At 36.0% G+C, this 144,179-nt stretch overlaps 4 protein-coding genes across 5 annotated transcripts in view; 1 reads left to right on the top strand and 3 right to left on the bottom strand.

Moving 5' to 3' along the window:
• LOC145992174 (uncharacterized) overlaps positions 1-9,109 on the top strand; it is a 53,774-nt gene extending 44,665 nt beyond the window's left edge. For both annotated transcript variants that reach the window (XM_083128472.1, XM_083128471.1), the window contains 2 exons: positions 4,694-4,808; positions 7,279-9,109. In XM_083128472.1, the coding sequence (XP_082984598.1) occupies positions 4,694-4,808; positions 7,279-8,543 (1,380 nt within the window). In that variant the 3' untranslated portion in view covers positions 8,544-9,109. The remainder of the gene's footprint in view (positions 1-4,693; positions 4,809-7,278) is intronic.
• A 43,207-nt stretch (positions 9,110-52,316) lies between these two features.
• Positions 52,317-76,238, bottom strand: LOC145992173 (rhomboid-related protein 2-like). The gene is made up of 9 exons (XM_083128470.1): positions 76,198-76,238; positions 72,372-72,452; positions 70,709-70,735; positions 68,200-68,361; positions 63,908-64,087; positions 60,767-60,903; positions 59,460-59,673; positions 58,214-58,327; positions 52,317-54,895 (listed from the first exon to the last, which is right to left on the bottom strand). The coding sequence occupies exons 2-9, from the start codon at positions 72,444-72,446 to the stop codon at positions 54,692-54,694; spliced, it is 1,113 nt and encodes a 370-aa protein (XP_082984596.1). The 5' UTR covers positions 72,447-72,452; positions 76,198-76,238; the 3' UTR covers positions 52,317-54,691.
• A 4,721-nt stretch (positions 76,239-80,959) lies between these two features.
• On the bottom strand, positions 80,960-133,590 carry LOC145992754 (immunomodulatory peroxidase-like). Its single transcript, XM_083129141.1, has 14 exons — positions 133,488-133,590; positions 122,802-122,916; positions 121,046-121,173; positions 118,420-118,664; positions 115,587-115,760; positions 99,992-100,135; positions 98,196-98,297; positions 97,576-97,707; positions 96,979-97,066; positions 95,874-96,044; positions 92,393-92,645; positions 88,353-88,486; positions 86,296-86,568; positions 80,960-81,087 (listed from the first exon to the last, which is right to left on the bottom strand). Exons 1-14 carry the CDS (start codon positions 133,514-133,516, stop codon positions 81,027-81,029), a joined length of 2,049 nt encoding a protein of 682 aa, XP_082985267.1. The 5' UTR covers positions 133,517-133,590; the 3' UTR covers positions 80,960-81,026.
• A 723-nt stretch (positions 133,591-134,313) lies between these two features.
• LOC145992488 (glutamate receptor 2-like) lies at positions 134,314-135,783 on the bottom strand. The gene has a single exon (XM_083128869.1). The coding sequence runs from the start codon at positions 135,781-135,783 to the stop codon at positions 134,314-134,316; it is 1,470 nt and encodes a 489-aa protein (XP_082984995.1).
• Positions 135,784-144,179: the final 8,396 nt, after the last annotated feature.

Raw genomic sequence — 144,179 nt, 5'->3', positions numbered from 1 at the left:
AGGAGCAAAGGCAACGGAGGTGGCTCGAAACGTTTGTGCCATGTGGGGACAATGCCAACGGGGAAAGCGAGGCAAGAAAATGACTTTTGTCATTTTAAAGAGGGCAATTTTGACTTCAGTGATTCTCCGCGTTCAGGAAGACCATCGGGCTTTAATGGTTTAAACGCTTTAATCCACGATGATCAACGTCAGTCGACCCGAGATGTGACCATTCAACCATCGTACGACATTTGCATGCGTAAGGTTCAGGATACCGCACACGCTTTAAGTGAAAACACCACAAATCGGCGAGTACGACAGGAAGTTCTGCTGCAACACGATAATGCACGGCCACATTCCACTAGCTGTTATACAGGATCTTGGTTGGGAGGTTATTCCACACCCTCCTTACTTCCCATGTCTTGCGGCCTCCACCTTTTCAGCTCTCAATCTACCAATCTTCAAGGAAACTCCTTTCGTAACGAAATTGCTCTTCAAACTTGGCTTGGCGACGTCTTTAACTGCAAGTCAGTTGATTTCTTCAGGCGTGGAATCGAAAAAATGCCTCAGCGTTGGTAGACAGCAATGGACAATGAAGGATATTACTGATTAACTTCTGTCTTTTGCATAAACCCAATACATTACCCGTGGTCACTTCGGGACTCCTCGATGGAGTAGTGGTAACGTCGTTGTCTTGTAATTAAGGGGTCCCGGGTTCGATACCCGGTGGAGGCACATAGTGGTTCGGATCCCACTTTAAACTGTAGGTCCAGTCTAAATTAGCCTTACTGTGCATAAAGTGGACTTAAAACACCAAATCAATCAGTCGAAGTAAGGGAGGAGAAGGGCCTCTTATGGCCAGTGTTATGTAGGATACTGCCTAAATTCATACAACAAATCTCCAATAGTTAGCGCCACTAGAACTAGTTCTGATGCAACAATGCAAAGATTTAATGGAACTTCCAGACGGAAGCGACACGTGGCACTTGATAGCGAATCTTCAGAAGTTCACTTTATGCACAGATAGGCCAATCGGGACAGGACCTATAGTTTAATGTGGTATCGGAACCATTATGTGCCTCCACTGGGTACGTATTGCATCCCTCGATTCACTTGTTGCTTGTGTCTCGCTCGGACTGTAACGTGTCGCCTCGGTCTGTTTGTCGCGCATGCGTGGCAAATACTTTCTTACAGTGTCATATGTCACTTCGGTCTGAAGGCTCCCTTGTAATTATTTTGCCAGTTTCGTTGATTTCTCGTATATACTGTAGATTTCAGATTTTCAATAATAAATTTGCCCATTTCATCATGTTCTAAATAATGAAATGGCATTTCTAAACGCCCCCAATAATATATCACTGACTCAGAACAAAATAAATCTTAAGTAATGAAACAGGAGAATTTCGTGTATAGAAAAGTGTATGTTCGCGTTTTTAGTCCACTTTCTGATCAGATATGCCAATCGAGACTGTATGACATAATCGAAACATTTTAAAGTGGGGTGCGAATCACTGTCTAATGTCCCGACACCTTGATCACAAAACAACAGCATTAACCAGACACGGTCTTAGGAAGAAGCAACTCCCGCGCCAGATAAGAATAATTGATTTTGTACGGTTTATTACTAGTTTGTGGGAGGCTGGTGTTTCCATTCAACTAGTCCTATTTTTCCTGACTTTCGGATGATTTTGACATTCATCCAAACTACTGAACTCGTTATTCTAAAAGGTACTACCTACAGAAAATCGTGTTCAAATACTTCAATCAAAAATAGTTAATTTGCACTGGTCGTTTAATTATAGAATGAAATCGTGATGTGAAAATATTATTTGACACGAGACAATGTAAATTCACTACGCATCAAAATTCAATGGAAAGTAAAGATTAAAAATTGTCACTTTAACACACCCAGTCCTGTAATTAATATAATGAACATCGCACCAATGGCAAATGGGAAATGGTTGGTTGGTTGATTGATTTGGTGTTTTAAGTCCACTTTATGCATAGTAAGGCTAAAAGGGACTGGACATACAGTTTAAAGTGAGATCCGAACCACTATGTGCCTCCACCGGGTCTCGATTACAAGGCAATGACGCTACCACTGCGCCAGGAAATCGAAAATGAAAAGGAACGCTAATTTAGAAAATTTTATATAATATAATAATAATCCTATAATTCTCAGTTTTAGTCTTCAACATGTTAGATAATAATACGAAATGTAAAAATTAAATGTAATAATCTTTATATTATGATTACATAGGAATTCATGTGTTTCGGAATAAAGAACAAAAACATGATTTCTTCGGACTTCTGAAAAATTTTGTTTAAAGGCCCAGCGAAAATTGTATGCCCCATGTCCCGCACCAACCCTGGCATTCATTAACACTATGACATCGAAAAGCCCATTTTTGGAATGTTACATGGGAAAGTTTGCATGTGCCAAGGGTACTTTTGCATGTGCATGCCTTACAAGAAGTGCAAGGGGGAAACGGTTATCAAACAAGTCCTGCCGATTGCAACGCACGGATTGCTCTTTTATCTATTATTATGAAGTCAATGGGTTTTTACCTAGGGTTACCAGACGTCCGGTTTTTCCCGGACATGTCCTACATTTTAGCCTTATGCCCGGCGTCCGGGAGGAATTTGAAAAATATCATAAATGTCCTACATTTTGAGCGTCACATAATACTAATTATGAAAATACGTGTTTCAGTTGAACAAAGAGAAGTTATGCAAGTTACAAGTCTATGGGCTGCGCTCCCAAACTCAATAGTGGCATTTATTTTGGTTCAGCCATTGCCCAAAAAGAACATAAAAGTTTCTGGTAGAACAAAAACGGAAGCAATTAATGAACAAAGTTTTGGAGCCACATTCTGATGATGTCACTGCTCAGTGTCTAAGTGGAATTTCTTGCCTTGGGGTTTAAACTGATGGAACAAGATGTTTCCTATTCTTAAAGCAAGGGGTGTAGAGAACAAAGCTATTGAATTAAAACTACCCTAGATGCAACTTCTGGAACCATTTCAAGTTATGGTAATTGCTGAATATTTGTTTACCATTCCAGGTCATAATGAGAGAGTACTTTTATTACCAGCAACATAACGAAGTCAAGGGAATTTCTTTTTTTCCAAAAAGTCTGTAGAAAATTTGTACTGGGGTTCAGCATAATTTCACAGAGTTTCACTGTTCAGTGTTAAATCTGAAACTTTAACAAAAATTGGCTTCTCTGAGAAGTATCAGTTAAAACAAGTACTAAGAAGTGTATTGTGTACAATTAAATACAATTTTGGAAATTTTACATTTAAGGATTCATTTTTTTTCAAATTTGAAAATTGTAATTTTTAAATTACTTTCTAACATGTTCTGGAAATGTGTGTTATATATTGTGAAAGTTTTGTGTCCTACATTTTGACTTAAAGTCCTACATTTTGGGACATTATGTCCTACACTTCCCTTACATCGATCTGGAAACCCTATTTTTACCACAAGGATTCCAGCTTCGTGAAGTCAAGGGGTGGAAAGGGGGCGGTTCTTATATTCGCACAGAATGGTCTAATTCTAAAGTTCAAATCAGCATTGAGGAGGGTCGCATAACTGTTTTTTTCATGACATGCCCTTTGATCTTCTGAGCTAACCTGTTGGTTATAGCTTTTGCCTTTGATGCGAGCGATCCGGTTTCGATTCCTGGTGGGAATCTCCAACAAGTCAGTGTTTACCCAGTTTCCTGAGGACAATTGGGTAGCTTCATGGTATCAATAGTAGCGGACCCCGGTCTAGAAAGCCAGAAAAAACAGCGACGATGGGACTTGAGGCGCTGACAACGCGTCACCTGACGAAAAGCCGATTGGCAAGTTGGTTCTTAACGTATGTATGCTCCACAGGGTTTGTTTGGGAGAGAGGGATACACCACCACGTTTATGGCTAATACAATGGTAACTTAGGGTGTGTTTACTGTATATAGAGAAATAGTAAGAGGAGTTCAACTTTCAGTAGCCCGGGGATAGTAACATTTTAATAGATACAATAACAATAATAACAATTAATTTCTGTTATTTGATGCTGTTACTAATAATAATTATTATTATTAACATTACATACTTTACAATTAATCAATAAAATATTTCCCCTTACACGATCTCAATACATAATGTGCATTAAGTGTATTAGCAATAAGATTATTATTTTTCATTATCTATTATTTTTCATTATCTTGTGTTAGATTTCTATTTTCACATTTCGATAATTATCCATCAAAATATGTTTGAATTTCATTTTTTCAAGCTACTTGGGTTAATTATTTTCAATTATATTTTATTTTTCACGTAAACTCTGAAACATGTTAATCCGCATTTGATCTAAGCTATTGCTCTTCCCGCGCTTGCCGAACGTTGACCTTTCTAGCTAGTGGCGTGCCCAAGGGGGGTTAGTGAGGGTCATAACTCTCCTCTTTGGTTCAGTATTCCTTAAAAAAAAAAAGGAACGTCCAAGGCAGGAAAAAATGGCAAAATGAGGACTGACTACCAAAAAAGTATGCGTACCACGCGACGTTGTAGCTGTCAACGCTTCGTTATGGAAAGGCAACAGGTTGGACCAAACGCGATTATAATCGGAATAACTTAACATGGACCATGTGATTGCGTACGTAGCATCAGTGATAAAATACATCTTTTAATGTTTTGAAAAAGTCAATGGATTCTTGTCCTTGTCTTTTCAGTTTGTGTACGAGTCAGAGAGGGCCAATCTTCATAGCAAGTTGCTGACCGAAATCCAAACGGGTGTGAGCCTGAAGAGGGTGAAATGTAACGACAGAAGTAAACCACTTTTAGAAGGTAAAGAAAGCCACGGCAATTACTTTTTTCTGCTAGAATGTCTGTATTCGTATTGACCAATGTGGGAATTAAACGTTTTGCTTTGGGTGGCCTGAGTGGCGGATGGTCAATGGAAATAAGAACAGCTCTGTTTCCTTCCATCCATACATGTAATATGTGTTGTGTCTTAGCTATAATGGAGTAACTCCTGAAAGTAATTTAGAGTTACTTTCTAGTAAGGTAAGTATAACCAGTCGTCGCCTTGTAATGAAAGAAAAGGGTTCCGGGTTTGATACCCGGTGGAGGCATACACTGTGTAAGTGGTTCGTATCCCACTTTAAACTGTAGGTCCAGTACCGATTAGCTTATCTGTGCATAACAGTGGACTTAAAATGAACATGATTGGTCAGTTTGCTCAAGAAGCCATGAAATAGCAGTTTGTCAGATTCAGATAAGTACCTGTTAAATGTCCAGGAACCCATGAATTCTAATGGGTTCTATTGGGTTCCACAACAGGAACGGAACCTTTCTTCTCGCACAATTTAAATTCGGTCCAAGTTGTGTCTTGTTTCATTTTAATACGGAACTTGAACCCTATTTAAATTGATCTGGAAAAAATGTGCCTGGACCGTATTTAAATTCATCCGGGAAAAGGTCCCTGGACCGTATTTAAAATGATCCGGGGGAAAAGTTCCTGGACCTCATTTAAATTGATACGGAAAAAAGGTGCCTGGACCGTATTTAAATTCATCCGGAAAAAATGTGCCTGGACCGTATTTAAATTCATCCGGAAAAAATGTGCCTGGACCGTATTTAAATTCATCCGGGAAAAATGTGCCTGGACCGTATTTAAATTGATCCGGGGGAAAAGTTCCTGGACCTCATTTAAATTGATACGGAAAAAAGGTCCCTGGACCGTATTTAAATTGATCTGGAAAAAGGTTCCTGGACCGAATTGAAATACTTTACAGATAAAAATGTTCTTTACGGTCCAGAACCCATTTACGCTTGCTGATTTTCTCTCCTGGACCGGAATTGAATTTATTTACAAATCCTGGACTTTTAACAACCCTGCCTATGAGTCATATTGTGGTTGCGCAGTAAACACAGCTCCAACTTGTTAATTATTCGCATTAGACATGAATGATAATACGTAAGGCAAACATTTTTTCATGTAGGCAAAAAAAATCGCTTCATAAAAAATCAACGACATTTCTGATGGGAGGAAATGAGTGATTACCTGCCTGGATAATGCTTGTAATTTTCGTAACTGTCCAACTCCGTGTACCCTGCTGGAGTCACCATCTACATGAAGCCTCTGCGTCATCAAACAAAATAGAGAACACTTCACCACACACCTGAGTTTGTCCTTGCACAATTCGCCAGGAGCATCCAAGCAGCCACGATTTCCTACAATACTCGTAATGGATCCGTTCAGAGCTGTAAGCAGAAAATTACTTTACTTTTCAATAACGGAAACATTGAGTATCAGATTGTTGAGTGGCAAACATATCTATAGAAATAATCATTAAAAGTAATAAAAACTGTTCTAAACTAATTGAAAAGTGGAAAATAAAGTTGTAAGAGCAAAATGTGCACTATAATATAAAGTTGTGCACTTAGAAAGTCAAATACAGAAATAGTCGTTTGGATTGTTACTAAGACGTGGGTACATACGCTTAAAAGTGCACATATATATGTCTAAGAAATGTTTTACACATTTAGAAAAGTACTGAAAAATTAGCGAAAAGAGGGAAGTAGGCACGTAAAAGAGAGTAAGCGCGAACAAGTATTTGTGTAGAAAGACACTAAAAGAAATTAACACCAAACTTAATTTTTTGAGGAAAATGTCTATTCATTTTTGTAGTATTCCCAGAAAATGTTTTAGTTATTATATTTACTATTTGATATTGATAATTACAATTGAATCAAACATGTTTGATTACCAACAAGATAGTTTGTGATTGCAGTCAAGTTTCGTCAATTTTATACACATTCCATTCATATCCAAGACCTAACAACAATTAATAAAATTGTCTAGCATTGCGTGACATGCACTTTGTTAACTTTACCATTTGATTTGATTTGGTTTATTTTACTTCACTTGTATTACGCTTTTTGGCTAGCCGAGAATATGAGGATGATTGACGATATGATAAAATTGATGAAGGTACACGCACAAAGAACACCCATTCTCAGGCCGGGATTTGACCCCCGGGGCCCCTGGCGTCATAGCGCGCTGTGATACCATAAATCCACTTACCCCTCTTCTCTATGCCACTTCTGTAGGTACCATTTTATACAAAATATTCCAATTCCTTTCAAAGATTTATGTATTCCAACCAGCGCTTGTTATGTGGGGGAGGGGTGTTCCTATGGCTTAACATGGTGACAATGAGACAGCTCAGGGTGTAAATTTTCCTAGCTAGGGTAAAATCTAGCAACCCCTTCCACATCGAGCACTGATTCCAACATATTCGTTTCGTTCCAGGTCTGAAGAAGTTCAGAAGACAGCTGACGATTGAAGAGCAAATACAGAAAGCTGAGGAAGAAGAAGTAGTGGAGCCCGACGAATTGGATGACATTGATAAAGTGCGTGACGACCTCCAATCCACGAAGCAGATGCTGGCTTTGGAACTTAAGAATAAAGAGAACGTGGAGAAGGAAAACAGGAACCTCCAAATCAAAATCCTAACTATGGAAGAAGAACTGGAAAAACTGAAGAAGAATCAGAAGAACATAGAAAAGGTCCAGATGGAACTTGCGAACCGTGGACTGTCGAAGTCTTCTAGCAGATTGGCTCAGCAAGACGGGAAACTCGAGAAACAACGAAGTAAGGCGAACATGAAAGAGAAGGATCTTGTCGAGGAGGAAATCAACTCGCTCAGGGGCCAAGCAGAACTTGCCAGAAAGACTGCAGACGAGTATGAGAACAAGTACAAGAACGCCAGCCAGGAACTTGTCAAGACCAGAGCCACCTTGGAAGACACGATTCACAAGAACATGGTTCTGGAGAAGAGGATCAAGCATTTGCAGGAGAAGAAAGGAGCGCCGGCAATGGAAACGGTGAACACTCAGACAGACGGTGGGGTCATCGTGAAGCAGCCATCGAGGAAGCAAATCAACAAGAAGCAGGAAAGCATATCTCAGGATGAAGAAGAGGAGGAAGAAACCGAGGAGGAAACAGAATCAGAGAGTGACGAAGAAGTAGATGCCGAGGCAGTGAAGGCGAAGAGGATGGAAAGGGAGCTCAAAATGTTGCTGTCCAAAATGAAGACACTCGATGATAAGGAAATGGCGGCAAGGAACGAGAGGAAGGCTCTGAAGGAGCAGATGAACAAGTTGCAGAAAACGCTCAAGGACGAGAGGAAGAAGCAAAAGGAGCTGCAGAAGGAGGTTGACAAGATGGCGAACCTGCTTAAGGACATAGACGAGGAGGAGGAGGAAGAAGAGAAAGATGATGACGAAGAGGAGGACGACGAAGAAGAAGAAGAGAGTGAAGAAAGTGAGGAAGAGGAAAGTGAAGAATCGGAGACTGAAAGTGAGGAGGACAATGCAAACGAGCCGCACGAGAAGAGAATTCGGAAACTACAGGATCGTGTGAAGAGCCATGAAAACACATTCAACGCGCTCAAGAAGGGAAATTATTTGCTGAAAGCAAACATAGATCGCCTGAAAGACGACCTTGAAAAGCAAAAGGAGAGCTATGTTGCTCTGCAGGAAGATCTTAATTCAGTGTTGGCAGAACTTGGTTGATTGAATTACCTTGCATGTCTTGTCATCGGTATAACATCAGAAACAAGGCCATGTATTGTAAGCACTGCCTTAAATATGCTGAAGAAATACATAAATATATTATATTCTGTATTGTCGGCAACATATAGCTTATCTTGTTCAGCAAGGTTGGAAGTTTTGTCCAATTTTCACGAAATATGTTGTGCTGTTATGTAATTTGAAACCAGCTTTGTCAAATATTTCTCAATTTGAATACTTGTTTGGTCCTATTTACTTGAAAAATATTACGTAACATTAACAATGCTCAAAATCACTTGTGAGGACCACTTTGCAATATTACTTGCTTTGTAAATTAATCTGTACATAAGCTATACAAGCTACTAATTGCTTTGTGTGGTATGTGTATGTGATACATGTGTGAGTATGTGTGTTTGTGTGCAAGTGAAAATAATCAAAGCATTTCTTTTTATTTATTTCTGTATGTGTGTGTGTGTGTGTGTAAGTGGTGGCTGTTCATTATATTTTTCAATGAAACCCATGTTTATTATAGTGAGTATATTTTGAAATACAATAAATGATAAAAAAATTCCTGCTATTTTTTCAGTTTATTTTAAAAAGGTAGTGATTGCTGCTACAACTGTTTTAAGCATTCCCATTGGCTGGTAGCTTTTTGGGGTAGTAAATAATCTGTGGTGGTTATGTTAGGCTTCTTGGGTTTGGTTCTCTTAGAAGAAGACAACGACGAAAATGGTTGTAGCAGCAATACCGACCTTTAAAAAAACTGTAACATATTTATCTGTTCGTAGTAGGATTACATTTGATGATATTATGAATAATTCATTAAATCATTAGGACCAATGGACATTTCCACTACTTTTTTAAATATCATTTTTAAAATCTACACCATCGACAAATAACCCCTGCAATTTTCCACGTTCATGTGCGTTCGTTTTTAGGTTAAAAAAATCGAGTTTCTAATTTTCGAGCCGAGCGTTGCGCGCAAAACACCTACGCCATGTTGTGACGTCGTTGTTCGGCTCGTTCTGTCATCTGCACTTCGCGTTGGCTGCATTTGGTGTTAGGACGTGTCTGTGTTTGCTATGAGATTATGGATTGGAAAAGACTAGGACAGGAAATGGTCGTTACCACTAACCAAGCAGTGCTTTAATACAGTTTTCTCTGCTGAGTTAACATTACAAATAAGATTTTTTGTTGCCTTGTGCCGAAACAAGTTTCCATCTTGTGAGTTACAAGAGCAGAGCAGCCCGAATTTTATAGCTGGTCAGTGTTGTGGATATCACAGTGTAAAATAGATTTCACCATTATGCACAAATACGAGTACCAGATGGTCCAATATGATATTTCTCAATGTACCCACGAATGAAAAAAAAACAGACTTGTTTGTGTGCAATTTACATGGCGAGGCCACATGAATGATAAGCTACAAGAACAATGAAATTGGTCTGTGAAAGCTATGTAAAAGTGCAAGTTACTAAGAATACTGTTCTATTTGATTACATTGAAGTGCCTTACGATGGGCGTAGCCAGAAATTTTTGTACGGAGGAGGGCGTTCAGGCTCTGATAAAAGTTAAAACATTAAAAATTATAATAATGGTTATGATTGTTATTGCATAACAATAACTATTATAAACTAATAAAATAAAAGTTTTATTTCTATAATAATTTTATTACATCCTTTCTTGGGCAGGCTGTTCTATTCGGTCCACCAGATGAGCGAATATGCAGCGCAACTATTTATTTATTTACATTTCAAATACAGTTAGTGTACTAAAATGCAAAGGACTATATTTTGTTACTTACATACACACGCCTTGTTCAAGAAAAAAATAAGTTAGGAGTAAATTTTGGTCATATAGTGCGACCTCTCACATAAGAAATTTAATTTTTGGAATTTTGAAAACGTGAACCATCTATTCCTTGGATTAAATAATAAAAATATGGATCCTGCATTTTACACTCAACTTTTCGATCTCGCGCATTTTTTTAATTCATGGGCGTCAAAGGGAGGGGAGTCAGACCCCCCCCCCCTTTTGGAAATTGTCATGGTTCATTTCAAGTAGAAAAAAAAGAAAGCTTGTTATTTTTATTGTTAATAGGAGAAATAAAGATCATTTATTTAGTATTTGAACAGAATATAGCGACAGTAGAAAGTGTGTTAGATCAAAAAAAGTAAAGGAAAATATAAGAACCAAGTTGTATCTCCATGTTCTACCATTTAATCCAAGAAATAAGTAGTTCCACAGTTTTCAATATTCCAAAAAATATAGTTTTATGGGAGAGGTCACAACATAAACCTTATGAGTAAAATTTACAGCCTTTTCGCGAATGATGTATGCAAAAGTTAATAACAAATACAATAACTGTGAATTTTAGTACACTGAGTGAAATGTGAACAAAAAATGTATGAAATAACTTTGTACTAGATATTCACTTATCTGTTTATTTTTATTAGTATATTTATCACTGTAAAATAACAATTTTATTACTATCAATTTTTATTATTGTTATTATTTCTACTATTCACGTTTTATCATTTCCCGAGCTCCAGCAAAAATATCTGGCAACGCCCATGGTTGGAATAATATCTAACTGAAATTTATTTATGTTATTATTATTTACACTAAAAATAATATACTTTCTGTTTTTTGTAACTTGAAATGAACGATGCAAACTTCTAGGAGCTGGTCAACGGACCAGTTCGAACCCCCGCCCTTCCCGACGCTCATTTGCATTACATACATTTATTTTCGGCTACTCAAGAAAAAAGAAACGCTGGTTTATACCGTCATGCAAAAAGACACTGATATTTTTCTCCAGGTAAACTTATTGCACTGCAGTAATACCAGCACTACTAATAATAACTGAAAATTAGGAATGATTGCTACTGAGAAAAATCTTTCAGCAGAATAATATTAAATGATCTTGAAAAAGCTGTCGATGAAAGTAAACATCACGTCAAGTTTCCTTTGCAAAACTTAACTCGCTGCTTTCGCTCCTCTTATCTCTGGTCCATCCAATATCAGTGGTGCAAAATACGGAACTACAGTGAATGCATCTGCACATGTTAGATTGCCGGAATTTGCTTTCGTACATCTCTCGCATGTCCTAATCGAAACGTTAATTTTGAAAATCACAGAGAATCCTCTTCCATATTCAGCGTTACAGACACGAGGAGCAACGAACGCCTTCGTGCATGGATTTCTAGAGCGCTAAGCAGACGACCGAGTTCACTGCCGAACGAGAACGTCATAACTGGAATATCCAATCAGAGACCGTTCGGTTTTCGTGACCTACAGCATCGATTTGGCACAACTTGTAAGGCCAATTTCTCGCAAACTACTTCGAATTAACACAAACTATTTTGCACAACGTTAATATAAAATGAATGACATGCAGTGATACAGTTAAAATCATATTTTAGGTTAGAGTGGAAATGTCCATTGTCTCGAAACACCTTAACGTTTGTAATAAATCAAATAAATATTAGGACGAACTAAAAAAATTGATATAAGATTTGCAGTGTAAGACTAGATCATATTTACTGAGGCATACAAGAATCTGCCCTGCATCGTTTAGCATGCTTTCATTAATTACTAACTCCAAATTTGGAGTATTTGAATTTTGTCCCTCTACTAAATTGTGCTATGTAGGACGTAAAGAACAGTTTATTACGCTACTATAAAATCTCTTGTGATTGAAGTAGAATAATATTGATGTTAGGAAAATTCTGGCAGCAAAATTTTATATGTGGCTTTTTATTGCATTGCGTGAATTTTCTATGCAATTATTCCCTATCACATCTAGTTGATACACAATCACAGGCGTGAAAAACGCCCACCCAATGTTTCAGAAAATGTATATATTATGAATATAATAATCGTTTATTTTTTAAGTGTTGAGCATAGTATGAAACCTTATACAGCACTAAGTCAAATACAAATACAAAAGCACAAAGTTACACGAATAAAATATATAAGCTGCAGAATAACATAACATAACAAGTTAGCATATCCACACCTCAAGTTACAGTTTTCAATGAGATCCATTATATCTCTGATACTAATAATTGTTTATTGTTATATAATATTGTGCAATTAACTGTGTATTGTTCTAATAATAATAATGATCATATTTATTGAAGTGATGATAACGATTAACCAACCACTATGTTATACAAAATTAAAAAATTGAATACATAATTATAAAATAAAACAGTGGATCCTACAATTTTATACATCAACATAAATTCAAATTGTAGGTTTCAACAAGATCACCTACTAAACCTCTTGCCTTGTTTAGGCATGTGAGAATTGAGATATACCTATGGGAATATCTGGGAATTTTATAAGCTATATTATTCAAAAAGTATTCACTGTCAACTTGGAAATTTAATATCTTCTCTACAAAATTTAACCTTTTCATTTTTCTTCTTTCTTCTAAGGAAAACAAATTCAACTGTGATAACCATTCAGAGTAATGTTGGTCATAGTAATTTTTTTTAAACTTTGTGCATAATAACCTGATAAAAGGTTTTTGAACTGATTCAACTTTTTGAAGGTGACTGGTTGCAGTCAAAAACCATAATTCATTTGCATATTCAAGAATAGGACGAACTATCGTTTTATACAGGAATATTAAGGTATCTTCCTTTTTAAAAACTTTCCATGAGAAAAATATATAACCAAGCATTCTCTTTGCTCTTTTGCAAATTTCTGAAATGTGCTCATCAAATATGAGAGAGGAGTCTATTACTATTCCTAAGTCTTTATGACTGTCGCACACTTGGATTTTATTTTCATAAATAAAATAGTTGGAGACTATATAATGAACTTTCTTAGTACATCTTAAAACTTTACACTTTCTCAAGTTAATTTCCATTTCATTAATCTTGCACCAATATGTCATTCTATCGAGATCAGCCTGAAGTTGAGCGACATCATTATTTGTTAAAATACTCTTAAAAATTTTTTATATCATCTGCATATAGTAAACATGTGCTAGATTTAAAACATAATGTAACATCATTGATAAAAACAGCGAACAGAATTGGGCCAAGTGGCGACCCTTGAGGTACTCCACAAAGTATTTCTTTTTTAGAAGAAGTTGTTTCACCAATCTTAACAGAGAAACTTCTATTTACTAAAAAGTTGGAAAACCATTTCAGAAATCGTGGTGATAATCCCATTTGGTCGAGTTTGTAAATTAATAGCTGATGGCTGACACTGGCAAAGGCTTTAGCCAAGTCAATAAATAAAATATCGGTCTGGGATTGCTTCCTAATGTTAGATTTAAGAGAGTCTATTAAAACCAATAAATTTGTGATAGTAGAGCTTTTTCTAAAAAAATCCATGCTGATTTCCATCAATATATTGTTTAAAAGAAAAAGACAAATAGTCAGCAATTATGTGTTCAAACACCTTTGCCATGGAATTTAATATAGTAATTGGTCTATAATTATTAAGATCATTGGCTTTTCCATCTTTGTTTTTAGTTACAGGTACAATAAACACATTTTTCCAGATATCTGGAAATATTCCAGAAGTAAGTGACATGTTGTAAATATTAGTTAACAATGGTATAAAAACATCTTTGTTTGCTTTCAAAATAAAATTAGGTATGCCATCAGGACCTATAGAAGACCTGCCTTTTAGTTTGTTAATTGTATCACTTACATCCTTTTCCAAGATAACAGGTACATCAATTAGGTTGGTGTATGAATGAAGATTAATATTTTTAAAATTTACATGACTTCTTTTTGAGAAAGATTTGTGAAAAAGCTCACTAAAAGCATTAGCAATATCATATTCATTGAACAGTACATCATTATCATAAATAATTTCAGTGATAGTATTTTCTCTCTTCTTTCTATTAAAGTGAAACCAAAAAGCATTCTTGTCACCATTAACATTGTTTTCTAAGGAGGGGTAGTAATGCTCCTTTACATTAGAATATTCCTTTTTAACATCTTTCCTTAATTGGGAATAAGTACTGTAATATACACACTTATTTGTAAGTTTAAATTTATCATGATACCTTCTCTTTTTTTTGATCATTCTCTTTAGTTTCCTTGTCATCCAAGGCAGTTGATTGTTTGTTCTTTTAACTTTTGAAGGAATATTGTTTTTTAATATTGCATACACATTTCTAGTCAGTTCCATAACAGATTGTTGTACATCATTAGATATTTCAACCATATATGGTAAATGCAACAATTCATTATAAACATTCACATAATCACCTCTGGCGAAATTAAGACATCTATAAATATTATTTTCCCTTGTATCTATATTGTCTTTTTTAGACCTATCCAATTCAAAATAAAATGAAAACGGTGGATGAAACTTATCAATTTTAGATAAAGGATGTTCATTAAAACTAATGTTACAAGTGGAAATGTTAGTAAGTAGAAGATCTAAAACATTAAAAGGCAGTGAAGGGTCATACGATACATTGTGCTGAATTAGATTTGAAAGTGTTGCGATTTCAACAATTTTTTCAGCCTTTCTTTTAACATAATAATTAGAACAATACAAATTTCCAGTAGCCCAGTCAATTCCACCAGCATTAAAATCTCCAACTAGAATTATTTTATTGTGTTTCATTAACATTTCTTGAACTACCCAATCAAAGTAGTTTGCAAACAAGTCACAGTTTAAATCAGGTGGCAAGTAATGCAATCCTATTATGGTTGGATCAGAATTATTTGACATTAATTTTACCCAAATTACATCCAATTCCGTAAAAGGTGATTCCAAGATCATAAACTGAACCTTGTTTTTAATAAATAAAAGACAACCACCACCACCAGATTTCTGTTTGTTTAAATCCAGATTTCTATCTTTTCTTATCACCCTGTGCATTGGATCTAATATACACATTATATTAGTATATTAAATGCTGTGGTCGCCTCTATGCTCCACGTTAGAGCCAAGTTTAATAGTTTTTAATTCTATGACACTATGCTGGGTTTCAGTGTAGGAACCGAGCACTTCGATGTTAGGGTTGGGTGTTGCAGTTGCGCCCAAACAATGTTTCCAGCTCGAGTAGTTTGTGACCAGATTGAAGAATGACCGCTTGTGCGGCGGTAAACCGCATATATGCAAACAGTTAATGTGGTCTCGAATCACACCGCAAGACACGCATAATTAAGTATAGTAATGGCGGGATGCCTATGTAGATTATCATATCTCAGGGCAAGTAGTATTATTCGCAGCAAATAACTATTCTACTATTGAGACAGCCTAAAACACGCAACGTGTTAATAGTAATTATCTTCACAAACTGTACGATTTCTTCAGTCGCACATTATTTTTCTCGATTTCGTGAAGACCGATTTTGAGAATCCTCCTTAGCAAGCGGTGCCTCCGCGATGGCGAAGGGGTGTCGACCTCCGTGGCGAAGTGGTTAGCAAAGCGCGCTACAACGCCAGGGGTTCTGGCTTCGAGTCCCGGGTAAGGCATGGGTATTTGTGTTCGTCCAGTTGATAAGAAACAAAGAAAATGTAAGAATTGAAAAGTGTAAAAGTGAGAAAAAGAGTGAATGGTGGGTGATACCTCCGTGTAGGTGGTATTTCCTTTATTAAAAAAAAAAAGTGGTAGCGTCGTTGCCTTGTAATCAAGGAGTCCCGGGTTCGATCCCCGGTGAAGGCACATAGTGGTTGGGATCCCATCCAATTTGCCTTACTGTGCATAAAGTGGTCTTAAATCCTGTCTCAACTCCTTAATAAATCTTTAGAATAATCAAAAAATTAAGCAAGTAAATTAATTTTTGTCATTTTGAGGTAAATTATCATTTTGGGCTCTTTTTGGTTCATATGAATCTGCCTCACCCTCCTCCGTGGCCTTGCGGTCTGGGGCGCTGTGCTTTGGGCTCCGACTGCCGGACGGCATGGGTTCGAGTCCGCCTGGGATCAGTCTCTGGGTTCTCGGTCTGTGTATAGGACCGGTGGCAACCCACCATCATGAGAAAATTGAGGAGCTACGATTGAGTAGCGTAACCCGGTCATAAAACTCTCGTATAACGGTGGGGGGTTTGACGTGCTGACCCCCCGCAACCCCATTACCGGTTGATTATATTTCAACACCTCTAGGTAGGATTGTGGGAGGGAGACTGGCAGTCGGGAGATAGGTCAGGGCCCTTCAAGGGCTGTCGAGTCACGGGTTATTATTATTATTATTTATTATGAATATGCCTCGCTCAGTAAGTTCATTTTATTGAGTCAAGCACAATAACCAACTCTTTCAATGAGTCACTGGAAAGACATACATGTGTGGTCGCATATATATTTAAGCATGTAAAGAATAATTATATTCTTGTGGTAAGGAGTCGTTGTCACTTAACAAACTATATTGATTTATTCTATCAGCATTATTGAAAATATTGTGCCATGCTGAACTTAACAACTTAACAAAGGCACATTGATTGCTTAATGAGGAATTTTTCTTGTGTTGTGGAACAAGTTCAGTTTTTGGAGTATTACAATGATTTACACAGTCCGTTCGAAGAATTTTGAGAATAATGATGTTTTATCAGAGGGACTAATGACGCTGACAAAGTTTCGATTCATAGGTGGCAACACTTACAGGCAGGAACGACCTTGGCAGGAAGGAACTTTGATTGGCACATGTTGTGTTTACAACTGACTCAAGAAGCCCCGCGACCGACAGAACTCGAAGTGCTCGGATCCTTCGTTGACATAAACTTTACGTAAGTAAAGGCGGAATCACACGGAACTGAATATCCAGTTAGTTGGCGCTGAACTGACTACCTGACCAGAAGTGATGTCTGACTGGCTGGCTGCTTGACTGGTTTTGAGGAATAGGTCATGTTCTAATTGCTAATGGCCAGGGGCGCCGACTTGTCAAAATTATTGGGGGGACTCTGATCACTGAAACAAATTAATGAGTGACTCACTCCCTCCCTTTCTTTAAGTTTTGGCCTAAGTGTTCGGAATCTCGTAAAAGCCCATGAATTCCTCAAAAATATTAAATTAAAATTTTCATTTACAGTTCGAATGCAAAATGTCAATTGTTCACGGATGGATATGTCACAAGTTTCGTCAACCATAATAGCAAAATATTCCCGACTTTTAATATCTGCTACCACGGAGCGCAAAACAGATCTCCCTAATATATCAATGATCTCGTTCTGAATGTCATGTGAGAGCCATTTGTAGCCCGAACGTCCCATCTGCTCTTCTAGTTCATGCGCATCTTCTTTTGAAACTCTTTTTAGTAAAAATGTTAACAATACTCATAATTATATACTTAGTATATAGTAATAAGTAGGGAGACAAATTTATGGTAAATAAAAACTGAGGAGAGCGGTAAATAAAATGTTAGATAAGCGGTATATACCAGCGGTGGAAAAAAAATGGCAGAGCTATAAATTGATAAACTACTTCATTTTTATATACTGTACACATACGCAAGTACTTAGCTGTCCAACCAAAAAGAAAACATCAACACAAAATCACTTCATTTCTAAATTGCATATCTCAAGTGATTTATTCATTGTATGTATTTAAAGGATATCCTTGCTGTCCAACAAATAAAATAATCACTACAGCACATACACAAACAGATGTTGAAAATTACATGATGATAAACAAAATTCATTCATGACTGAACACAAATGACACCATTGTTTCCCTTGATGTGCGGGAACAGACTAATCTTATCTCTGCTACAGCTAGCAAGTTGAGTAGACATTCGGGGGAAGAAAGGAATGCAGCTTGACAGGGAGCGAAGTTTTCGAACTGAGATTATGTGCACGGGAAATCCCAATTTGCAGCGTCTTCCTGATGTGATCGAAGATAAAACGTTCTTCAGCTGCAAGTGGTAAAAAACTTTAGGCAAACGTTTCGTTACAAATCGACAGTTTGCGCGCACAACATCGATTGCCGGTTTTTGCGTGTTTTCTACTTAATTTGATGATATTTCACGGTTATTTCGCGAAAAAGTGTTCATTTCGTGGAAAAGCACACATTTCGCATTACTTCGCGAATAAAACTCATGAATATTTCATCATTGGGGGTGTAGTTACGTGCAGAATGTTCAAAATTGCATTTTTTTTTCACATTTCGCGATTTCGCGCATCGCTAAAATTCAATGTCGCTGGTAATAAGTCATGTGTTTTGCTGTCTCTGGTCATAGCCCCCCAAACTTGATGGTTTAGTGGTCTCAGCCCCCAAAGTTGATGGTCTAGAACATTTCAAATGTGTATTTAAAGTTAAGTTCATGTGGCACAATTCAGAGCAAACTTTACAAGAGAAGCAAAATAATACATTAGAATCTCTTAAGCAAAATTATTTTGGGGGCTCTGCCCCCACATCGATAACATTGGGGGGCTCGAGCTCCCCCCCCCCCAAAGCCCCATGGAGTCGGCGCCTATGCTACTGGCTTTCCTGGACTGGATTCTATGGAACAGCCAATCAGAGCAAAGTTTGGTTATGTGAAGATAACCTGTGAGTTTGCAAAGGAGAGTTTTTTTGTCTGTGGTTTCCGAGTGTTGGCTGTTTTTGTTGAAGGTCTTTTCTGCTCTTACGGCGGGCGGTTTATATGCTGGCAAAGGAAGTGGGGAGCGGGAAAGCGACCAATCCAGCGCGATAAGAAGCACAGCAGCCTGTAGAACGAGGTGCGCGCGGAACCTTCCCTCCTCGACCTTGTAACTCTCAACGCCACCGCTGTTGTCTGGTTGGTCTGCGACGTATTCCCCGCTCCCCACTTCCCTTGCCAGCATATAGGGCGCCCGCCGTAAGAATAGAAAAGACCTATAATTTCTCGATAAAAAATAAAAAGTAAAGAGATGACGTGCAGTTCATTCGTGTTCAGTTCATTAATATTTATGTATTTATGCAAAACAATGAGATGTGTTCCTAACAAATGTGATGAGCCGAAAATGAAAATCCTTATTATTACAAGTGTATTAAATGTTTGATTTTTTGTTGTTGTTGTTTTGTGAATGAATCCTGCGAATCTCATGTGTGAATATGCATATCAGAGTTCATTAAAAAGCTTGTTCGGTACGCATTGATAACCATATTTTTCTCGAGCCAATTTCTAGCCCATACTTTTCTTTTTCAATTTTTAATAAAAGCACAAAGCCGTAATTCTCCTACAACATTCCTCAAAATTACTCGTCCATCTCTACAGATTGTCTGCTCTGCGGAAACAAAAGTCTATCGACAAGTACGATAACAAATATCGTGTGAGGCGAAAACTAGCAAATGTGTAGCCAGTCCAGCGACAACTAGTGAATTCCTACTGGAAATCCAGTTCCGTGTGATTCGGGCTTAAAATGTAAAATAATAGCAATAAAAGCCTACATAAATATTTTACACATCTTCACGGACACTTCTGGGTTGTAACAATTCCGTTGAAAGTTAATGGCATTGCTACAATCCAGAAATGTCCGTGACTGTACATTGAAAACTTCTTAGGACTTATCGTCGTCTGTATGTTCTTAGGAATATGTCAGTCAATATATTGGAGATACGTGGCTCCATTTTACTGCTAAGGATTAGAAGTGGAGAGACGTCGATCTGACTCCAAATATAGGTCAGAAATTGTAAATAAAATTATTCATATCAGTGAAATGATGATGGCGATTCTGGAGTTGGCAACCTAAATTCTTGTGAGTTGGTAACCTGATTTCCTATGAGTTGGTAACCTGATTTCCTATGAGTTGGCAACCTGATTTCCTATGAGTTGGTAATCTGATTTCATATGAGTTGGCAACCTGATTTCTTATGAGTTATCAACCTGATTTCTTAGGAGTTGGTAAACTTATTTCTATTCATAGCCTAGAACCACGTGACAGTGAGATAACGCAGATCTTGGACTCAGTATACGTCACTGATATAAATATAAATGCCCTATGTAGTGCTGCCTCCTAGAGGAAGAAGAAGCAAGCTACTGTTGCTAGACAAGAGTCTGTGCAAACAAGAACCTGGAATGGAGAACGTAGTTTCGTTATAATGTAAAGTGTTACGTTGTTTTGTGAGTTCCTTAATAAATTCAGTTAATCTTGTTACTATATGTTTTTTCCATCGCACAACATTATGGCGCAGTCGGTATAAAAGAACTTTTCTCTTCATGGATTGCAGGATTTGCAAGAACCTTACATTTCCGTAAGTTTATTCATCTCGGACTGACTGTCCTCATTCGTACAACAAGATGTTGTAGCAATCATAAACGTGTTGCTTTGACGCAATTTGACATAACACGGTAAGGATTAACCGTCTACATTGTTTAAGTCTTATAAAAATAATGTGATGTAAATATATATATATCAAAATTCTTTCTAACGTGGAAACAAGTTATAATCATGAAACGTACAGGGGCTTTGTCACGTTTAGATACAGTGTGATCCGATGCAGATCAAGTATAATTATATGAAAACTCACATTCCATTGTTATTAGGTCCCACGTTTTGGATTTACAGTCATAAATATGTACACAAACATGACATTTACCGCTTTCGACGAAGATTTAGAGGACATTGAAGATTATTTCTTACGCTTCGAACAGCTGTGTATTATTCAAAAGTTCAGCTATGATCAGAGTGTAACTATAGTCATCGCCTTTATAGGTGCAAGGGTATTTAAAGTCTTGAAGAATGTAGTCGCACCAGACCTTGTACAGAATCTGTCGTATTCTCGTCTAAAGGATAGTCTTTTGTCTTTTGAAGTTACGTGACAAGTGCTTCGGTGATTGAACCCCTACGGTTTCGGTAGATGAAAATGTTCTATATGGTTTGCTGTGGTTGCTCCTAGGCTTCAAGAAAGGAGGAACTTCTGTCCTCTCGGCATCATCACGTAGTACTTGCAGTGACCTTAAAATTTGCAATTTTATCATTTTAATAAGGAAAATGTGGAGGATTTATTATTGAGCAATTAAATATACAGGTGGGTTGCACTACCGATTGCCCCTCTTCTTATTAGCCGTATAGTCTTGAGAGATATCCGCGGTAGTCTAGTCAGTAGGGCGTCTGACCGCCATGCAGGAGGCCCGGGTTCGATTTCCAGGGTGGGAGATCTGAGGTCGGAATTTTTCCTGCCTTGTCCCCGCATAAAGCGGCTCTGGGACTCACTCGGCCTCAAATCAATGGTTACCTGGGGGCAGCCCTGGGGAAGGGGTAAATGCGGCCGGCGCGTGGTGCTGATCACATCACCTCCAAAATGGCCAAGATCGTAAATGTGTGGTGCCCTTCCCCTAAATGTGCCTCTATGGCAAGGTACTATATGCACGGGGAACTTTACCTTTTTCTTCTTCTTCTTCTTGAGAGTCAAATACAGAGCATTCCCTGACATTCGCTACGAGACTCGGGGGCAAGCGGCCCGGAATCAGCGCTTGTCTTTCCCGGTGAACGGGTCCGCGACAGTTGCTCGCTAGTCTTTTTTTTTTTTCGCTCTGCCTGCCTTTGCTCTCTTTATCCTTCTGTTGACGTTGCAGACTGAAGACAGTATAATCCTCCCTCGTAAGTTGTGTTGTGTCGTGTCCGTGTGTTGAAGATTGTGGCTTAATATGGCACCACAAAAGTTTACATTACAACAAAGGATTTATCTTGTCGAGTGTTACTTCGGAAAGAGGAATTGTGGAGAAGTGCGACGACGTATTGCAACGAAATTTCCTGGTGTTCCCGTTCCACATAGGACCACTATATTAAACTTCGTAAAAAAAGTTGAGAGTAACAGGGTCAGTTCTGAATAAAAGTGGAAAGAAAAATGGGGAAATAAAGTATAGCTAAGTAGAAGTTGAATTAGATAGTGGCTGTTTGTGCCCTCGGGCGTTTATTATTCGCAATTTTTTCGCATGTACTTATAACTAATTTGCACGGGTGTTAATTAATTTGCATGTACTTAGAATTTATTTGCACGTACCTATAGTACTTTACATTTATGTATTTGCATGTTTATAACTTTTTATGAATATATAATTATTTATTTTATGAAAAATATGTATATAGAAGGTAATTAGAGGTACTAAACGCTATGCATATGGTTTTATATCCATTACTGCAAAGTATGTAATGTATAAATCGATAATATTAATGTTTATAATATTGAAAATAAGAGTTTATGGTTTATGAACCGCTATGAAAGGTGGTAATGGGTGTAGGTACAGGTCCAATTACGATTGGGGACGGTCCCGGTATTTGAACCCGCGATATGCAATATTATTAATTAGTACTATGTAATAATTTCATTATGTTATGAAACACTGTGGTGCAACACGCTAGACAGGAGACGGTGAACTCCGCGCTGAGGGTAGACAGAGAGAAAGAATTAATATTCCGCGCAGGTAGACGAGAAAGGAATTTGGGGAGTGTGCGTTCAAGGTCAAATGACGTCAGAACGCCAGGACAAAGAAGGAACCCGATTGACCAATCAGAGAACGCGTCGGTAGATTTTCAGAACCGGTTTTTTCAAGGTCAACTATAACGCAAGAGCAGGAGAAAGGTATGCAACGCTGTAGGGCATGGGAAGGGTTTGATCCAGACAACAAAGGATGTCTGGAAATGGAATGCGCAGCAATGGTCAAATTTCTGAAGCTATGCGTCGCTTGTAGAACCGGTTTCCGCCGCCAATTAATATTCCGCTCAGGGTTGCCCTAAGGCACAGGACGCTTTAGCGAGGTTTTTGGATACCCAATTAGATTGGAGCGAGAACTTTACTCTGAACAAGGAGAACGAAGCGTAAGGGTTTATTATATGTACTAGGAAGAAGGGAGACCTATCAGGGACGGGGCCTACAGTTTTCACTATTTGCTTTTATCACGGGGTAACGAACCTAGGACCCTTTGATTATTGATTTAGGTAGTAAATTTATGTTACTGTGTGCTATTTAATATATTATCGAGTTTATTTTTTACCAAACTTTGACTTTATGTCAAATTTTTTACAAGTTTTTATGTATTTTTATTCAAATAACACAATTTCATCTATTCAGGCAACATTTTTTATTATATTTTCAACACACAAACTGCATTCTTCAATTTTTAACTAATTATTTTACAATTTTATGTTAATTTTTAACAAAATAACACTATTTATACTATTCAGGCAACAGTTTTTCATTAAATTTTGGACTCGCAAAGACATTTTTTCAACTTTTAATTTATTATTTTACAATTTTATGTTAATTTTTTACCAAAATAACACTATTTATACTATTAAGGCAACATTTTTTATTAAATTTTGGACTCACAAAGATATTTTTTCAACTTTTCACTAATTATTTTACAACTTTATGTTAATTTTTACCAAAATAACACTATTTATACTATTCAGGCAACATTTTTTCATTAAATTTTGGATTCACAAAGACATTTTTTCAACTTTTAACTTATTATTTTACAACTTTATGTTAATTTTTACCAAAATAACACTATTTATACTATTCAGGCAACATTTTTTCATTAAATTTTGGATTCACAAAGTGTGTTTTTTCAACTTCTATCTGTTTATTTCACAAGTTTAGGCTTATTTTTACCAAAATAACACTATTTATACTATTCAGGAAAGACTTTTAGTTATATTTTCGACACACAAAGTGTGTTTTTTCAACTTCTATCTGTTTATTTCACAAGTTTAGGCTTATTATTACCAAAATAATACAATTCAATCTGTTCAGGAAAGACTTTTAGTTCTCAACTGCTATCTGTTTATTTCACAAGTCTAGGCTTATTATTACCAAAATAACACAATTCAATCTGTTCAGGAAAGACTTGTAGTTACATTTTCGACACACTAAGTGTGTGTTCTCAACTTATATTTGTTTATTTCACAAGTTTAGCCTAATATTACTCAAATAACACAATTTAATCCAGTCAGGAAGGATTTGTTATTATATTTTGGATGCACAAAGAGATGTTTTCAACTTTTTTACTGATTTTTTGCAGGATATGTATTAATTTTTATTTATTTTGTTTTGTATTATATATACATTTACAAATTTTTAACTTAGAGTTTAGTATTTATTTAAATTTTTTCGAAAACACTAAAGAAAAAGTACTTTTAGCTAAAATGTAAGCCACAGAATATATATTATTATTATTATTATTATTATTATTATTATTATTAGGGTTTACTGATTTTTACTATGCTATTTTTGGTTCTGTACTTCTATATGTATTTATTTAGGTCAGGTTACGCCTGCTACGTAGGAAAGTTTGTTTATTTTAGAGTTTGCTGAGTATTTTGTTACTCTTATACTAAGTTTTCTAAATATATCAGGTAGAGCTCCATCCATATACTTTTGTTTTTGCTGTTTGGAGATGATGCGATCAGCATCACTCTCCATCTGCTTTTTATTTTATGTACCCAATATTATTTTGAGGCTTAGTGAATTCTAGAGCCTATTTATGCAGGAGAGAGGGCTTGAAAATTTTGATCTCAGATAACCCACAACTATTTGTCAGAGTATTTTAAAGGATATTTTATATTTATTATGTGCCACTAGAATATCAAAGCTTGCTTAATTTTTATGTCTGTAACGCTGTTATTGTATTTCTAGCTAAGGTTTACTGGATAAAGTACACGAAATGTTTAACATTTCGACTATTTGCCTTTATACGAGGCCAAATTTTTAGTGTAACGAAAATTATTGTGTGTCTATAAAGACTGAAATCCCTTTACCGATGGGTCCATAACTGGACGCTTACCAACATTGTTCCTTTTTTTAAAAAATATAACCATTTATCAATATATTGACAATTCACAGGACAAGACGAAGTTCACAGACGACTGACTACATATATGAACCATAGGTCCACTTGCTAAACTTTTTTTCTATGCTAGAAGAATAATTTAGCCTTATAGCCTTTTTCAAGGTATTTTTGAAGTATTGCTGGTTTTTGGGTGCATCAACACTTGGGTTATTTCCATTTGGTTTATTATACGAGGCTACAATCACTATCTGAACACTGAAATTCTCTGATTGAAACTAAACTTAAAGCTTAGGCTGTAACTAGGGACTTAGTATGTATATCGACAATTTATAGAACAACACGAATTTTACAAAGGATTGTAGGTGATGTAGGACCAGACGCCAGAGCTTTGTTAACCTGCAAGAAGCACTTACAGCTAATATTACGAGGAAATGAGGTTGATTTTTACTGTTTCACAAGAATGCTATCTTTTATACACCCAATATTTGCTTTTTCAAGTAACTACTTGTACCAGAAGTACTTACAGACCAACTCTAACTAGACTTCGATTTATTCTATATCAGGTGCTAAATTTATAAAGAACTATGATTGTGTATATTTCTGAGGAAGTACGTAAAAGCAGATTACCCGATTAAAGTATCTGAAAAACAGATTTTTCTATGCAAGTATATTTTTATTGACTGGATTATTTAACAGATCAAACAGGAAGACTGCAAAATTCATTAAATGTAGTTCTATAGTATAGGTGGTTTCAGAGATATAAAAAGAACAAATATAAGATTTCGCTTTTTTTTTGCTTCTGAGGCTAATCGCGACGCTAAGGGTAAATGGCGAGGAAATATAACGGAGGAGAAACATTCCCAAAAGTTATGGGCTGCATGTAAGTTAATACCACAGAGATATTACAGTAGCTGTAGGTTCTACCACCAGAACTTTTCTATCATAATTATACTGGTTATGCTGTACTGTTAGCCAAAGATGCTGATATTTGAGAAACTTAAAAGCTTATTTGCAAAATTTTAGATAAATAATAATCTGTTAGACTGTAAACATATTTTATATTTAGGCTGCAAAAGATCCGATGTCAAAATTTAAAAATTGTTATCGCCCAGACAGGGACTCGAACCCTGGACAGATAGGTTAAAAGCCTAACGCTATACCAACTAAGCTATCTGGGCACAAGGTATTCTTTCTTGAAAAGTTAGTTATGTTAAGAAATATATTGAAACATTTGAGAACACTCTTGGTCTGGTTCGACAGAGAAGGAGACAACATTTCCAAATTTTTACAGACTGGGTGTATTTTTCCACTATAGAGGCCTTCACTATATGTAATTCGAAACGCTAAAGTTCAGCTAGCTTCCAAAATTGAGGTAAAGATTGTGTTGATTGTGTTTGGCGAGATTAACAAGTTACAATTATATCCAGTTACGGACAAATAAAGCTAAAACTCTCAGATTTACTGTACTAGCCAAGTTTTAGTAACATTTTCTTCACTTTAGTACAAATACCAAAGAAATAGGTACATTTTATTTATAATTTGACAAAATGTATTAGTATTTAATTCACAAAGTTAGGTAAAAAAAACAGTATTTTTAAAAAATATTGTTACTGCCTTCAAATTTTATGTTATTTAGCCACTAACAACTGGTTTACACTGTTTGGCATCCTTTAAATAGGAAAAGAAGGAATTATTTGTTTAGTATTTTTATATTTATTTAAGAAAACAATCCTACAGTTTAACTTAATTTTAACAAATTGTTACTAATTTATATATCAAAGTTATGTTATTTAGAGTGTATGAAGGCGTATAAAGTTAATATTTGTATTTATCAGTGCAACTAACAATTATATTTTACACACAAAAGATAATGTTTACAGTTAAATTACTTGAATCAGAGAATAATATTTTACAGTAATTGAGTCATTCAGCACTAGTCAGTACTTTTATGCATCAGAAAGTTTTCTTAATTTTCTATTACGCATGCTATTTTGGCCTATTCTTAAAATGTATTTCTAGGGCAAACTGGTTTAATTTTCTGCTTATAATGCAAAGTTGACAGTTTTCGCACAATGCATTGTACATTTGTTATATTCTCTATTTACAATCCAAATATTATGCTTATTTAATGTATAACTAACTAACTCTCTAGCCTTCTTAAACCCGAATGTTCATGGCTGCAGCAACACATGCCTTTCATCTGTCCCTGTCCTGAGCAAGATCTATATACTCCTTTCCTTCCCTACCAATTTCCTTTAGGTCCATCTCTACATTATCCCTCCATCTTTGTTTTGGTCTTCCTATTGATCTTTTACCATCAGGTTTCCCAACAAGAATCCTGTATACTCTTCTTTCCTCTCCCATTCGTACCATATGATCTACACACCTAAGTCTTCTTGATTTAATCATTCTAATAATATCTGGACATGAATACAAATTATGTACTTCTAAATTACGTAACCTTCTCCACTCATCTGTCTCCTCATCTGTTTTAGGCCCAAATATTTTCCTAAGGATTTTATTTTCAAATACTTTCAATTTATGTTTCTCTTTCAATGTAAGGGATCAAGTTTATTTACTGTATTTAACTTTTATTTTTTGTAATTAACAAAAATTAAAAGCTTATACTGTAGTTATTAGATCTTTTTCTATCAGCTTATTTTGAAATTAATATTATTAGGTATAGTCTTTGATTTATAACTATATTGCTTTTTTATCAATTTATCTAAGAGTACACGCAGACAAACACATGTGTACACACTTTTCTGTAAATAGATATGCCTTTTTTTCAATATTTTAGTATGAAGATTGCACTTTAGCTATTTAAGCAAGGGTAGGAAAGGTAGGATTTCTGAGAATTTGTTGTAGGATTTTGTTGTCCAAGTATAGATGAGAACTGAGATGGGAGACTGTTTAGAACCTTTTCATGATAGTTTGCATGTGAACTGTATGCAAATTGAGCACTATTGACTGTGCATGCTTCTAAGTTTTGCTGTTATTTTACATGAACTCTGTGAGACTGTAGTCAGTTTTCCCTTTTCAAGTAGTTTTTATTGATTGTATTTGTATATGTTTTGGGGACTTAGCAGTTTTATGTTATGAGGCAGTTTGTTGTAGAATATTTTTACATGATTGTTTTGAGATATTGAGTGTCTGCTGTTTTACTTGTAATTATTTTCCTTCTTGTGTTGTGTATTTGACTATATTTTGTCCAAGTTCGTAGTATTTAGAATAAGTGTTGTTAACTTGTAGATGTAGGGAGTAATAATCCTTTGCAAGATGCCCTATACTTTAGTCTGAACATTATTTTTAGTGTTCACTTTTGAAGCCTTAGTATTCTGGTAGTATTATTAATGTAGCGGTAAATTAGGCTGAAATGTAGGCATTTTTCTGATAAATTATACTCACTTAGTTGTTTCAGCAGGTAGAAGTTGCATGATGGTTTACTGCTGATGATGTTAATTTGCTCTCCTTATGTACTACGTATGATGTAGCTTACTTGAGTAATTGGAATTTTCTACTGAAAAAAGGATTGCTTGTCTATTTTATTCCTATGTTGTTGAGTTTGTCCATAAGCAAGCCATGTTTTTACTCTATCCTATGCCTTGGAAGAATCTAGATATATATTGTGTTTGCAGTTTTATGTTTCCCTAAGGTTTCAGCTATGTAGTTTTTTAAACTGTGCTATGGGTGTGACTACTGATTTCTTTTTCTGGATGCCATGTTGGTTTCTGTGTATTCCTTTTGCTGCTTGAATTTGACTTAGGTTGTTTGCTTTTTTTCTTAGATCTTTATTTGTTTATTTGTTAAGTATTTTTTTATTTTTTAATATTATTTTACATATAAAAATTCAAAGTACATTGTTAAAGTCAAAGTGTGTTAAAATTCAATTTTTAGTTAATGTAAAATTAAAGTAATTAAAATCAATTTTTCAAAGTTAAAGTTTTAAAAAAAACTTTTAACAATTTGAAAATTGATTTTAATTATTACATTTTACATTAAGTAAAATTGAATTTTAACACACTTTGACTTTAACAATGTACTTTGAATTTTTATATGTAAAATAATATTAAAAAATAAAAAAATACTTAACAAATAAACAAATAAAGATCTAAGAAAAAAAGCAAACAACCTAAGTCAAATTCAAGCAGCAAAAGGAATACACAGAAACCAACATGGCATCCAGAAAAAGAAATCAGTAGTCACACCCATAGCACAGTTTAAAAAACTACATAGCTGAAACCTTAGGGAAACATAAAACTGCAAACACAATATATATCTAGATTCTTCCAAGGCATAGGATAGAGTAAAAACATGGCTTGCTTATGGACAAACTCAACAACATAGGAATAAAATAGACAAGCAATCCTTTTTTCAGTAGAAAATTCCAATTACTCAAGTAAGCTACATCATACGTAGTACATAAGGAGAGCAAATTAACATCATCAGCAGTAAACCATCATGCAACTTCTACCTGCTGAAACAACTAAGTGAGTATAATTTATCAGAAAAATGCCTACATTTCAGCCTAATTTACCGCTACATTAATAATACTACCAGAATACTAAGGCTTCAAAAGTGAACACTAAAAATAATGTTCAGACTAAAGTATAGGGCATCTTGCAAAGGATTATTACTCCCTACATCTACAAGTTAACAACACTTATTCTAAATACTACGAACTTGGACAAAATATAGTCAAATACACAACACAAGAAGGAAAATAATTACAAGTAAAACAGCAGACACTCAATATCTCAAAACAATCATGTAAAAATATTCTACAACAAACTGCCTCATAACATAAAACTGCTAAGTCCCCAAAACATATACAAATACAATCAATAAAAACTACTTGAAAAGGGAAAACTGACTACAGTCTCACAGAGTTCATGTAAAATAACAGCAAAACTTAGAAGCATGCACAGTCAATAGTGCTCAATTTGCATACAGTTCACATGCAAACTATCATGAAAAGGTTCTAAACAGTCTCCCATCTCAGTTCTCATCTATACTTGGACAACAAAATCCTACAACAAATTCTCAGAAATCCTACCTTTCCTACCCTTGCTTAAATAGCTAAAGTGCAATCTTCATACTAAAATATTGAAAAAAAGGCATATCTATTTACAGAAAAGTGTGTACACATGTGTTTGTCTGCGTGTACTCTTAGATAAATTGATAAAAAAGCAATATAGTTATAAATCAAAGACTATACCTAATAATATTAATTTCAAAATAAGCTGATAGAAAAAGATCTAATAACTACAGTATAAGCTTTTAATTTTTGTTAATTACAAAAAATAAAAGTTAAATACAGTAAATAAACTTGATCCCTTACATTGAAAGAGAAACATAAATTGAAAGTATTTGAAAATAAAATCCTTAGGAAAATATTTGGGCCTAAAACAGATGAGGAGACAGATGAGTGGAGAAGGTTACGTAATTTAGAAGTACATAATTTGTATTCATGTCCAGATATTATTAGAATGATTAAATCAAGAAGACTTAGGTGTGTAGATCATATGGTACGAATGGGAGAGGAAAGAAGAGTATACAGGATTCTTGTTGGGAAACCTGATGGTAAAAGATCAATAGGAAGACCAAAACAAAGATGGAGGGATAATGTAGAGATGGACCTAAAGGAAATTGGTAGGGAAGGAAAGGAGTATATAGATCTTGCTCAGGACAGGGACAGATGAAAGGCATGTGTTGCTGCAGCCATGAACATTCGGGTTTAAGAAGGCTAGAGAGTTAGTTAGTTATACATTAAATAAGCATAATATTTGGATTGTAAATAGAGAATATAACAAATGTACAATGCATTGTGCGAAAACTGTCAACTTTGCATTATAAGCAGAAAATTAAACCAGTTTGCCCTAGAAATACATTTTAAGAATAGGCCAAAATAGCATGCGTAATAGAAAATTAAGAAAACTTTCTGATGCATAAAAGTACTGACTAGTGCTGAATGACTCAATTACTGTAAAATATTATTCTCTGATTCAAGTAATTTAACTGTAAACATTATCTTTTGTGTGTAAAATATAATTGTTAGTTGCACTGATAAATACAAATATTAACTTTATACGCCTTCATACACTCTAAATAACATAACTTTGATATATAAATTAGTAACAATTTGTTAAAATTAAGTTAAACTGTAGGATTGTTTTCTTAAATAAATATAAAAATACTAAACAAATAATTCCTTCTTTTCCTATTTAAAGGATGCCAAACAGTGTAAACCAGTTGTTAGTGGCTAAATAACATAAAATTTGAAGGCAGTAACAATATTTTTTAAAAATACTGTTTTTTTTACCTAACTTTGTGAATTAAATACTAATACATTTTGTCAAATTATAAATAAAATGTACCTATTTCTTTGGTATTTGTACTAAAGTGAAGAAAATGTTACTAAAACTTGGCTAGTACAGTAAATCTGAGAGTTTTAGCTTTATTTGTCCGTAACTGGATATAATTGTAACTTGTTAATCTCGCCAAACACAATCTTTACCTCAATTTTGGAAGCTAGCTGAACTTTAGCGTTTCGAATTACATATAGTGAAGGCCTCTATAGTGGAAAAATACACCCAGTCTGTAAAAATTTGGAAATGTTGTCTCCTTCTCTGTCGAACCAGACCAAGAGTGTTCTCAAATGTTTCAATATATTTCTTAACATAACTAACTTTTCAAGAAAGAATACCTTGTGCCCAGATAGCTTAGTTGGTATAGCGTTAGGCTTTTAACCTATCTGTCCAGGGTTCGAGTCCCTGTCTGGGCGATAACAATTTTTAAATTTTGACATCGGATCTTTTGCAGCCTAAATATAAAATATGTTTACAGTCTAACAGATTATTATTTATCTAAAATTTTGCAAATAAGCTTTTAAGTTTCTCAAATATCAGCATCTTTGGCTAACAGTACAGCATAACCAGTATAATTATGATAGAAAAGTTCTGGTGGTAGAACCTACAGCTACTGTAATATCTCTGTGGTATTAACTTACATGCAGCCCATAACTTTTGGGAATGTTTCTCCTCCGTTATATTTCCTCGCCATTTACCCTTAGCGTCGCGATTAGCCTCAGAAGCAAAAAAAAAGCGAAATCTTATATTTGTTCTTTTTATATCTCTGAAACCACCTATACTATAGAACTACATTTAATGAATTTTGCAGTCTTCCTGTTTGATCTGTTAAATAATCCAGTCAATAAAAATATACTTGCATAGAAAAATCTGTTTTTCAGATACTTTAATCGGGTAATCTGCTTTTACGTACTTCCTCAGAAATATACACAATCATAGTTCTTTATAAATTTAGCACCTGATATAGAATAAATCGAAGTCTAGTTAGAGTTGGTCTGTAAGTACTTCTGGTACAAGTAGTTACTTGAAAAAGCAAATATTGGGTGTATAAAAGATAGCATTCTTGTGAAACAGTAAAAATCAACCTCATTTCCTCGTAATATTAGCTGTAAGTGCTTCTTGCAGGTTAACAAAGCTCTGGCGTCTGGTCCTACATCACCTACAATCCTTTGTAAAATTCGTGTTGTTCTATAAATTGTCGATATACATACTAAGTCCCTAGTTACAGCCTAAGCTTTAAGTTTAGTTTCAATCAGAGAATTTCAGTGTTCAGATAGTGATTGTAGCCTCGTATAATAAACCAAATGGAAATAACCCAAGTGTTGATGCACCCAAAAACCAGCAATACTTCAAAAATACCTTGAAAAAGGCTATAAGGCTAAATTATTCTTCTAGCATAGAAAAAAAGTTTAGCAAGTGGACCTATGGTTCATATATGTAGTCAGTCGTCTGTGAACTTCGTCTTGTCCTGTGAATTGTCAATATATTGATAAATGGTTATATTTTTTAAAAAAAGGAACAATGTTGGTAAGCGTCCAGTTATGGACCCATCGGTAAAGGGATTTCAGTCTTTATAGACACACAATAATTTTCGTTACACTAAAAATTTGGCCTCGTATAAAGGCAAATAGTCGAAATGTTAAACATTTCGTGTACTTTATCCAGTAAACCTTAGCTAGAAATACAATAACAGCGTTACAGACATAAAAATTAAGCAAGCTTTGATATTCTAGTGGCACATAATAAATATAAAATATCCTTTAAAATACTCTGACAAATAGTTGTGGGTTATCTGAGATCAAAATTTTCAAGCCCTCTCTCCTGCATAAATAGGCTCTAGAATTCACTAAGCCTCAAAATAATATTGGGTACATAAAATAAAAAGCAGATGGAGAGTGATGCTGATCGCATCATCTCCAAACAGCAAAAACAAAAGTATATGGATGGAGCTCTACCTGATATATTTAGAAAACTTAGTATAAGAGTAACAAAATACTCAGCAAACTCTAAAATAAACAAACTTTCCTACGTAGCAGGCGTAACCTGACCTAAATAAATACATATAGAAGTACAGAACCAAAAATAGCATAGTAAAAATCAGTAAACCCTAATAATAATAATAATAATAATAATAATAATAATAATATATATTCTGTGGCTTACATTTTAGCTAAAAGTACTTTTTCTTTAGTGTTTTCGAAAAAATTTAAATAAATACTAAACTCTAAGTTAAAAATTTGTAAATGTATATATAATACAAAACAAAATAAATAAAAATTAATACATATCCTGCAAAAAATCAGTAAAAAAGTTGAAAACATCTCTTTGTGCATCCAAAATATAATAACAAATCCTTCCTGACTGGATTAAATTGTGTTATTTGAGTAATATTAGGCTAAACTTGTGAAATAAACAAATATAAGTTGAGAACACACACTTAGTGTGTCGAAAATGTAACTACAAGTCTTTCCTGAACAGATTGAATTGTGTTATTTTGGTAATAATAAGCCTAGACTTGTGAAATAAACAGATAGCAGTTGAGAACTAAAAGTCTTTCCTGAACAGATTGAATTGTATTATTTTGGTAATAATAAGCCTAAACTTGTGAAATAAACAGATAGAAGTTGAAAAAACACACTTTGTGTGTCGAAAATATAACTAAAAGTCTTTCCTGAATAGTATAAATAGTGTTATTTTGGTAAAAATAAGCCTAAACTTGTGAAATAAACAGATAGAAGTTGAAAAAACACACTTTGTGAATCCAAAATTTAATGAAAAAATGTTGCCTGAATAGTATAAATAGTGTTATTTTGGTAAAAATTAACATAAAGTTGTAAAATAATAAGTTAAAAGTTGAAAAAATGTCTTTGTGAATCCAAAATTTAATGAAAAAATGTTGCCTGAATAGTATAAATAGTGTTATTTTGGTAAAAATTAACATAAAGTTGTAAAATAATTAGTGAAAAGTTGAAAAAATATCTTTGTGAGTCCAAAATTTAATAAAAAATGTTGCCTTAATAGTATAAATAGTGTTATTTTGGTAAAAAATTAACATAAAATTGTAAAATAATAAATTAAAAGTTGAAAAAATGTCTTTGCGAGTCCAAAATTTAATGAAAAACTGTTGCCTGAATAGTATAAATAGTGTTATTTTGTTAAAAATTAACATAAAATTGTAAAATAATTAGTTAAAAATTGAAGAATGCAGTTTGTGTGTTGAAAATATAATAAAAAATGTTGCCTGAATAGATGAAATTGTGTTATTTGAATAAAAATACATAAAAACTTGTAAAAAATTTGACATAAAGTCAAAGTTTGGTAAAAAATAAACTCGATAATATATTAAATAGCACACAGTAACATAAATTTACTACCTAAATCAATAATCAAAGGGTCCTAGGTTCGTTACCCCGTGATAAAAGCAAATAGTGAAAACTGTAGGCCCCGTCCCTGATAGGTCTCCCTTCTTCCTAGTACATATAATAAACCCTTACGCTTCGTTCTCCTTGTTCAGAGTAAAGTTCTCGCTCCAATCTAATTGGGTATCCAAAAACCTCGCTAAAGCGTCCTGTGCCTTAGGGCAACCCTGAGCGGAATATTAATTGGCGGCGGAAACCGGTTCTACAAGCGACGCATAGCTTCAGAAATTTGACCATTGCTGCGCATTCCATTTCCAGACATCCTTTGTTGTCTGGATCAAACCCTTCCCATGCCCTACAGCGTTGCATACCTTTCTCCTGCTCTTGCGTTATAGTTGACCTTGAAAAAACCGGTTCTGAAAATCTACCGACGCGTTCTCTGATTGGTCAATCGGGTTCCTTCTTTGTCCTGGCGTTCTGACGTCATTTGACCTTGAACGCACACTCCCCAAATTCCTTTCTCGTCTACCTGCGCGGAATATTAATTCTTTCTCTCTGTCTACCCTCAGCGCGGAGTTCACCGTCTCCTGTCTAGCGTGTTGCACCACAGTGTTTCATAACATAATGAAATTATTACATAGTACTAATTAATAATATTGCATATCGCGGGTTCAAATACCGGGACCGTCCCCAATCGTAATTGGACCTGTACCTACACCCATTACCACCTTTCATAGCGGTTCATAAACCATAAACTCTTATTTTCAATATTATAAACATTAATATTATCGATTTATACATTACATACTTTGCAGTAATGGATATAAAACCATATGCATAGCGTTTAGTACCTCTAATTACCTTCTATATACATATTTTTCATAAAATAAATAATTATATATTCATAAAAAGTTATAAACATGCAAATACATAAATGTAAAGTACTATAGGTACGTGCAAATAAATTCTAAGTACATGCAAATTAATTAACACCCGTGCAAATTAGTTATAAGTACATGCGAATAAATTGCGAATAATAAACGCCCGAGGGCACAAACAGCCACTATCTAATTCAACTTCTACTTAGCTACAAAGACAATCCGCACACCATCCGAGAGTTAAAAGAGAGTATTGTACAAGAAATCGGGAGAATTACAGTAGACGAACTTGCACGTGTAAATGCCAATTTCCTTCGGAGATGCCAAGAATGTGTTTGCAGCAGAGGGACATCATTTTCAACCTTCTGTAGTCAAGGTTAGTACACAATATGAAAACTGTAATTTTAATAGCCGACTGTCGCGGATCCCGTTCACCGGGAAAGACAAGCGCTGATGCCGGGCCGCTTGCCGCCGAGTCTCTTAGCGAATGTCAGGGAATGCTCTTAGTAGATTGTATCGAAAATGTTCCAAATAAAAGTTGTAGAGCGTAATAAATATTTAAATACGATATTGAAGAAAATGTACCATCTGACACAAGTAAATAATAACCCTGTTTTTTAGTCCGCAACTTCTTTTTAACTTTACAGTCCCCTATGGTGTGTCGTTTGTAATCAATGAGTCCCAGCTGCGATGGTGTGTGGAAGCACATAGTGGTTCGGGTTCCACTTTCCACTGTATGTCCAGTCCCGAACATAAACTGAACTCCATACAAAAATGTTGACAAAACGTTTAGTTCATTTCTCCTCTCCTTTAGTTATAGCGGCTTCGTAAAACATCTAATAACATTTATACACCCCGCTTGAATAATTATACAAGTGGGTTGCACAACCGATTGTCCCTCTTTTTATTAGCCGTAATTTTTCAATGGGATGTTTTCTTTTGGTCAGACTTGTCGGAAAAAAGAGTATAGGTATATAATATTTCTTCAGCATCTAAATATACAAGGTAGCAATATTTTCGCCTTTGTTTGTTATAATTAGCACAGCTCCCTTTCTCTCCGTGTATTTTGTTACAAAACCGAAAGTCTAGTGAACCTGCAACCAACAGGTTCCACTATCCAATTTGTAAGCATGCAGTGAATAGTACCTTTTGGCATTTTCAAGTTAGGCACGAAACATACCCGAGATACGGTACTGCCTGTTCCCTCCAAATAAAGAATGAACCGATTTCTTATCTTATAAACCACAAATATAAAAACACATACTTTGATAACTTCATTGCTAATTATTCAACAAAACACATGTGTATTCAAACAGTTCAATCAATTAACGTACGTGAACGTACGAGGGGGTATCCAAAAGTTTTAATTATCACCATGAAATAAAAAACATAAAATAGTCACTTGCAGTGGTCAAAGTTAGTTCTTCTCCACGTAGTCTCCCTGCAGAGTCACACATTTTTGCAAGCGTTTCTTCACCTGTTTCAAGCCCTCTTTGTAGAAGTCCTAAGATTTGCTCGAAAACCACTGTTCCACTTCGAAAATGACATCCTCTCTGTCGTCAAATCGCCGACCATGAAGTGGTTTCTTCATCTCGGGAAAGAGGAAGAAGTCGCTTATCTCAAGATCAGGCAAATAAGGTGGATGGTGCAAAAGTTCATAGCCTAACTGGTGGGTAGCGACAACGGATGCTTGGGCCGTATAGACGGTGCATTGTCGGCCAGGAGACGGACGCCTTTGCTGATCATGCAACGACGTTTTTATTTCAATGCATCACGCAGTTTCTCCAGAAGGTTGCAGTAGTAATCGCTGTTGAGGGTCTCGCCCTTCGGAAGGTAATTGGTTAAGATTACCCCGCGGCTATCCCAAAAAACGTACAGCATCACCTTCCCGGCAGATTTCTGGACCTTTGCCTTCTTGGGAGGGGGGAGGATGGATGTTTCCACTCCTTGCTCATTTCTTTGGTCTCCGGATCGTAGAGGTATACCCAGCACTCGTCCATAGTGACGAGACGAGCAAAAAAAATCGTCTTCATTCCGCTCCAACAGAGTCAAATTCTGCTGGGAAAAGTCGTGCCGAGTTTGCTTTTGAAAAGGTGTCAACAAGCGAGGTACCCAGCGTGCAGACACCTTATTCATGTGCAGCCTCATGAATAATCCTCCACGCACTTCCGTAATTTAGTCCAGTCTCCGCCATCACTCTTTCCATGGTCGATCTTCTGTCGTCGAGGATAACGGCCTCCACTTTCTTCACCATGGCAAGATCATTGTTGATTGAGTGTCTACCCGCTCGTGGCTCGTCTGTCAGGGACATGTGACCACTTTGAAAGTTCCTCTTCCACCTCACAACCGTGTCATATGATGGGCTTTCATCCCCATACACAGCTTTCATTTCATCGTGGATTTGGTGTGCGTTGTTGCCCTTCAAATGGAGGAACTTTATGACACTTCGGGCTTCAATTTTGTTCATTATGCAGGTTGATGTCTTCTACAGCCTGTGGAAAGAAAACTACGTTCGACAAAGATTTGATATTTGCACAAGTATGCATGGCAATGACACTGATTATGCACAAAAAGTTTCATGTAAATATCTCTATAACTTCTTTATTATAATTAAAACTTTTGGATACCCCCTCGTATGTACGTGGCAACGGCAAATTAAGATATGCAATGACTTCGATCGAAACGAGATAATTTGCATCCCTTACAGTTACCTGTCCCGTCTGTTTCATGTGACGTCAGACGTCAGAATTCGCACCGCCGCCATGTTTGAGGCCGAGTTGTTTGTCGTCTGCAAGGAAATAGCCACCACGTAGGAGAATGGGATCCATTCTCTTTGCACGTAACGTTCGTTATACCTGCGCCAACTGTACATTTGTTGTTAGTACTGTGTAAAATTTCGGAACATTGCATACAATTAATGACAATGTTGTGCCATCTGGAAATGGCGGTAATTTTTCGTGTTCAAGCTCTTTGCGCAGTCGACACAAAAAGATATGGAGAAAAGGCGAAATTTTGCGATGTAGATCCATATGAACGGACGACAACGAAATGAAAAGGGGCCTAAACCATTTCTAATCTGTGGCCTAAACCTTTGGCCAACTCTAGTTCACGTGTGTTTAATGACCTGGAATCAATTCGTTTTTGTATTTATTAGTGGTTCGGATTCTGCTTGAAATATTTACATCCAGTAGAGACTTACTAATATTTTCAAGGCTCTGCCATTGTCGTCTCTGTTTCCCTTTAGGGTTTGTTCAAGTGCTGTAACTTAAAATGTTGAGTTGCTCAAAAACTGTAATTTGACTCCTTGCTTTAACAATTTTGGATATGCTAGCCTCCTTGGCGAAGTGCGTTACGGCCTAGGCATGAGTTTTCTTTGTGAGTTTCCCTTAATCAATTTCATCATATCATCACTCAGCCCTGTCTTCACGATTAGCCCAAACTGGCAGAAAAGCGAAGTAAAATAAACCAAATCAATCAATCAATTTGGGATACTTTGATGTATCATTAATAAGTTTTAATCAAGCAGTGCTTTTTTTCTGACAGTACGCGAAGCCTACTACCGGTACCTTTTCTCATGAATCGGCTAAAAAATAATAATAGTTTGTGTTAAATAACGAAATATAAATAATCAAGTACAAACGTAAAATTATCAAGATGAATTAAACTTTGAAGATTATCATTTTTATCGTCAAATTTATCGGAAGTATCAGCACCTTTCTACCAAACAAAAACAAGAACATACCAGCTTGATCCATTTGTACTAAAAGTTACAGAGAAATGTGATATATGAACTTACCTGAGAGGAAATGTTCACTCCACAGTCTGTAATGTTTGCTTTGTTCATTAATGTTGGCACAATTTATTCTCGCCAATCATCTGATCAACAATTACCGAGTTCCGTGACGTGAAGCGCACCTTCTCTTCTTTCTCAGGAAATTGGAGGATAAACGTAAGTTCCTGTTAAACAGCCGAATACTGCACAATGTACTATCGTAAACAAGGGTCAAATCTCCTGCCCGCCGCTTGAATTTCGTATGCTTACAAGAACCCGCCTCAATCATGGCTGCTCGATCCCACAATGCAACAGTTTGTGACGTAGGTGAAACACACCTATACTTTAAACGAAGCAAAGCATAGACGTTGTGAAAGCCGTAAAAACTTTCGGAATTACAAAAGTCACTTTCCTTCATTTCCATGATTTTTCGTCTCTTGTCAACTTGGATTATTATCGATCGATCTCTTTCTATGGAAGATTTGGCAACGTCAGTTTTAAGACCACAACAAAGTTTATGAGTCAACAAAATTCGTCGCATATTTACACGTATAACTTATTTTTTGAAGCGATACCGCTACCGAATAATGTACTTACATTGTCTCAAACGGGATAAATACAGTTTTCCTCTTCGGTTAAAACTCTAAATACAGTTTTGCGACAAAACTTATAACATTAATATGGAATACATTACAGTCAGGAACATATTTCACCTTGAGATGTTTGAAGCTAACGCCGGTTTTGACTTGTGAGGAGGACACATTATCTTTACTTCTCTGATGCGTATGTCAGTCAGAAACAAAACCTGTAATTAGTAAACAGGAACAGGATTTATGTCTGTGGTGTCAGCAAAAAGAATCATAGAAACTACAAAGCACGTAAAGTATGCACTTGCAACTTGCATCATGGCCTTGTGAAGTTATTATAAATCAGTGTTCCCCTGTGCATAGCACCACGCCATGAAGGCGTATAGGGGGTGTGGGGGTAACGCCCCACACTTTCTTGATCCGGTCGTGAGTGGGGGTGATGTGATCAGCATCACGCCCCTGACCGCCTTTACCCCCCAGGGTTTCCCCCAGGTACCCATGTTATTCGACGCTGGGTAGGCGCCGGGGCCGCTTCCACCGTTAGAAAAGTTCCCGGATTTGAACCGGCCGGGGATCGAACCCGGGACCTTGAGCATGGTAGTCAGACGCGTTACCGACTGAGCCACCGCGGCATTATAAATCAGGGATGAAATATTTACTGAACATTTACATGCTAACATTTCTAGATGATACACAAATTCACTCCAAAATCCGAATGAATGTTATCAGAAGTATAGCTCCAAATACAATTTTAATAAAACGAAAGCTACTAACCTTATCATTGGCATCACTGTTGCCAACACCAAGTAGAAGAAACAATCTAAATCAAACAAGATATAAAACATAAATTTATATTGCCAAATACAACCTAGCATTGATGGGCTACCAAATTGTAACTAACTTGTAGTTAAACTAAGACTTTAAAATCAGTTCATAGTGTTAGTAACTTCTATTCGAAGTTCGATGCTCTCTGGCTCGAATCCTGGATTATCTTTAGCTTATTGTCTGTGTTTTGCTCCCAAGGCAGGGGCGGATGCACAGGGTAGCAACAAAATTTTGTGTTCTATGGCATTAACATTCAACAATTTTATTATTGGAGACTTAAGTGTTTTGTGGATTTGGCTTTTTTATTGTTCTTTTATTTATGCCTACGGACACTAGTGTTTGAAACAGAAAACACACACCAAACAGGATATATCAATGCCTTACCTGGGATAGAAACCCATGTTTCTTGGTTTAATACCATGTCTAGTGGAAAAAAATCATTCAAGTGTAATTCCACGTTTTCTCTAATAACTTTTTGAAACTTCAAGGCTATTAATTGCATAGTTCACAATATCTTGATAAAATTTGTGCAAGAATAACTAGATCATCCAAGCAAATCACGTCACAGTCTTCTTTCATATTCTCTACAGTGGTAAAGTACTGTCTCAAAATATAGATACAGAACGTTTAGTTTTGTTTTGGGCTCACACAATTTCTTTTCAGCTGGCCTTGTAGACAGACTCTATACATATATGATAAAGTGCATTTATGAATGCTTATTCCCATCTGTTTCAAGTGAATGTAAATTTAAGTTAGTTTTTCAATTTTGCGATTACTGCAATTCCCAGTAAATACATCAACTAACCACTAGATCACTGAAGATCTCTACTCATCATATCAGTGCTCAAAATAGAGGTGGGAGAAGGGGAGAATGCAATCCTCCCTTGAGGCATTTTTTCATGACGCATCCCCCAGCAAGGATTTCCACTTTGAGCACTGCATCATATTGCATACATTTGGTACATTATTTCGAAAGGTTAAGTAGAAACTAGTAAAATTGTTTTAAGAAACGGTCACTTACTAGGAAATAAAAAGTGCAGAGAAAAATTCTTACAATCTCAATTCCATGACAACTACAATAAAGGAATTATTGTAATCAATTACTTACAAACAATGGTTTAAGGAGACCAGGCAAACAATATGCAAATTTACTAGCAAATTGAGATATTAGCTGAAAATAAGTCGCACAAATTTTTTATTTAGTTTTGCAATCTGTCTTCTCTGTATTCATTTTATTATGCTGTGTCAGTTATTGGTTGAGTGGCGCATATCATAATCGAAAGGTTCTGGGTTTAAGTCTTAGCCAAGAGTTAGGTATTCACTTGAAACAAAAATCACTTTATGCACATAAAGGCTTGTCGTGACTGGACATACAATTACACCGGGACCTGTTGATTAGAGTGCTAGCCACTACACTTTCAAGACGATTGTGGCCGTCCTTTCCTACAATAGTTACTCAACCTCAGGGTCGCTATTAGGAAATGCAAGGTCCTTATATTTTGAAAAGCGTGCTTTTTCTTCTCATAAAATTCTGTACTAACATACCTAGGTAGTTATTAGCATTATTTATAACATTCAAAAACAGTAGCTAAGTAAAGAACAATTTCTTACTTCTCCATTGAACCACCACAAAGTGAACTATAGCAAATGAGCATTTAGTACAGTTGAAAGGAATTATATATATAATTTTAAAATACAACCATCAAATAATACGCTGTACCACAATTTAGCAGCTTTAAGTGTAATTTCAGTTGAAAGAGAATTTTTTCACATGCGGATATTTACAAATTTGACACTTCAGTATTAATGTGTATTTTGTTGTTGCTGTGTTGCAGTCCCTGTTTGAAAATTGAGTTTCCTCTTTCTGTGGTACTATGCTACTTTCAAATGGAGCTATATCACTAATGTGGATTCCTTTTCTTTCTTCTATTCCAATGTGAATGTGCTTATGTAAGAAATGAATGAATAAACAATTCCATAACATACGTATGTATTTTGGAAGCATGCGTCACACACCTCAAATGGCTGCCCTGTCCATGCTCATTGTGCTAATTAAACTAATGAAGTGAAAAGTGACATTAATTAAAAAAAAGATGTGGCATAAATTAGTGTTTGAAAATTGGATCTGGCATTGCAAAAAGTTAAATTTTTTTGGAAAGAAAAAAGAAATGGACGTATCACTTTTCATGCAACAGGCTTCCCACAAATTTTTGCCAAATTTCTCAAGACTTTTTCAGGTATCATTAAATGAATATCCAGAAGAGTCTGTGCAGTTTTAATATACTTTATATGAAAGCATTCTTTGCAGACATGTTTACCATCAAAATTTTGCTTTTGAACCTTGCGTCCAATAAATAAGCAAAATACTTAGCACCAACCAGCATATATTTCATTCCTCATACCACAGACCAGTTTTTCAAAAGCAAATTTCGTCCTACACACACAAAACACGTGCATATTCAAAGAACAACATTATAGGGTCATAACTGGTACTGCATAAAATCACAAATTAATTATAACTATTATAATGCATCTCTGTGAGCTAAAAACTTCATATGACACAAAATCTTCATAAACCATGTAAAATTTTCCACTTTCTAGCAGATTTTCTATACAAGAAAAAAAAAACATTTGGAACTATTTGGTCATAATGAATTCAAGAACCTAAACCCGAGATTGAATGAATGTAGAACCGAAATTCGAAGGACCCATAATTTTGAACCAGACTGGCAATCTTAAGGATAAGAACAAGTTTCTGAACTTAATCTCCTTGGAGAGTGGAATTACAAGAACTGTGGTTTATTTTGCAACTTACCCTCTTGCGTTTTACAAAATTTTTACGTGCCTAAACGGCCGAACCCAATGATAAACATAGGAAGAAACAGTTGGCAAAAACAATGATAGATGGCAACGGGAGTGGAAAATCAGAAAGTAAAAAAGTACAAAAAAATATCTAACATGGTGCAAAGTCTACTTTACATGATACGGAACAAAAGTAACCACACCAGACAAAATATGACTAATCTATATACAGGGAGGTCACTCTAGGACCATGATAAAATTAAAGTATAATTCCCACTTTTCAATAACTTTCCAAAAATTCAAGGGTACAAGCAAATGTTTCTCCACTTCAAATTTACATATTACCGACCGTCTCTCAACACCCAGATATACCAAGTGTTTTAAAAATTACCGAGGGGTTACAAATATTTATTGCAAGTAAAGTATTGAACTGACATTAATGAAACCAGTCCAGAAAGAACGAGAAACTCAGATTTTTGTAACATCTACAAATGTTCAATGTATGCACCATGAGTGACATGGCATGCATCAACACGATAGTCTACTTCTTGTTGCAACACTCGCATCAACATAGGCCTGTCAGTGTCTATCGATGCAATGATACGCTCCCTTAGGGCTGCGATATCACGTGGCATCGGCGAGCGAATACCTTGTCTTTGATGAAATCCAACAAAAACAAGTCACACAGTGTAAGGTCCCATGATCTTGGGGACCAAAACATTGCACAAAACACTGCGAGTGATGTGGGTGATTTCAGTGTCACCTAGCGGCAAGGATATGAACTCTCAGCTTAACGAAACATGCACGCACAAACTGTTTGCATTCCTATCATGTTGATGCATGCAGTGTCACCAGTGGTGTAAACATTGAACATTTGTAGGTGCAAAAAAAAAAATGAGTTCCTTGTTCATTCTGGACTGGTTTCATTAACAAAAGTTCAATAGTTCACCTGGTATTATCAATATGAAGGGTATGTTTAATTCAAATGTATTCAATAAATTAAATTAAATTTTAAAAAACTGTATATATATTTTAAATATTTAATTTAATATGTGGAGTTTACATTTGCCATTTCACATACTCAGACTCAAAATACATTTACAAACACAAGTCACAAATGTTACGATATAGAACTAATCTACGAAAAATTGTTAATTATATAAAAATTCAAACTCAAATTCAACTAATCAACTTCAAGATTGCTTATCTTACAATAATCTTCAATCTGTCATAGATTGTTGTGCAAAGGACACTAACAAAGTAAACGGATTGAAAGAATTGTGTTTTAATTTCCACACAGATATATTTTCCTTTCTCGATAAAAATAGAAGCTAAATTGTGAACAACTTGCAGCAGGGCATTTATAAAGATGTATAAATTCAATGGGATCTGGATTAATAAAAGTTGCAATTTTTCACGTCTACGGATAAAATTTCATGCAGAATTCCAGGTGAGCAGCCACCTTGTATATATTGCCTAACACGTGAATCATATACCAGATAATCTATTTTCACTTTAATTATGTAGACCTTACCTACACTAAATAAATCCAACCTCAACTCTACTCTAATGCCCGTTTGCACCAACATTGCATAAACTCCCGGGTTTGAAAATCCACGGGTCAGGGTAACACTCGAGTTAGGATCATTTTCCATTGCACCAATCTGAAAGCCATTCCACCCCACGCAAGTCATGAAACACCGGCTTTACTCTAGGATAGGAGCTAGCCTCAAAGCAAGTACCTAAATGTCATACAGATGGAAGCAAGTCATTGGTTACCTGTTTTGACACGTGCTTCAACTCGTAGCACCTCGTGGTGTGGCTGCATGACAGGAAAAAAGAGAGGGGGTGCCGGTAACTGGATTTTTGGTATCTCCATAAACAGTGACTGCCACAAGAAAAATTCAAGCGTATGATAAAGACGGGGGGGGGGGGGAATATTTACGTGAATAAATGTTGATATTTTATTGCAGCTTGCGATCACAGTAAGTAGTTTTACAGTGATGTTTACAGTAGATTTCGATGTATGCATGTACCTTCACGTAGTAGTGGATATATGTTTATGTTTGTATTGCACATTTAAATTTACAAACTCTGTACTGCAGAATGTGCACAGTAAACGTCTGCCAAAATATGCATTTTACATACTCAGTTTGAGTCTATAACTTTCCATTTTACATTTATTTAGTTTTGAAATTCTGAAGTGATACATTACCAGTTGCGGATGGCAGCTTTTACTCCACTTTTACTCGCCGATCTCCGAGGGAAAAGTTGACCCTGCTTTTACTCCCAGCTTGCCCCGCATTTCTGTTGGTGCAACAGATAATTCAGCCAACTCGAGGGTTAACTCTGAGTTTACTCTTACTCGCGAGTAAATCGACATTGGTGTGAACAGGCATAACTAAACCTTAATTTGCATATAGCACAACTGGAAAAAAAAAGTAATCTTACTCCTTATTTATCCTAATTCAACATATTTTTTTTTAAAAAAAAAATAACAAGAAAATGAATACCAACTCCAACTTAATGTAGCCCCCTGAAATTAAAACCAAAACATGCCCTAAACTGAAACAAAGAGACAATCTGAAACAGAAATGGCATTGCCTAAGGAATGGAAAAACCATCTCACTTCCCTATAATTAAATATTTTTCAACTTACGATAGAAATAAAACAGATAATGATCAAAGAATTTTTTATTGACTTCTTGATTTAGTGATAATTTGATTGATTTGTTGATAATTTCTTTTAAAAAATACATCAGCTCAGTATAGACATGAACAAAAACATACAACAAAAAATACTATGTGCTATGAAATACACTGGACTATATATTTGTGCACTGGGTAACAACTTTCCTGAGCTCCACAAAGACACAAAAAAGTACATCTCTCGCACACATACATAATATAAATAAACTACTCATACATAACTAACAGTAAACCTCCATATAAAAAATAGATCACATTTATCATAAAGTCCACCACAGAAAGACTCAAATCATTATTTGTTGAATTAAAAAAAAAACACATTACAATTAAAAGATCTGCGTATCATTCAAACATACACGTATATATTATGAAGTAAGTCTCAAAGCTTTCCTGGCGATGAATGACGATAGAATTCTTTCAGGCTATGTGGAAAAGATATTTTCCACAACTCACCTCGTCAATAGCCTGAGAGAATCTTTTCATCATATATAGTATATTATATTCTTAATTAAATGCTATTATTAATATTAAACAGAGGATTGTCAAACATTATACATTATAATAGTATAGATAGATTAGCAACTCAATTATGCAAAAATACATTTTGATTTGGTAAACAGGTACACTTAATTGCTGCGGTATGTGTATATTGTTTCGGTGCATTCATATTGTGTTCACATCTATTTAATGCCAAAAGAGAAATACTGTATACATTGGCTTACAAAATATGGACTTTTTTCACTTGTCTCATGCATATTGGAAAACGCAAGAAATGTTTACAACAGAAAATCCAACGTGGACTCATGATATCAACATCTTCCATTGGTAAATAGATGTGATCCAATGGTTACAGGTAGATAGGTTTAATATTTAAATACAAATTATGCTGGACATGCTATAAAACTTTGAAGAATTTATCAAATGACCTCACTACTATCTAAGTTCTAGAATAAAATTTCTTGCATTGCACAATAATTTCCACACATATAGAATGAAATATTGAGAATATTAAGGTATACATGGATACAAAGAACTAAATTAAAAACTCGCTGATAAGAACGTACAGGTATGTTCTCCAAATGATGACCCTGGAGGGGTTGAAAGCATGGGATAGGGTCTTTCAATTGCATTGTGCAGTTTTTTTTGTTTTTTTTTTTTTGTTTTTTTTTAACCTTCTGTCTCCAAAATAAGTCAGATTTTAACATGATTGCACCAGCACATGGTACAAAAAGGTCTTCACTGGACCTTAGGCCGGCACGAGGGTAGCTTTATTCTGTTCCTTTCTTTTCGGAAAAAACTGCTATGATATTCAAAAATGAGAAAAATTACATCTGTTTTACAGCAGTGGTTCTCAACCTTTTTCAGTCCGGAACCCACCTTGAAGAATATTGGCACTGGCAGAATTACTTGTAGGGGTGTGCACCCAGTTTATAATCATATTTTTGCAAACACCGATTTACACATACATACATTCTATAAAAGAAAATATGGAATTTAAAAGACTAATTTACTCCCAGCGCAGATGCTGAAATTGAAAACAAAATTTGTTTTTACTCGCCGAACTAATGTTACGGTTGGGGCTGCCTTTTCCACATATGCTGGGGTATGTTGGGTTCAATGGTGTCTAACTCAAGTTGACTTATTTCTGTACTTGCTTTTCACTTGGTGGATTGATTGATCGAGTTCGTGTTTTAGATCCACTTTATGCACAGTATGGTTAATCGGGACTGGACCTACAGTTTAAAATGGGATCCGAACCACCATGTGCCTTCACCCGGTATCGAACCTGGGAACCCTTGATTACAAGGTGACGACGCTACCACTGCACCATCGAGGAGGCAGCTTGAATCTGAGATGAAAATCCCTTTTCACATAAATATGAGGTGCAGAATGGCATGAGAAACTTTAATGCCTCATCTGAAAGTTTAGGATACTCTTAAGAACACATTGCTGCGATCGAAACGATAACAACAGATATCCGATTCCCATGAGTTAAACATCAGAGAGATGCCGGTACAAAGCAATTGTAGAGCGCGAATAACAAAAATTGTAGAGCTTAGACTATTTACAACACAGGTTGAATTTAAATTGTTAAAACAACATATCTTAGTACTTTAAAAGTAATAGGTTCTTAAGACAATAAATAAATTTTCAAGTTCGACTTTGCGACCCACCAAACATGCCCTAAGGACCCAGCAATGGGTCGCTCCTAATAGGTTGAGAAACATGTCCTAAAGCAAACTGCACAAAGGTTGATGCGAACACACTAGGAGGAATTCTAAACATGTAATTTTTCGGATTTTCGAATACCGTAGCGGTTTTTCTCATAGAGAATGGAAATATGGAATATTAAAACTATTAGTGGTAAAGTGGAATTAGACAGGAAATGAAGATAGATGTATGTGAATAGAGTGAACAAAAACAGGATAACAAGGCAAGTGATGGGAATGGGGGTTGAGAGTGATTGAAGTGTGGGAAAATGAAGAGGATTAATCGAAATTGAGAGGAATGGATGATATTAGCAGCTTACGGGGCTAATGAAGAAGAATAATAATTAGATAGTTGTTGATAGAGTTGCTCTTGTTATTCTCATCCAATTAATTTCAAAGCTACAGGTCCATCAAAATTAATCTGACGACAAAAGAGAAATGTGGAAATTACAAAACTTTACTGTGGAATACTGTCACTGTGTTCACCGCACCCATTAAAAGTGGGTTAAGTCTCACAAGACTTAGGTTACGAATGGGATGATAATACTGAGTTATAATCATGTGGTTTTGAAAAACTTTTTACATGGGTACAAACAAGAGAAAAATCTTGAAAAAATCATTGTGAAATGTTACCTTGTCACTAGATAAAAAATCATAAAATAGTCCAATAAAACCAAACAAGCAGCAGCTCTGTTTCTTAGACCTTGTCAAAGCATTTTGAGACAACAGATGGAAATATCCATCAGCAAGGTTGACTCTGGCTTGGGCCTTTCAGTGTGCTTTTGTGCGTCGTATTATCTGGCGACCTGATAATCAAACATAATATTGAAATCTTGACCATATGTGGCACTTAACTATACCATTTTTAATATTTTCCTGTTGCCTCAATCTTTTTCTAGTTGTTACAAATGCTGAGGAAAAAATATAAAGTCTTAAGACTAGGAACAAGATCTGACATGTAGATTTAAAAAATCTGCCACCTTGGATGACTCTGAGGATGATACAAACAAGAAATTTGTGAAATGTCACCTGTTTTTGTTTTGGTTTGTTTATATGCAGTTTCCACTCCAATAAGAAACTGAATGCCTTTCCAGGACAAGGAACATTCTTATTACCCTGACTTTGTACGTGCATGCATGTGTGTGTGTGTGTGTGTGTGTAATTGGAGGAACTGAAAGAGTAAAGCTCTGGCTTGGTATGATGAATTTATGAATTTAAAATTAAAGATCAGTTGAGCCAACATTAGACAATTTCAACAATACCTTTAATCACCTGAATATATCTAACAGACAGAGCTTAACTAGTTCCAGAATTATCAAAATTTATGAATTCACTATGATTTATTTTGTTTAATATAAGAACACTTTTCATAAGGCACAATATGTCTTTCATACTTGCTAAAGTTTTCTTTTTTTGCAGGCACATTGTTCAGTAGGTGTCATGGACAATTTGTAATTTCTGCTAATAAAAACATCAGCTAATTATAAATAAACTGTAAACAGTAGTGAGATAAATATATTGAACACATTGCACAAAATATCTCTGTATAAGAGAAACAAATTTTTGGCATGATAATGTACAGTGACTATTGCTATCTGAAATTACCTAAATAAGTCTTGCATTGTTTCTAAGCTGCCACAGAAACACTGGAAAAGTTTTAGTACAAAAATTTATGAAAAATAACCATGAATAAACTGAAAGTCATGACAGATAATGCATAAAATACAATCAAAATTGGTGTCAATACTACAGGGCAAGAACACAATCCATTTAACACAACGTCATTTTAGCAAAATATGTCAACAAAGATTAAACGTTTGCCCAAATACTGCAAATAAACACACAACAATACTAAAACAAAATACCTAAAACATTTTCCAGATGAACCAATTTTAATGTTTAAAATTATGTCATCATATCTGACAATTACTGCTCCTAAACATTTAATAATAAAGATATATATTTTACCAGTTTTTAATATACGAACTATTTAAACTTATGCACTACAAAATTACAAAGAAATTATATTTCCTTTCCAGAATTAGCCATTTAAAGAAAAATCAAGTTATTGTTCTGCTCAAACACAAATAAAATTGTGTAAATTAGTACACAAATCATTTGAAAATTAAAAATATTATTGAGTGCCTTAATAAAAAACTTTTATATATCTTGTGTATTTCTAACTTTGAAATGTATCTTACCATACGAATTGTATGATCAAAAATACAGGGTGTTTCAAAATGATCTGAACAACAAAACATGTTCCATGAGCAATAAAACATAATCACTGATCGAATATCCCGTGAAATACATTCAAACACATCCTTAAGTTTTTTTGGAACGGTCCCATTAGTTCTAAATTCTGCCGCCAGGGGGCCAGGCTGACCAATTGTAAAATGGCTGCTAGTGGTGAGGAGAAAGCTTTTTGCTAAAGTAGGTCTGTCGGTCGTGGGCGTGCAATGTCAGTTTTGTACATGATTTCATAAAGATCCACCACAAAATAACTATTAGATCCACTGCATTAGCGCAGCAGTGTAAATTATTGATGAGAACATTCTGAAACGTGTCTGAATGGAGTTAGATTACTGTACTGAAATGTGCAGAGTGAGTAACGAAGAGTGCTCACACTGAGAATTTGTGAGTTAACTTCGTGACAACCATTGGTAGAGGCACATATTTTTTGTAAATAAAAAAGCAAAATTTCGGTATAAAAAGTGAGTCAATTTCGGGTTCAAAAGCGGTAAATAAAATAAAATATCGGTGTTATAGCGGTGAATAATCACATAAAAAATGCTACATAAAATGACATTTTGGTTTTAAAATTGTGAATATAATCCTGAATTTGATTTAAAAACTACACTTATTCCACAGAATTAACATTTCACTTCTAATAGCCCATTTATGTAGTTATCCGAGTATTAAGTTTATTTCTGTGTAAAGGAGTCAATTTTTGTTTCTCCAATATTAACAGCAGAATTAATCAATTTTCCGGGAATTGCATAACTCTCAGGATAATTCAGACCTCAGAAGGTGTCGCGTCTGTGAATAAACCCTAAATTTCGTGTTTAAGAGTTAATTTCGCTTTTTGCAGTTCATTTCGCATTATTTCGTGACAAAACATGGTCAAAAAATGCATCTCACACCTTTTAAAAACATGAAAAATTAACACTACAATGTGTTTTTTCAAATTTCGTTTTTTCGTCAAAAACGAAATATGCATGCCCCTAACCATTGGCACTTAAAGCTGGACAGTTATATTACATATGCATGAAGTTGTATCTTATTTTGACAATTTATGAATAAAACATAACGGAAATCTTTAACATCACTTTGAAACACAGTGTATATTCAAGCTGCCAAGGAAAGTAGAAAAGAATTCTTGGATCATTACATGTTTAACAGATGAATAAATTCCCTGAATTGCACCTTGAAATTTTAAGTATAAAAATAATAAACTGAAATTCTATAATATTGTTGCATCACATACGTAAATACTTGTCTAACAGATAACTTTTATAAAACATGCTTAATGACTGAGTACATCAGCAAGGACAAATGTTATCTATTGTTGCACTACCATTTTTTTTAGTAATTCTTTCTTCTTTGCTATCAAGGATTGATTAAAACAAACAGCAAGTTATCAATTAATGTAGGAATAAATGGAGACCCCTCCGACATCTAAAAATATTATCCTGATTTCGGTATGTAAAATTTAGACCACATTGAGTCATCTAAAATTGGTAAGAAATTGTCAATAACAAAGATGTCAATGTCAATTAGCTTCCCAAAACTTGGACAATGTACACAACCACCCCTAAAATAAGACATACAAATCAAACAATTAATAAAGAATAAATTAATTCTGCCGAGCTTTTGATTTCATCTCGGGATCATCCTCAGGACTGGTCGAGGGACGACTGAAGGGTCGTGGTTCAAGTTCTGCTACTCACTGCGAGATAGGATCGAAAGCTCGGCAGAACTGCTAAAGTGTTTTTTATCATGCTGTTTGTGTGTGTTTTAATGTTTTTAACAATGTTGCCAGCATGTGACGTAAGAAGTTTTCTACTGTAAAATTAATATCACTCGCAACTACAGACACCCACTCTCAAACTTTGAAGTAAAAATTCTGGCCACCTTCATAGAAATAATGTCCAAAAATAAACCTTCAGGTTATTGGCTATTATTTCAATTTCTGTTCAGATTTCAAACAAAAAAAATTTAAAATATCTTCACGTTGACTGCATTCACTGTTATTTAGATAATAGTAATAGCGTCAAAAGCCTATAAACTATTACAATTTCCCAGATAATACTAAATGTGATCCACAAAATATTCATCTGAATACTCAACAAGAAGTTCTAAACAAATTTCAATTTTTTTTCTTCAAAATAAGATCAACTTTTGAAAAAAGCTGTTTGTAAAAGAAACCAGGCATGTAGTGGCAAAAAATGGCAGCTGCAAACTTTTTCTTGGTATTGGCTAGTGTTGTGTTGAATATATTTACTAAAAATATTTTCACTTATATTAACAGACTGGAAATATTATGCAAAGAATGAAACAATTACCAAGTAGTAGTTTCATAATTTGATCTGTCACTTTTGCTACTCAGGTCAATATTTACATTTATTGTGCTAGTTAAGTCTTGGAAGTATTATCAAGACTATGTCAATGAATTCTTCACATGCACACACAATATAAAATTATGCATTCAAGTATTCGGATTATATAGCTGCAAGTATAAAGCATTGATTATTCATTAGTCATAAAACAATCAACCACCACCATCTTAGAAATGAACTACGACATCACACATATAATTTTATCAAATACAGAATAATTTATGGTCATAATAAAAATTAGTACAAAAACGAAATCAGTAGTAGAAATCTAAATCACGTAGTGTACAGGATAATATGGTGATCACAGGCATAAATTGCAGAAAGAAATACTGTTGCAGCCATTATTCGATTCAAATCTTCTTTCAAGATGCATACGTACAAAAAAAAAATCACATGTTATTTGCCACATTTATAATTCAAAAATACTCTCTTGTACGTTACTGAAACAGCGAAAACATTATCACTTTAACCTGCATTGTCTTACAAAAAAACTAACATTATTTGCACTGAAAGAACTAGACTAGTATAATCTTCAATGTAATAACAATTGAGCAGAAAGATTTATGTGATTTATTAATAAATAATCAATTTTTGTAATGAAACAAAATTGTACTAGACACAAACATGTACAGTTATGCATTTTTTTAAAAATTGCACAGAGAATTATATAAAACTTGTTTTTTAACCAAACTCTTCATGAAAAAATGTTGCTGCAACAACTCTTGCAAGTTAGTTTACAAAAACGTATGCACTAATGCACTAACAAAAAATTTGGCATGCACATATTTGGAAAAGTCTACGACCAATAAATTCAGTATAAAATTGAACTTTCTAATATTCTATATGAAATACAAAAATGATCCATACACGATTCAGAAATGATCTTACCATATTTTAAATAACTCATAAAAATTAAATTTAAAAACTGAAATTCTGAATGTAAATTAAGCACAATGCTTTGTCATATTGCACATATTACTCTGAACAAATTGCTAATGCAAGCAAAAAACAATTACACATGAACAATTTAATGCACAATTTTACACTTGCAAATTTTATTTCTTCAAACATCCACACAAATACAATGGATTACAATCTCAATTATAAGAGCTTCAATTCTAGGATTACAATATATATCTTTATTAGAAAGTTCAATTAATATATCTGGTTAAAAATAACACTCACTAACAATGATGGGTTGGCTTGGCCTCAATGTCTTAATTAATGACTTAATAAATACTGATTCAAGGTCCACTCTCATGTATCATAACTGTACATGTTTAGAGGTGATTCCAAGTTGAATACAAAAGGCAGGACTAGTCTTATACTTAGTGAAAAATAAATACTATTAGTTGTACTGCTGCACAGGGAAAAATTCCGGTGCTGGTGCAGCTATGTTCCATATGATAGCACCAAGCATTAGTATGCCAAACAGGACTATGCTGGCCCACCAAACCTTCTTTTCCCAAGGTTGCACCTGCAGGTTCTTCAATACGTTGATCCCTACCAGCAGTCCAGCAATTGCCCCAGCTAAATGAGCTGCGTATCCAATCTAAAGTCAAACAGGAAAGAAAAAATCTCAAGACACAATCCTAAAAATGTAATGTAACTGTGTGAAATTGCATGTAAAATTTTAATATTTAAAACTTTGAACGACACCAGAACATTTAGTGATTCCTGCCAATAGTAATAAATGCTAGAATATTACGGCTGAGTCTGCTTTTGTGGAATCTAAATACCTTGAAAAGTGTGCAAAATGCATAATTTTAATTATTTCAGCAAACACATTGTGGGGAGAAATGGAATGAATATGTTATTAACCCTTGAGCACTTTACCATTAAATTACGTTCAATATGAATAAGCTTTGTTGAAAAATTTGCACTAACTACTTATTTTGATGTATTAATCTTCTGACATGGTATCATCCTGATCACTTTCTGGGCTTTGTATTGAGTTTGTCATAATCACAGACTTCTACATGTTCCTCTCTGACGAGGATTTATCTCTGCCAAGAATTTCATTGTCAAGATGCTTCAAGAAAAGCCTCAAATTTCATGATCCATGATCATCTTCTTCCCTTGTTCATTTTAACATTCGACAATACGAGAATAAAATAAAAAACAGGCATGCACAGGGTAAAACTTTCCACATGAAGCAACAATGACGTCAAGCAACCGTTACTGCTGAACTAATTGTTAGAGGGAAATGAATCACAGTAAGACAAGTGCAGGATGAGTACATTTAAAAATAGGCGAGTTCCCAAGCTCGTGAAAAATTAACTCGTCATGCAGAATCTGACTCTTCCTTTTTCTTGAAAAAAAATAATTCCCCTGCGTGTGCCGATAAGGGAGTTTATTAAAGCAAAATCCCCCGTATTGATATGTGGTTCGAATTAAGACTATTAAATTCATGTCACATGCAAGATGCAGCAGCAAATTAACATTCTTTAAAGAAGTACTCACTAATAATTGAAACTAGTTTTTATGGTGTTCTATTGCAATAACTTTCACAGATAACCGAGTACTTCTTTTCAGTATATTATTTTAATTCATGATTGGGAAAAGAGAGACGCGGTAGTATATAAATACGGAGAAACTAGTACTCACTTTTATCCGCGAAGCTGTTTTTTCTTCTTTTTCGATTAATTTCAGTGGCCACTGCCACCATCCTCGTTGGAACTTGCTGCGCAGCAAGTTCCAACGAGGATGGTGGCAGTGGCCACTGAAATTAATCGAAAAAGAAGAAAAAACAGCTTCGCGGATAAAAGTGAGTACTAGTTTCTCCGTATTTATATTATTTTAAATTGTATAAATAATCTGGACTACTTTAAAATTGGGGCTCCTGCATAGACATAACGCTCTCGCCTTTGGTGCAAGCAGCCCCAGGTTAAGTTTCCAGTTTAAGCCCTGAAAATTTTGGCATTGTGGGGACAATTGAGGAGTTACTTGAAAAGAAGTAGTGATCTCGAAAGTCAGAAAACAGTGGTGATTCGGCTTGATGCACTGGCAATGCATCATCCTATGTAGAACCCCTTGGGGGCCCTGACCCTCACAGACCTGTTGTGTCATGGAGTATAGTTTACTTTAAAACTGTTAATTTCCAAATTTTTTCAGTGGGAATCACTAACAGTAATCACTGGTATCTGTATCATGTCAGAGTGGTGTGATTAGCCCTATAGAATATTTATAATATTCCATTGCATAGCCAACTGCATTTTTTCACAAAAATATTCATGTTCATGGATAATCAGAATGCATGGTTCATATTTCTTTCGCTATACCAAATCACCTGATTTTTTTTAAGGTTTTCTAGATATTTTTAAATAACTTTCAGACCATTCTGCAGTGCTTTTCATGGTCGAGTCGTCCGTAGAGCGGCAGCTAGCATGCCGGGCAGTTAGACACACAGCTGTACGCTGACCTTGGCACTGGACGCGTCAGTGCTTCAGTATCCAGATAGACTATGACAGAGCATGATTGTTCCAAAAATCCCTCCGGCGTACTGCACAAGAAACAGACATTTCCATGACATCTACGTGGCGAGCTACCAAGCTTTCAAACCTGAAGCCATACATTAGAAAAACTGAAAGAAAATATCAGGAAAGAAATTGAAGCTATTTCGGAAGAACTGATACGTGTTAGTGAAAATTTCCTAAAAAGTTGCTATACATGTGTGGAAGAAGAAGGTATCATTTCCAACACCTCTTGTAACAAGGTACATGCTCATTTTAATTGTAAATGTCAATGTAATTGTAAGTTTCTTTCATTACATAGCTAGCAGTTGCAATTACATGTACGTATATTGCATCCAGTTTGCAGGCAGATGCGGTCTCACTGCCTGGCATGCTAGCCATTGCTCCACGGAAGACTCTACCATGAAAAGCACTGTATAATGCTTTAACGCACTAATAAGTTGTTTTCAACTTCCTATTCTATTCAGATGAATCAAGTATATTCAAGAGGATAACTTTTAAAGGAAATATCTCGAATGGAAGAAGAAAATGTGATGATTTGTCTGAAAACTTCAGGAAAAATAATCCACTCACAAGTCAATTTCCTGGACTTTTGCAGGATTTCCATCAGAATTCACCTCTGCCACATAATATTGCGATAGGACTGGCCATAAAGAAACCTTGTTTCAGACACTTGTGAACCAGTGTTAATAAGTGGTAACTTGCCAAAGGAAAAAGACACCAATCTTTCTAAGAATACCCACACACAAAGCCGGTTCAAACTTGTCAGCTCTCACAGCAAATCCCTACAGACAAGAATATTTTGAACATTTATTTCTGGGGCTTGCAAATGGCCTGACAAACAAATAACTAGTCATTCTTCAGGAAGAAATTGGTTACTGGTGCCAGTTTCCACAATTTCTTATCAAGAGTTCTTCTATCATGCTGAGAAAGTAACAAAGGGCTGACCTATTCTGCTGTAAATATTTGAAAAGCAAAAATGGAATATACTCAACCCTGATAACTACATAAATGTGCTATTAGAAAGGAAATGTTTATTTTGGGTAATAAGCATAGCTTTTAAATCAAAGTTCTGATTATATTCACCATTTTAACAGCAAAATTTAATTTATATAACATATGCTGCATTTGATCTCAACATTTTGATCTTTTATTCACCATAAATGCATGGCCCCATGCATGACTTATCCACAATTCCCATATGCAACACAAATACCTGCCCCTGTATGAACTTCACTCAATACTGTCAACTGCAGCTACAAAGCATGTGGATTTAACCCAGCACCAAGCAACAACGTCAGCCTGTTTTTGTCCACACATACTGTAGTATTATTAATAAAGCAGCATGCTAAAAAAGGGATTTACCTTTCAGAACAAATTGAAACTATGATTCTTACCTGAGTGTCCACCTTTATCACATATCTGTTGTATATAGCAGAACCAAGATCGACACCAACTAGTAGCAGGAAAACTAAAAGCTGCAGAATGGCAAACCTCATTTCTGACCAATTCTAAAAGACAAAGAAATAATAACAAATGAGCTTGTTTCCTATAGATCCTATTAATCATTAAATTTCTTTCTGAGCCTGAACTACACAAGTATTTACAGCTGTAGATAAAAAAATTGTTAATGTTTTGTGGGGGAAGCGGGGTGAATCAGCAGCATATTCTGAAAATTTGACCTGGTTTACCACAACAATTCTTATTTATTGTATATATGTATTTATTACACACCCCATCTCGAATAATTAAATGCAATAGAAATGAAACAAAAACAGAAGTCGGACAACTACAAATTTTCTGGCAATTTCTATATTTTTCATAAAATTTCTATTGTACCCAAAACTTGGAACTAGACTTCCTGTACCAAATTTCCCTTCGTGTAACAACACTGCCTTTGCCATGCTCAGTACGGAAAGCAGGAAGGAATAAGCAGTTTTCTGCTGTTTGCAACGGTGGAACTGATGGCACAGGCCACGTGTTTTTGAATAGCCACTCACTCAGACTGCTTTGTCACCCCGGGTAGTTCAGTTTGGCGAGGGGGTACAATGAAGAACGATCAGTGACATACACAAACTAGTCTTTAAGCAATTTACTTAAATTGTGGTTTAGTAGCTTGATTTAATAAAATGCAAAATATATAATAGCCAATTACTTGTATATTAATGCTAAATGTATAAAAATACATTTAAAAAGTTGGTTTACCAGTGGTAAACATGGTAACATGGAGAATATGCACTACAAACTGACCATGACTATACACTATGAGTGCATTATAAGATTATACCCGATACTTGTATTTTGTTTATGTTATCTAAAACCGCAACTCAAGCACTTTTGCCTAATCGCGATCAATAGTGATGATTAGATGAAATTGATGAAGGGACACTCACAAAGAACACCCATGCACAGGATGGGATTCGAATCCAGAATCTTTGGTGGAAACATCGAACGTTGGCCATTTAGATGGTGGTTGCTAATATTTTTCAAAAACCTACAGATTTGTTTCGCAGTTTTAACCTATTTCCTCTATCTTATGTAGATTTGTTGTCTCAAGCCAGTCTTCTCTACAGCAGTCCGGCAGTAAAGTCAGTGCTGGTTAAAAATATTTAAAAAATACAGAAGATTGTGGATATTACATACCATTATTATTGTTGCTAAATGTGCCGTAATTATGGCATAAACGCCTCCAGATGCACCAGCCAGGTACACATAAGGATCGGATATCGACGTCCCGAGAGAGCCTGCGACGACACCCGAGAGGTAGATAATAAGGACGCGCCACCAGTGATGCACCATTTCAAGTGGGATCCCCAGCATAATTTGCACCAGCAAATTGACAACTAAATGGGTGATCCTGAAAGGATAAAAACAAGATGGTGACTAGCCATCTAAAGTTATGTGCTGTGTGGTTATCTTGGCTTAAGAATGAAACCAGGACTAAATAATGTATGAAAAATAACAACCAATTAAAATAACTGTACATTATTTTGCATCAAAAACAAGATCATAGTTCTGCTGTGACAAATATGATAAAAATCCTAAAAAACTATCAATATGTAGACAAAATGTGGCATCGTGCCAAGAAAACCGTGATGGTCATTTGATTACAATTAATTATGAAATAAATATTGGACGATCCTACTCTAAGTTAAAATATGGACTTTCACAGTTTTCTTAATATGTGTTTTTCACACCCAAGACATCCGTAACATCTATTGGAAAACTCTATATCATACACACGCTTTTTTATTAAAATTCATTTTAAAAAGCTGTGTCCCACTTGTATATGACAGAGGGGCAATTGCTTCCAGCAAGCATACTGAAATTGTGCATACCAGTGCTCCACATGGCACAGAAGTTTAGGTTACGCAAGTACCACCGGTAGAATATGGGATAGCGAATGTGGTATTTCATTTGCTCCCATATCTGCTTTTGTTGGATGTATAAGTTCGTGTTCACAATAGCATGTCAGGTTTTACTTGTACAAGTATGAAGGCAGGTTAAGTCAGATAAAACATAACACTACACAATTGTAGTGATGTGGTTACTGCTTCAAAGCACAGAAGTTCGCTCAGAGGCCAAAGTATCATCCAAAACATCCTCCATTTCATGCCCAAGCATTCTGCCACCTAAACAAACTCCAACCAACGTAGGCATAACCAGATATTTTTTGTAGAGGAGGGGGGGGGGGGGGTAGGCCATTTATAAAACTTGAATGGTAGAAATAATCATGGTCATTTTTATACAATAATCACCATTACAAATTAATAACAAGAAACCTATTCCAAATTTCTTATTATAATTGCATAAATGGGAGCCTTTCTGCTTGATGAAAAGGCTTTAAAAATCTAGGGAAAATTTTATTCATATAATTTATGGTGTGTGGTCCCGCCCCACACATGTTATGCTCCATACCAATAAAATAATAAGGAAAAAAAAATCCTTACCCAACATGGACAAACATGTACGTAACAAACCGCCAAGCTTCGTAACGTCTGAAAGGGTTGAACATGAGAACTGTCGCTGCAGGACCAGATGCTTCAGTGGATCCTATTGTTATCACATCTGCTAGGAAAGCTGCAATCTGTAAGGAGAAAATACAATAAGAATACTGTGACTATTCAGTTGTCTTACATTTTCCTACACTATCGGTATGCTCTATTCCCAAGAATAAATGTCTTGTAACTTGAAACTACCATATGCACCAAGCCCTGTCCCTAAAGCAGTAGCTTAAAGATTAAAAAGCTATCTACTAAGTAGTGGCATGTGACCTTGTCTAAGAATATGTAACTTTCCTCCCTTGTCTCACTGTCTGATGCCACAAGGAAATATCTTCAATTTGACAGGTTCCACGAATCCATTAAAATTTGCTGTAACAACATAGCTATTTGAGACAACACATTGCTTCTATAACAGGTAATGTTTCGCAATTTCTCATTTGCAGCATCACATGCAATGGAGTACGACTAAAAACAAACTGTTCAATTCACAATACACGTGTTTTTCTTTCAACTGCAACAAGATACAGAAAACTGATATACTACTTCTCCATGAAACTGTTTTTTGTTGTTTCCTCTCAACATGAAAGTAGCTCAGAAACCAAACGCCAACAAACACAAGCGGTACTTCCTCTCCTCTCTTAATAAGCATGATGTGTATGCTGCAGAGTGTGGGTGCAAGGCACATTTCATCAGCATATCCATCAATGGACGAGTCCATCAGCACCTAACATGCAAAAATAAGCCCAATCTGTCACTGGACTCGCTAAGCATTATCAGATGCAATAACCGCATAATCCGAAAAGTGCATGTTACACACAGTACACATCCTCATAGGCACTAAAATGCATGCCATCATGCAGGATCGCCCTACAACAACAGTTAATACCACGGTGCAGCAAACAAAACGAAGCGCAGGCAGGCAGATGACAACAGCACACCCAGCAGCATTCAACAAACCAATAAGAACATAGGCGCATATCAAGTAACAGTGCAGCAAGTTCCAATGAGAATGGTGGGTGGCATTGGCCTCCAAAATTAATGGAACAAAAAACAGTTTCGTGGAGAAATGAGTATATCAGTTCTCTATATTTATTTACTACCACATCTCTCATGTACCAAAATATGAATCCAATCAGAAGTTTGTGAAACATTATGTTACAAAATCACTGTTCTACACAAATGTATAGTGGATAATAATGTATTCTCCAGCACAGTCATATGTTATATTGTTAGCTTAATGTGTAATGTATACGTGGTACTAGTTTCATTGTTTTGACTACAGTTGAGCGCCTGTGACAGCCGTGCAGGTTGAGACAAGTTCAGTTCCTACGACAATAATGGAGCTAACGTGCAACGAACAATAAGCTGTATTGAAATTTTGCTTTTGTCTGATCAGCTGAGGCCCGTGCAATGCTACAGGAGGCTGTGGAGAGACTTTGATGGACCCAGAGCTCCGGTGCTTATATGCAAGCAAGAAAACTTTACCATGACTGCTGTCTGTGTGAGAAAAGTTTGTCGGATAAGATTAAAAGTACTGTCAGAAATACTGAAAATTTCATTGGGTGCAATCCACATATTGGTAACAGAAAACTTACACATGAAATGTGTTGGTGTGCAGTGGGTCCCAAGACTGCTCAGGATGTCCAAACACCAGGATGTTTGCAAGCAGGTTTTCTCGGAGTTGAATATGATATTACAGGAAGACGAGGGGTTTCTTTCAAAGGTAAATCATTACAGATGAATTATTTCTCTTTTAGTCTACGGTTATTACAAGCATAAAAACACAGTTTTTCATTGTGACGCTTCAGGAGAACACACGCTTCCTTCATCAGACATTCATTTTTAGTTTGACTAAATATACAGTTATAACAATGGTCAACAATTTTTTAAACAAAAGAGAGAATCTGTTATACAATGGATGTTGTCAATGTTGCATTGTTGTAATATAGTAACTTAACTGTGAAAACAAGCAGTCTGTTTTATTTGTATTTCAGATAAAAATTTTGATCACATTATTTCTTATTTAAAAATTATGAATCCCAAATATCATCAGGCAATTGAAAATCATCATTGATTTCACAGAATTTCTGGATGTTTTCTGTTACATTAAATTTTAAAGATGGTTTAGTTCACTTACCATTTTCATTATTTAATTTATTCCAGTGTTCTTCTGCAATGAAGAACCCTTCCCTTTTTAATCAAATGCTTCTTCTCGATGATGTGAACTGACAAACCTGTTCTTGGGTTTAGATCTTATTGCCATTTTCCTTGTTGTTTGTCCTACATAATCCTTTGAACATGAACAACTTATATTATATATTCCTGTGGTTTCCATATCTGGTAGAGAGTTTCTCATTTTGATTTCATTAAATGTACATTCTAAACTTCTTGGTGATCTACAAACAATTTTGAAATTAAATCATGTAAAAATTTTTGCAATTTTATGTGAGAATCCCTTGCGGAATGGAATGCAAACAAATTTATTTTCAACAGATTTCTCATCTTTGTCTGGATTTCCCTTTTCCTTTAGTTTCCTTGCGACTTGCTTTTTGATTTGGTTTATTCTGTGAGTGTGAAAGCCATTTTCTTTTGCTGTATTAAAAAGCCTTTCTTTTTCATTTTTGATATCCTTGTTATTAGAACGTAGTTTTGTGCTCTCAGAAAAAAAATTAAAAATATATTATCCATTGTTATACGAGAATATTCTGAATTGTATTTCTCCCCTGCTAGATTTTTTCCTATGGACAGATGTTTGTCAGACAACTGACACAACAATTCAAACATCAGTAGAAACATCAAACATCATTGTAAAAAAAAAATGATGATCATTCTTTATTGAACAGTCCTCGTATTATGAAGCCCTTCATCATGCTAGTCGTATTTAAAATGCTTATCAAGATAAGAGCGAAGAATAAATCTCTTAATTTAAAAGATTCACATGATATTCAAACACTGGAATAATACTGACCAGCCTAAATTATATTCATAATTGAGAAATTTATATTGCTAAGAATCAAGAATTTTCTACTTCATATGCACATTTTATTTTTCATTATTACAGTTTCAATTCTAATTTGACACCCTTACCTCCACCAAACTGACAATCAACATGCACACTGCAGGGGGTGAGCAACTATACTTCTCTTCATACTCTATAGTATCAACTGTGTCAACTCCAAGCCTTCTCCTTCCTCGACGAGGAATGGTATTTGACACGTATTGATTCAGTGCATGCCTGATAAAGCTTCTGAATTCAGGTCTCCTAACCTAGAAGTAAAGAATGTAACCGTAAATTATACTTTCTGCACATATATTTGTATTTTCTTTGGAACGACTTGAGATGACTGGACCCCTCTCCGATTTTCTTCATATTTGGCATACTCACTAATTGAGGCCTCCTAAAAACGAATCTGAAATTAAAATTTGTCGGAAACTTCTAGAAATTGCAAAATAAACAAAAATAAGGCGTTAGTTTTCGGAATGGAAACAGTCTATTTTCGCGATTTTTTTTGTTTCACAAGCAAATATATATATTCCTGATACTACCACGACACCAAATTTTAACTATGTTTGCCTACCCTAACCAAACTAACCTAACCACATGCTAATGGTTCGTGGTGCTAGCGCCAATGGTTCATGGGGCTAGTGTCAAAGGTTCACAATTTCTAGTTCCTGATACTACCACGACACAAAATTTTAACTATGTTTGCCTAACCTAACCACGTGCCAATGGTTTGTGAGGCTAGCGTCAATGGTTCGCAATTTCTAGACATTTCCGGCAAATTTTAACTTCAGATTCGTGATTAGGAGGCCTCAATTAGTGACTATGTCAAATATGAAGAAAATCGGAGAGGGGTCCGGTCATCTCAAGTCATACCTTTTCTTTTTATTTAGTGGTAATTTTCTGCCACTTTTGGCTAATCATGACACTGATGGTGAGTAATGACTGGATGAAATTGAATCCCGGCCGGGATTCGAACCCAGGAACTTCAGTGGAGATTGTATGATTAGTGGTGGTACAAAGAAAAATACGTAGGCGAGGATAACTCATTCCAATATTAAAAAGTAAATGTATGGATATTTTATTTTTGACGTAAGGGTGTAAGGGTGATTCTTCCATTAAGTACACCCAATTGTCAACCTCACTTCCACGTAGTACACCCTGGACTGTATTTTGCAGACTAACGAGGCCCTGGCATCTGGACCTACGACCAGTATAATCCCCTGTAGGACTGTGTATGTGTTGTCCTGTGTTTTGTCCTTTGTGCTGTCAGCTTTTAACCTGTCAGAATATTTTAATATTTTAGTTACAACATTACAGTTGTTATTCAAGTTATGGTAAGGGGCTTGACCCCACGTAACGTGACAGATGTAAAATAGCCTAAGTGCCGAGGGGCCCAAAATTTTAAATTCAAATTTTTGATGGAATCAAGAAATGTGAAATAACAAGCTGTGATGTTCATTTTTCATGGTTTTGGCAGTTGTGAGGTACACTCTGGTACCATTTTTTGTCACAAAATGATGTGAAATGAACTGCAAAATGCAAAAATAACTCTCAAACACGAAATTTAGAGTTTATTTACCAACACAATTCTTTCTGAAATCTGAATTATGCTGTGTTTTATGCAAAAATAAAAAATGGACTAATTCTGCTGCCCCTGCTTGTTTATTTTTTTGTACTAAGTATAGTTTTTAAATCAAATTTATGATTGTACTCACCATTTTAACACCAAAATGCCATTTTATATAATGTAGGAATGGGCAGGTATGAAATTTTGGCCGATACCGATATTCTACCGATCCGATATAAAATTAGAAATGGTCCTTGAAGAACCTGAAACGTTCATTGACCTCCTTAATAAATGTGTGTTTGAAGGTGACTGCAATGCAAAAGAAATTGCATATTTAGACATTTACTTTATTTTTAGAAAGTAGGGCATGGAGATTATCTATAAAAATTACAACACTTTGGCACAATTTTGCACTAAATTATCAGATATTTACCGATATATGTGATAGGTAAAATAATCTGTAACCAATATGCCTATATCGGCTGATACCGATATAGTACTGATGAATCGGTCCCATCAATATATCCAAATATATGCCCAGCTTTTGTACTGAAACCTTGATCTTTAATTCACCATACGTATGTGGCACTACCTATCATTATTTCACCTGTTCATCAAACATCCTTATCATCATGATGAATCCGAGATATAGACATGTAAATAAATAAATAAATTACAAACAAAGTTATATTTTTTTACCAAGGTTTTATGATCAAATTAATTATTTTTTTTTAATTAAATATTGTACATTGGGCCACATTCAGCAAATTTAACAATGATTTTTATGAGTACATCTACTGCACAGTAAACAAATATGAGAATTAGGTCACTGTTTATCAAGGTATGTTACTACTTTGGGACTATGTTTTGACAACTGACAAAGAATGGGTTCGATATGATTGGAAGCTATGGGCACAGATATAGAAGTGAGGACATAGAATAGGCAATGATAAACACTTTGTGCTGCTGAGTCAGTAAATCAGGAATTTGGTCATGATAGTGCAAGCGACTGCACTGAAAGGTACATTACTGGCACGTAATTATGTTTATGTGATGGGCTGGGGAGTTGAAGTATGTTACAGGTTTGATAGAATCAGAGATTTTCTTTCGGTTATCCATACAAAAAAAAAAAACAGTCACATCAGTGGACATGCACATACAAACACACACACAGGTTAAAAATATATTGTCAGACACACACAGTTAACCTGCAATTGGTCGTGCTCGCTGTAGCCACGTCGCCGGTCGTGGGTGAGCGCAGCGCACACCCTAGCTTTTCAGGCATATTTCACCATTTTTTAATACTTTAAATGTATTTTTTGTACTTGTAATGATCTGTTTATTATAATCCTTATGCATTACAATTTTGTTTCAAAATGTTTATTTGTTTTCAGTGTAGTATACATCGTCAAAGTCTGACTAAATAATGCACACATGTAAATAAAAAATATATAATGTAATTGGTTGCATGCGAGCTCTGCGCTCACTCTGACAACACTATTTCCACGACAATGGTCATGTCATAAAAATGTGATCAGGTCGCTCGTGAAACTCTAAAAGTCAGCTAGAGAGCACCACAGGCCAATATTTTAAATACTGTTAAAATGGCATTTCATTAAAATTTAAAGTGAGCGCAGCACTCACCCGCAGGTTAAGAAACATTTCTTCACAATTGTGTTATGCATAATGCTGGAACATGCACAGTGCGACAATTTGAAATCGAGACTGATTTTCCTTGCTCGGTAGGTGGCGCCACTGTGCAAGCATTCTGTGGTGCGAATAAGTAATGGGTATCTCCCGAAGAATCGACGCAGAGCTCGTTGACCTTGAGCGACATTGCCGCTTGTGGCGTTGTTGAATGTGGGCATGTGTCGTGAAAGTGCATCGTGATTTCAACATGGAACAAAGAGCAAACACCAAGTTTTGTGCGCTCTTGGGTAAAACTGCTGCGGAAACGTTTCACAAGTTGTAGCAAGTCTATAGGGACAATTGTTTATTCTGTACGCGTGTATTTGAATATCTCAGGCGTTTCAGTGAAGGACGGGAGCCAATAGAACATGACGAGCATCCAGGTGTAGCAGGGATGGTGAGAACACCAAAATTGGTTGAGTAAGTGAGGACAATCATTACTGAAGACTGAAAATTCAGACTGTTACTGCTGCATTTTATCTTGAGGTACTGAAACGTTTGATGCAAGGAATAACACGTGTGAGGCCCGAGTATCGGGATGATGGCAGCTGGCATCTGCTTCATGACAGTGTCCCAAGTCACAAGACTGTGATTGCGAAGAACTTTTTGGCCCTAAATCAACTCTTGTGTGTTGTCACACCCTACCTACTCACCGGATCTGGCTGTGTGATTATTATTTTTTTTTTATTTCCTAAACCAAAATCTGCACTGAAAGATTTCTACTTTTATGATGTACCAACAATCAAGAAGGCTACGACATGGATTTTAAACAGCGTTACACAAAACGAATTCCAGCAATCCTTCCATGCACTGTTAGGCATTGTACTATGATGTGTGGATGCAGCAGGGTCCTACTTTGAATGATCCCTGGTTAAGTAGTTTTCTATGAAGACTTGTTTATTTTTTACAGCACCAGTCTCGATTTCAAATTGCCACACTGTATCTATGAATATTTTCAGAAAATATGTAAAAAAAAATCTCCACCATTTTACTTTATATTTAACCCTTTATAGTTCAATTGTCTAAAATTATCTCACTTTCTGTCTATTTTCTCAAAAAGAATAAGTCATTATGAACAAATAACTAATGAAATCATGGCAATCCCGAAAAAATGCTTACCAAATTTTGAAATTCATCAAAATCTAAAGTTCCATTCTCGTCATCGTCGGCCAATTGGAGAAGTTTTTTGGCAACTTCATCGGGGATATCAGGAAATGCACGATCAGAGAACAGTCGTTTAAACTCAGACAATGAGAGCCGCCCATCATGATTTACATCACACTGCAGAAGACAATAGTAAAATCAAAATTAGGTGTGCAAGCATGACACATTAGAATAAATCCCGGCACGATCATTCTGACCCTATCTGGTACACAAAACCTACATCCTCTGTCTTCTCTTACTCAATGGCTTGAATGAGTTCATCAAAACTTCTTACCGCTGTTACTCAGTTGCAGAGAAAATAAAATAAACCATAAATTCGTAAACAAACAATATTTATTCTTGCTGCATTATATTGGGTCGGTGCTTAAGTTCACAATGTGTTGTTGTGGGTTGGCAACACTGCATTCCCAAGAGTTCCTGTCATTCCATTGTTATGGCTTGGTTTGTAGTTTTGTGTTCGTGAAAACACAGTGTATTCTAATTCTGAGCACATTTGGTCTATTTTGCGGACGAAACAAGATGGGAGTATAAAGTGGACAAAGTTGAACATTTCTGGCACATTCTGCTCTTCGAGTTTAACCGAGGATCAAGTGCAGCAGTAGGAAGTCTTTCCTAAGGAGGCTGGTCTTGAAACTTGGCTAACTGATTTCTTCAACTCAAAAACAATTTGTGCTGTGTACCGGGCTAATGCCATATACTGAAAACACAGCAGTTCTACAGGAGAGGCATCGAACTCCTCACCATTGGCAGGTGGTCATTGGCAATGGAGGAGACTAAATTACTGAGTGAGTGTTGTTGTGACTGTGTTTTGCTACAGTACAATAACAATGCTTCATCTTACCACTTATGTACTTGTGTTAATAAATTATTGTATTCCTATTAATGTTTATTATAAAATGCTACGAACTTATGCACCGACCCAATACATTCCCGTTAAAACATAATGAGAACTTCACTTTTACCAGCCTCCATCCCTTTACTCTGACATACAGAGAAAGAACCACGTTTTCAGATCAGGCTTAGGGCTGAGCCCCCAGTAGTATCATTATCGGAAAGTATTGGTTGAAATTAATCTACACACACTTTTCTGGCATATTGATCTTTCAACGGGTTCCGTGATATTATACAATATTCAAACTTTCTTTTTATTTTGCACAAAAAACTATATTTTGTGGATACATAACATCTATTTTCATATTCTGATGTAATTCTTGAATATTCTAACGCAAATTTCTTGATAATTTGATGTATATAATTGCAGAAGAATATTTACACACAAATATTGATCAATAGTTTAAACACATTTTTAATTATTGCAATTTTCAAGTATCGTTATCGGTAATGGTATTTGGCTTCGGTATTGGTTCAAAGTGGTATCACATCCGAGTTTTTTTAAGTCCACTTCCACAGAGAAATACAGAATTTTACAGGGTTCATTTACTTAAAATTTTACAGATCAAAAATAATGTGATAACTCTAAACTAATGAACATATTTAACAGCGATTAATACCTAAATGCCCCTTGTCTGGCAACAATGGATGTCATCCTTGAATAACAAAATTGTACAAAGCGCTTACAAATTCAAATTATGAAGTTGTTGATTGGTGCTTAAGAGTTGCACTGGTCCAGTTGGTGGGGCCCTATCTACCATGTGGGGAGGCACAGGTTTGATTCCCGAGGCAGGTTGGATGGGAATCTTCCCAACCTTCTGGTTGAAGCAGCTCTACACATCACCCAGCCTCTAATAAATGAGTACCCCGAGGCAACCCTGGGAGGTAAATGGTGCTGATCACATCACATCCAAAAGAGTGTCAATGTCTACAACCACCTATGTATCTTCATGGCATGGTTAAATGAACACAAGAAACTTTGCTATACCTACTCAGAACTTTTTTCCCCTAAATATGATTTTTTAAAAATTACTATCCATTCACTTTAACGAAAGAAACAAATACAGTTGAAACCAAATTTTACATTTTTCTGCATCATACATTCCATTTTTATGGTTCCAGGAGATCAAAATTTAAAAAATTGAAATTTTACATTTTCCTCAATTTTCAAGTCTTCTGACCCCAGTCACCCCCACCCACCCACCAAAAAAGAACCGAGGTTCCAATGAATGTGTTTATAAACTACAGTTGTGTATGAATATAGTTCTTAGGATTAGCTTTGTGTTACCATACAAAACTGATCACCAGAAACTTTCAAAGAAAAATTATAATAATAAAAAACAGTGTTAATAACAACAGTGTTTCGTTTAAAGTACAAATGATTTTTACTGTCCCTCATGGAGGATTCATCCTACATGGAAAGTGCTTGATGACAATCATCCCTAACAACATTACTCTGGTAACATGCAAATAAATAGTGGAAGCTTGCTGAAAATGCATCGAGAATAAACATATCAGAGTTCCACTTGCACATTAATGATTTAATTGCATTATTAAAAAAACAAAAACTCACCTGGTCAAAAACTTGCTTCAGTTGCCCCTGAAACAAGAAAAGAAGCAATAGATTTCCACAATTTCCACTAAAGGTATTTTCTACTGTTACAGCAGCCGATCCTAATGCTGCCAAGGGAAGTGGGGAAGCGACCAATCCAACACAATAAGAAACGCAGCAGCCAGTAGAACAAGGTTCACATAGTACTTTTCCCCACCGTGTCTTCTCTCGGCGCCACTGCTGTTGTCTGGTTGGTCTGCAGCAATATTCCCCATTCCACACTTCCCTTGCCAGAACTAGGACTAGCCGCCGTAAGAGTGGAAAAGACCTATAGTACTCATTTCCTCTTTAAAATACCGGGTGTCCCAGAAGTCTTTCCCTGATTACAAACTTTATTCATATCCGCTATATGCAAGGTAGAGATGTGAACGTGGTGCCAAAATGTTGGAAAACTAATAAAGTTTTTTTGTTGCAGGTTTCAGTAATGTGGCTGTAGTGTAGCAGTGTCAGTGCCAAAGAATCCGGAATTAATGCTCATGACATCGGGTGGCACCTTTCCATACAATGTTTCTTGGACTTGACAGGAGTTGGGAATGAAGATAAATTCCATTTTTCAAATACCAACTTATTGGTGGCAGATATTCTAGACGAAAGAATTCTGTACATTTGAAAGTTCCCCTGCACTGTTATTGGTGACCAGCTCATGAGACAAGAGGACATGCTGAGCTTTTTCCTGATTTGTGAACATTTCCGGTTTTCTGGGCACTGACACTGATACACTACAGCCACTTTCTCAAACCTGCAACAAAAAAAAAACTTGGTTAGTTTTCCAACATTTTGGCACCACTTTCACATCTCTACCTTGCATATAGCGGATATGAATAAAGTTTGTAATCAGGGAAAGACTTCTGGGACACCCTGTACAACTATAGCTATTCTCATCATACATTTTTATATTTTTTAGTACTGAAAAATTTCACAAAGAAGGTAACTATCCAATAGGAAACCTAATTGTATTAATAGTTAGTTCATCAGAATATGTAGTTTCCACCATTCTATATCTGAACAATTTGCAAAACATACTTGCAGAAAGCATATATCATGCACTCATACCTAGTTATATTAATCGATTAAAATTAGTTTCACAGAAAGAAAACAACTTGAAATAAAGAATACATTATATATAGGTTCATTATAATTTACGAAAAATACAGCATACATTGGGAGAAAATCAATAAGTGTAAATTTATGAAATGTGCATGTAAAAGTAACAAGTATGAAAGGATTTGTTTTTTACAAAATGGTGTTAACTACATTTAATTCCAACAAACAGACATATCTGTTATGCACTAGTTGGGAATTATTACTGTAAAAATATATAGAAAAGGAAATGCAGTGCATCTGTATTGAAAATAGAGACTTAACAAGGTTATGAATTGTTTATACTTGTATTTGTGGATAAATCAGCTTACATGTCACTGAATCTTGGAAGCCAGGAATGATATAACTGTCAACCCCTATGCCCAAGTGCATATTATGCTATCATTTACATAACTATGGCTATTACATCCCTAATTTTGATGTGCACAAAACATTATTGCATTCTCATTACATTATTACATCAGCTAAATTATGTGACCATCTAAATATTAGAAAAATAATGCGAAACCAATACAATACATACACCACTTAGATCTTCTAGATGGATCGAGGTATGTGCAGTGCTTCTGTATGAATTTCCTCTCGACTGTGAATTCATTGCTGCCTAGGAAAGGAAATTTATCACTTAAAACACAGTTTTACATACATTAACCAACACTTACTTTAATAAGTAAAATAAAAAAGGATAGCACCTTAACTCAATGTGATGTTTGTTGTTAACATCATGAAATGTACAAGGACTATTGCAGTGGCGTGCCCAAGATTATCAAAAGGGAGGGGTCATGTGTACATTTTTAAGTAGTCAGCCCTCATTTTGCCATATTTTCCTGCCTTTGACCTTCTTCTTTTTAGAAATACTGGACCAAAAAAGGGGGGGTTAACACCCACCAACCCCCTCTTGGGCATGCCACTGGACTATTGTTTAGACACACACCTTATAAATATTGGCAAATGTTCAAATCAACCTGGATTCTTTATCAGGTAGAAAAGCTGGATTAAAGGTTTTATAATTTTATGTCATAAGCAGCTGATTATATAGAAGTATTAGTGACCTTAACTATACTTAAGCCAGATAATGAATAAATGTTTCTTTTTATCTCTTCATGCAACAATAACAATAATAATTAATTTACATATTTTAATAATAGTATTAATATTAGATGTGAACTTAGTTCCGACCACCCTGCCCTCCAAAATATAGTTCTAGATACATGGCTGGCTGAGGAGTGTGCTTCAAAGAGGAGTCGGTAACGCATCTGACTACCATGCTAAAGGTCCCGGGTTCGATCCTCAGCCGGTTCAAATCCGGGAACTTTTCTAACGTTGGAAGCGGCCCCGGCGCCCACCCAGCATCGAATAACATGGGTACCTGGGGAAACCTGGGGGGTAAAGGCAGTCAGGGGCATGGTGCTGATCACTTCACCTCCACTCACGACCGGATCAAGAAAGTGTGGGGCGTTACCCCCACACCCCCTACATGCCTTCATGGTGTGGTGCTAAGCACAGGGGAACACTTTACTTTTTTTTTTACTTTACTTGATTGTGGTGGTGAATGTCGATCTAGCAACACCTTTTACAATTACTTTTGTGACTAAGAAACAGTATAATAATCTTGGCAAAGCTCTGTAGATTACTACTTCAGTAAAATCCAATCTTACAAACACTTCCTGCATCCTCCAACCAAACACACCTAACAAAAGTTGTGCAGCAGAAAGAAGGGACCCAAGGTAAAAAAAAGGAAGGAAAAAAAGGGGGCCGTTTACCCACTGTACCCCTTTGAAAATTAGGTCATTTTTTTATAATCGTCAGATTTTAATGTTTTACGTAATGTAAAAGTGGTTCCAGGGTTAGGAAAGCACAAATAATGGAGATATTTGATCCCAAAGAATGGCCCACGTATGTTAAAACCTGCAATTTTAGAGTATTTTCGAAGCTTTTTGTTACTAAAAACTGTTTCTACACACTAAAATATCTAAACAACACACTGAAAATAGCTATCAGTACCAAACCTAACAACGTAAAATTATAGCTGCTGTTGTAGAAAGTCGTTTGAGTGCTATATTCACTTGCACAAGCCTTCGGGCTGTTCTGCTTCACAGTAAAGTAACATGTTAAGGCAACAGACGTACTTTACTTAAAAAAAAAAAATTCCAAGAGCTAAAATGAACTGAAAACGTTCATAATCGACAAAAACCTTAATAAACCATGCAAGACATTTCACTTTCTCTAGAGCGTACAGAGGGTCAAGGGTACCAAAAAAAGCATGTGCATGAAGTGAATTTGGGAAAACAAAATATTGTGAGTACTTCGTAATTTGGCGAAATTGCTAGTTCAATCTTATTGCTAACTTTTGACTAAATACAATATGCAGAGATGGTGCATGACAAGCTCCACATGTATTTATTTCCATTTCTGTTATTTATGTTGCTCTTCTGATGTTCGTGAAGTTAGCCTGACGCGCCAGCCTGATCTGCGCATCTCTCAGTCATAAGTGCTGTACTGCCTCTTCTGGCTCATTGTGAATTTGAGCACGAGGGATTTATCCCCACACACCTCCAACACTCCCCCAAAATTTCCTCAACACGCTACTAAAATTTTTCACAGAAATCCAATTTATGGTCAACAAATGGTAAAAGCTTACTATGCGTCGGACACCTATAACTTCTGAGTTTTCGTCAATTTTTTACATTCGTACTTACCTATCTGCTTTGCGAAACATTCCGTGAATGGTTTTTGGGGCTATCCATCCCGAAATCAGTGCAAAATTTAAACAAAAAAATTATTATTTCAGTTTGAAATTTTTGATTCAAATTTCCCACCGATTCCAGGCTCCGCCCCTGGGGTAATTGACCTACCGCCCCCAACCGCTAACGTGGCCCTGCCACCCCGGTTTTTTCTATAGACTACTTGTTAAATGCATGTTAGAAATTAGCCGGAGTCACCTGCCCCCAAATTGGCCCGAAACTTTTAAATTTGAAGAAATCCGTTCCCAGGATACGGAAAACTTACCTGAATTTCACACAAAACACCTTCCCGATGTTAGACAATACTACAGGAACTTATTACAGTAAGTAGTTTCTTCTGTAGAAATGAAGAAATCTGTCCGACGGATAGTAAACAAGTACCAAATCATGTATGCACATGCAGAGGATGAAGGAAAATGTGGAAATACTAAGCCAATCAAAACCAGCAATCCCAACCTACTTAAAATATATAAATAGTCGAAAAAGGTACTACTTTACTATACCTGAGACACCTGGGAATAATTTCTTTCGCACTTTTTTACATTGCTAAAGTACTATTCTGCATTCCGGAACACTTATTTAGGTGAAATAATTGAATTTGTTAGGAAAGTAATGTATATTTCTTACATTTACGAGTACTTACTGTTCTTGTTTATTTCCACACACAACATGGCGATAGCTTACCGTTGATCGTTCCTTGAGCCAGAAAAACCATTGACGTTAGCCCAAAAATTCACGATAGCCCCACAAACCATCACGGGGACGAGGTATGCCTACTAGGTTAGGTTAGGCCTGTTAGGTTTGGTTCCATTAGCACTCCTTTCGTTCAATTTAGCATATACGGACAATACGCGCGTCGGAAATAGATTTTCGTACAAAACCACATGCATTCGCATTAAAATGAATCAAAATTACATTCCCGAACATCAACAACGCTACAGAAAATGATTTGCGTAAGTACTTTCTCCTGTAAATTTGAAGAAATCTGTCTCAGGTATAGTAAAGTGTTACCGTAATGGCTAAAACTCCTCAGTATGTGTTAACAGACGTAGGCCTACATTGAAATCGAATCATGTAAAAATTGCACAAATGGAACTTGGGCCAAACACAGTAAGTAATCAGTATTTTGTTATAGACATGCATGCATCCAATTCTTATCATTTAGAATGGACGTCTGTACCTTGATGGAATTCGAATTACACAATCGAAATCTGGGCTATCGGTTTCACTTATCATTCGTATCACAATAAATCGAACTGTCAATGCAATACATACAAAACTTTTAGCTGTTTGGACCGTGATACTACTGGAAAAATTAAAGAAATTTCACGAACCATCATACATACATCGTATCACAATATTGTTTATAGCTGTACAACCCACTATCAGCACGATTTATAACGAAGTTTCAAAATGAGGATTATAAGAATAATCCTTACGGTATATTACCATTTTTCTAGTAGTCTGATTCACTTATCATATCACACGACTCGCTGCATGAACTATGTATGACAATTCGGAAAGAGTCCACTACTAGGAAATGAATTTACGATACGAAGTCTTGGACGTTATAAAATTGAATGACCTGAATGAGCCGTAAATTACCTGTGATTCATTTATCACCGCATGTTTACTTAGATTACGACACTTCCTCTAGTGTTGCCATGTTCACGCATGCCGAAACAAGTGAGGGAAATTAGAGGGTAATATTGGTAATATCCCTCTCAATACAGAACTCTCAGCCAAGGGGGTGTGCGACGCTTGCGGCAAACAAAAACGCTCTCGGGGGTCGCTGAAAGTGTACATCTGAGTGGAGCAAAATTAATATTTTCCAGTGAACTTCTACCAAGAAATAAATATTGAATTCCTTCACTTATTCATTTTTTGTAAGAAATACGAAGCATTGTTTTCATTGGCGTCAGCGTTCTGGTAGATTTTCTTACTGCAATACATGAAATGGAGTTGCAATTTTATTAGTTACGAGCAAAGGGGAACATGTTTTCTTAATGCAATAACTAATACGTTTAGCATAGTCATGAACAAAAGCGTGATATTTTTTTTTAGCCATCGGACATAATTATGTGGGAACTAGCCATTTCGTTTTGAATGTGCAATTCACTTTTCCTTGTGACTGTCAAAATTTGACAGATTACTTACTGTACAGTGGGATCCATAAGTATTACCAAGCAAATTGTCCATCACCACGTTTACTCCCTTTGTTTTATTCAATGAGAGCTTCAAGAACTGACACAAAACACCGAACAATCTGCTTACAACGTCTGAACCAGTAGACGTAAAAATACAGCCCTTAATAATACGTAGGATGAAGATAAAAACCAACGAAAATTGTCATGGACAATTTGCTGAGCAATACTTATGGATCCCACTGGAGTTCCATTTCCTAAGGGTCGCCTCAGCTTTAGGGGCAAGGGGAAGGGCAGGGGAGGTACAGTGGGATCCATGAGTATTACCGTGCAGATTGCCCATCGCCAAGTTCGTGCACTTTATTTGACCCAATAAGAGCTTCAAAAATTAAAAGAAAACTCAAAACAAGCTGTTCAGAACTTCTGCACCATCATACATAAAATCCATCGCTTAAAAACACACAGGATGTAAGATAAATATTAATGAAAATAGTCGTGGACAATTTGCACGGTAATACTCATGGATCCCACTTACGTCTTGAATGTAGACTGTATGCGTCGATACATAAGATCGCGTTTGCTCGACAATTTGCTTCAATGACCAATGAAGTTTCCAAATGAGTCATACTCGAAACAGGAAATTCCCGCGTTTCTAATATGAAAGGCGATACATTCTCCCATATCCTCAAATAAGGGGAAAAGTTGCAAGGCGCGGGAAACACTGTTGAGCAGAAAGAAAGAAAGAAACAAGAAAAGGGGCCAGTCAGTCAACATAATCTATGTAGAATTGAGGTGATCTTGTTTTTAAATCAACGTAAACAAATGGATCATTCTGTGCACATCCTTCAGTTTCACTTTCCGTCGTATTCTAGGGTACGCCAGGCCAGGGGCAAAATTCGAAAAACCTTTTCTTGGCCCTAGGTAGGCCAAGGTAAATACACAAAAAAGGAAAGCGAAGAAAGAAAACAGTTCATAGATGAGGCGAGGAGAAAAAAGTAATTTGGGACACATCACAAGATTTTTATTTCCTTTGCTAGTAAAAACATCTGCATGTATGCTGCCCCAGTACCAAAAAAAGAAAGGCCTATGACTCAGGCCCGTAGCCAGGCAGGGGCCGGGGGGGCTCATAAGGTAAAACTATTTTGTGTAATTTGTTTGCAGTGAAGAGTGAAAATGTAGACAACAGATATTATTTTGCTCACAACTTTGGTGAAGGATAAATTCAGGGAGCATGAACAGCAGCTATTATATTCGTTCATCTTATTTATAAGAAGAAGTCTGAAGTAGCGGCAAGTATTTAGGAGATTTCTCTTCTCTAGACTTCAGAAAGTCCCTTCACAGCTGGCTTCTTTATCTGTACCTTCGTTGGGTACCTTCGTTGCCCCTGTTGCGACCTCCCATTTATACAGAAATCTGTGACTTGGATATCATTATGCTAATTCCCTCCGCATCTGTGTCAAAGGTTAACAGCTCCCAAGTTTTGGGAACGAAGGGGAGTTCTATTGTTTCGGCCGGGGAGTGGGATGTACAGTGGGATACAGAGTATTACCGTGCAAATTGTCCACGACTATTTTCATTAATATTTCTCTTACATCCTGTGTGTTTTTAAGCGATGGATTTTATGTATGATGGAGCAGAAGTTCTGAACAGCTTGTTTTGAGTTTTCTTTTAATTTTTGAAGCTCTTACTGGGTCAAATAAAGTGCACGAACATGGCGATGGACAATTTGCACGGTAATACTCATGGATCCCACTGTACGTTAGGCACTATGATTGAATATTGTCAATCTTTTCTTGGGTGATATGAATATCTGTATCATAAACGTAGTATGGAGTGTGTAGTAAGAGATGATTTCAGTAGCAGCCAATTAGCACTTCAAGTGATATTTTAAAAGATATAGAAAAAATGTATTATTTGTGTGATATTTCTAAACTTTATGTAACGTAATGACCCCCTACCCCCCACACAAATAATTTACCTTAATTTAACACTGTTAAACTTTTGAAAAATGGACTTGATTTACAAAGCCATCCCTGATAACCCCCCCCCCCCCTTGGAGATCAATTCTGGCTACGGGCCTGCTATGAATATGACATACAGGGTGGCTCAATAAGTCACTTAACACCCTCAGTACAAGGCCACTGCGGCATGGAATTTGAAATTGGCGATGACCAATCGTTATCTGGCCAAGGGGGAACCACATTGACATCACCCACACGGTCGGCGGCCATCTTGATGTCCGCCATCTTGAATTCAACTTCAGAATTTTAAATGGGAAGGGGGTCGTGCGACATATCAAAATGGGCTAGAATTTCACGAGAAATGCAATGGTGAAGGTTTTTCGACGTATCTTTAACCAGTAAAAAGTTATGACTGAATTCTTGTACCAATTTGCTCCTTTTCGAGGTGTTAGAAAAATGCCTTAAAATTTGTTTAGCGCTTCGGTAATGCATCGAGATCAAAGTGACGTCTATGGAGAGACGTTCGCATGCCATTGCACATTATTTTAATCGGATACATCCATGAAGAGCTGTGCATTATGAATGGTTGTCGCGAACAATTTACAGTGTGACGCTTCCATTGAATTAAAAGTCCTTCACAGTGACAAGGCTAATGTTTATGTTCATAAGGAAGTTCATAAACAGAATATTCGATGATTTTTATCTGATAACCCATTTTCGACAGATCAAAGCTGAATGGTTAGTGTTGGTAAGTTAATGGTGTGGCGTGCTGTGTGGAACACGATTGGTTAGTCAATTTTCCATCAACGGAACCTTAAATGCTTAGGGCTACTTGGATTTGTTAAATAAACAGTTTTTTTTATCCTTGCTTATGGAAGAAGGTACTTTTTACAGAGTTTTTTCAATAGGGAAGAACATAAACATTAGCCTTGACACTGTGAAGGACTTTTAATTCAATGGAAGCGTCACACTGTAAATTGTTCGCGACAACCATTCATAATGCACAGCTCTTCATGGATGTATCCGATTAAAATAATGTGCAATGGCATGCGAACGTCTCTCCATAGACGTCACTTTGATCTCGATGCATTACCGAAGCGCTAAACAAATTTTAAGGCATTTTTCTAACACCTCGAAAAGGAGCAAATTGGTACAAGAATTCAGTCATAACTTTTTACTGGTTAAAGATACGTCGAAAAAACCTTCACCATTGCATTTCTCGTGAAATTCTAGCCCATTTTGATATGTCGCACGACCCCCTTCCCATTTAAAATTCTGAAGTTGAATTCAAGATGGCGGACATCAAGATGGCCGCCGACCGTGTGGGTGATGTCAATGTGGTTCCCCCTTGGCCTGATAACGATTGGTCATCACCATTTCCATGTTGCGCGCTGCAGTGGCCTCGTACTGAGGGTGTTAAGTGACTTATTGAGCCACCCTGTATATTCCTATTTCGTTTCAGTTCTTGCAGATGATTTGTTAGTTTGTGAATCATTCACATTTGTGTGACAAAAGTCTATTGACAATTTATGTTTCAGGGGTAATAATTGCACCCTAAATAGGCCTCCAAGAAAAAGGGTCGCAATTTGTTTATAATCTAAAATGGAACATTTGCATTCTCGGTAGACGATTTGTTATGTTTCATTCCTAGCAATACTATCTGCTGTGATAGGATTAACAGCCCATATTTTTTTGCCCATATTTTTTTGCCCATATTATTTTACAAATTGAAATTCCAAGGTGATATTTCCGTCGTACGCGGTAGGAAAGATATTAAAATGAGTTTGGTTTGATTCTAAGTCCACTCTGTACACAGAAAGGCTAATCGGGACTGGACCTACAGTTTTAAAGTGGGATCCGAACCCCAATGTGGCTCCTACGAGGGGCTATTATAATTCGGTATTCGATAACCTGACAAAAGCACTCAAAACAAAGAAATGCCGATCTACAGTATAATATCAATAAGTATTATTATCGATTTGCAAAATATTTAGTGAAACGTCTCTCCCTCGCTCCTGATAATACAGTAGTGAACATGGAGAAGAATAATCCCTCCCGTGGCTACTATATCCTGATGAATGATTATGGTTGATTGATTGCAAAATATTCAGTATCTTCACATAACATTATTTGATTTGATCCAAAGAAATAAAAGTCCATTCTTCGTTACTAGATATTTCGAAATTTGAACCTCGCCTATTTCGCCAAGTACAGATTCATGAAACACAATAAAAAGCAAGACAGTAATCAACAATTTTTATTTACGTGTTATGTACACAATACATTTTTACACAATGTTGCACAATATTCCTTGCCAGGCTACAAAACTTTAGTCCAGAAACAGAGTCAAATCTAGTGCATTGTGATTGAGACAATCAATCACTGGATTCCTGTAAACAAAAATACCAAATGAATTAATAAAAATAACTATTTACTTTAGAGTTTATATCTTTTTACCTTTAGTTAAACCTAAAGATTTTCATTTGTCGTATTGATACATGTGTTCTACTTATGCCTTCTTTACACGATTAGAAGTTACCGTCAAATTTATAATGGTAAAGTCGTCGCCTTGCAATCAAGAGATCCCGGATTCGAAACCCAGTGGACACAATGATTGGGAACCAGTGGCGCAGGAACGTTTTTCATTTGGGGGGGTACAAAATTCAGCCTCCCATATATATATATATATATATATATATATATATATATATATATATATATATATATATATATATATATATATATATATATATATATATATATATATATATGTATGTATGTATGTATGTCCAATCAAGTGTAGCAATAATAATAATTAGGATAATTATATTTAATTAAATTAATATATTAATTAATTAAATATGTACATTAATTAATATTGTATTGTTATTATTACATGAATAGGTAAAAAATAGTAAAAGAATAGAAATATAACAGCAAGTATTCATTATCTAGCGTACGTGTAGTTAAGATCGCCAAGATTTGCACAAAATCAACTGCCCTGGCAATGAACTTAAGGTCAGATAGAAAAAGAATTGAATATTTATTGAATAACAAAAGAAGAAGTTAGATCCAATTAACGAATTGTAAAGTTCCTGATTAATATTTTATGGATATTATCATTAGTAGTGTGCATAAATCATTGGAATCCTTCAAAGCCGTATCAGCCAAATTCCTTGCCTTCCAATAAGTTCAGCGGAGAAAACCATCGAGTATACAGGGTGCAGCAGAAATAACTCCCGGTTTTCATTCGTGAATAACAAAGCAACGATCGATGTTATGCAAAATTTTATTTCACAGTTGGAAAGAACAAGGATTACCATTTTGTTTCCTATATGTACCGAGACAACTCCATGAACGCCCCTACTTTTTTGAGGAAAGCGGCACGCAGTTAATGTAACGTCTGACCGTTATGTATGGATGTTACGCAACTTCCTGCAGCCGCAATCGAACGAACGCGGCAAATTGGCTGTGTGGTTTCAACAGGACGGTGCCACAGCACGCGTATCGATGAACGTGCTACGGGAAATGTTTCTGATGTCACTTCGAAGTCACCTTCCATGGCCAACTCGTTCCCCCGAGCTCGCACCCTGACTTCTTTCTGTGGGAGTACGTGAAGGCTAAAGTTTACCAAGGAAGGCAGAGGACAGCCAATGATCTGAAAGATGGTATCAGACAGGAAAGAGCGGCAATACCGACCAGACATGACTAGGAGGGTAATGCAGAACTTCAGGGTGAGACTTCAGAAATGCGTACACTGTGCAGATCGGTATTTGGACGATATCATTATAAAAAAAGTCAACTATGTCACACAAAATGGTGACTTGTGGAAATTTTGACAAAAAATAATTGGAACATTTTGTTCTTTGTAAATGTGCAATAAAATGGTAAACCTTTGTTGCTTTGTAAATCACAAATGAAATCCGGGAGATATTTCTGCCGCACCCTAACTCTTAATTGTTACGCTGTTCAAGCATGGTATTGGCATTGATGATAATTGAGTATAACAAATGCTAAACAATTATATTTTGATACTTTCACTACTTGGTAAGTCTTTCGGGGGGAAGGGGTCCGGACCCCCTGGACCCCCACAAAAACGTCCTTGATACCTAGGTATAATGTGAAGCCATGAGAAATATTCTCTATTAGAACAGCACACACGAATGTCCAGTTATTTAATGCAAAATATGCATAAATATTTTTCATTGTTTTTGTTAGAATTTAAGTTTTTTTTTTAAAAAAAAAAAAATACATTTTAAAATCAGATAACAATTCTGAAACATATAAGGCTAAGCTCTGGACCCCATTCTGGGCTTATTTGGATTTCACGGAACGGAAAATCAGGAGTGAGGAGGATCTTGAGCCACCCCAACCAGCAATAATCATCTCTGGATATAGAAACTACATTATATAGAGTTCCACTTCAGTTCCGTTCATTCTAATTTTAAAAGTCCCATAGCTACGCACAAAAATATCTTTAAACAATTTATGGCAGATCCGTACCACATCCAATGCCTTTTAGAAGCCATGTATTTGGTATTTTCTCAGACATCTATAGGGTGTTGTATTAAAAAAGAAAAAAATGAGTTCAGATGGTTCCCAATCAATTCGTAAGAAGTCTAACTTTGAAATATTTGTGAATAATTTGACAAATCATTTATTTGTAATATAATTAGCTGTACCTAATGACGCTCTTCAAGTACTGAAAGTAATATCATTCGGTACATATACAAAACCGAAATCCTTCAGCTCTCAGAAGTAACAAGAAAAGCCATATGCTCAAAAGTTTATTCTTTCTTTTCAATCTTTGGTGGACAATGTGAAGAGCCGGCCAAGGTTTATTTTCGTATGTAGTGGTATTAAATGCAGATACATGCGTGTGTTTTAGGATGACATGTTAATTTATCGTTTATGTGAAAAGGTAAACTTTAATGTAAACAGAAGCATGTGCGCAAAATACAAAATCCCACCTTGCCGGGCTCCGTGGCGGAGGGGTTAGCACAGCGCGCTATGACGCCAGTGGTCTCAGGTTCGAATCCTGGCCTGCCCATGGGTCTTATTTTTGAGTGTCCATCAATTTCATCATATCATCATCACTCATCCTTCTCTTCGCGATTAGCCAAAAGTGGCAGAAATGCGAAGTAAAATAAACCAAATCAATCAATCAAATATTCCCATCTTACTCCCAGAGACCTTGTAAATCCAATCCAAAATCTACCAATAGAACCTGCAGTGAGTCTCATTTATCTCGTGCATTCTTCTGACTAATGTAATTTTCTTACAATTTGACTTTAGAGTTTAACATAAAATGGCGTTGTGTTTGTGTTGCATTCGATATCACAATTAGATTTTAAGCAATTAATGTCCAATTATAAGTATACCTAACACATAGGTAAAAAATACTCCCCCCTTCTGATAAAATCGCAAATTGCACCCTGTCTAAATGTCTAGGAAAGATTTCATTTCACCTAGGAATGATATCGCGATGCGATGAGTTGAGAATTGTCACAGCCTCATCTCGTCTCCTGTGTGGCGAGGTCCTTCTCGTTCTTGTTTGTGTTTATTTTTCTTTCGGTTTCCACTCTGAAGTTATTAAAACTTATTTCAAATTCACCTCATTCTCAGATAGGCTAATCGGCACTCTATTTTTTAAAAAAATATATATCTTAATATATAGGTTAAGTATAGTTTTCCCAACACCCTCTTACAAACTTATGAAAAATATGGGTGAGGTACAGGAGTGTATTGTACCCCCCCCCCCCCCCAAAGTCTGTCGTGTCTCGTCTCGTTCGTGCAAGTGTTCCGTTTCGGAAAATTCCATTATAAATATTCAAAAGAAAATTGTGTCAGTCATATACTCTTCTGATGAAGATTTGTATCTTATCTTCGAATCGACGCGACCACTGCTTTAGAAATGTGTACCCCCCCCCCCCCGTCCCATCCCTTACGCAAAGCAGCAATCGTCTGCAGCGTAATTGTCTGAGAGTCAATCTGATTCCATCGTTCCACACACATTTTAAACAATTTTCATCTCCTTAAAGAGGTTTCCAAGAACTTAGATCAATGAACTAACTAGTAGCAAGCACGATGTAGTATAATAAGTTTACAATTAAATGTTTTGAATTTCTGTGGTAAGGACTATAATGCTTAAAATTTATAAACAATAATACATTATTTTATTGGGCGAATTGATAATAGGTAATTTTAACAGTAGCACCTTCCGTCTGCTGTCAAATTACCAAAGGGGGGTACAGGGGGTACAACTCGATTTACGGATTTAGGGGGGTACAGTACCCCCCTCCAAAAATTTGCGGGGGTACAATGTACCCCTGTACCCCCCCGTTCCTGCGCCACTGTTGGGAACCCACTTTAAACTGTAAGTCCAGTCCCGATTAGCCTTTCTGTGCATAAAGTGGACTTAGAACTCAAACTTATATTATATGTAGGCACAGGGGTGCCCCCAAGGCCAATGGCGCATTCCTCCCAAAATAATGTTATGCGTCCCCCCAAATCAAATCATTCGCACCCTCAAACCATATCGTAATCCCCACAAAGTATTTAATTATGACAGCGTGTCTACCGAAAGTAACTTTTTCCTTAGCTTTACTGAACACTATACTTGACCCTCCTCCCTAAACAGGAATACCCATCCCTCAAGACCACCCCTAAAATCGCTTGTCTTGTAATGCAGCTAAGTATAAAAATTTCACATTAACCTCATTAAGTGCCAAAGACGCATGCTCGCAACACATTAATGCGAGCGAAGCGAGCAAGAGCATTTTTTCATCCATTTCTTTGCAGGCTTTCAAGAATATTAATTTAATGGGGTGTCAATACTTTCTTAAGATCCATTCCAGAGATATTTAGTCTTTTCCAGCTTATCTTTTGGCACGTTCGGGGTCGAAAACTTGTAAATACAGTCTCCGAAATTTAATTTTCGAACTCTCTCTCCACTACACAAATTCCTTGACAATCTAAGATTTAACGCTTTATCAAGAGCTTTCTATCTCCCTCTTTAAATGTAATACTCAATTCTACCACCATTTCCATGCCAATTTTAGACTAACTAAAATACACGCTATAACCTAAGACCTATAGTTGGATATTGTACACCCCCAAAGTTTAATTCAGGACCCACGTGTCAATTAAGGCCTGATATGTTAGAGTTGGATATTTCTCCCCCTTATTTCTTTATCTGATGGATTAAATATAGTGCATTTAAGGTGTAAAATTTTTACATATATTTTGGAAAGAGATATAAATGTTGAATTTTATATTATTTGAAGGGAAAAAATCCCCCCCCAAAAATCTCGATGGCGCAACTTGCGCCACAATTTCCCCCATGGGCACCCCTGTGTAGACATATAGTACAGCATGGAGACAAGAAAAATTCAAATTTTATTTTGAATAATTCATTGTGCATAAAGTTAGGCAATGAATTTTAAAAAGCAGTTATGTGCACCATAAATATATTTTTAAAAACATTCATTAAAAATACATCAAATATGGTTAACTAAGGTAATAGCCGTTAATACTTTAGCAGTCGTGGTCATTTTTTACTGTGGTTAAATGACTGAAAATTGACTGAAATTACTTACGACAATGATGAAGCAACGAAAACGTTATACTGCAGCTGTGGAATATTAGTGTTGTCGCAAATAACATCGCTCAGTCCACGGTTCCTCAGTGCTACGAACTGTTGAGGCGTAAACCTTCCCGCAGTGTTGCCATGAGTGAAGAAAAATCTATCACCAAATTTAAGGCGGAAAAACTGCTCTCGTATGATGCAATTGAATATAGGTCCGACTAGACCTCCAGTCACTGGCGTCTCGCACAGACCAGCCACAAACAAGTCGATATCCTCTGGAGAACTGGAAGAAACAAATCACAAAGTAACTACATTAGTCACAATCAAGGACGTATTTAGGGGGTGTCCAGGAGGTCCGGAATCCCCCGAGAGACGTACCAAGTACCATAATTAAGCAATTAAAATATACTTCTTTTTAGCATTTGTAACATAATCGATGGTTATTTATTACAGTCGAACTTATTGGAAGGCGAGAAATTTGGATCATACCTCTTTAAAGGACAGTTTCAAAGAATTATGCACACTATTATTTATGATAATATGCATAAAATATTAATCAGGAACTTTAATTTTCGTCAATTGAATCTAACTCCTTTCTTTGTTATTCAATAAATATTCAATTCCTTATCTATTTGATATTATACTGCAGGAGGCCTTAGAAAGAGCGCTTCGCGGGCTAACAGCAGACGTCGTTCGCACACTGTTGCCGATACTTTCGTGTCGTCTGCTCCTCAGCCAAACATTCAGGCCGAGGTAGCAAGAGGCAGAGGTCACTCCCCTTCCAGAAGGGTGCAACGAGGTAGCTGTGGCAACCGGGCTCGCTCATTCGCGGACCTGATTGGTTCTCACAGACACACCCCCATATTGTCGTCTGCTGCAAGGCCGCGAAGCGATCTTTTTAAGGCCTTATGGAGTATAATTTCCTTGCCAGAGCAGTTGTTTTTATACGAATTTTGGCGATCTTAACTATGTAAGTTAGATAATGAATCGTACGTATCAATCACCATACGTTTCGCCGCTTCGGTGGCTGTGAGTCCACTGAGGGGTTGATTCACAATAACTCTATTTCAGATTTCGAGTTCGAGTCTGGCCATGGTATGGGTGTCCCAAATCATTAAATTTGTCTAATCGCCATTCATCATCGTCGCGATTGGCCAAAAATGGAAGAAATACCAAATATTCATACGTACATAAATCATGGTACTGTGAAAATTGTAAGCTCTGACCTATACGTTCACATTCCCCGGTAAGGCGGTAATGATGATTTTTAAATGTACATACGAGTACCTCAAAGGAAAGAAGGCTTTTACGTGCAAAGCCTCCCCGATGGCGCAGTGTTAGCGTCCTCGCATTTGTAATCAAAGGGTCCCGGGTTCGATACCCGGTGGAGGCACATAGTGGTTCGGATCCCACTTTAAACTGTAGGTCCAGTCCCGATTAGCCTTACTGTGCATGAAGTGTACTTAAAACACCAAATCAACGCAATCCAATTTTAGTGCAAAACATGGTTTTCATGCTACTAACGACTAATCTATGTCTACTTTAAGAAGAAAGATAATGTAAATAAAATCACGTGGCTTCTGAGAAATAGTGCCTGTTCTATTTGATAGTTCGAGTCTTATCTTCTCCATAAATATATTGGTAATTGCTGTACAGCTCTTACCATAAGGTTCCACAACTTCAATTAGAAGTTGTGTGGCTTTGTCATATGCACTATATTCTTATCCGCAACATTTCTGCGCAACTGCCATTGGAATAACCAATGTCACGTGTATTTGTTTACATTAACTTCATTCTTACAGCAGACAGAGACTATAGCAGGATAGTTTTGAATCTATCTGTGTATAGTGGGACCCCAGGTAAAAGGACCTGCGCAGAACCGCGTGCATCGTGGAGGGGAGGGGTAGAGTGGAACAGCCTTTCTTATGGCTCGAGTTAAAAGGATGGAGGGGAAGATGCGCGAAGTCTTTTGGCCGAAGGTTCTATTATTTGTGCTCGCTCTGGACAGTTAGTCAACTGGAAATGCTAGGGTAGTCAACTTCGAAAATTTCAGTCACCTTGTATTACCTGTAAGCTTGCTGAAGTCTGGACCACAATGTAGACGATATTTCAGGAGGCTTAGATGACATACTGGGGATTGAAGAGAGCCCACACTGGCGACGGAAAGCATTGTATCCTGGGATTCCGTGGTCGCGACCCCTCTGGAAAGATTGCGTTACTATTAGTCACTATGATGAATATGGGTGGCCCAAATAAAATTTACCATAGTGGCTCAAACAAATCTATACCAATTGAAAACACCAAGTAAGCACAATTTTATTCACTGCAATTGTGTCCAAGAGTGATTTCGTATATTTTACTTCGCCTTTTCTGTCACTTTTGGCTAATCGCGAAGATGAGTATGACTGATGATATGATGGAATTGATGAAGAGGCAGTTACAGAGAATACCCATCCATGCCTAGACGGGATGGAACTCGAATAGTGTCCAAGACATTGCCTACAGCAGGTGTTGAAATTAGCGCCCTTATTCTGAAGGCCAGTATGGGTTGTTATAGTTTTATTTGGGCCGCCCTGTAGATATAAAGGATACAGAGCTGATGAAAGTTTGTGAAAGGAATGGACGTGCTAAAAGTACCTCTAGAAAGTATTGCTATACCAGTCTGTAACGCGCTCATCAATCGAGGCAGCGAATATTTGTGTTTGGGTCCCTTGTTTATTACATCAATTCTTAATTAATTTTCTTCGTCGCGATAGCTGAAGGAAGAGCACGGCTAAGATACGTAAATAAAGCAAAATTACAAACGCAAGTTACTTAATCCATTTCGGGGTTAGTTTACCAATTGCGGGAAATGTGATTACTACGATCTGTATGCGTTTTAAGTGATAAACTCGTTCGAAGTGGGCGAATATTTAATTTTTCGTTCGACTGCATTGTTTTCATGAGTGGCAACACAAGCCCAACTGTGGGCTTGTTTACAGAAGGAAAGAGGAATGAAGCACGAGAACCAGGCCCGTACCCAGGGGAGGGGCCATGGGGGCCATTGCCTCCCCCTTGAACCATGAAATATTTAAATATGAACCTATCAAAAGCTACGAAAATAACATCGACGATTTTTTCAAATTTGTAAAAATTTCAATTTTATTCTTGCATAAATTAATGTGTTTGTTGTGTAGAAGTCTGCACTATTGGGTAGTTTTAGTTTTATAATCATACTAGATGCAAGGCTACGAGACGTCCGATTCACAGACCTGTTCGGACTTGTTTCGAACTGATGCGAACGTGATGCGAAAATGTCTCTATTATTTTTTTTGTTAACTCACATTCATACATGTTGCTTATTGTAATAATAATTGCTAATACGCAACATTTAATTTAAAAATATATTATTTTCTAAACATAGAATTATCATTACATTTCAATGGCGCTGGTATAAGACAATTAAAGAAAAATTGAAAACATTGTTAATTTGGGGAACACAGAACTATTTGAACTATCTTGTAATCTCTCTCATATATATATATGCATCATACATACAGCGTGTAACAAAAGTCCGGGAACACTTTAGAAAAATTATTGTAGCCAAACGAGTAGCATTACAAATTAACAAAGTACATCATTTCAAAGAGTAAAGTTGTAAGTTTTTTTCAACAACACTCACTTTACAAACACTCTATGTGGGAACCATGTGTGACCCGACAAATATCGACGCGATAATCAAACTCTTGCCACACACGGCCCAACATGTCTTCCGAGACTGTGGCTGTTACTTGTTCAATTCTCCTTTTGAGTTCCACAACATCACGTGGAAGAGGAGGGACATATACATGGTCCTTTACATAACCTCATAAAAAAAATCATCCGTTGCACTCTTTGTTTTGTCAAATTCTAGCACGCAGGAAGCCTTCTCGGCTCCAGAAAGTGCCATCTTGATTATGACACCACCTAGCGACGATATATGGAACTACACGTAACACCTGCAATGAGAATAAAACTTACAATTTTACTCTTTGACTCGTTTGGCTACAATATATTTTTTAAAGTGTTCCCGGACTTTTGTTACACGCTGTATATATTTATATATATAAAACACATTTTTGGGTCTGGCCCTTCCCTCAAAAAAAATCCTGGATACGGGTCTGACTTGAACAGAAAAGAGCAGAGGGGAAATGACAAGGAGAAAGAGAGATTGGGGGAGAGAGGAGGGCAGGCGGTAGAAAGAAAGAGAAAGGTGGAAGACACTGTGAGAGGGAAATAGAGAGAGAGAGACAAAGAAAGAAAGAAGGAAAGAGAGAGAGGGAGAGAGAGAGAGAGAGAGAGAGAGAGAGAGAGAGAGAGAGAGAGAGACAATGGCTTAGAAATTTAGATGCTAAAACAAGGCGAAAGATGGATGTCAAGGGAAATGAACTGAATAAAAGCAGCAAACATTGGTCTTTTTTGCCATTTTTAGTTAAGACCTCATTCGCCCCACCAGATTTCATTGGTTCCACATTCTGAGTCAGATGAACAACGAAACTACACACAGAAAACTAAATGCATCATATCGATTGATGCACCGGAATGCATCGATTGATGCACTAAACTGTATTTTATGGCTTCTTCAAAGAATCAGATTCACATTTGCTGCATTTGGTTGCATTTTTTATGTCGTGAAAGAAACACCAAAGTGCATCATTTGATTCAAGTTAGGTTTTGTTTCAGTCGAGATGTACTTCAATGCATCAGTTCATGTTCCTTGATGCACTTTCCTGTATCATCAAAAAAGATGCAGGAAGGTGCATCAAAACGCATCTATTGATGCATTGAGGTGCATCTCGACATAAAATAAATGCTCACTTGAATCAAATGCTGCACTTTGGTGTTTCTTCCACGACATACACAAATGCACCCAAATGTATCAAATGTGAATCTGATTCTTTGAAGAAACCGTAAAACACACTTTAGTGCATCAATCGATGCATTCCGGTGCATCAATCGATATGATGCATTTAGTTCTCTGAGTGTAGACATGGCCACAAAATCCGGATAACGAATATCCGGATTTCAATTATCTGATATCCAGAAAATTCGGATATCCAGATAGAACAGATTTCATGAAATTTGTAGAAAATCCATATACGTGGGTCGTTCAATATATAAGTTTCCGTATGCTGTAAAAATTTTTATTTTTAAGATACATTAGAAAACTATACATACATGTGTAGGAGGATCCTTCCTCATTTCTCCACATAATCCCCTTAGAGATTCAGGCATTTGTCCCACCGTTGCACCAATTTGTCCATATCCTTTGCAAGAATATCAGGGCTCTGGCTATTGAGCACTATTCTCACATTCCGCTTCACTTCTTCATCTGTTTCGAAACGGTAACCTTGCAATTCAGACTTTAACACCGGAAAAAGATGGAAATCACTCGGCGCTAAATCGGGGCTGTATGGAGGGTGGGGCAGCCGTTCCCACCCCAATTCTTCAATTTTGTGTTGTGTTTGCACTGCTGAGTGGGGGGCGAGCGTTATCGTCAAGAAGAATTGACACCAGCAGACCTGGTCGCTTATGTCGAATTGCGTTTTTCAGTTTATCCAATGTTTGACAATAACGGTCAGCATTAATTGTTCTTCCTCGCTCCAAAAAGTCCATAAGAACAACGCCCTTAGCATCCATGCTTCTGAACTCCTTATGACGCGAGCCCGCGTTTTCCGAACAAGCATTTACTTTTCGCCCTTGAGCGCATGCGCCTTCACGTCTGATAACGAATCGATTGTTGTTCCTTGTAGACGAAGGATGGCGCTTGTCAACCATGTGCTTCTTTTTAATGGCATTGCTTTATACAATATTTTATAGCACAGGGAAACTTATATATTGAACGTCCCTAGTAGTAAAATTACGAAAATAACAAATAAAAGAATGTGTGGATAGCCCGAAAAAAGGATAAACGGGAAAATTTTATAAAATTTTATCCGAATTTGGCCATTCCTAAACGAAACAGGCATTCGAAGTCGACACACTGCCAAGCCTCGTCTCGTCTTGCTGCTATCCTTAATATCAGCACGTATCGACTATGCAAAAAGAAAAGAAAAATGGAAATAGTATATTTTTATATGGCTTATTACCTGGATATTTCTGGCTACGAGATCGCTGCCAAAGTCATCGCTGTTGTTCCTGAAGAGGAAGTTGCCGACGTCATCCGTGACGAAGTTGTCGTACGTTTGCACGTTCTGGATGGCCAAGCCTTCCAGCATGGCGTCCAGTCCGCCGTTCTGGATAATTCTGGCGTTGAAGAACGTGTCCCTAATCCTGTAAGAACCAACCTGACGCCCTCGGGTGAAAAGCTGGACTAAACCATTGATCAGAGTGTGGCCAAATCTGGAAGAGGAAAACAATAGCATTCAAAGGATAAATTACCTGAATAATTACAATGCTATCAGGATTTATTGGCATCTGTTGCGGACAGACTGAGCACAGGTGCGGTTCTAGGATGCAAGTTGGGTCCACGTGAATTTGATGCAGAATTTCTGGTTTTCTGATTCTTTAAAAATATATAAACTGGCCTCGCATTATAATTCCAATGGAATACTCCACATAACCAACTAACTCTCAAGCCTTCTTAAACCCGAAGGTTCATGGCTGCAGCAACACAAGCCTTCCATCTGTCCCTACCCTGGGCAAGATCAATCCAATATTTTCCATCCTTTAGGCACATCACAAAGTTATCTCTCCATCTTTGCCTTGGTCTTTCTACATGTCTCTTACCATCAGGTTTCCCAACAAGAATCCTGTAAACTCTTCTATCCTCTCCCATTCGTGCCACATGGCCTGCCCACCTAAGTCTTTTTGATTTAATTATTCTAATAATTTCTGGACATGAATACAAATTATGCTGTTTTAAATTATGTAACCTTCTCCACTCACCTCTCTCCTCATCTCTTTTCGGTCCAAATATTTTTCTAAGGGTTTTATTTTCAAATACTCTTAATTTATGTTCCTCTTTTAATTAGGAATACTCTACATTCATATGTTAATATGTTATTAAGTTGTTACAATTCTAAGATATCGTTATCCGTGAGAATCGGTAATGATTTCGACAATGTATCAATATCTGTTCACTGATGTATCGGCTCAGCCCAAAAACATTTACCTATTATAATATTATTTCCAGTGTCAAATGCAATCTGTATTATTTATTTTTCTAAAATATAGTATTTAATCGCATTTTCATACAATATTCTTTTTCCAAGCCTAATAATGTACTTTCAAAATTGTCAATTTTTGCTTGTCGACTTGTTCAGTGAATGTGTCATCATACATGAATGTTCTCAAGGAAAGAAAAGTGCAAGGAGTTGGGCTCAGTATTTCGTGGCGTACGAGTGCACCCCCTCCAACGGCGACACCAATGTGCTCCACAAATTTGCCAAATTTCGACTGTGAAATTTCTAGGAGAACTCCCGGAGGAAGATTTTTAATCTCCCCTTGATACTTAAATGTTTGCAGATGCAGATTAGTGCAACACTTGATAGAAAGAAAAAAGTCAACGAGACAAAAATGAAAAAGAAAATTACAAGGCAAGAAATGTTCGTTTTTATTACAATTCCTTTGCAAGTACTTTTTCTTTCTTTTCTAATTTGGCATATTAATTTTTCATTCACTAATGCGTTTGGATTGTTACTTTCTTCCAATAATACTAAGCAGTTACGTAATTACGTTTCGGATGGTTATCAAAAATCATTGAAGCGCATTTCTGTAGCCTATAATAATAAAAGGTGGTTAATTGTTACCGTAATTAAAAAAAAATGCTAGTCTTAACTTTTATTTGCATGCTCAATGGAAGAAACCCAGAAATGACACATGTGCAGCTCATGCACATATTCCACACTCAACTGATCGTTGCCTTTAATTAGCGTGATAATTAATTCGGCAGTTGTCTTTTGTTTACAGACGTTAAGACGTGAACAAATATATCAAGAAAGCCGTCCTGAAACCATAATAATTTTCCATATGTGCTCTGTTGACTGTTGTCTGTGTTAAGTATGTACAAATTACAATTATGTTTCGTACTTAACCTTCGCACTTGAACAATACTTTAATGAGAACAACTCGTGCTCAACAAGCGTGAAAATGAGGCAATTAACAAAACTAATCATGAAAGGGAGGAGAAAATTGTAAGGAAAGTGTCAAAATGAAGGTTGCACATTTAAATATAATGCATGGAAGGGCTCGTGAATCCAAGGGAAACACAATTTACTTCTTTTGCTTACTAAATAATCAGTCCAATAGCCTATAGCCACAGACCTCATACCATAATATACGTTGTTTATTTACTTGGAATTTCTGTTACCAGATATTCTTTATTTTGTACTGGATACTAAAACTTTTCTCTCGATTCAGTTTGAATATTATTTGTCCTCATGGCAATCGTTATTATACGTATTACATTTGTGTAATAGCATGAACATTCATTTGCACAATTTCAATCAGAATCAGAAAGTACAGTTCGTCGGTAAAGGAATTGGTGAAATATGCTTCTCATTGTTTTCACTTTTATGAATAAATTATTTGTACTTACTTGTGGAGAGGGATCTGTATAAAGCTATATCCTTCTGAGTAAACTTGAAAATTGCAATCTTGTGTGGCGCAATGACTCACAATCTTTAAAATAGTTGTTAGATATGGAAATATGAGGCGTGCTAGCCGCCATGATACCACCCCCGGCTTCGAAATTGTTGGCTTGAAGTTGACCCATGTTAAAAGGCCCACCTCTCCGGTATGGTGCCTTGAGGTCTTTGACTATAGCGAACATATGTTGCATGATTTCTTTCAGGCGAGGGAAAATAAGTTGTTCTTTTTTACGTGGTAGACAAGCAAGATATTTCCCCCGAAAACACTTCTTTGGTTTGAAGTTATTGTGTTTCTCCAATGATCTGTACCAACCTTCATGGGCGTCAGTAGGATTTTTTCCAGGGAGGGGCAAGCAAGATTTTTTTTTTTTTGCAGGGGGGCAAACAAGGCACATTTCCCCCCATAATAGTGTTGTCTCCTCAAAAAACATTGCTTCAATTTGAATTGATCATGTTCATGCAACAATTAACACATATTCTTGTGGCTAAATGAAATTATATGTGAGAAATATATAATATTTGGTTGACTCATTTTCCAGGGGGGCCGTGGCCCCTTCTTGCCCCCCTTCCGGACGTACGTTCATGCCAGTCGAACTTGTAAATATCAGTCCTTTTTAACGCAAATCAGTGTGACTGATATGAATTTACATGTATGTGAAATGCAAGGCTGACATTCATTTTCCATTCATTCATCTGCCATCCGGACACCCAATGTAGCAAGAAACTGTCTAAAAGATAAATGTAAAAGTAATTTTCAGTTCAGTTACTAATTGCTTGAAATAAGTAACGGAGTTACATTTACCGTTAGTCGACAAAACTGTTACTAGTAACTGCTACATTCATGCATACACACAAGAAGAGACACGAACGGGTACGGGCGAGCGAAACTGGTTCCACGCAAGACTCTATTATCGACGCAGGAGAAACAAATTGGAACATATCTCAATTACATGTAGTAAATTCTCCCAACAAAACTTACCTGAAAGCAGCAGTGGCGAAGGAATTCAAGATGGTGGCGTCGATGCTGGAATCGTAGCTGCTATACGAAGTACCAAGAGCCAGGCGATACTGGTTCATGACCTGTGCTCCGAGGACGATAGGAAGGAACTCATCGTACACTATGTTCTCGAGTTCTGCTGCGACGACTCGCCTGGAAATTGAAATTTTTACAAAAATCAAGAAGTGAAGAAACAACATCCACAGCTGAAGTGCAAGGGCAAAAGGAAAATCTACAGTCCTTGGGCCCGCTTTAGACGAGAGCATTTTCCTTAACATTTGTGCCATGACCAAATGGCTACCGTGTAAAGTGAGAAATGTTATGGCATTTCAGATGACATGGCATATTTCATGGCATTTCTCAAGGATAGAACCCGTCCTATTTCCGTAGCATTTTTCGTAGCATAACCAATCAGAAGCGAACTCTAGGTCACGAGTGCAGGTATAATGGCGGCCGATGTATCACTTCACATTTTTAAAAGCCTATAACTCTTCAACCAAGAGGAATAACGTTTCATATAAAACGTTATTAGATACAAAACAATGGCGCTGTTTAAATACATACTTTACAACGTTTACTGTACACGCATGGAAGAATATTTTAGTTGTTTCAAATGTAAACACCGTGCACTCAGCATAGATGGTGTAACCTTTCGTGCTGTATATGTTATACATTGTAATCGCAAAAGCTAGCCGAAAAGTTACACGAAATGCTTGCGTTTAAAGTACTATCTGCTATAAGATTTTTATGCTAGCAAAAATGTTAAAGGGAATACTTTCGTCTAAAGCCAGCTTTTCACTTTGCGAGAGTGAAACTTTGAAGTGTGAAAAACATGTCTTGTGTTTTCTACAGTACTACAGTAGACACGTGTGAATTGTTGAGCACTAAGCAAATAGTAGCCTAATTGATTGAACGAGAAAAGTAAATATATATATTATAAATGTTTTAAGGGGTCATTAAATAACTTGGAAAGCAGCTTTAGTTTTAACGCTAATCATATGTATAATAGTCGGCACAGATAAATTAAATCTGAAAATTTTGTAATACTTGACAACTTTTGCTGTTATTATGGAGTCAGAATGTTTACCTTGCCCGTTGATATATTTGTTCGTCTGTCAACCCTGGCCTCAGATTGCTTATGATCCTGGCTATTCTGTTGTGCTCTCGCATCCAAACTAAAACACAGAAAAAGCTTCATTTCAGAACATGAAGGTTTGTTTGTTCCTTCAACATTAGCATAAATGGTGTGTGTTCGTGTGTGAGAGAGAATATTCCAGGTAAATGAAATATCAATCAGGCATTGATGAATCTACACTGCTATAAGTTGCCGTAAAATTAGAATATTCTACCATCAAAGAATAAAACTAACGGCCAAAAGAAATGCGTGTAACTAGATGGATACACGATCATTTACGAACATACCACAATATTTTGAGTACTTTTTATATTGAACACAATAAGAACTTGAAGAGTACCGGAACCACTTTTCCCAGAGAAAAAAGCATGCTGTGATTTTTTCTTTCTGTTACGGTAGTTGAATGGCAGAGGAAATGGACCATTTTAGACAGTCATTTCTCGATTCAATTTTTTACAGCGCTGAAAATTTAATGAACGTCTAACTACATTGCATTCTTTTTGTTTGCCCAAGACTGAATAGGAGTATTACTTTAGTGGGAATACTTACCTGTGTGCATAGCAGTAAGTCCTGGAGTTTCGGTTACTCTTGCATCTCCAGCAGAAAAATCGCCCCGCTGGCCACTTACTTGCTGCTCTGAGGGAAGTAAGTTGGGGAACTGGTTGCTAGTCTTCAGCAATCCTAAGGAAAGACCATTCAGTGAGTTAATGTATTGCTATAGTCTACATGTTATTTAATGTAATACTGTTGTCACGATGAAAATATGGTTTATTTCTGTCATTTTCACAGACGAAGACGTACAAATATGTACAAAGGGTGTTAGAAAATAATATTCTACCGTTAAAATTTAACATTCAGCCTGTTAATTTACAAAAACAAGATACCGCCGTTATTTTCGCGTATTAAATGCAGACACACGTTCCTACATCATGTTATAAATATAGGCCTCGGGGAAATACATGCGACATACAGTAAGATAAACTCTCACATTTAACTTTCAATATTTTATCTTATAATGGCTATAAATAAATGTATTTTTTAAAAACTGGATCATCAAATTTACATTAATTTTATTCAACCGTGCAATATTAATATTCTAAAACGTTCGTTAACATTTTATTTATTTTATATACTTATTTTTTTTTTCTGTAGTTAGATGGCTTACTTACCACCTCGCAACTGCCTCAACTGCCTTCCTTTGTCCCTCGTGGAACCGTAAATTTGCGAACCATCTACGTAGGAAGTGAGTGCGTTCATCTGCTCCCTCACACCTGAAAAACAGAAACCATAATTGTAGTTCAGGTGTATACTGAGTAATGAGATTTACTTTATAAGTGCATAAATGCTTACTGCTTCGTGGCTGTTCTTTTACTTTGCTTTTCCATTCTCACATTATTACTGGATTTTAGTTTCATGTTTATTCCATGCCATTATTATATCTTCGCGTTCATTCCATTCAAGCTTAATTCTTTGTAGTTTTTATTTACGAGGGGGTCCTGATACGTTCCTTGCTTTGCTCCCTTCCCAACGTTTCTCATTCGCGATTCATATCTCATTTGAAAGTGTGTAATATGAGTATGTTATGGTGCCAAAATAATATTCCTCCCGCAATAGCTTCTTTCTATGTTTCAGGTTTGAAGTAGTCATTGCGGAGGCACAAGCCAGTTTCACAACGCCAGAGGTTCGGGGTGTGATCAAGTTTGTGTTCCTCCAAGGAAAGTCTGCATAGGACATTCACGGTGAGATGTTACAAACACTGGGAGATAAGTGTCCTTCATACAGCACCATAATAACCTGGAGAGCTCGATTCACGACTAGACATTTCAGCGTCGAAGATGACGTCACCTTCATCGGTGACGGATCCGGCGACATGTGATGCTGTGCATGACATGATTCTTATGGATCAGCGAATATCAGCCAAGAAGATTGCCGAGATAATGAACATCTCCCGGGAACGTGTAGGCTTTATCATACATGATGTACTGGACATGAGGAAACTTTCTGCCAAATGGGTTCCGAAATGCTTGAACAATGATCAGAAACGGCAGAGAGTGAAGTCATCGGAGGCCATTTTGGCTCGGTTTCGTGCTGGTGAAGAGGATTTTTTGGGCAGATTAGTGACTGATGATGATACATGGCTACATATCTATGATCCCGAGACCAAGGATCAGTCCATGGAATGGCGCCACAAGGCGTCACCCCGTCTGTCGTGAAACTGACTTGTGCCTCCGCCATGACTACTTCAAACCTGAAAAATAGAAAGAAGCTATTATGGGAGGATTATTATTTTTGCATCATAACATACTCATATTACATACTTTCAAATGAGATATGAATCGCGAATGGGAAACGATTGGAAGAGAGCAAAGCCAGGAACTTATCAGCACCCCCTCGTATTTATTTGGATTTAACTTTTCAGCTATGCGTCAGTTACATTTGATTTTACATTTTATAATTTTACAATTTCATAACATTACAATGCAATATTTTCTCTTCTAATATAATTGGTTAGCACATATGTATTATGTTCATAGTCGGGTTCTTTAAAAGTGTTGACAAGGGATATGCTCCATAATATTAGTCTCTCAAGAAATAACCACGCGTAGTTACATTAAGACGATATTCAAATATAATTTGATCATGTGTTCCTTCAGTTGTACCAACTTGTGTATTGCACAATATTTCTAGTGTATTAGTCTTTGGGGGCAAAGTTATTTGTTTTTATTTGTAGTTGTTTGCACCTATGTTTAGTCAAAGTGTTCTATTTCGTTGGCATTCTTTTCTAAATTATTAATTTCTAGTCCGTTTCCAAGTGTTGGGCGAATACTTCTTCCGCATGTAAACTCTTTTGTGGCATCTCAACTTACGTCACAGACACATACTCTTAAAATTCTCCAACACACACAAATACAGTCTGATCACTTATCTGTGGTCTGACGAACCTGTTTTTTACCTTCCTACCTACCTCCAGCTTGAGGACAAAACGCCGTGGAACGAGTGAAATCCAGGCAGAACTGTGGCGTGCGACGGGTACTGAAGAAGGGATCCTCATTCGGAAGAAGTATTGGGAAACATGAAGAATTTTGGCTGCCTCGGCAACATTGTAGATCTGTAAGAGGAACATGTTTCAAATTACACGGGAAAACAGTAGAATATTTCACTTCTGGCAACCAGCATGCCCCTTTGTAACCCGTTAGTAGGCCTATATGATTTTAGGAGACCTTAATACGCCAGGACTGCATTTTTCATGGTCCTTTGTCAGTCTCCATATTTAATTTAAGTATAGCGATCATGATTGCAATAAAATCATTACATGGAAAGTTGAAACCAACAACAATCAAAACAAGAAACACCATTCTGCATAATGATAACAGATCAATTGTTTTTTCTTTACAATTTGTTTTATACAAACAGACATGTTAACTAGCGAATCAGATTTTTTAGCTTCGGTACTATATTACGTCACATAGCACTGGAAATAAGCATCCTATCAAAATATGGTTACTGTACAAAATAAAACAACCACATTTGTGATGGCTTTGAAAGATATTTGAAGTCATTATCTTTAGAAGTGTAGAAGTAATGTAATAAAATATATGTGCAATGTAAAATCATAAGTTAGTCGATGATATACAAACATAAAGATTGTGGGCCTTTTTTCCATGAAAGTGTTTTTATATCGGCATACTATTAAAAGATAAACTCACCCAAGACACACAAGTAGATGGTATCCCAGCCAGTGGCAATTAGTGCACGTGTTTTAATTAATTTGTATGTACTTATAACTAATTTGCACGGGTTTTAATTAATTCGCATGTACTTAGAATTCATTTGCATGTACTTAGAATACTTTACATTTATGTATTTGCATGTTTATAACTTTTTATGAATATATAATTATTTATTTTATGAAAAATATGTATATAGAAGGTAATTAGAGGTACTAAACGCTATGCATATGTTTTTATATTCATTACTGCAAAGTATGTAATGTATAAATCGATAATATTAATGTTTATAATATTGAAAATAAGAGTTTATGGTTTATGATCCGCTATGAACGCTGGTAATGGTACGAAAGAAGACGGTCCCGGTACTCGAACCCGCGATATGTAATATTAGTAATTAGTACTATGTAATAATGTATGTTATTATTGTATTAAAGACGATGGTACGACACGCCAGACAGAAGACGGTCTCCGAATCTCGCCTCGGCGGTGAAGGTAGACGAGAAAGGAATTTGGGGAAGTGCGGTGAAGGTAGACAGAGAGAATGAATTAATATTCCGCGCAGGTAGAGGAGAAAGGAATTTGGGGAGTGTGCGGTCAAGGTCAAATGACGTCACAACGTCAGAACAAAGAAAGATCCTGATTGACCAATCAGAGAACGCGTCGGTAGATTTTCAGAACCGGTTTTTCCAAGGTTAACTAGTACGCAAGAACAGGGGAAAGGTATGCAATACTGTAGGGCAGGGGAGGGATTGAACCAGACAACAAAGGATGTCTGGTAATGCGCAGCAAGGGCCAAATCTCTGAAGCTATGCGTCGCTTGTAGAACCGGTTTCCGCCGCCAATTAATATTCTGCTCAGGTTTGCCTCCACGGCATTGAATGCTGTAGCGAGGGTTTGGGGCTAGAAAGCTTGCATGTCAGAACAGGTTTCTGTCTAAGTAAGCCAAGTTTGCCCAGAACACAAGAAAAAAGGATTTTTGGATACTGAATTAGATTGGAGCGAGAACTTTATTTTGAACAAGGAGAACGAAGCGTAAGGGTTTTTTATATGTACTAGGAAGAAGGGAGAGCTATCAGGGACTGGGCCTACAGTTTTCACAATTTGCTTTTATCACGGGGTATCGAACCTAGGACCCTTTGATTATTGATTTAGGTAGTAAATGTATGTTACTGTGTGCAATTTAACATAATATCGAGTTCATTTTTTTACCAAACTTTGACTTTATGTCAAACATTTTTCCACATTATCCTTATTTTTACCAAAATAACACTATTTATACTATTCAGGCAACAATTTTTATTAAATTTTGGATTCACAAAGACATTTTTTCAACTTTTAACTTACTATTTTACAATTTTATGTTAATTTTTTACCAAAATAACACTATTTATACTATTCAGGCAACATTTTTTCATTAAATTTTGGATTCACAGACATTTTTTTCAATTTTTAACTTACTATTTTACAATTTTATGTTAATTTTTTATCAAAATAACACTATTTATACTATTCAGGCAACATTTTTTCATTAAATTTTGGATTCACAAAGACATTTTTTTCAACTTTTAACTTACTATTTTACAACTTTATGTTAATTTTTACCAAAATAACACTATTTATACTATTCAGGCAACATTTTTTCATTAAATTTTGGATTCACAGACATTTTTTTCAACTTTTAACTTACTATTTTACAATTTTATGTTATTTTTTTATCAAAATAACACTATTTATACTATTCAGGCAACATTTTTTCATTAAATTTTGGATTCACAGACATTTTTTTCAACTTTTAACTTACTATTTTACAACTTTATGTTAATTTTTACCAAAATAACACTATTTATACTATTCAGGCAACATTTTTTCATTAAATTTTGGATTCTCAAAGACATTTTTTTCAACGTTTAACTTACTATTTTACAATTTTATGTTAATTTTTTTATCAAAATAACACTATTTATACTATTCAGGCAACATTTTTTCATTAAATTTTGGATTCACAAAGACATTTTTTTCAACTTTTAACTTATTATTTTACAATTTTATGTTAATTTTTTATCAAAATAACACTATTTATACTATTCAGGCAACATTTTTTCATTAAATTTTGGATTCACAGACATTTTTTTCAACTTTTAACTTACTATTTTACAATTTTATGTTAATTTTTTATCAAAATAACACTATTTATACTATTCAGGCAACATTTTTTTACCAAAATAACACTATTTATACTATTCAGGAAAGACTTTTAGTTATATTTTCGACACACAAAGTGTGTTTTTTCAACTGCTATCTGTTTATTTCACAACTCTAGGCTTATTATTACCAAAATAACACAATTCAATCTGTTCAGGAAAGACTTGTAGTTACATTTTCGACACACTAAGTGTGGGTTCTCAACTTCTATTTGTTTATTTCACAAGTTTAGGCTTATTATTACTCAAATAACACAATTTCATCTATTCAGGATATTTTGTATTTACAAAGAGATTTTTTCAACTTTTAATTTATTATTTACAAGTTTATGCCTATTTTTTACTCAAATAACACAATTCTATCTGTTTAGGAAAGACTTTTAGTTACATTTTCGACACACAAAGTGTGAGTTTTCAATTTTTATCTGTTTATTTCACAAGTTTAGCCTAATATTTACTCAAATAACACGATTTGAACGTGTTTTTTATTACATTTTGGACACACACACACACACACACACACTTACACACACACACACATACACACACACACACTTACACAGACACACATACACACACACACACACACACACACACACACACACACACTTACACACACACACACATACACACACACACACATACACACACACACAGAGAGAGAGACAGAGAGAGAGAGAAAGAGATAGAGAGAGAGAGAGAGAGAGAGAGAGAGAGAGAGAGAGAGAGAGAGAGAGAGAGACAGAGAGAGATTTTTTTTCCAAGTTTACAGGATTATTCTCCACGTTTATTCAAATAACACAATTCAAATGTGTTTTGAATTAAATTTTGTACACACGAAGTGTGTTTCGTCAAGTTTTACCCTTTATTTTTCAATTTTATGCTTATTTTTACCAAAGTAAGACCTTTTAGTCTATTCAAGAAAGAGTTTTCAATTATATTTTGGATGCAAAAGTATGTTTTGGCAAGTTCTACCCTTTTATTTTACAAGTTTAGGCTTATTATTACTCAAATAACAACGAAAGTTTGTTTATTTTAGAGTTTGCTGAGTATTTTGTTACTGTTGTACTAGGTAAAAGTTTTCTAAATATATCAGATAGGGCTCTGTATATTTTTGTTTTTGCTATTTTGGAGATGATGCGATCAGCACCACTTTTCATCTGCTTTTTTATCTTATGTACCCTAATATTATTTTGATTCTTAGTGAATTCTAGAGCCTATTTATGCAGGAGAGAAGGCTTGAAAATTTTGATCTCAGATAACCCACAACTATTTGTCAGAGTATTTTAAAGGATATTTTATACTTATTATGGGCCACTAGAATATCTAAGCTTGCTTAATTTTAATGCCTGTAACGCTGTTATTGTATTTCTAGCTAAGGCTTACTGGATAAAGTACACGAAATGTTTAACATTTCGACTATTTGCCTAATTTTTAGTGTAACGAAAATTATTGTGTGTCTATAAAGACTGAAATGCCTTTACCGAAGGGTCCACAACTGGACGCTTACCAACATTGTTTCTTTTTTTTAATATAACCATTTATCAATATATTGACAATTCACAGGACAAGACGAAGTTCACAGACGACTTACTATATGGACCATAGGTTCACTTGCTAAATGTTTTTTTTCTATGCTAGAAGAATAATTTAGCCTTATAACCTTTTTCAAGGTATTTTTTAAGTATTACTGGATTTTTTGGGTGCATCAACATTTGGGTTATTTCCATTTGGCTTATTATACGAGGCTACAATCACTATTTGAACACTGAAATCCTCTGATTGAAACTAAAAGCTTAGGCTGTAACTAGGGACTTAGTATGTATATCGACAATTTATAGGACAACACGAACCTTACAAAGGATTGTAGGTGATGTAAGCCCACACGCCAGAGCTTGTTAATCTGCAAGAAGCTCTTACAGCTAATATTACGAGGAAATGAGCTTGATTTTTTACTGTTTCACAAGAATGCTATCTTTTATACACCCAATATTTGATTTTTCAAGTAACTACATGTACCAGAAGCACTTACTAACTAGACTTCGACTTATTTTATAGCTATCTGGGCACAAGGTATTCTTTTTTTTGAAAAGTTAGTTATGTTAAGAAATATATTGAAACACTTGAGAACACTTTTGGTCTGGTTCGACAGAGAAGGAGACAACATTTCCAAATTTTTACAGACTGGGTGTATTTTTCCACTATACAGGCCTTCACTATATGTAATTCGAAACGCTAAAGTTCAGCTAGCTTCCAAAATTGAGGCAAAGATTGTGTTTGACGAGATTAACAAGTTACAATAATTATATCCAGTTACGGACAAATAAAGCTAAAACTCTCAGATTTACTGTACTAGCCAAGTTTTAGTAACATTTTTTCACTTTAGTACAAATACCAAAGAAATAGGTATATTTTATTTATAATTTGACAAAATGTACTAGTATTTAATTCACAAAGTTAGGTAAAAAACAGTATTTTTAAAAATATTGTTACTGCCTTCAAATTTTATGTTATTTAGCCACTAACAACTGGTTTACACTGTTTGATATTTTTTAAATAGGAAAATAAGGAATTATTTGTTTAGTATTTTTACTACTTTATATTTATTTAAGAAAACAATACTACGGTTTAACTTAATTTTTAACAAATTGTTACTAATTTATATATCAAAGTTATGTTATTTAGAGTGTATGAAGGCGTATAAAGTTAATATTTGTACTTATCAGCGCAACTAACAATTATATTTTACACACAAAAGATAATGTTTACAGTTAAATTACTTGAATCAGAGAATAATATTTTACAGTAATTGATTCATTCAGCACTAGTCAGTACTTTTATGCATCAGAAAGTTTTCTTAATTTTCTATTACGCATGCTATTTTGGGCTATTCTTAAAATGTATTTCTAAGGCAAACTGGTTTAATTTTCTGCTTATAATGCAAAGTTGACAGTTTTCGCACAATGCATTGTACATTTGATATATTCTCTACTTACAATCCAAATATAATGCTTATTTAATGTATAACTAACTAATTCTCTAGCCTTTTTAAACCCGAATGTTCATGGGTGCAGCAACACATGCCTTTCAGCTGTCCCTGTCCTGAGCAAGATCTATATACTCCTTTCCTTCCCTACCAATTTCCTTTAGGTCCATCTCTACATTATCCCTCCATCTTTGTTTTGGTCTTCCTATTGGTCTTTTACCGTCAGGTTTCCCAACAAGAATCCTGTATACTCTTCTTTCCTCTCCCATTCGTACCACATGATCTACACACCTAAGTCTTCTTGATTTAATCATTCTAATAATATCTGGGTATGAATACAAATTATGTACTTCCAAATTATGTAACCTTCTCCACTCATCTGTCTCCTCATCTGTTTTAGGCCCAAATATTTTCCTAAGGATCTTATTTTCAAATACTCTCAATTTATGTTCCTTTTTCAATGTAAGGGACCAAGTTCATTTACTGTATTTAACTTTTATTTTTTGTAATTAACAAAAATTAAAAGCTTATACTGTAGTTATTATATCTTTTTCTATCAGCTTATTTTGAAATTAATATTATTAGGTATAGTCTTTGATTTATAACTATATTGCTTTTTTATCAATTTATCTAAGAGTACACGCAGACAAACACATGTGTACATACTTTTATGTAAATAGATATGCCTTTTTTCAATATTTTAGTATGAAGATTGCACTTTAGCTATTTAAGCAAGGGTAGGAAAGGTAGGATTTCTGAGAATTTGTTGCAGGATTTTGTTGTCCAAGTATAGATGAGAACTGAGCTGGGAGACTGTTTTGAACCTTTTCATGAGAGTTTGCATGTGAACTGTATGCAAATTGAGCACTATTGACTGTGCATGCTTCTAAGTTTTGCTGTTATTTTACATCAAGTCTGTGAGACTGTAGTCAGTTTTCCCATTTCAAGTAGTTTTTATTGATTGTATTTGTATATGTTGTGGGGACTTAGCAGTTTTATGTTATGAGGCACTTTGTTGTAGAATATTTTTACATGATTGTTTTGAGATATTGAGTGTCTGCTGTTTACTTGTAATTATTTTCCTTCTTGTGTTGTGTATTTGACTATATTTTGTCCAAGTTTGTATTATTTAGAATAATTGTTATTGACTTGTAGATGTAGGGAGTAATAATCCTTTGCAAGATGCCCTATACTTTAGTCTGAACATTATTCTTAGTGTTCACTTTTGAAGCCTTAGTATTCTGGTAGTATTATTAATGTAGAGGTAAATTAGGCTGAAACGTAGGCATTTTTTCTGATAAATTATACTCACTTAGTTGTTTCAGCAGGTAGAAGTTGCATGATGGTTTACTGCTGATGATGTTAATTTGCTCTTCTTATGTACTACGTATGATGTAGCTTACTTGAGTAACTGGAATTTTCTACTGAAAAAAGGATTGCTTGTCTATTTTATTCCTATGTTGTTGAGTTTGTCCATAAGCAAGCCATGTTTTTACTCTATTCTATGCCTTGGAAGAATCTAGATATATTGTGTTTGCAGTTTTATGCTTCTCTAAGGTTTCAGCTATGTAGTTTTTTAAACTGTGCTATGACTTAACTATTGATTTCTTTTTCTGGATGCCATGTTGGTTCTGTGTATTCCTTTTGCTGCTTGAATTTGACTTAGGTTGTTTGCTTTTTTTCTTAGATCTTTATTTGTTTATTTGTTCAGTATTTTTTAATATTTTTTTTACATAAAAAATTCAAAGTACATTGTTAAAGTCAAAGTGTGTTAAAATTTAATTTTTCAAAGTTAAAGTTTTAAAAATACAATTTTCTAAAATTAAAAATTATAATAGTATATTTTTGTTAGTAGAAGTTTTTATACTAGAGAAAATTATTTTGTTGTTAAATTAAAATTTGTTTGTTAATGTAAAATTAAAGTAATTAAAAATCAATTTTTCAAAGTTAAAGTTTTAAAAATACAATTTTCTAAAATTAAAAGTTATAATAGTATATTTTTGTTCGAAGAAGTTTTTATACTAGAGTAAATTCTTTTGTTGTTAAAGTAAAATATGTTAGTTAATGTAAAATTAAAGTAATTAAAATTCAAAAAAATTAAAAATACTGAACAAATAAACAAATAAAGATCTAAGAAAAAAAGCAAACAACCTAAGTCAAATTCAAGCAGCAAAAGGAATACACAGAACCAACATGGCATCCAGAAAAAGAAATCAATAGTTAAGCCATAGCACAGTTTAAAAAACTACATAGCTGAAACCTTAGAGAAGCATAAAACTGCAAACACAATATATCTAGATTCTTCCAAGGCATAGAATAGAGTAAAAACATGGCTTGCTTATGGACAAACTCAACAACATAGGAATAAAATAGACAAGCAATCCTTTTTTCAGTAGAAAATTCCAGTTACTCAAGTAAGCTACATCATACGTAGTACATAAGAAGAGCAAATTAACATCATCAGCAGTAAACCATCATGCAACTTCTACCTGCTGAAACAACTAAGTGAGTATAATTTATCAGAAAAAATGCCTACGTTTCAGCCTAATTTACCTCTACATTAATAATACTACCAGAATACTAAGGCTTCAAAAGTGAACACTAAGAATAATGTTCAGACTAAAGTATAGGGCATCTTGCAAAGGATTATTACTCCCTACATCTACAAGTCAATAACAATTATTCTAAATAATACAAACTTGGACAAAATATAGTCAAATACACAACACAAGAAGGAAAATAATTACAAGTAAACAGCAGACACTCAATATCTCAAAACAATCATGTAAAAATATTCTACAACAAAGTGCCTCATAACATAAAACTGCTAAGTCCCCACAACATATACAAATACAATCAATAAAAACTACTTGAAATGGGAAAACTGACTACAGTCTCACAGACTTGATGTAAAATAACAGCAAAACTTAGAAGCATGCACAGTCAATAGTGCTCAATTTGCATACAGTTCACATGCAAACTCTCATGAAAAGGTTCAAAACAGTCTCCCAGCTCAGTTCTCATCTATACTTGGACAACAAAATCCTGCAACAAATTCTCAGAAATCCTACCTTTCCTACCCTTGCTTAAATAGCTAAAGTGCAATCTTCATACTAAAATATTGAAAAAAGGCATATCTATTTACATAAAAGTGTGTACACATGTGTTTGTCTGCGTGTACTCTTAGATAAATTGATAAAAAAGCAATATAGTTATAAATCAAAGACTATACCTAATAATATTAATTTCAAAATAAGCTGATAGAAAAAGATATAATAACTACATTATAAGCTTTTAATTTTTGTTAATTACAAAAAATAAAAGTTAAATACAGTAAATGAACTTGGTCCCTTACATTGAAAAAGGAACATAAATTGAGAGTATTTGAAAATAAGATCCTTAGGAAAATATTTGGGCCTAAAACAGATGAGGAGACAGATGAGTGGAGAAGGTTACATAATTTGGAAGTACATAATTTGTATTCATACCCAGATATTATTAGAATGATTAAATCAAGAAGACTTAGGTGTGTAGATCATGTGGTACGAATGGGAGAGGAAAGAAGAGTATACAGGATTCTTGTTGGGAAACCTGACGGTAAAAGACCAATAGGAAGACCAAAACAAAGATGGAGGGATAATGTAGAGATGGACCTAAAGGAAATTGGTAGGGAAGGAAAGGAGTATATAGATCTTGCTCAGGACAGGGACAGCTGAAAGGCATGTGTTGCTGCACCCATGAACATTCGGGTTTAAAAAGGCTAGAGAATTAGTTAGTTATACATTAAATAAGCATTATATTTGGATTGTAAGTAGAGAATATATCAAATGTACAATGCATTGTGCGAAAACTGTCAACTTTGCATTATAAGCAGAAAATTAAACCAGTTTGCCTTAGAAATACATTTTAAGAATAGCCCAAAATAGCATGCGTAATAGAAAATTAAGAAAACTTTCTGATGCATAAAAGTACTGACTAGTGCTGAATGAATCAATTACTGTAAAATATTATTCTCTGATTCAAGTAATTTAACTGTAAACATTATCTTTTGTGTGTAAAATATAATTGTTAGTTGCGCTGATAAGTACAAATATTAACTTTATACGCCTTCATACACTCTAAATAACATAACTTTGATATATAAATTAGTAACAATTTGTTAAAAATTAAGTTAAACCGTAGTATTGTTTTCTTAAATAAATATAAAGTAGTAAAAATACTAAACAAATAATTCCTTATTTTCCTATTTAAAAAATATCAAACAGTGTAAACCAGTTGTTAGTGGCTAAATAACATAAAATTTGAAGGCAGTAACAATATTTTTAAAAATACTGTTTTTTACCTAACTTTGTGAATTAAATACTAGTACATTTTGTCAAATTATAAATAAAATATACCTATTTCTTTGGTATTTGTACTAAAGTGAAAAAATGTTACTAAAACTTGGCTAGTACAGTAAATCTGAGAGTTTTAGCTTTATTTGTCCGTAACTGGATATAATTATTGTAACTTGTTAATCTCGTCAAACACAATCTTTGCCTCAATTTTGGAAGCTAGCTGAACTTTAGCGTTTCGAATTACATATAGTGAAGGCCTGTATAGTGGAAAAATACACCCAGTCTGTAAAAATTTGGAAATGTTGTCTCCTCTGTCGAACCAGACCAAAAGTGTTCTCAAGTGTTTCAATATATTTCTTAACATAACTAACTTTTCAAAAAAAAGAATACCTTGTGCCCAGATAGCTATAAAATAAGTCGAAGTCTAGTTAGTAAGTGCTTCTGGTACATGTAGTTACTTGAAAAATCAAATATTGGGTGTATAAAAGATAGCATTCTTGTGAAACAGTAAAAAATCAAGCTCATTTCCTCGTAATATTAGCTGTAAGGGCTTCTTGCAGATTAACAAAGCTCTGGCGTGTGGGCTTACATCACCTACAATCCTTTGTAAGGTTCGTGTTGTCCTATAAATTGTCGATATACATACTAAGTCCCTAGTTACAGCCTAAGCTTTTAGTTTCAATCAGAGGATTTCAGTGTTCAAATAGTGATTGTAGCCTCGTATAATAAGCCAAATGGAAATAACCCAAATGTTGATGCACCCAAAAAATCCAGTAATACTTAAAAAATACCTTGAAAAAGGTTATAAGGCTAAATTATTCTTCTAGCATAGAAAAAAAACATTTAGCAAGTGAACCTATGGTCCATATAGTAAGTCGTCTGTGAACTTCGTCTTGTCCTGTGAATTGTCAATATATTGATAAATGGTTATATTTAAAAAAAGAAACAATGTTGGTAAGCGTCCAGTTGTGGACCCTTCGGTAAAGGCATTTCAGTCTTTATAGACACACAATAATTTTCGTTACACTAAAAATTAGGCAAATAGTCGAAATGTTAAACATTTCGTGTACTTTATCCAGTAAGCCTTAGCTAGAAATACAATAACAGCGTTACAGGCATTAAAATTACGCAAGCTTAGATATTCTAGTGGCCCATAATAAGTATAAAATATCCTTTAAAATACTCTGACAAATAGTTGTGGGTTATCTGAGATCAAAATTTTCAAGCCTTCTCTCCTGCATAAATAGGCTCTAGAATTCACTAAGAATCAAAATAATATTAGGGTACATAAGATAAAAAAGCAGATGAAAAGTGGTGCTGATCGCATCATCTCCAAAATAGCAAAAACAAAAATATACAGAGCCCTATCTGATATATTTAGAAAACTTTTACCTAGTACAACAGTAACAAAATACTCAGCAAACTCTAAAATAAACAAACTTTCGTTGTTATTTGAGTAATAATAAGCCTAAACTTGTAAAATAAAAGGGTAGAACTTGCCAAAACATACTTTTGCATCCAAAATATAATTGAAAACTCTTTCTTGAATAGACTAAAAGGTCTTACTTTGGTAAAAATAAGCATAAAATTGAAAAATAAAGGGTAAAACTTGACGAAACACACTTCGTGTGTACAAAATTTAATTCAAAACACATTTGAATTGTGTTATTTGAATAAACGTGGAGAATAATCCTGTAAACTTGGAAAAAAAATCTCTCTGTCTCTCTCTCTCTCTCTCTCTCTCTCTCTCTCTATCTCTTTCTCTCTCTCTCTGTCTCTCTCTCTGTGTGTGTGTGTATGTGTGTGTGTGTGTAAGTGTGTGTGTGTGTGTGTGTGTGTGTGTGTGTGTGTGTGTATGTGTGTCTGTGTAAGTGTGTGTGTGTGTATGTGTGTGTGTGTGTAAGTGTGTGTGTGTGTGTGTGTGTCCAAAATGTAATAAAAAACACGTTCAAATCGTGTTATTTGAGTAAATATTAGGCTAAACTTGTGAAATAAACAGATAAAAATTGAAAACTCACACTTTGTGTGTCGAAAATGTAACTAAAAGTCTTTCCTAAACAGATAGAATTGTGTTATTTGAGTAAAAAATAGGCATAAACTTGTAAATAATAAATTAAAAGTTGAAAAAATCTCTTTGTAAATACAAAATATCCTGAATAGATGAAATTGTGTTATTTGAGTAATAATAAGCCTAAACTTGTGAAATAAACAAATAGAAGTTGAGAACCCACACTTAGTGTGTCGAAAATGTAACTACAAGTCTTTCCTGAACAGATTGAATTGTGTTATTTTGGTAATAATAAACCTAGAGTTGTGAAATAAACAGATAGCAGTTGAAAAAACACACTTTGTGTGTCGAAAATATAACTAAAAGTCTTTCCTGAATAGTATAAATAGTGTTATTTTGGTAAAAAAATGTTGCCTGAATAGTATAAATAGTGTTATTTTGATAAAAAATTAACATAAAATTGTAAAATAGTAAGTTAAAAGTTGAAAAAAATGTCTGTGAATCCAAAATTTAATGAAAAAATGTTGCCTGAATAGTATAAATAGTGTTATTTTGATAAAAAATTAACATAAAATTGTAAAATAATAAGTTAAAAGTTGAAAAAAATGTCTTTGTGAATCCAAAATTTAATGAAAAAATGTTGCCTGAATAGTATAAATAGTGTTATTTTGATAAAAAAATTAACATAAAATTGTAAAATAGTAAGTTAAACGTTGAAAAAAATGTCTTTGAGAATCCAAAATTTAATGAAAAAATGTTGCCTGAATAGTATAAATAGTGTTATTTTGGTAAAAATTAACATAAAGTTGTAAAATAGTAAGTCAAAAGTTGAAAAAAATGTCTGTGAATACAAAATTTAATGAAAAAATGTTGCCTGAATAGTATAAATAGTGTTATTTTGATAAAAAAAATAACATAAAATTGTAAAATAGTAAGTTAAAAGTTGAAAAAAATGTCTGTGAATCCAAAATTTAATGAAAAAATGTTGCCTGAATAGTATAAATAGTGTTATTTTGGTAAAAATTAACATAAAGTTGTAAAATAGTAAGTTAAAAGTTGAAGAAAATGTCTGTGAATCCAAAATTTAATGAAAAAATGTTGCCTGAATAGTATAAATAGTGTTATTTTGATAAAAAATTAACATAAAATTGTAAAATAGTAAGTTAAAAATTGAAAAAAATGTCTGTGAATCCAAAATTTAATGAAAAAATGTTGCCTGAATAGTATAAATAGTGTTATTTTGGTAAAAAATTAACATAAAATTGTAAAATAGTAAGTTAAAAGTTGAAAAAATGTCTTTGTGAATCCAAAATTTAATAAAAATTGTTGCCTGAATAGTATAAATAGTGTTATTTTGGTAAAAATAAGGATAATGTGGAAAAATGTTTGACATAAAGTCAAAGTTTGGTAAAAAAATGAACTCGATATTATGTTAAATTGCACACAGTAACATACATTTACTACCTAAATCAATAATCAAAGGGTCCTAGGTTCGATACCCCGTGATAAAAGCAAATTGTGAAAACTGTAGGCCCAGTCCCTGATAGCTCTCCCTTCTTCCTAGTACATATAAAAAACCCTTACGCTTCGTTCTCCTTGTTCAAAATAAAGTTCTCGCTCCAATCTAATTCAGTATCCAAAAATCCTTTTTTCTTGTGTTCTGGGCAAACTTGGCTTACTTAGACAGAAACCTGTTCTGACATGCAAGCTTTCTAGCCCCAAACCCTCGCTACAGCATTCAATGCCGTGGAGGCAAACCTGAGCAGAATATTAATTGGCGGCGGAAACCGGTTCTACAAGCGACGCATAGCTTCAGAGATTTGGCCCTTGCTGCGCATTACCAGACATCCTTTGTTGTCTGGTTCAATCCCTCCCCTGCCCTACAGTATTGCATACCTTTCCCCTGTTCTTGCGTACTAGTTAACCTTGGAAAAACCGGTTCTGAAAATCTACCGACGCGTTCTCTGATTGGTCAATCAGGATCTTTCTTTGTTCTGACGTTGTGACGTCATTTGACCTTGACCGCACACTCCCCAAATTCCTTTCTCCTCTACCTGCGCGGAATATTAATTCATTCTCTCTGTCTACCTTCACCGCACTTCCCCAAATTCCTTTCTCGTCTACCTTCACCGCCGAGGCGAGATTCGGAGACCGTCTTCTGTCTGGCGTGTCGTACCATCGTCTTTAATACAATAATAACATACATTATTACATAGTACTAATTACTAATATTACATATCGCGGGTTCGAGTACCGGGACCGTCTTCTTTCGTACCATTACCAGCGTTCATAGCGGATCATAAACCATAAACTCTTATTTTCAATATTATAAACATTAATATTATCGATTTATACATTACATACTTTGCAGTAATGAATATAAAAACATATGCATAGCGTTTAGTACCTCTAATTACCTTCTATACATATATTTTTCATAAAATAAATAATTATATATTCATAAAAAGTTATAAACATGCAAATACATAAATGTAAAGTATTCTAAGTACATGCAAATGAATTCTAAGTACATGCGAATTAATTAAAACCCGTGCAAATTAGTTATAAGTACATACAAATTAATTAAAACACGTGCACTAATTGCCACTGGCTGGGATACCATCTACTCACACAACAGGAACAAGGGAGGTTGCTGACTCCAGACATCGGACCCCTCCCCCACCCTAAGAGATAGAAAGGAAATGTTAATATGAGTGTTGGTTAGGGTTGAGGATGCCTTGAAAGGTCCAGAGAATTCGTTTTCATTATCTGATACTAGGCATCTAGATATGTGTGAAAATCGATGCTGTCAAAGTCGGCAATTGTCAATAAATTCAACGTTGGGATGGTGAGGGTGGAGGACGTAAATCGGGGAAGTCGAACTTATAACTTGTAACCCGATTGCTATGGATACTACATTTAATAAAGATATTATAACCCCTAATTACGAAATACTGCATTCCTCTGTCCTTTGTGTAAAAATATATACGAGGGTTGATCAACAAATAAGATATCGGCGCATCAATAAAATGTATTGATATCTAGATGGATAGGTACCATAAACAAAAAAACACAAAGAGACTTACTAAATCAAATTAATCCACTCTTAGATATGCTACTGGATATAACCCTGCACAAAGTAGAGTTAATGGGAAAGCAAAACATCAAATAGGTGGTTTGCAAAACAAGGAAACGCACGAAAAATACACTCTTTTACGAATGCTTCTTCTCATAGGTATATTTCCGGTCTTTCACCCTGCTGTAACCCTTAAATTGCTACCCACCCATCTTCATTACCTTCTTCCGGAGTCAACGTGAGATCGTGGTCCAAGAATTGTCCGAACTGCATGACCATGTTGGTGTACCGTCCGTCCGGCCTGTCCACGTCCGAATGCAGGAACCTGCTGAGATCTCTTGCGTTGGGCAGATTCACTGGCATAAGTTCCAGGCCTCCTCTGGGCTCATCCACTCCTGAAACACACCGCGTTTATCGCCGGTAAATTAATTTTTCTCTTGTATTCCTTATACATTTTAACTTTAATATATGTGTAATTGCTCATTATATATTATGCTAACTATTAAGGATTGGTTTACACGTACGCCACTGATCGTTGTCCAACGCACCAACTGACGACCTGGTTTCCTTCCCAATCACACAACCAGTATAATCTCTGTGGTGTTTGTGTTGTGTTGTGGACTTGTGTGTTTGTGAGTGTCCCTTCATCCATTTCTTCTTATCATCATTCATCCTCATCTTCGCGATTAACTAAAAGTTGCAGAAAGGCCAAGTAAAATAACACAAATCAATCACTGAATCAAGGGTTATTAGTTAACATATATATATTTTTATAAAAATATAATGGTATTTACGAGTAAAATTATTGGGGTAGGGATATCGACTTAAAGAAGAAAAAAAGAGTCACTATCGCTTATAGAGAGACCAGAGAACAAACAAAGAATGGGCGGGAATGATTCTTTCTCTGTTTCAAAGGGACTTCAAATTCATACCTAATCAATCTTAATACATCGAATTTCGTAAAAGCACTGAGCAGTTGCGTGTTTCCTTTTCGCCTGCTCGGTAAATGTTATATCAGAATGCTAGTGGCATGGCTGAAATAATGTTGAGTCGCTGGGCTTTTATGCCAATGTTTGCGTCCCTAAGTTTCGTTCGTGGCAGTCAATCAATGACTGTTATAACGAAGCTTCATGGTCGGAAGGGGCCGGAATTGTAAACATGAATATTAATAGCTGCGTTCTGGGTGGGAGGCGATGCACTACAAAATATTTCATACTTACCATGTTCAAAGACAAAATATTGTAACCGTGAGTAATTTTAAGGCAGGGTTTCAGTTATCACTTTGTTTTTCCAGTGTTCTTTTCTGCTTTCATTTAAAAATCTTCATTTTCTCAAAATTTCGGGAGGGGCTGTAGTCCTATCAGCCCCTTTTTCCCTCCCTGCGTACCACAGTGTTCATGGTCATCGAGAAGAAAGGCAATATACGACGAAATGGATGCATCTTGTGATACCCAAGGTAGGGGCACGTGTAGAGTGGGATCCATCAGTATTACCGTGCAAATTGTCCATCACCATGTTCGTGGACTTTATTTGACCCAATAACAGCTTCAAGAATTAAAAGAAAACTGAAAACAAGCTGTTGACAACTTGTGCACCAGCATACATAAAAGTGCATCGCTTGAAAACACATAGGATGTAAGAGAAAAAATAATGAAAATAGTCATGGACAATTTGCACGGTAATACTCGTGGATCGCACTGTACACCTCGGAATACATGGATTGATTCATTTGGTTTAATTTTCTTTGCATTTCTGCCACTTTTGGGTAATCGCCAAGATGAGGATGAGTGATGACACAACACCCATGTCCAGGCCGTGATTCGAACATGGTACCTCTGGCGTCATAGTGCGCTGTGTTAACCACTCCGCCACTGAGGTTGGCTGTCATCGACACAACTCTCCAGCCGGCTTTACACTTCCCTCCTCAGTTTTGACCGCAGGTACCCATTGAAGAGAGGCTGTTTAATCCTCGTGGACATCGCTGGACAGAAATTCCTACTAACCCGGAAATCGAACATGGGTTCCCCATTCCATTTTACACTCAGACTCTGCTCGACTGGATAATAGCAGCTTCCAATTAGATCTGTTAATGTTATAACTGTTAATTAAATTTAATTAATTAATTGATAAGTAAAAACTTTTGGGAACTAAAACTATAAAGTTCCTCTAAAAACTTCAAAAATTAGTCACTGGCAACATCGCCATCTAATTTCTTATGTACACATTAAGTGTGATAAGTTCAATGTTTATGATACTGCTTTAGGTTTTCAACACGAATCTAACAGCTTGAGACGGTACCAAATCTCATGAATATACACTATCTTTACTTACTGCTTCGTCAGTTTGTTTCTTTGTACAGTGTATTTACAAAAGATACGATTCAACCTACATGATTGAATGGATTGTGATAAAGCTATAATTTCTATACCTTCCTGAATCTACGTATTTTCAATTCGCATTACGAATTCCGTTGAATTTGTACATTGGGATGCGCAAGTATTGCTCGACAATTTGTTCATGTCTATTTTCATTCGTTTTCTATTGTGGCCGCGGTGGCTCAGTCGGTAACGCGTCTGACTACCATGCTCAAGGTCCCGGGTTCGATCCCCGGCCGGTTCAAATCCGGGAACTTTTCTAAGGTTGGAAGCGGCCCCGGCGCCCACCCAGCGTCGAATAACATGGGTACCTGGGGGAAACCCTGGGGGGTAAAGGCGGTCAGGGGCGTGATGCTGATCACATCACCCCCACTCACGACCGGATCAAGAAAGTGTGGGGCGTTACCCCCACACCCCCTATACGCCTTCATGGCGTGGTGCTATGCACAGGGGAGCACTTTACCTTTTTACCTTTTTCTATTGTATCCTGCGTGTTTTTAAGGATTCGATTTTTACTTATGCTAGTGCTGATGTTGCAGCACCTTCTTTGGCGTTTTGTTTCAGTTCCTGAAACTCTCGTTGTATAAAAGCAAAGGGAATATACAATTTGCTTGATGATACTTATGCATTCTACTCTACAATCTTTGAAACTTATGACTACATTGCACAGAATACTCACCATCATTATACGCCGGACGAACGAATCTGTTGAATGGTCTGCTGGAAGACCCGAGCATTGGATCCTGCAGGTTGTTGCACGTTCCGTCCACCGTCCGGAACTTGGAGCTAGTATCGCACTGCATTACTTGCTTGGTGCACTGAGGGAAAATTTGGAACATTCCCACCCCGTCTGGGAAACCGTCTGGCTGCACCATCATCTGCCTCAGTGTTCTGTTACGAGCCTCCTCAATGCTGACCCCATGGCTTTCGAAGAATAAAATTCGAATTAGAGAGACTCATCCTAAACCTTGATTGACTGTTATAATGCCGACCGTACTCTCTTCGGTTGATGTTGGAACAGAGCGTTCAAGACAACAAAATCATCAATTCAAATTTCTTGAACAACACTGTCGAATAACAGCGTCGAATAACATGGGTACCTGGGGGAAACCCTGGGGGGTAAAGGCGGTCAGGGGCGTGATGCTGATCACATCACCCCCACTCACGACCGGATCAAGAAAGTGTGGGGCGTTACCCCCACACCCCCTATACGCCTTCATGGCGTGGTGCTATGCACAGGGGAGCACTTTACCTTTTTTTTTAACAACACTGTCCTACAAAAACATAAAAGGTAAACTGAACTCACGTACACAATCATATCAGAATATGGCAGTGCTCCCCCCTTTTACCAAAATGACAGTGTGCACGACAAGAAAATGAGAAAAATAATATACCATAATGAAGATTATATTATTCGGCGTCCCAGACTTTTTTCCAGAATAAAAATACTTTCTTCAGAGGAGGCAAGCAGCACTTTCTCTGGGAGAGAACTCCTAAATTTTGAATTATTTGAAAAGGGAACAACATTTAATTTTCTTTGGGGGAACTTTTAATTTACATACAACACAATTAATAGGATTAAATATTTCATCACATGTTTTCCGGGGGCGGCAAATTTAACATGATATACAGACAAGAAATGGTTCATGGAATATTTACTAATGTTAATTACTTTGCTTACACAGAATACAACTGATCAAAAACTGGTGAAAGACAAAACATTTTCACAAAATATCCTTATGATTTCAACATGTAGATAAGTATTTTGTTTCATTTATTTGACCTAAAATTGATCGACAGCACGAAAATTAGTTCACTTTAGGGCTGATTGTCGAATCGAATTTATGTGTACTGCTGTAGAAATATACAATGCTTCTTAACTTTGTTCAGCCTATACAGCTGCTTCTTTCCAGTGCTTTTATTTTCTATTTGCTGTTATAGCCGTGATATTAATTTCCGCGATTCTTTGTTCGATAATCGATTTCTATACTTGATAGATTGACAGTCTGCCTTCAATGTCTTTATTCAGAACTACAGCACCTACATTGGGGGGGGGGGGGGATAGTGTGAAAAGAAATCGAAAACGAGGCTTCCGAATCGATAGATGCCAAGGTAGTTATTTTGTTACGAAAGTAATGCTACTTAGATTCAATTAAAGTGTAGTCAGAGCTTCTTGAATTCCAGACCTCGTAGCTCGATGCGAACCATGGGACATACATTCAATGATCACTTCGTCGATGCTCAGCTCCTAAGTCTTGAAATATAAATTGTTCAAAAAGTAAATATGTATAATTTATCTCTTGATGCGTTCGGAACACTTTCCTCTGGAAGCCGGGTATAAAGAAAGGCTCTACATCCAATAAGCAATTTCAGGAAATCCAGTGAATAGGTAAAGGTTAATAAAAGGTAAAACTATGTACATTACACCGTGCCATGAAGGCATATAGGCGGATATGATTGATTGATTGATTGAGTTGGTGTTTAAAGTCCACTTCATGCACAGTAAGCCTAATCGGGACTGGACCTACAGTTTAAAGTGGGATCCGAACCACTATGTGCCTCCACAGAGTATCAAACCCGGGACCCCTTGATTACAAGGCGACGACGCTATATAGGCGGATATGGAAATAGCGCTCCACATATTGTCGATCTTAGCCATACAGAAGATGGTGATCAATTCCATACAGTACAATTGTGTTTTTTTTGTGTTTTTTTTAATTTTCAAATCCCTAATTATATTTCGTAGTATTTCTCTCTCGTATTTTATTCCAAGTTTGATGCAAACTGTGAAAGTTTGAGAAGGGTAGAGATTATATTATATGTTATTCAACATTGAATCAATTATGTCACTAACTTATGAAAAATTTGAATTCTAATGGATTTATTGATTCAGATTACTTTACTTCGCCATTATGCCACTTTGGCTAATTTGCGAAGATGGGAATGGATGATGATGATATGATAAAATTGATGAATGGACACTCACAAACATCCATGCGCAGGCTGGGACTCGAGCCAGGGACCCCTGGCGTAGTAGCGGAATTGTAATGGAAAATCAAGACAACTCTGAATTAAGAATTTGAAATCTGCAATGAGCAAACTGAATGTTTGCTTTTAACACTGTGAAATTAGAAATGTGTGATGCCTGACTAGTCACGTGTTGTCACAGAAGCTTGTATAACGTCAGCTTCAGCCAACCATTATCTTTCATCTTTCTCTAGTACTTTCTGATGTTGACACGAACGGATTATTTTATTTCGCTGACAATCATATTATAAGGGTTCGCAATGTACTAAAATACTTACTCTTTGGATAAACTATTCACTGCAACATCAAATATTTTTGTTTCTCTTTCGATTTGGCGAGATTGTGGTGTAGATTTAGCGCCTCTTCTCTGTGGTGTTGAAAAATGTGGAACTACTCTTTTCGCCTCCTGAAAGAATGAAGATAGAAAAATCATTAAAGTTGTGGAAAGTGTAATTTTATTCTTAGCAACATTTCGGATATGATGAAACATCGTATGTATGTTATCAAAATGCAACTGAATATGTTTCGTCAGAAGTTATCGTGGATAAGGAATGAGAGAATTCCAAGGGTTTCGACTGTTCACAGACTGTTGTTTAAAGGTCGCGAAACTTTGAATCTGGGTAAAGACAGCCTACCCAAAATAGGTATAAGTAAAGTTAGATGCATAAGTATTACCAAAGAGATTGAATATCACTTTGTTTTACGTAATGAGTACTTGAAGAGTTGAAGCAAAATGCCAGAAAAGCTGTTAACAACCTCTGCATAATCATACGTAAAAATTCATTCATAAAAGCCAGTAGTATGCAAGAGAAAAATTGAATGAAAACAATCGTTGACAATTTGCACCTCTTTCTTCCACTAGTTCTCTGTCCCTTCCTTTCTCCTCCTTGTTATCCTGTTTCCCGATAGCTTTCTTTGCTTCATTATTTTTTTTATTTAATAGAAGATTCCAAATACAGCTTTAGCCATTTTACATTGGAACGTACTAACAGAAAATAACAACAAAATAATAGTATAAAATAAGAAAAATAAGAGACTCACATACTTCTACTCAACAGTCTTCTAAAATGCTCCAGATTATCAAATATGTCTATTTGGCTTGTCAGATTATTATATTGGCTGGGCAGTCTATGGAACAGAGAGCGCTGGATGAGGCACAATCTTGGCTTCTGAGAAGCGAAAAGTTGAGTGCTTCTTGTTGAGCTGGCGGAACTCGAAAGGGAATTTTCTGAAGAAGGCGGTCACTTCTGATGTTACCATTCACTATTTTATGCAGAAATATGTGGTCGGCCAGTCTGTGTCTCTCGTGAGGAGTTTGGATATTTAACATCTTCAGAAGATCGGGGTTTTGCAAGTGTCTTGTGGATGGAATTCGGTGACGAACAATGGCCAGGAAGAAATTCTTCTGTCTCTATCCCTTTCTTTCTCACTCTTTGACTTTCCCTATTCTTTCGTTTTCTTCCTTCCTTTATTTCTCTATCACGGTTTCTATTTTTCTCTCTTTCTTACCTTGTTCCTTTATATCCCTTTCGTTTTCTCTCTCTCCTTCTTCCTTTGTTTTTCTAGCCCGTGTTATCTCCCTTTTCTTATTTCACTCCTCTCTCTCTCTCTCTCTCTCTCTTTGTTTCCTCAATTTCTTTCCTTTTCTCTCTCTTTTTTATTAGTTCCCTTCCTTTTCTTCCTCTCTCTCTCTCTCTTTTTTACTGTTATTGTATCTTGCCATCTTACCATCACTTTGTATTTTTCTATCGTCTCTCTGGCCGTTTTTCATTTCCAGCTTCGGAGCGAGTCAGCTCCAGGAGCATTCAATCAACAAGCGAGACGCTGACGTCATCTCAACCCATCACCTATATCGTTCGCACTCTTGCTCACGCCCAAGACTGTTGGCAGACTCACGCAATCAGCTGGAGATGTTCCGGAAATAATCTTGCTATTTGGTTTATGCAGGAAGCTAGGCTAACCTTGCAAAGAGTTTGCATTTTGTTTTAATTGTGAACATTTAGTATTTGTAATTAGAGTTTGACTCGCGCTTACGTTTAACGCTTCTCGAACATGTTTTCCTCCAATTTTAGCTAAAACGGTCTCATCTACATCGGGTACGATGTCGTAGGTGGATGCCACCAGTGCGAATCCCAGGACAAACCAGGGTCTGTAATTAAAAAAAGAAGAAGAAAATTATTATACAGGATAGTAAAGAATTTAGAATTTCTCCCAGAAATGAATTTTTCTATATTTAATATAGGATGTTTTCATTAGGAAATATTCTTACCTGGGATTCATTTACTTCCTGAAATTTTGCGGGATTAGGTGGGCCTAATTCTTCGATGTTGACGAATCGGTACGCATTATTGTGAAGTTTTCTTTATATCTTCTGCATGACATATATGCCTAGGGATGCTAGCGAGACAATTTTCTCTCTCCCAGCTGTATTATTAAAGTTCAGATTCTGCTCAGTTTCTATTACTCTAGGCCACATTTTCACAGATTAACAAACTAAAACCTCGTTAATTTTAGAGCATCCCTTGAGCTGCAACATCATAATGAAAACTCTAACAAAATTCGTAGTTTAAGAGTAGCGGGGAGTCAAAATGCAGCAAATTTAGAAGTTTTAAGCTGATCTCGTACAGTTACTACACACGCCACTGTTCTGATAATGCATTTCATCGGGCAAGATGTTTCAAAATAGTGAACAAAAATTCGTTTTTTTCTGATTGGAGGACACTTTAAATTCTGCAGACATATTCCTACCTTAGATTTTCTGCAGACATATTCCTACCTTAGATTTTCGGAGATTAAGAAGCGGAAATGTCCGCTTTTGTTTGGATATCATGCAAGCTACATAATTTTTTCATTAAAATGGATACATTAGGACGGGTTGGGGTCAAGAGCAAGACACTAGTGCGCGTCAAATCTCCTGCATATGGCCTTGAACGGCTGAACAGCACCAGCGAATCACAGACGTGCGGCGTTGCCGTGCTCTCCTTGACAAGGCGTTTCGCTCAACCACGCTGTCTCTTTTCCGTGTGAGATTTCGACATGGCACCGCTGCAGTGCGCTGCTATTGGCTATCGCCATATGCAGGAGATTTGCCGCGCACTCTAATATTGTAGCCGCTATACGTGCACATGGGAAGGAGCCGGCTTGATTGGGAGCCTGTTAGGTAAACAAACGCTACCTGACATCGGAGCGGGTGAGATTTAAAAGCAATGGATCATTGTGCAATGATCGCTTTCTCAAACAGAAGATCCCACTTGTTATTTAATTCTCCGGAAATGGATAAATGCTTTTTCTGCATACCAACGATTACCAGAACGGAATATAATACAATGATTCAAGAATTGTTGACTACAAAGCGCTCGCTATTGTTTTCCAGCAATACACCGTACTGACATTGGTGAAACAAACAAATATTACCGAGTGTATAGTGAACATTTTATCTAGGTAACTACAATTAATTACGTAGGGGAGACCGGGGTAATTAGAACATGGGGTTATTGGAACATGTTAATGTAGAATAATTTAAAACAAAAAGACTGGTGTAATAACATTTCATACCTATGTACCTACACTAAACCTACATGCAGAAAATTTGTTATTGGAATAACTACACAAAAGTAAGTTTTATTTGACTTTTATTATACACCTGCAAAAAATGATGTGACGCATGCTTGGTGTTTCTCTGCTTCTGCATATACTGGATGTGAATGAAAGAACCCTTGCAAAATTTTCTTTACCCCTATAATAAAACATAAGGGCACACATCTTTTCATGTGAGTTTGGTTGTCTATGGGCAATTTGCCTGGTTTTTATAAGCAAAGTTCTTATTACCCCAAAAATTTCTGCAAAGGGGTTATTAGAACATTGCGTAATTTGCTTGATTTTGCTTGGGGTAATTAGAACAGTCATGGGGTAATAAGAACATCATCTTGAAATACCATGAATATGACAATAAAAATAATACATTGTCATAACAACATTTGAAAATGGTTAGGCTAAGTTCAAAGTTCCACATTTGTGCAATATTTATAATAATTTAGTCATAACAGTTATTTTTGACTGGCAATATGAAAAACAAATATCTTCAATCATATGTGTTCTTTCAGACAAGAAAGATATGATACATTCAAATTTATAATTAAATTTATTGAAATTGTGTACATTTGCATTGGCATCAAGGTTTATATACAAAGGTCAACTCTTTAAAATTGTTCAATGTATAATATGATGTCATACTTGGTATTTTGTATCAACTTTCAAAAAATGGTAATTGTAATCATTAGATAAGTATATTGTGATATACATAGTAAAATAGAATCAGAGGATGACGATGTAGGCCTATTCAAACTGGAAAAGTACTACGCTGTATATTACGAGCGAAAGTGGTATGTTGGTAGAATTATTAAAATCTCTAATGGCCAGTCTAAAGCAACAATCAAGTTTCTGGAGGAAAAAGAAACTGGCAAGTTCGATTGGCCACGAAGACCTGATGTTGAGGAAATTGATAGGAAGTTTATATTTTACGGACCTTTGGAGTTAAATGGAATCGGTCCATTTACCCTTCCCTTGTATGACATCATTAAGAGCAAGTATGAAGCTTTCAAAAAAGAAATCAAACATTCAAATCAGTAGATCTACTGGTGTCAAACTGACAAATGTTAATATGGGTCAAGTGTTCTTTATTGTAGCTTTTGTCATGTAGCCTATATTTTATGGTTTCATATATAATTGATTTTTGAGACTGATAAGCTTAATTTCTGGATATATTAGTTTTTCACGACAGTTAAACCTGTTAATGTAAGTTATCTTAAGTGTTTTCATAAGTATTAGCACTACTTGTTACAAATTGGAGTAAGTTTTTCTCCAAAAAAGATGCTTTTTTGTACTTTTTCTAATTGGTATACTAGATTGTACATGTAACTATTAGAAGTTTTTTCTTTACTACATTGTAGAATGGCCTGTAACCTTTCAAATAAATCATAGAACACTGATTTTCATTCACACAAGTTTGCTTCACAGCTGGGAAATTGAACTTTATGAAAAAAGACGTTAACTTGGGATTTTATTTAAACAAGCATTGATAACTCCAGAAGAAGTAGAGCTATTGTGTTCAAATTTGCAGGATAAATGAGACATTTATATATGATGTTCTTATTACCCCAACAGCAATCTAAAGCTATTCGGTTGAAATTTCTAACTTATGTTCCATTAACCCCAAATGGGGTAATTGGAACAATTTTATGGTGTCATGACAATTTATTTTTTTTGGATGAGTATTTGCAATGCAGGTATGGTCATTATTTTTTTCAAAAATATACAAAAGATGTCCTTTTAAATAGTAGAAATTTTTAAAAAATCCATCAGTAACTTTCTGAGTAATTTACAGTGGAACTTCTACAGGCTGTTTCCTGTTCTAATTACCCCGGTCTCCCCTATTTCTCTGTTAGAGTACATGTGAGTCATGATTTTTTTTTCTAGAACTTTCAACAGGTTAGTTTTCAAAAGTAAAATCATCTTAATAATAATAAAATAGATAACAATAATACCTTAGCAAGTGGAATGAACTGTATAATTGTCGGTTGCTTAGGAATGATTTATTTTTGTGGTTCGCATGCTCTGCTATGAAGGTCACGTGGAACATTCGCTCGAATCCGTATGGCAGTTGTTGCACCATGGCTGATGTGAGCGGACATAGCACAGTGCTGATGAACGGCTAGTGGCGTGCCCAGGGAGGGTTTTGTTGGGGATCATAACCCACTCTTTGCCTAGCATTCCTAAAAAAGAACATCAAAGTCAAGATGCTAAAATGAGTACTTACTACTGAAAAGTAACCCTCTTTTGAAAATACTGGGCACACCACTGTGTGTGGGCAAACGATGTACTGTAACGTGATGTGAAGTACGCAAGTAAGTTTTAAATATAAACATGTGTTATAATAAATAAATATAAATCATATATATCTAGGAGTAATATGAACTATGTAATGCAATCTAGTGGTACGGGAACTTCTCGAACACTTTGTATATCTGTCTTTCGACCTTTGGCCAGATATTTATATCTTTTTTAATTTTTTTGGTATCGAGTTCGCTTGAAACTAGTCCATAACTACAGGAGATTGTTAGATTTTAAGCTGGAATTCCTGCAACAACTACTTACATACGTCAGGAGTGAAATCGACCAAGATGTTTCAAATGTAGGACGAAAATTCTGTTTTCCCTATCTTTCGAACGCTTCACAATCTGCAGATATTTCCTTATGTCCTGATCTATGTCTTGATAACATTTTAAGAGCTTAACAAACAAAACTCATGGCAATTTTAAGGCATCAGTTGCACTACAGTCATAGGCGTGCCAAGACTAATTTATTTGAGGGTTCCTTAAGGGGAGCTTCAATTACCTATCTAGACAATGTTAGCCTAATTGTCGTAACTTAGTGACCCTTTTGGCTAGACTGCACAATCAACCCTTGTGTTTTACAGTTTCGCCGTAAAAAAAAAAAATCACTGATAGCACTGAATTCGTGCTTCTATTTGGCGCTGTGCATTTTTCAATTAGAAGTTCCTGCTCTGTGAAATAATATAAACTTTCTTGCATTACTTACCATAGGAGTTTTCCTTTATCGTATTACCATGTTGTAAACACACAGTGTTGCCAGGTCGAACTTCGATTCTTAACGTGGATATGTATGCGCATTTCGGTAATATATGTTTTTTGGTGGTTTTATTGTTCAAGGTTGTACTAGCGTTGTGCTATAAGGGAGACTCTCATAGTTCACTTATCTCCCTTATCGCACAAAGTAAGGACAACCTTGCGTTTTGACGTCACTCGAGGAATGCCTACGGTGTTATGGTTTTCTTAGCATAAATACACTATAAATGTATTATTTATGGGAAGATAACTACACCCAACAAGCCTAAAATAACAAATTAGGCATCTAGCCTGTTATCTGAACGTAAATTAGGTTCATCACGTTTCATTTATAATGGAGGTTCCACAAATTTATACTAGTTTCTTTCCCACTTCCAATTGTTTCCTCATCCTAAATCCTACATTTCTTGAATCCTTGATCCATACCCTTTCCAACGATGTATGATGCATGTTTCTATAAGGAAGGGTCGATTTGACATCCTTACCAATTAAAGAATATGGTTTGACCGCGACAGCCCCATTATAGAGACGTGTCCCGGTCGTCCCGTTCAGATTATTATAAAGCCACTATATTTGTGTGTGTGTGTGTGTGTGTGTGTGTGTGTATAAAAGTAAAAAAGTAAAGTGTTCCCCTGTGCTTAGCACCACGCCATGAAGGCGTATAGGGGGTGTGGGGGTAACGCCCCACACTTTCTTGATCCGGTCGTGAGTGGGGGTGATGTGATCAGCACCACGCCCCTGACCGCCTTTACCCCCCAGGGTTTCCCCCAGGTACCCATGTTATTCGACGCTGGGTGGGCGCCGGGGCCGCTTCCAACGTTAGAAAAGTTCCCGGATTTGAACCGTTATATATATATATATATATATATATCAGCCGCGGCTCGTGCATTATTTTCCTGGGGGTTCACCGAAGTCATATGACACATATTCAGTTTCCGCAAATACTTTCTTCGCGAAACAAAGGGATCGGGGGGGGGGGGGTTAAAAGATTGGTACATAATTATTTCATAGAATGAGGTTTCATAGCAGAGTTTCATAATAATTATCATAAGTTACTGTGACTGAAATGAAATTATATGTGGATAATAAATAGTTTTACGTTGACATTAATTCTCCAGGCGGGTGTGACCCCTTTTTCCGTTCGGAAGTCCATGCCTGCAATTATAAAACGAATATTCACAATGTTTATACAATTATTAAAGGGAAATGGCAACCAATGGCATGTGCGTACCAGATACCTGAGACCCTATCATTGAAACGCTACAGCTTTTATTTTCTTTTTTCAAATTTGGAGTTGGTCGACCAGCACTGCTTTATCTCTAATTTGCTTTCAACAGACGAGACATTTTGTTTCCGTCAATTGTATGCATTTTAGCGGTCATTTCTTACCTGCGCAGACGGCAACACCTACACTGCATCAAATGACGTAACATAGTCCATCCTTCGGAGCATCAATACTTTGCAACAACTATGAAAGCACTTCGAAAACTTACAAAATTGAAATATTGACACCGACAGTGTTTGTCACATCTTCCTTTCTTGTCTGAGATCGCGGCATTCTTTTACTTTCACATATCCGAAGTGTTTCCATCTTTAAGGAAAAAGTCTGAATACATGCTCGAATTATTTTAGTAATGTATTTATTTTATTTTAATTCATCGCGTTTATTTCCAGCTTTCGTTCATTTCTACTCATCCTTCTCTGCCTAATTTTACATTTATGCCAAGAAGTTCGGCACAAAAATTATTCAACAGAGAAGATTGAATATGTAACGAATGCGCTTCAAACTTGAACCTCATAGGGCAACACTGGAAGAGAGGAACCAGCTGGGTCTCGCTTGCAGCGAGGACGGTGCCTTCTGGCTTCTGCTGCGGCTTCTGAGAGAGCACGAACTGCGCATGACCGTTGGGTGGAGATCGAGGTTCCTCAGTATCCTCTTCCATGTATTTTGCTCATATAGATGCCCCGAGCTTCTGCCTGCCGCCCGAACCTTCCCTATGGCAGGAGCTCTCCTGTGGGGGTTCAGCTGAGGGTCTGCATGAGGGCGGCCGACTCGCGGTTTCTCTTTCTCAGCAATATAATTTGCCGTGTTACGGACACAAATGCATGACTTCTCGTGTAGAAATTTTAGCGAAAAATTGTCAAAAGGTAAAGACATTGTTTATTGTCCATTCTCAAGGTAAATGCCGTATATTATAAGTGGGGGTTCACTGATCCTGTGCGCTATAGGGCCAACCGCGCCTGATATATATATATATATATATATATATATATATATATATATATATATATACACACACATGGTGCCCTTGTGCCGCAGACCGGACGAAACATTTGACTCGAGTCACCTCGAAATGCTCGAATCACCTTCCGACGGCTTTCGACAAAACAGTGAAGGTCCCAGTAATTTGGTCTCGTAGGAGCAAGATGCGACCAAACGCTCTGCACATGTGCTAATCCTTTCTCCTCAGCTTACCCACCACCTGCATGTGACGCTCACTGTATCGTTTGACAGCACATATTATATGCAGGTTTGACGGTGCTGTCAAGGTTACAAATGGAGCTTGATCCAGAGAAGTTAATCGTTCTTGTGCAAGCGAGGCCTCCGTTGTACGATTATTATAAGGACAATATTGATGCGCTACGGAATTTAGTAGCACAATTGCATTATCTGAAAAAATAGTTTTTCTTGTATGTACGCATTGCTTGCATTGTAGAATTATTTTCCTGTAATTTACGGTTTAGTCAAAATGAAAATAAATGTCTGATGAAGGGAGCGTGCGTTCTCCTGAAACGTCACAACGAAAAACTGTTTTCTTCTGCTTGTAACTAATAACCGTAAACTACAGGAAAATAATTCTGAAAAAATAGATCTAGTGGAAATTATCTTGTATTTTGACAGAGAATGTATGTAGAAAATATATCGTAAATTGTGCAAGAAAAACAATCTTAAGGCTACTTTGATATTTATTGCTCGAATAACTATGTGTTTGCACGTACGTAGTTGGCGAATTAAATTTCTTCCCTTTTTTTGCAGGGGGTTCATCTATTGCTGGATTCATGTGTAAACAGGAAATATACAAGGAAATTAAAAATGTATTTAAAAGGAGATCTACTCTCTTTAATTGAGAGGAGATAAATTAACATTATTATGCAAAATAACTAGAAATGCAATGCAAAACAAAGCCACGCAATTGATTAATAATTTCCTCACAAAAATAATATGTTTCCAAATCTTCAATGGCTTTCATCTTTTCACGTATATGTTAGTGATTTTATTTGTTATGCAACATATTTAGTTCTCTTTTTAAAACAAAATATCAAAATTAAATTATCATATTTGCATATATAAGTGCCAAAATGATAGGAGGATAGAAACATCCCTGGTAGTAATAAAAATTAAATTTTGTTGCCAGGGATAATTGGCTCCTATGGGGGTATCCGCCCTCTTCCCCGTTTCCTCGCGCACACTGTCGTGTTACACCCTTCCCAACTTCATTTTTGTTAGTAATTGACATTGAACACTGCCATGAATGGAATTAAAGTAATCAACACCTCTTTTGACCCCTCATTCTTGTATGAAGAACACAAGACTCGTCTTGCCTCGTCGTGACGCTTTGTGACTCGTGTTGCGTCGCGTCATGTCGGATCCCGTGTGCGGCTGGCCTTATTTGTAGAGCAGTGAATAAGCATGCAGTTTCTTTACGGAATTGCAACAAGAATTTAAGGTGCCTGCATCTTGATACAAACTCAAAAGAAAAAAAACTAGAGTATTGTGTCTGATATGTGGGGTAACGTTTTCTGTGAGATTTATAAACGGTTGATGAAGAATAAAGATGCTATCAAGAAGATGGGTCTTCTGCTAAATACTTCTGGCACTCCTCAACTAACATCAAAGGTTGATCAGAAAGGGCTATGCACACCGAAACTATAATAATTAATACCTCTTGACAACAGATAATATTTCATTTTTTGTTTATAATGTATCATTTATGTGATCCATCCTTTAATAAATAATAATAATACGGTAATAATAACAATACTTTTCAGGAGCGGTGGAGGTAAACTGGTCACCTTGAGATTGGAGTCAAAATATTATGGTCACCCTATTAAAGAACAACTTCTCAATTACTGTTTTCCGTTACTGAACCACTCTTATTATCACTTCATAACTTGTACAGAGCTCCTCCCAAAAATCGGTTTGCATTTAATTTTCTTGTTGGTGCGGTAGCGATTGCTACTGGAATCTTCTTGTTATGAATGTAACTAAATGAATAAAGCCTTGTGAGCAATCGAGGCACCCCCTATTCAAAACCTATGTTGAAAACATTAACTCTTAAAGTGTCATACGTCGTAGTGTAGTGAGACCGCTGTTATTGTATACAACAGCCAAGCATCGAAAGAGAAACCGCATATATTTTTCTGTACTGTCGGTAGTTTCTATAAAGATCAGAGGCCGCTGTCTTTCCGTTCGATAGTATTGATGTTTAGAATTGTTTCTTCTTTTGTTTTAAGTGGCTTGTTTGTGTTTTTCGATAACCTATTTGCCTACTGCTCAGTAAGTTCTTTTTTTGACATTGTTGATAAACGGATTGGTGTTCCTCTTTTCTCCAAGTCGCACTGTAACAAAAATTTCAGTTGCTTTCAAGATATCATCAGATCGCGCTTGAGAAATTACTTAACGCGAGTTGTATGCCAGTGGCGCAACCACAGGTGGGCAGTCTGGGGGTAATGTCCCCCTCCCAATCTTGGTCGGAAATCAATTGTGTGGGGACAAGGGGGCAAACATTGACGTAAAAAAAGAGAGGTTTGCAGAACCTAAGAGTAGCAGTACAAAATGATACTCAAGATGTAATTAGTTTCCATGTATTTCTTTATTTTTTTCTTCCATACGGCTAAGGGCACCTGCAAAGGTGAGGGGGGGAGGCTCAGAAAGGCAATTGCCATCCTCGATTTCAAATTTTATATGCAAAATATTTTTCGTACATTCGTAAAAGTTCAGAGCCCTAGCTACGGGGCGGCGGGCGAACAGTCTAAATAAAAATGTTATAAATGAAAGTATGTGCTCCGTATTAAATTAATATTGTTTTCAGTTTGCAATAATTTGGATATAAAAATTTTCTTGCGAGCGAAGCGAGCAATATCATTCTTTTTCTGCAATGCATTGAAAATTACCAGAGGGAAGCATTGTAAGTATGTACTTCAGACTACTACTGCTAAGCAGTTTGATCTTAAATGCATGAACAATTGTTTGGATGAAAAGGAGCGCGCACATTTTGAGAGATTTATATCATTTTTTCTGTTGGTTTGTTATGATGCGGCTGAATTGATTATGTAATGCATTTAATTAATATGTTATATATATACATATATGTATTGCAGAAACTTTAAATACGTACACAATTTAATGTTGACATCTTGCATATGGATTTTGTTATTTTTTCGTCGCTCCATGTTCCATATGTGTGAAACATAGTTGGACATAAAAGTTATGCATGTCATATGCATAAAAATTATTATATTCGTCGTGCATTTTCTGTCTTTCAAAAATACAATTTGTGCGCTTGTTTTCAATTATTAGCTACTACTAATTATTACGCCTATTACTACAGTGTGGAAATAAATACCACATTGAAATACATGGCGTGGCGTGGTTAAGAAGGGGGAGGGGAAACAAAGTGTAACGATGTTCCTTATGATGGAAAAAAATGTTTTTATGTAAGGTTTGCAATGAAGCTAAAGACAAAATATAAGTATTAAGTTTTTTCCATCAATGGCGACCCTTGTTTAATTTCTTCTGGCTTTCCCAACTGGAAACATGCTTTAATGAAATGCAGTTCCCATGAAAACTCTAAGTGTCGCAAAGAATACTCTCGGCTATTGAGAGGTTTTATGAGATTTTCTTGTGAACTTATAATTCAAGTGTTTTAGTCTACCCAACGTTTTACAAAAGTTGGCGCCCCTGGTTCTTGAAATACCTGTACAAATTTTAGAAATTTAGAGCGATTAAAAATCTGTTCTTTAGTAATAAATTAAGCATTAAGTATAATCGTAGTAGAACTACTGACATACTTACATCATTGTGTTGTGCTTAAGTGGATGCATGACATATTTCCATTTCGCATCTTATAACTTTCGTCTGCAAACAAAAAACCCTAGGTCGCGTTGTTGCACACTTGTGCTCTTATAATGATGGAGCTATTCAACAATGATGCTGAAAAATCTTACCAGATCGTCTCGTTTGTCGGCCTGTCAAATGCGTCCTGGATGATGGACATCCCAGAAGCACTCGTCGTGTGCCTAAGTGCAAGGTCCTTTTTTTTCAGCCTTTGTACGTCAATCCGCGCAAAGCGACAGTGATGCAAGATTTGACGCATGTGCTCAACCTTACACATGCAAGGAATTTGTCAAGCCTGTCGACACCAACCTGTATGGATTTGTGTAATATTCAGCAGTAAATATGATTTTTCTTTGGACAAAATAGAAAAAATCTGTGCTGGTTACCAGATACTTATGTAATTTATCATTGTTATTGTTTATTGTCTTAATAGTGTTACCTACAGTTAAGTCATACAATATTCCTTTACAAACAATATGAAAGCAAAAAAATGGCATCGAGCATGATACCTTCCGTAGTTAATGACCATCTCCAATGTGCGGTAAATACAAATATTGTTTCTTTGTAGCAACCCTATCAGATATTAATTTATCATAATATTAATCATCCTTAGTTGGTTAAAAATCCATATCCAGTCCAGAATTGTCAATATTCTGTTTAGTAACCATGGAAGATTTCACTTGCAGATTTCGTTTTATCCAACAATTATAATTGTTGAAATGTTTTAACAAAACCCTGATTGTTACCGTACAACAAATTAACCCTTTAAAGATTACAGCAAGAATTACCGAGGACATCGGTTACGGAGTAATATTTTACTGTAGACAGTAAAACTTTCGGCCATAAGTGCTAAAAAACTTATAGTCAACCCACCTAGAAGGATGTAAAATGCAAGTTGGAGATGATAAAGGGTCATAGTTCCCATACTTTTACCTTTGCTTGCAGAAACTTTGAACATATTATCATATTCTGTCAACCACTTATCAACCAAACCACTCTCTATCAATCTTTGGATGATAATGTTCATCCTCAATAGATAAGGTGAGTTCTTTGGCACCACGAACGATCTAATGGACAACCCAACATTTTCCTTTGCCATGTGCAACAGCGGTTCTCCTGTAGCTGATAGGAACTGAGAAATGGCAAACAAACCTACTGTTCTGGTGGCGAAAAGAATACCATCTCTTGTGAGAGTAATTTGTTTAAGAATTTTCCAGTAGTAGTCACACTTCTGTGCTCTTGAAAAGATGGTTTTCAAGTTGCTGTCGGAGTACTCTCCCAGTTTCGCGACATTGCGAGGAGTTGCGAAAATTAACAAGCCAGAATTTGCAATGTCTTCGAACGAGTTCATTTCTGGCCAGTATTGATGAGACAGCATGTACTTCAAAAGAGAACTCGTGTACAGTGACGTCACTATCAAAGATCCAGTCACAGATAATAAGAATATCACCCTTAAAGCTCGCTCTGTTGGTTGTGAAACAGATATCTGCAGTAGGATTGCCAACATGTACAACGCACTTCTAGAGAAAACTGACACCTCCCCTTTTTTAACAAGAATGCGTCGTGCAAATATCTCGCAGCATAGGTTGAAGAAACACACTCCAATAATTGTAAACCAAAGAGGCCATCGAAAGGGTAACATTAGTGACATCCACTGTGGAATGTTCAGAGATTTTGGTGTGAGAAAGACCATATTACTATAGGTAAATGGGGTATTGAAATCAACTACGTTGTACGTTTCAGGCGTGAATTCTATTCTAAATGGGCAAATGTCCACGAATGAGGTGGTAGCTTCTCCTAGTGGTCCTATCCATGTTCCGTTTTCCAGTTTCTGGTTCAAGAAACGGTTGTGGTATTTCTTCACTGTGACAGGAGTGAAATTCATATAGTGTACCAGTGCTTCTAGTATGCGTGGAAATCCTAAAGATGCATTAAGTGAGCCGTCTTCATTGTTAACAATCCACAGAAATTCAAAGTTTCGCTCGCTGATGCGCAGAGGGTGTAAATGAGCATTTCTTGTCTTGTCCTCGAACATTGCACTCACATCCTTTCTTAACTCTACATCTGTACTGGCGCAGGGAGCATAACTTTTGGTCTGCTCTGATGTAAATGGATTATATGTCGTTATGGACATACAGTCAACACATTTTTCAAGGTCTCTTCTGGTAGATCTGTATACAACTTCTACATTTAATATATTCTCGTTCCACAACATGCAGAGTAAATTTTTAAGGTTTGACTCCTTTACTTCCATATCTGTTAACAAAATAAGAAATTTCCCTCTATTGTTCCATGAAAAATGTTTTTTCGCCTCACTCAAACCGCGAATCAAATCATTTAGGTTATTTATAACTATTATGAAAGCATTGTTTTTATCGTCTACTTTCAAGTAACTGGCTATACTACCCGATTCACTATCACTGCTGAATTCGATAAAATTAAGTATAAGCGGTAAGCCACAGCTTTCAACAATAATCTGTGCATTTTCTTGTAAAATGTGTCTTGTTTCTGACATCATAAAGACAGATACAGAGTTGTAAATGCCAAAGTGTCTTGAACAAATGGTCTTCGTTAAATTTGCAGAAATGAAAAGATCACCATTTAACAATAAAGTGTCGGGGTTAATTTTAAAGCAATGTGTTTGGGTCTTGAGAAACATTGCCAAGATAAATGTTACTTTTAGATGTTTTCTGTGTGAAAGAGGAGTTCCCATTTTCGATGTTGTCTTGTGATGGACAAGTCTGAAAAGAGATAGATAAATTGGCGTAAGGACTGAGATTAAACACTACCAGAAAATATTAATATTGATTTTCTCCGGCCAACATCCGTGACGGAGTGGTTAGCACAGCGTGCTACGGGTTCGAATCCCGACTTGGGCATGGCGTGTGTGTCCCTTCTTCAATTTTATCATATCATCATTCATCCTCATCATCACCACTAACCAAAAATAGCAGAAAAGCGAAGTAAAAATTAACCAAATCAATCAATCAATCAATTGCTTTTGATATGGTTCTGCACAAGATTACTCATAAATTAGAACAAATGTTCCTATAGGCACTGCCCTCAGCGGCATCCTCTATGTCAAAATAGGCTTCTATGGAGTATTCACTGTGTCCTCAGTCCTGTACATCCTAAGCATGTTGTACGTCATTTTCAGAATTGACCATATAAAACTGAAAAGAACGCCCGAACAGAAGAAGATCGGTTTTTGGAAGGATCTTTTGGACCTGAACTCCCCCCCCCCACTTCTTACAAACAGAAAACGTTCTAACATTATTATTGAATATCTGATACTGGTATAAAACACAAATGCATAGTTATTCAATCTGATATCTGAAAATACAATAAAAACGTATTTTCATCTATTTTGACAATATTAAGATGACACTCGTACTAAATTGCACGTAGAAATTTTAAATACACGTTTTTAATATTAGTAATAATCGTTCTTTTATTGGTGTATGCCGCTTACTGAAACATGTGTCTGTGATGCTACTTTAAGAGTGAATGGAGCATCCTGATATATTATTATACGTATATGGAACAGGTTATTGAATGAAAAACAGCCTGAGTTTGTAACTGCCTGGTATCATAGGCATAGCTCAAACTTGTTTCAATAATACAAAAAGCGACAAAGTTTGTTGTAAGTACACTTTATGTACAGATAGGCTTTTCAACACTAGACATACAGTTTTAAGCGGGCTCCACTGGGTATCGAGGCCAGGACTCCTTGATTTCAAGCCAATGACGTTTCCACTATGATAACAAAATAGTTCATTCCTGGTGTGCTGTTGTACAGTGGGATCCATGAGTATTACCGTGCAAATTGGCCATGACCATTTTCATTAATTATTCTCTTGCATCCTATGCATTTTAAGCGATGGATTTTCATGTATGCTGTGCAAAATTGTCAACAACTTGTTTTGAGTTTTCTTTTAAGTCTTCAAACTCTTATTGGGTTAAATAAAGTGCACGAACATGCTGATGGACAATTTGCACGGTAATACTCATGGACCCCACTGTACACATGTGTATACATTTGTGTAAGTTGCGATGCAAACTCAAATATGCTCTATTTGATTCCTTGGTAAACTAATGACTCTATGAATCCCTTTACTTTACTATTATTTTATGTTCCTTTCATAAGTTGAAATAATATTATGTACGATCCGTAACCTTCGAAAGGAAAATATAGATATAAGGGTCTCTAGTCTACTCTTCAACAAGAGAAACGGATATTTAATACTTACATGTTAATACTCTGGCAAGCGAAAAGTTTGTGAAAGAAATAGTTCTGCGTCTTGTATTACATGTTTCAGTCGCTTCTTTATATAAGTAATATTATTTGCATGGATTGTTATTCTGTCAAATGCCGATAGCTGTTAATTCATTATATTGGTTCCACAAATAGTATACCTACAGTGACACGGGAAATGCTAATACTTGTCCAGGGCAAACCTGTCGTGGCGATAAGTGTTGCTCAAACCTGTCAGTTCTTACTTCAATTGGTAGGGCAGGAAATCACTAAAAGCTGTCATGCAAGTTTTGATGTGGTGGCATTGAGTTTGTTTTGGTATCGGATGAAGACGCAACGTCATGTCAATTGTCGATCATGAAAATTTGTTTTCAGTAACATCTAAAAGAGGCGCTTGAGAGGAAAATTCTAATAACATCATGTTGAACTGTCACTTCTATTATAGATAATATAATAGATACCAGAGCAAAGTGTCTTCCAAGCGCAAAACTTCTGAGTTCCTCTTCCATTCAAATATTTTGCCTCTTTTACAAATGTCGATGTCTTCATAGCCAATAAATACATCAAACTATTCAAGACATTGGCCGTGACGCTTTAACTGTTGGCTACACAAATTTGATTAAAGAATAGATGTAGCTTAATTTCGAAATATAAAGAGATTATTTAGTCACAGTAATAGTAAGAACAAGAGTAACAGTAGTAGTAAAGGGTTACATTGTTGCTGCTAGTTCTTGCATTTTGTTTCTTGTGAGAATCTAACTATATGCACATTCAATTTAAGAGAAATAATAGATGATATTCAACTTTACGTCATCACGCACTTTGGAAGGAAGCAGAATGAAATTCGGCAAACAGATTCGTGGGTGTAAGAAAGCGTGTAAGAAGCCATCTTAAATCGAGAAAACTTGAGATATTTTATTTGTACACATATTCCACATGATCATGATAATCTTACCTTGATGTGGGGGAAGCTCCTCGCTGAATATTATTCATTAAGATAGAGTATAAAATGAATAACAAATGTGTGTGTGTGTGGGGTGTGTGTGTGTGTGTGTGTGTGTGTGTGCAAGATTATGTAAATAAGTTTTATTTTTATTTATTCAATTATTTATTTAATTACTGCCCTCAACAGAGGTAAAATCTTGAATTACAGAAGACAGATAAACATCTACATATATTGGTTTATACACAAAAAACACAAATATAATCAATACAATTAGCCTACATACAAACACACATAGACTGATAATGAAATTAATCAAATAATCACAAATAATCAAATTAACCAAACTGGATCTTTCACTTGTCTTTCACTATACAAAAAACAAAGATTTGTGCAATAATTACTTATATTGAAAGCATACACATGTACAATTGAAGAATATACTGGAGGATAAAATATTGGTACCAAAGTGAGTACAATGTATTTGTAATTATACATACTGTAAAGCAAAAATAGCGACACCTCAAATCTCACAGTAACTTACACAGAAAACCATAGTTTCAGCGAAACCAGTATAACAAATCGTCACTTCGGCAACAGTGTGGTAGAAAAAGGAAAACATCACCCAGAGTAGATAGGAAAATAAAAAAAACAGCACTACAGAATCGAGGAATGAGTTCCCGCCAACTCGCTTCTGTAATTAGAAATGACCTTGGAATTGCAGTCAGCCATACAACTGTATTGTCTCGACTGCGCGAAGTGGGTATTGGGTAGAAGAAACCGCGTAAGAAGCAGAAGCTGACACAAGCACACAGGGCAGCAAGACGTGAGTTTGTGAGGCGATATTCAAGTTGGACTGAAGACGAGTGGAAGCACGTCATTTTCCACGTCATTTTCTCCGACGAAAAGAGATTTAGAATAGTGGGAAGCGATGGTGGTGTGATGTTGTGGATGCGAAAGGGCGAGGAACTTGAAAAGGATTGTGTTTCAGAGACGCAAAAATTCAGTGGCGGAGTGATGGTGTGGGCTTGCTTTACTGCTCAAGGTGTCTGAAGGATGGAGATATGTCCAGGGTCAGTTGATGCACAAAAATATCTTCAAATTCTGGAACGTAAAGTTCTTACAACAGCTAGAAACTACTTTTCTGTAGAAAATATGGACTACTTTGTTATCCAGGACGATAATGCTTCATGTCACCGAGCGAAAATCGTCAATACGTGGTTCAAGGACATGAGTATTTCGAGACATGAATCCCATTGAAAAATTGCGGGCCATTATGAGCAGAAGACTGCATAACAAGACATTCTCGAATAGGAGGGAACTCATGGAACAGATAATCCGGGTTTGGTTCCATGAAATGGAGGTTACACTTTGCCATAACCTTGTAACCAGCATGCCTCGACAATTGGCTGCACTGCAGAAGGCCCGTGGTGGTCATACAAAACACTAGTTTGCTGTGTTGTACTCTCGATGTTCGTACACAATATGTCTTACCCTTAAGATATTATTTTTTTTTTGTTTTGTGCTATTCTTATTGTTTCTTTGACTTTTATGCATTACACACACACAGCTAGTTATATATATGCATATAAATTCATTATACTCATGTCAATAAGCTGAAACTGTGGCGTATGTAGTTAAGGTTGGACTGCTCATTCCGAATATGCATTGTAGTGTTATCAGGAACTCATGTACAAAATCATTTTGGTTAATGAATCTTGTGAAAACCATATCCGAGCAAGTGTCGCTATTTTTTCTTTACAGAGTGTAATTCTGATTCTATCATTTTTTTAAAAAAATTGAATGATAATGACCAATATAAATGTATTATACAAATCACCTTATATTTCTGAGTTTTGGAGTATTTTGTAAATCAATAAGTTTCGTGCAGTTACACCTCGAATCAGAATGCAGATAAAATCTAACTCCTGAAATTTGACAAAGTCTTGGAATTAGTGAAACTTTTCCATCCATGGTATGAAATACTATTATTACTTATAGTAGTTATGCACCCGCGTAGAGTCCGATAAATCAATTGATTGGAAAAGATCGATCAAAGATCAATTGATGACCAAGCAGTGTGGGCAAGCAAGGGTGGGTGTTTTGAGCGTTTTGATTGGTTGATGGGGGAAAAGGGGCGGGGCTTAATGATATGGGTTTCCTGTTAATGAGGAGATTGATAAGTGTTTCCGGTCTGGATTTGATAACGGGGGGCGTTTTCGGTTTGGGGGTTTTGATAAGTTTGAGATTGCGGGAAGTGTTTCCTGTTGTTAATGAGGACTTGATAAGTGTTTCCGGTGTTGATGAGATAGGTGACTATTTTTGGGGGGCGTTTCCCGTTTGAGACCGTTGATGAGTCTGAGATTCCTGGAAATGGGTGTAACGGTTTTCTGTCTGAATAGAACATGTCCGAACATGTTTTGGGCGTAGGTTTGGATGAATTTGCAATTTCTGAGAGTCACGTGACTGTGACGTCACAAAATGGAAGTCACGTGACCAGATTATATTATTAAATTATTATTAATTTAAATATTATTATATTATTATTATGAATTGTTTTAATTTCTGTGACGCTATTTTGTTTTTGTTATGTTATTTTGGCGTGTGACGTCATATATAAATTGGAGTACGTGTTTCCAGTGTTCGAAAACAGATGGCGTTGATGAGTCTGAGATTCCTGGAAATGGGTGTAACGGTTTTCTGTCTGAATAGAACATGCCCGAACATGTTTTGGGCGTAGGTTTGGATGAATTTGCAATTTCTGAGAGTCACGTGACTGTGACGTCACAAAATGGAAGTCACGTGACCAGATTATATTATTAAATTATTATTAATTTAAATATTATTATATTATTATTATGAATTGTTTTAATTTCTGTGACGCCATTTTGTTTTTGTTATGTTATTTTGGCGTGTGACGTCATATATAAATTGGAGTACGTGTTTCCAGTGTTCGAAAACAGATGGCGTTGATGAGTCTGAGATTCCTGGAAATGGGTGTAACGGTTTTCTGTCTGAATAGAACATGCCCGAACATGTTTTGGGCGTAGGTTTGGATGAATTTGCAATTTCTGGGTGGTGTAACGGTTCTGTGTGAACATGCCCGAACATGTTTTGGGCGTAGCCTTGTAGTTTGAAGTTTGTTTAACGGAAATGGTGACGTAGGAGGGAAAAGGGTATAAATAGAAAAGAAAGAGGATTTTAGTATTATGTGAGGATGGATGTAAGCGGTACACGTTTGTCTGATAATGGTGTGAATTTCTACGAGATCAGCTACGAAGAGTTCTGGGAACTTGTTCGGTCTTGCGGCGATCTGGACAGCGATCGAACGGTCCTGGATCGGTTGCTGAGTTATTTCCCGTTTATGTATGTAGCGATACCTGAATTTCCCTGGTGTGGATGTCACGTGGTCAACGGCTCAGGAAAAAGAATTCACCGTCGCTGCGAGACTTTGAAGGAGATAGAAGAGAGGAAAAGAAGAGGTGACGAGAGAACAGGATTTCCGAGTCACCGGTGTATCTGCGAACTACGTCGCAGAAAGGAAGAGTTGGGCGAAGCTTTGAAGAAGAGAGTGAAAGAGTGGCTTTCTTTGTTGGCAGACAGAAATTCCGTGTGGTGTTCTGGCTGTGATCGTCCATTGTTACTTAACTTAGAAGGTCATCCTTGTTTCCCTGTGGTTCCTCCCGAAGGTTTCGATTTTCGCAGACGGCTGTTCCCCGACGATCCTGAGGATATTCTGGCTGAACCTTTATCGCCGATACCGAGGACCCCGTCACCTACAGTATCTGATTTTGAGAATATTCTGGCTGAACCTTCATACCCGATGCCAAGGACCCTGTCACCTACAGAACCCGATTTAATTCGTTTTTACCTCGTATGAGAGTGTTTACTCACCACGATTGCTGGACTCGCACCGAGCCGTATGTTATCGATTACCTATCAGTGAATTCGAGATACAGAACATACAGAAAGTGGCCTATAGGATTATGCCAGACTCCGGAAGAATTAGTGACTGCAGGATTTTACTATTCAGGCTTTAGCGACAGGGTATTATGTTTTCATTGTTCGTACGGACTTTGCGATTGGACATCCAAAGATTGTCCTATTCTAGGACATTACATGTTGATACCCCAGTGTCCTTACATACAGAGTGTTGCGGCGTTACATCGTAACTCCAAGAGCTGCAAGTATTGTGACAGTATAGAGACTGTTGAGAAAACATCCGATAAACCTAGTGTGGATTCCGTGACAGTGTGCAAAATATGTTTTGAGAATCCATGCAGTGTTGTAATTCTTCCGTGTCGACATTTTGTTTCCTGCGGATTCTGTGTTTCCCAATTGGACAAGTGTGCCGTATGCCGGGGCAGCATTGAAGATACCTTAACTGTTTTCACCTGTTGAACAAAATGGAAGCTTGTTTTTTGGACGTTCAAGGTCTTCGCGGAGCAGGAGGAGAATTTGTGTGGAAAGAAGTGGGGATTTTAAAATTTCCTTTCGACAGCGCATTTGACTGTTTAGTGAAATCTCCATATGGTTTTCACTTGTTGAGTGAAAAGTATCGCCGGGTGAATTACTGGCTCCGTACCAACAAACACGGTCTGAACTGGGGAGATGGATGGCTACCGTATGAGAAATTAGGAGACGTTTTATATTTTATGCTTGTGAATCAGGAAGTGTACGTCAAAGGTATGGAGAAAATAAAATGGTTGGAAAAATTACTTGGAGAAAAACGTATGGGTAAAATATCTGTGCGTAACATCGAAGAACTTGAATGTCCAAAATTGGATAGTGTGAAAAAGACTACAGGAAAATGCAGAGAACATAGTAAATGTGAGAACGTGAAAAAAAATTGTGCAGTTGAAAATGTCTGGAAGATGTACAGTTTCTATTGTAATAAGTACGAGAAATAAAAGATTTTTTGAACATTTACAAATGTTTTATTTATAATTGTAGATATAGGTTAACAATATGATTCCATCACAATGTGAAATATATTTACATATGGACAATGGTAATTTTACACAATACATAAAAGTAACAATGGTTTATTTACAATATGAAATACAATGGATAGTTTACAACAGCAAATATATAACAGATGTTATTTACAATACCAATGTGTGTCCAAGATTGTTCTCAAGATATATTTCAATCATCAGTTCGTTGTACCAAAGTACATAAAAATAGTTCAATACATCGGGTACTTCTTTTTTTTCTGAAACCATATTCTTTTTTATACAATATACAAAAGCCTCCATTTCGGGTTGTAATTTATGATAACGTTCGTTCATTAATTTTTGCAGAGGTCTGAAAAGATTACACATAAATAAATGTAGTTCAGAGGCTGTGAAAATGAAAGCATCCGGTGAATGATGTTGATACATCGAGATGCAACGTTTCCCGAAAAAATTTACACCGCTAACGGTGATATTTCCAGTAACCAAATAATTGA

Source organism: Lepisma saccharinum, chromosome 9 (genome assembly GCF_977018435.1).
Source record: "Lepisma saccharinum chromosome 9, izLepSacc3.1, whole genome shotgun sequence".
NCBI lineage: Eukaryota > Metazoa > Arthropoda > Insecta > Zygentoma > Lepismatidae > Lepisma > Lepisma saccharinum.
This window is presented reverse-complemented; position numbering and strand designations above follow the sequence as displayed.

Excerpts from the sequence above, each read along its gene's own strand:
- LOC145992173 (XM_083128470.1), bottom strand. The coding sequence starts at position 72,446 with ATGAATTCACAGTCGAGAGGAAATTCATACAGAAGCACTGCACATACC. Across the intron at positions 58,328-59,459 it reads ATTTAGCAACAATAATAATG|AATTGGTCAGAAATGAGGTT; the intron begins GTATGTAATATC and ends TTTGTCTTTTAG. Across the intron at positions 54,896-58,213 it reads TGATAAAGGTGGACACTCAG|ATTGGATACGCAGCTCATTT; the intron begins GTAAGAATCATA and ends GTTTGACTTTAG.
- LOC145992754 (XM_083129141.1), bottom strand. The coding sequence starts at position 133,516 with ATGCATCCACTTAAGCACAACACAATGAT. Across the intron at positions 92,646-95,873 it reads TTCGCCACTGCTGCTTTCAG|ATTTGGCCACACTCTGATCA; the intron begins GTAAGTTTTGTT and ends TTCCTCTTCCAG. Across the intron at positions 86,569-88,352 it reads AGACTTCAGCAAGCTTACAG|TTCTCCAGAGGATATCGACT; the intron begins GTAATACAAGGT and ends TGTTTCTTCCAG.
- LOC145992488 (XM_083128869.1), bottom strand. The coding sequence starts at position 135,783 with ATGGAAGTAAAGGAGTCAAACCTTAAAAATTTACTCTGCATGTTGTGG.